At 55.4% G+C, this 136789-nt stretch overlaps 2 protein-coding genes across 7 annotated transcripts; both read right to left on the bottom strand.

Annotated features, from left to right (window-relative positions):
- Positions 1 to 16052: 16052 nt before the first annotated feature.
- On the bottom strand, positions 16053 to 19862 carry LOC141973435 (uncharacterized). Its single transcript, XM_074931999.1, has 6 exons — positions 19589 to 19862; positions 19294 to 19479; positions 18920 to 18980; positions 18732 to 18789; positions 17140 to 18234; positions 16053 to 16631 (listed from the first exon to the last, which is right to left on the bottom strand). The coding sequence occupies exons 1-5, from the start codon at positions 19739 to 19741 to the stop codon at positions 17160 to 17162; spliced, it is 1533 nt and encodes a 510-aa protein (XP_074788100.1). The 5' UTR covers positions 19742 to 19862; the 3' UTR covers positions 16053 to 16631; positions 17140 to 17159.
- Positions 19863 to 26977: 7115 nt separating this feature from the next.
- OTOF (otoferlin) lies at positions 26978 to 135776 on the bottom strand. 6 transcript variants are annotated; one of them, XM_074895396.1, is made up of 52 exons: positions 135674 to 135776; positions 130466 to 130524; positions 118472 to 118560; positions 98650 to 98749; positions 93480 to 93691; positions 89908 to 89994; positions 82001 to 82036; positions 79626 to 79661; positions 78669 to 78689; positions 77794 to 77841; positions 75927 to 75956; positions 70142 to 70215; positions 67511 to 67637; positions 67127 to 67181; positions 64422 to 64553; positions 63906 to 63968; positions 63132 to 63216; positions 62100 to 62259; positions 60838 to 61024; positions 60318 to 60504; positions 59511 to 59734; positions 58444 to 58552; positions 57784 to 57967; positions 54640 to 54760; positions 53926 to 54026; positions 53409 to 53499; positions 52870 to 52986; positions 51540 to 51692; positions 50878 to 51067; positions 50368 to 50492; positions 49608 to 49742; positions 48967 to 49128; positions 48302 to 48421; positions 47050 to 47211; positions 46614 to 46776; positions 45571 to 45701; positions 43520 to 43549; positions 42727 to 42870; positions 42269 to 42335; positions 39340 to 39494; positions 38601 to 38735; positions 37552 to 37689; positions 36196 to 36323; positions 35438 to 35608; positions 34730 to 34890; positions 33910 to 34052; positions 33334 to 33422; positions 31435 to 31533; positions 29462 to 29703; positions 28927 to 29105; positions 28654 to 28754; positions 26978 to 28182 (listed from the first exon to the last, which is right to left on the bottom strand). In XM_074895396.1, the coding sequence occupies exons 1-52, from the start codon at positions 135750 to 135752 to the stop codon at positions 28002 to 28004; spliced, it is 6318 nt and encodes a 2105-aa protein (XP_074751497.1). In that variant the 5' UTR covers positions 135753 to 135776; the 3' UTR covers positions 26978 to 28001. The 6 variants fall into 6 exon arrangements, with proteins under 6 accessions (XP_074751497.1, XP_074751498.1, XP_074751500.1 ...); XM_074895397.1 differs by lacking the exon at positions 31435 to 31533 and adding an exon at positions 31110 to 31208; XM_074895399.1 differs by having other exon boundaries at positions 39340 to 39464.
- Between the last annotated feature and the right edge of the window lie 1013 nt (positions 135777 to 136789).

Genomic DNA, 136789 nt, shown 5'->3' with positions numbered 1-136789 from the left:
CGCAGCCGGGGCACCGGGGACGAGCGCCGCTTCTCGCCGGGGCTCGGCATCGAGGAGGGCGGCGACGCGAGGGCGGCGGGCGGCGACGCGCTCCTCGGCGCCGGGGTCGGGGCCGCGGGGGCTGAGGGCCGGGGCCGGGCCCCGCCGAGCCGCCTCCGCGCCGGCTCCCCGCCTCACGCGGCCCCGCAGACACAGCGCATGCGCGGCGCGGCCGGACCGGCCCCGGCGGCGCCGGGCAAACGGCGGCGCCGGGCAAACGGCGGCGCCGGGCAAACGGCGGCGCCGGGCAAACGGCGGCGCCGGGCAAACGGCGGCGCCGGGCAAACGGCGGCGCCGGGCAAACGGCGGCGCCGGGCAAACGGCGGCGCCGGGCAAACGGCGGCGCCGGGCAAACGGCGGCGCCGGGCAAACGGCGGCGCCGGGCAAACGGCGGCGCCGGGCCGGGCCGCGCCGCCGCCTGGTGCCGCCCGCACACACGGGCGGCAGCGATCGGGGCTTCTCCGACAGCCCGCTCGAGCCCGGCCGCCGGGGGGTGAACGCGCAGCCGGAGCCCGGCGGCCCCGACCTCGTGCTGCTCCCCGCGCCGGGGGAAGGGCCTTCCCCGGGGTGAGGAGTGGGGGGGTTCGGGTTGAGCCCGCGGCGGCCTCAGCGGGAGGAGCGCGGGCCTTACGGCTGCTCTCAATTAGACAGCCCCCCACCAAAATAATGACAAATTACGACGAGCGCAGGAAACTAGCTCTCCGTAAATTGCAGGTTCGAATGTCTGTGCGCGGAGAACAGAACAGCTTTCCAGGGTTCAACGGCACCCCAGAACGCAGAACAAAGAACTCTGTGGGGTTTAACGGCCACCCCAAACGCTTGATCACTCACCTGACAAGCGAGGGCTCTCCACCTCGAGGACCTGCTCAGGGCAGCGCCCCGACCCAGATCACCTGGAGGAGCTTCCTTGGGCGACGTCCCGACCCCAGGGGAGAGTCCTCGACCGACGGCGGCGAGCTGCTCCAGGGGAGGAGCTCAAAATGGCTGCCCGAGGGGAGGAGCTCAAAATGGCTGCCCCAGGGCTCCATTGACACCCAGCCCCAATCTGACCTGTGCCCCGTAGCGGCTCCCGTTGGCCAAAGGCCCCAACTGCCGGGAAGCCCCGAGAGCAAAGGCAATCAGGAGCTGCTCCGCTCCAGCGGCCATGGAGCCCGATCTTCACTGGGGGGGACACCTGCCACAGCCTGCGCTTCCATACTTGCACGTGCTGATTAGCGCTGGCTCAGGGAACGGCCGGATCAGCTCCGGCCGAGGGACCTCTGACTCTTCTGCCACAGCCACGGCGGCTCTTTTTCTGCCAAAAGGTGGTTTGGGTTTGGAGTCCTGAGAGCTGGGATTTGTGAGTGCAAAGTCTCAGGAAAAGGGGGGAGCTGCTGCCTCCTGCCTGCCCGCAGTTGGGGCTCAGAGCTGTGAGGGGCCTCGCACAGGATTGTGCCCAAGGACCTCATGTTTGCAGCTCTGACGGGTCCATCCCGGGGAGGGCAGAGAAACCAGCAGACACCTGGGGAAGCCCCGCAGGGACTCTCCCCCAAACAACGCACTGGCACGGGCAGTCGGTCCTCTGGGAATCGGTGCGTACGTGTCGGAAATGACAGGAATATTCGCTGCTTTGGTGTGACAGGAGAAGCGTGCCCTTGTCTTTCGGCACGGCCCTTGGGTGGAACGATCCCCCCAGCACCCAGCGCTGCAGCACAGCCTGCCTGCCTTCTACAGCTTCCAGCTGAGCCTTCGGCGGTTCTTGTGAGGCCAAACTGACGGTAACAGCGAGTGCGCCCAGCGCTGCCAGGAAGAATTCCTGCCTGACAGTAAAGACCTTTACTGTTGAGCGAATGTGTTCCAGGTGAAAAGAGGCAAAGACCCGACGTGTGCGGTCCCCCTGTTCCTGCAGTGGGTGCCCCGCAGCCCCCGGGCTCTGGAGGGGGCAGGAGGCAGGAGCAGGGTGCAGGCAGGCACAGTCCCTGCCTGCTCTGGCAGGAGCAGCTCTGGGCCAAGCAAACGTCCCCGTCCCAGAGCCAGGACCTGGGGGAGACCCGGCAGAGGCGGGGGGTCAGCAAGGGACCCAAAGGGGAGGTTTGGCAAAGGGACGGGGGAGGGCGCGCATCAAGGGCTGTGTGGAAGAACCACGGCACCAGGGATGGAGGAAAGATATTTTAAGATATTTTATTTTTCAGGTGGGGTCATTGCAGGGACTTCCCCAGCCCTACACCCCCAACTGCTCTCTCCAGGCTGCCCGCTGCAGTCAGGGATAATTTTGCCTCAGGGGCTTGCGGGAGCACCTGCAGCAGCACTGCCGGTCCCGTTTCCACCAGGCGCTGACACGCCTGCAGAGCTGGGCACGGGACTCCCGCAGGGCACGGCCCCCCTTGCACAACCCCGGGCCGCCCAGGCACGCATCCTGCCCGTGGGCACCCGCTGCTGGGGACTGGGCTCCGCTGGGCTGCTCCCGCCCGGCGCCGCCCAGATGGTGCTGCCCATGGTCACGGGGGTGTCAGGGTCTGGCTCCACGTCCCTGGGTCTGTGTGCCACTTCGCCCTCATCCCCAGAGACCTGCCCTTGACTGGTCCCAGCTGACCTCTCCAGTGGGGGGTCCTGGCCCAGGGCTGGTCCCAGATTCTCCACCAGCGCCTGATCATCCTTGGGGGTCTGGGCGGGTCCTGAGCGCTCTTGTGCCGCCAGATCTGCCGTGGCACCGGGGCAGGGCTCCGGGAAGGAGCAGACGGTGTCCGCAGAACTGGAGCTGCTCATCGGGAGGGAGCTCAGCGATGGTGACCACAGTAGCGGGCAGAGGCGCTCTGTGCTCGGCAACGTCGCGCTGGCACTGCAGGGGAGGAGAGAGGGAGGTGAACCTGCTGCACCGCGGCCCCTCCGGCGGGACGGGCAGGGCTGCCCAGCGCGGGCAGGGCACGGGCTGAGGGTCTGGGGCAGGATCTGGGGCCTCCCCCAGCACTCACCATTTCTGCAGGGTCGGTTGTTTGCTCTTCTCCATCTTGGCGTCAGCTGTCCCATGCTTTGCCTTCTGCCTTGAACTCTGCAGGACACCAAGAGCTGGGTGAGACGGGAGCAGCTCCCAGGCCACATCACCCCCACAGCCCCTCACCCCACCCACCCCATCCCACTCCCCACCACAGCGCGGTGCAGCCGTCACATACCCAGAGCCACTGGGCAAACATGGCGCCGAGCACGAAGTACACCTCAGTGAACATCACTACGCACAGCATCTCGGCCAGGGTGCTCGACCGTTCCCAACTCCCCCAGATCCCTCAGCGCTGGCTCAGCCCGACTCTTCAACCCCTCCAGGGATCCCGGGGACTCCCCCCTGCCCTGGGCAGCCCATTCCAACGCCCAACAGCCCCTTCTGCACAGAAATCCTTCCTCAGAGCCAGCCTGACCCTGCCCTGGGCAGCTTGAGGCCATTCCCTCGGGGCCTGGCGCTGGGGCCTTGGCTCCAGAGACTCATCCCCCCTCTCTGCCCCCTCCTGGCAGGGAGTTGCAGAGGGCCAGGAGGTCTCCCCTCAGCCTCCTCTGCTCCAGACTGAACCCCCCCAGTTCCCCCAGCCGCTCCCCAGCAGACCTGTGCTCCAGACCCTGCCCCAGCTCCGTTGCCCTTCTCTGGCCACGCTCGAGTCATTCAATGGCCTTTTTGGGGTGAGGGGCCCAAAACTGAACCCAGGAATCGAGGGGCGGCCTCCCCAGTGCCGAGCCCAGGGCTCAGATCCCTTCCCTGGCCCTGCTGGCCACGCCAGTGCTGACACAAGCCAGGATGCCGTTGCCCTCCTTGGCCCCCTGTCACTGATTTGACACCAATCAGAATTATTACAATTAATAATGTTTGATTCCAGTATGAATACAGAAATATTTTAGTAGGGTTACATGTTTACATCTTGCATTTTGCACATCTAACCAGAAACCAATGCTACTGTGAATTCCTCTGTATAGCCCTGTACCAAGGCCGAAGAATTGGTCAGTAATCATTTACTAGGTACACCTAGATACTGCTTAGGGAATTAGATTTAGAATTGAAAATAATTCTGTTTGAAGTTGTTGGAGATGTCTAGACACAGAAGTAATTTATTACCTAGAATACATTGGATAATGCCTCAGAAGTACCACAACCTGAGAGTAATGAGAACTGGGGAGAATGAACTGTCACAGTTTACAGATCTCTGCCAAGGAACAGTGAAACTGGGTAATGGGTAATTCCGGCAGGGGGAGATCGCGACCACCGACTCATGGGCCACCGACCCAAATCACACCCCAGACTCATTTCTAGACATTTCTAAGCTTCAGTGCGCAGAATCGGAAGTAGGAGGGAAGTATGATAATGATTTCCAGGAATTCTTGTGTTTAGGTATGAATACTTAATGAATATGTATGAATGAATAATATAGAAACTGTATAATTCTTGTGACTGGTGTGCGTTGTTGGTGAGAGCACGCACCCGCGCACCCGGCCGTCAATAAACAAGTGTCTGCTTATCTGCATCACATTGGAGTCGGTAAGTTATCTTCATCCCGGATTTCGGGGACAGTTTCTGGCACCCCAGATGGGACCTCGCTGAGAGACCGGAGGAGTCGGGGACCTGATCGGTTCCAGCCGGCACCGAGGATTTCTCGGGGACACCCATCGATCCCCGATCCATGCGGCTCTTCGCGACGTCCCCTGGATTTTGGTAAGACACTTCTCTTTTGTACTGGGATAAGTGGGTTAGAGTCCCACCAGTAGGAGCGGGTTAGAGTCCCACTGTACAAGCCTGCCTGTCAGACGCGGCGAAAGCTGCGCAGGGTTGGGCTAGAGGATCCTCGTGTATTGGAAGCCGAGGCCTCTGCCCGTAAGACACAAGCGAAAGCTATTGCAGGGTTGGACAGCTGGATTTGGAAACAAGAGACCCTATACGCTGTAGAGTTCTCAGAAGGAGTGCATTTAATTGGAAGTTAAAAGTTTTTATGCACTCAGTTGTGGTACTGGTTGTTTCGTCAATTGAATATTGTACGGTAATTAAGAATTGTGTTGTATTGTGTTATATACCTTTGTTTGTCGTAGTAACTGTAGAAAGGTGTGAGCGTGTTTGTGAGCGTGAGACGTGCAACTGAGCACGAAGCGGGTGTGGGGTTCGGATCCGCGGTTCTGTTATCCCGCGCGGGGTGCAGCCGGAGAAGGACGAAGCGATAGGCTTGAGCGAGTGATCGATTGTATATTGTGTTAACAAAGTAACTGAACCATGGCATCTACGCTGACTCGTTTGTTTAAAAGCAAAAGGATGTGTAATCTGGCTGCAAATGACAAAGTTCTGAAAACTTCTCCGTTAGGATGTTTGTTAGCACACTGGGGAGAGGTACATGATGATTTGAGGAAAAGTCAGATGACTGAATATTGTAATCGCTGGTGGCCTCTGTATACTCTGGGTGATCAGGGAAAATGGCTCGTGAATGGGACACTGCATTATAATACCATTCTGCAGTTAATGCTGTTTTGTAGAAGAGAAGGGAAATGAAGTGCCGTATGTTGATTTTTTTTTTTTCCTATTTAAGACAAAGGAAGGATTGGCAGAAAGAATGTAAGCTGATTAGTAGGGATAATTTAGTAATGGCTATAACTTTTGACGATAAAAAGGTGAAAAAGTGTTGTTCAACATGTGAACTTGAAAAGATTGTTTGAAGGAAAGAATTGCTTCTACTGAAAAGGATGGAGGGCCAGAATTAGATATATCCCCTCCACAGGGAGAACGGCATCGGGGGCGAGAATATAGAGAACAGGTAGAGGAACCTGAGAGTAGCGGACTAGAGGATGTGGATGAAGGGCCGTCTGAGGTTGTAATTCATACCCCTGCATCTCGAAAGAACTCGGCAGCAGGTACAAACAATAGCTCCCCTGCGGCAGGGAGCTGGCAACGATGGGCCGGTGTATGTGAAAGTGCCTTTTCAGTGACGGATTCGATGGCTTGGAAGCAGGCAGCAGGAGTGTACAGAGAGGATCCGGAGAGAACAGGCAGAGTGGCAGATACTATCATCAGAACACAGAACCCGGACTGGAGTGATTTACAGGTGATTTTAGCTAATGTGTTAGATGATACAGAAAAAAACAGATGGTATTGGAGGCTGGCAAAGCACAGGCAGAAGTGACTGTATTGAGTGGGACAGCAGGTGGAATATTAGAGCAGAACTTTCTGTCTGGGGATCCGCAGTGGGGATCCAAATAATGTGGAGCACAGAGAAAGACTGAGTCGGTATCAGAAATGGGTTTTACATGGAGTTAAACACGCCATGCCTAGGTTTCTGAACTGGTCTAAATTGTATGAGGTGAGACAAGATAAGAATGAATCTCCCTCAGCGTTTCTGGGAAGACTAAAAGAAGCTGCCAGAAAGAATAAATACTGATTTGAAAGTAGAAACTGAGGCAGCTCAGATATAATTGGCTTGGATTTTTATAGAACAATCGGTACCAGATATAAGAAAGAAACTGATTGATAATTTTTGAAATATAAACTCTTGGAGGAGTGTGAATCTGAGGATAAAACTCTCATTCTACCAGTCAGAAAACCGTCGGGTGAATATAGGTTAGTGCAAGACTTCAGAGCAGTGAATCACATAGTTAAGGGTATATATCCTGTAGCAGCAAATCCTTGCACGCTGTTAACAGCTTTAAAGGAGACTTATCAGTGGTTTACAGTGCTGGATTTAAAAGATGCTTTCTTTTGTATGCCTTGGAGAAGGAAAACAGAAAATTGTTTGCTTTCGAGTGGGAAAATCCACAAACAGGACAAAGATGCAGCTGACATGGACAAGACTACCCCAAGGATTTAGAAATAGCCCGATAATTTTTGGAAATCAGCTGGCAAAAGAGCTTGAAACACGGAAACAGGACAAACCAACACCTGGACATTTGCTTTTACAATATGTGGATGACACACTGATTGCTACAGAAAAAAAAAAGATTTACCTACATACAGGTAACAATAGATCTTTTTAATTTTCTGGCACCGAATGGGTACAAGGTAGCCAGGGGGAAAAAAAAAAAAAAAAGCGCCCAAATAGCTTGTCAGACTGTGATATATTTGGACTTTGAGATTTCAGAAGGGCAGCGGCAATTAGGAACAGAACACTGAGAAGCCATGTGAGCCCGAAAATATTCATGAACTCAGAGCATTCTTAGGAATGACAGGGTGGTGCCGCCTCTGGATCATGAGTTATGGTCTGACAGCTAAACTGCTACATGAGGCCCGAAGAACTCTCCTTCGACATGGGGCCCACAGCAACAACGGGCTGTCACAGAACTGAACCGCTTTAATGCCTGCGCCTGCCTTAGGACTTCTGGACATCACCAAAGGCTGTGAGCTGTTGGCTCACGAAAGACAACGCCTGGCACTGGGTGTGCTGACTCAGAAGACGGGAAGCTGGAAACGACCTGTCGGATACTTCTCTAAACAACTGGACACGGGGAGCAAAGGGTGCCCAAACTGCCTTCGAGCTGTGGCTGCAACAGTGATGCTCACACAGGCAGCTCAGAAATTAACTTTGGGAAGCACAATAACAGTCTGTGTCCCACAGACGGTGATAACTGGTTTAGAACAGAAGGGGGGACATTGGCTGTCTCTGAGCTGAATGATGAAGTACCAGGTAGTACTGGCTGAACAAGATGGTGTGAGTCTAAAAACAACTAACCTGGTAAATCCTGCAGTGTTTTTAAGTTCCACACAGGAAGAAGAGCCACTGGAGCAGGACTGCTTGGCTGCTATCGAGTACGTTTATTCCAGTCGAGAAGATCTGAAGGATGTACCCTTGGAGCAACCAGACTGGGAATTGTACACAGATGGCAGCAGCTTTATGGAGCAAGGAGTTCGATACGCTGGGCATGCGGTAACAACAGACACCACAGTTAGAGAGGCAAAGGCACTGACGAGTGCCACATCAGCTTAGAGATCAGAACTCATTGCTTTGATTCGAACCTTAGAACTAAGGGAAACGAAGAAAGTAAATACCTGGACAGACTCAAAGTATGCTCTTGGGGTGGTACATGTCCATGGAGCTTTGTGGAAAAAAAAAAAAAAATTACTGTCCTCTCAGGGATCAAATATTATGCATCAAAATTACATTTGACAATTATTACAAGCAGTTCAAAAACCAAATCAGGTAGCAATCATGCACTGTAAAGCACACCTAATTAGGAACACAAAAGAAATTGCTAGAAGTAATTTGGCCGACCGGACAGCAAGAGAACGAATATTTCAAATGGCATTAATTCCCTCCAAAACAGTAACCCCTCACAGACGAGCAGTAGTTCCACCTTTGTTAATAAAAGAAAGAATGCAAACCAAACCTCAAGAATGTCATTAGGGAGCAGAAGCTTTAGTAACTTCTTTACAAAAACAAGTTTTATCTGTCAAGATGACAGACATGGCTAAATTAATAACTGCAAAATGTGACGTATGTTTGAAAAACAATCCAGTAACCAGGAAAAGAGTTCAAACGGGTAGATTAAAATTAAAAACTTGGGACAGTACCTGGATTAAAGGCGTGTTTGCAATCCTTCCCCCGACAGTAGACAAAGGCACTACCCGACAAGGAAAGGGACATGTAGTACCATGGTAGAAATGTGAAAGGGTGTATGATTGCAGCAATGCAGACTTAATAATTCAAAGAATTCCTCATTTGGCAGCTGCTTTAAAGTTTGGCTGTTATTGTCGAGGTGTTCATAATAACCTCACCATGACTAGTCTCTTTACACCCAGAAGAGGATACTCCTCTAGTTGTAAGAAATCTGCCATTCAGAGCCCAGGGCATTTAGTTTGGGCATTAAGTGATGGCACCCGGACAACCCACTTACCGGTAGATGGTAAGGTGAAACAAATTACTTTAGGCCTGCCAACACTGTGTCCGATTGGGAAGAAATCACCACTCAAGGGATCCCTGGAAAATTTAAAATTACAACGAATCAAAAGGTCTGAAACGGATGATGACGCTTGGAATGAACCAACAACAGGAGTAAAAAATTGGCTGGGCTTTAGAGTCTGTTTGAACCCAATAGCGTCCTACAGGAATAGAGAATGGCTTTATCACTTAACAGGACAAGGAGAAAAATTGGCCGATGTTACAAGAAAAGGATTTCAAGAATTAAACATCCAATTACAGGTAACTTCTAGAATGACACTTCAGAACAGGATGGCACTAGACATGCTTCTGTTGAAAGAGCATGGAGTGTGTGGATATCGCAAAGACAGATTGGACCATTGCTGCATTCATATCCCGAATGTTACACAGGATGGAGAACAGGATTTAGATCTGTGAGACAAAATCGGAAAAGAAACAGAAACCATTCGAGAAGATATGTCAGAAGATCGGCTAGGAAACATTTTTAGTGGATTAGGATAGAATTTGAGCTCTTGGCTGAAATCCTTAATCAAAATTCTGTTTTTGCTATGAATTGTCCTGTTGATGATTATGTTGGTAACATACAGTTTACTAATAGGCTGCAATATATCGTAGAATGATGAGAGAAGTACCCACTATGCCACCAGGCTACAGCGCGCCACCACCATCATCTGGCAAGACAAACTTTGGCCTCAAAGATGAAAATGAATAAAAGTGTGAAAGTATTGAAATGATTTTCAACACCTTCAAAGGGGGGAAATGTTACTGATTTTATTATCAACTGAAATTAAATTGTGTTTGATTTTAATATAAGCATAGAATTAAGGGATATTTTAGTAAAAATCATTTTACATTTATTGTAGTTTGAATCTAGCAACTGACTGCTCCTCTAAAATCCCCTGTACAGCCCCGTACCAAGGCTGAAGGGACTGGTCACAACTGTTTAGTAGGAACGGTTAGAACCCAGGTAACGAAACACGAGGTGATTTGTAACCTGATTTATAATACATGTACAGGACTAGAAGAATGCAAGTAGCTGTCAAGGTCCAGGATGAACGGGAACTGAGGGCAGTGACCGTAACAGCTGGCAGGTACCTGCCAAGAAAACCGTGTCCTTAAGCAAAAGGTAATTCCGGCAGGGGGAGATGGCGACCCCCGGCTCACGGACCACCTGCTCCCATTACACCCAGAGCCATTTCTAGACATTTCTAAACTCTACTGCGCAGAATCGGAAATAGGAGGAGAATATGTGAATGATTTCCTGGAAGTTGTATGCTTATGTATGAAGACTTAATGAATATGGATGAGTAAGTTCTAGATAAGGTGTGTGATTCTGGTGCCTGGCACGTGTTGTTGGTGAGAGCGCTCCCCTACACGTCCGGCCGTCAGTAAAGAAGTGTCTGCTTATCTGCATCACACTGGAGTCGAGAAGTTATTTTTATCCCGGATTTCGGTGACAGTTTCAAGGGGCATCTGTCCCGTGAGCGATCTTTGCTTCATTATCCACAAAACGTGTATTAAAGTTGACATCCCTGAATATGCTAATAAAGACTAACGAGATCATGCTAATTACAGCACCCCACGAAGCGCCTTGCCCCTCCCCACACCTATGACACGTGATATGTAGATCAATCTGGGGGAAGGACCCGAGGAAAGCGTGTATAAATGGGGGGGGGGCCAAGGATAACGGTGATGAGCGAGTGAAGAAGTGAAGTGAAGCAGGTGGGTGCATCCCTGAACCCTCCTTGGCAGAACCAGCGCAGGAACCTGGACTGGTGATCTCTCTCCCTCTCTTCCCATCTCTCTCTCTCTTCTTCTCTTTTCCCCCTTGTTATCATTAAGGGACGCAAGGCGTATCATATCCCTTGCCATAATTTGTTCTTCACTTAGTCAGTTATTGTGTATCCAGTCAACACACTGTGGGAAATGAAGAAATGTTTATGTCTGCACTTTGAGACTTGTCTCACCAATCTCTGCTCCGTTGGGGATTTATGAATCTACGTCACTTGTCTCCCTCTTCGGAGCAGGACGTGACAGCAGGTGGGACCTGGAGGTGCCTAGATTTTCCTTCTGAACAGCACAGCCCTAACTGCCAAGTGTTTCTGGATGACCAGCATTAGGATGTCCTCAGAAAGCTGCACCAACATCCTTCCCAGCAGCGCCGACCCGCGGTGCAGTCTCTTACCTCTGCAGCTTCAGCTCTGCCTCCTCTGCCCTCCTCTGTGTTTCCCTCAAGTCAGCGGCCACCCGGGTATTTGTCACCATCTGCGTGCCATCAAAGAGCAGCTTGGCCAGCCTCTGTGAAGGAAGCGGCACACATTTCACACCCAAAGACCTGCGTTCTGGAGGGAGGGATGCTGCAGGAACCCTGCCTGCCCAGGGTCTGGCTCCTGTCCCCATGCTGAGGTGCCTGTGTGGAGCCCTAAGCTCTGTCTTCCTGCTACGGCAGGATCGATGAGCACCCGCGGGCCTCCCTCTCCTGGAAAGCCCCGCAGGCCATCAGCGCCAAGAGGAACACGCTCAGAGCACCCCCCTCTCTCACTTCCCCCGTGCGTGCAGATGCGGTTAGGCACGGCGGGGTTTTGGTTTGGATGCTTGGCGTCACTCCTACGCCCTTACAATCCACGGGAAATCCTACCCCTAGGATCCAGCCCCCAAATCCCCCACCACCCAGTCCTGAGGAGTTCCTGTCCCTGCTGCTTCTCACATAAATGCTGCTGTGTGACACTAAGCACTGTACAAAGCTAAAAGAAGGGTAAAGCCAAATATCAGGGACCCAAGAGGATCTTCCCCTCCTACCGCCACACCTGCCTGCACTCCTCAATGTGCTTGTGGCTCTTCCTCTGCTCTTCCTCCTCCTCCTCCTCCTCAGGCACTTTTGGCTCCACATCTTCTCCAAGGGCCTCCCTGGGGCAGAAGAGGGAATAAGACTGAACATTTTACACCACATCATGCTCGGGGACGCCCTTGAATCCGGCATCCCAACCCAGACTGCATGGTTCAGCGCAGCACACTCTGCTCTCTCTTCCCCTCAGCAGGCTTAGTCCCAGGCCAGCAGGTCCCTGCAGATGCAGAAAGGAGGCAGGAAAGGTGGGGACAGCCGCCCAGAGGGAAAACAGCGTCCAGGCTTCTTTTTCTACATCTGGGACTGCAGCCCAAGGCTAGTTACTGCTTCAGCACAAGGCTGGGGAGGCTCAGCCTCTGTTTGCTTTCCAGGTGGGGATGGGGCAGGCATGGGGCAGAGGCTGTCAGGGGGCAGCCCTTAGGTGGCTGGGGGGGACCCCGGCTTGGCCATGAAGACAGCCAGCTTCTGTCCGGAGCCATTCCAGCATTGGCACTGATCCCATGGCCCAATATCCCCCAGGCTGGAGGGGCCTCTAAGGCTTGGGAGAGGCCCCCACTTCAGTCCTGCTTCGGGGAAAGGTGTGTGCCATGGCTGGTGAGCCCCAGGTCTGGGAACAGCAGCCTGCTCCAGGATGCCACTAGTCTGATGCAGATTTTGTCCAGGGGGGCAGCGGGTCCATGGCAGGGGAATCTCTTGGGGAAGGGGGTATTGCTGCCTCAGTGCTGTGCCTCGGACAGGGCGGGGATGTCCTTGCCTTTGGGATGAGCAGACATCGGGAGGTCCCCGTGCTCCTAATATCTGGCAGAGAACGGGGAGCGTCTCTGGCTTGGGATTCAGGGGAGCGCCAAGGCCAGTTTGGGGAGAGATCCCGGGTCCCGTGAAGGCTGGCAAGGCCACATCGGGTGGCTGCCCCCCGCCAGTTTTTGGTAGGGGTCCTGGCCCCAGTGCCGTTGTGGGACAGGGGATATTCTGACACCTGGAGTCGGTCTCTGAGCCTGTGCTGGCCCGGGCTGGGGTCAGGACTGGCTGCCAGCTCGGGGCGCAGGATGTGGAACCGGCCCCGGCCTGGGGGTGGGGGCATCAAGCCCGGCACCGTTCTGGGGAGGGGAGATCATCTGTGACCTGAACCGGGCTGTGGGGAGAAGGTGAGGGACTTGGTGCCGGTCCGGGGCAGGGAGGGGCCTGGACCCGGCTCCGATCTGGGCGGCGGGGGCGGCTGGGGGTCAGGCCCACGCAGCCGGGGCACCGGGGACGAGCGCCGCTTCTCGCCGGGGCTCGGCATCGAGGAGGGCGGCGACGCGAGGGCGGCGGGCGGCGACGCGCTCCTCGGCGCCGGGGTCGGGGCCGCGGGGGCTGAGGGCCGGGGCCGGGCCCCGCCGAGCCGCCTCCGCGCCGGCTCCCCGCCTCACGCGGCCCCGCAGACACAGCGCATGCGCGGCGCGGCCGGACCGGCCCCGGCGGCGCCGGGCAAACGGCGGCGCCGGGCAAACGGCGGCGCCGGGCAAACGGCGGCGCCGGGCAAACGGCGGCGCCGGGCAAACGGCGGCGCCGGGCAAACGGCGGCGCCGGGCAAACGGCGGCGCCGGGCAAACGGCGGCGCCGGGCAAACGGCGGCGCCGGGCAAACGGCGGCGCCGGGGCCCCGTGTCCTCTGCGCCGCCGGGCCGGGCCGCGCCGCCGCCTGGTGCCGCCCGCACACACGGGCGGCAGCGATCGGGGCTTCTCCGACAGCCCGCTCGAGCCCGGCCGCCGGGGGGTGAACGCGCAGCCGGAGCCCGGCGGCCCCGACCTCGTGCTGCTCCCCGCGCCGGGGGAAGGGCCTTCCCCGGGGTGAGGAGTGGGGGGGTTCGGGTTGAGCCCGCGGCGGCCTCAGCGGGAGGAGCGCGGGCCTTACGGCTGCTCTCAATTAGACAGCCCCCCACCAAAATAATGACAAATTACGACGAGCGCAGGAAACTAGCTCTCCGTAAATTGCAGGTTCGAATGTCTGTGCGCGGAGAACAGAACAGCTTTCCAGGGTTCAACGGCACCCCAGAACGCAGAACAAAGAACTCTGTGGGGTTTAACGGCCACCCCAAACGCTTGATCACTCACCTGACAAGCGAGGGCTCTCCACCTCGAGGACCTGCTCAGGGCAGCGCCCCGACCCAGATCACCTGGAGGAGCTTCCTTGGGCGACGTCCCGACCCCAGGGGAGAGTCCTCGACCGACGGCGGCGAGCTGCTCCAGGGGAGGAGCTCAAAATGGCTGCCCGAGGGGAGGAGCTCAAAATGGCTGCCCCAGGGCTCCATTGACACCCAGCCCCAATCTGACCTGTGCCCCGTAGCGGCTCCCGTTGGCCAAAGGCCCCAACTGCCGGGAAGCCCCGAGAGCAAAGGCAATCAGGAGCTGCTCCGCTCCAGCGGCCATGGAGCCCGATCTTCACTGGGGGGGACACCTGCCACAGCCTGCGCTTCCATACTTGCACGTGCTGATTAGCGCTGGCTCAGGGAACGGCCGGATCAGCTCCGGCCGAGGGACCTCTGACTCTTCTGCCACAGCCACGGCGGCTCTTTTTCTGCCAAAAGGTGGTTTGGGTTTGGAGTCCTGAGAGCTGGGATTTGTGAGTGCAAAGTCTCAGGAAAAGGGGGGAGCTGCTGCCTCCTGCCTGCCCGCAGTTGGGGCTCAGAGCTGTGAGGGGCCTCGCACAGGATTGTGCCCAAGGACCTCATGTTTGCAGCTCTGACGGGTCCATCCCGGGGAGGGCAGAGAAACCAGCAGACACCTGGGGAAGCCCCGCAGGGACTCTCCCCCAAACAACGCACTGGCACGGGCAGTCGGTCCTCTGGGAATCGGTGTGTACGTGTCGGAAATGACAGGAATATTCCCTGCTTTGGTGTGACAGGAGAAGCGTGCCCTTGTCTTTCGGCACGGCCCTTGGGTGGAACGATCCCCCCAGCACCCAGCGCTGCAGCACAGCCTGCCTGCCTTCTACAGCTTCCAGCTGAGCCTTCGGCGGTTCTTGTGAGGCCAAACTGACGGTAACAGCGAGTGCGCCCAGCGCTGCCAGGAAGAATTCCTGCCTGACAGTAAAGACCTTTACTGTTGAGCGAATGTGTTCCAGGTGAAAAGAGGCAAAGACCCGACGTGTGCGGTCCCCCTGTTCCTGTAGTGGGTGCCCCGCAGCCCCCGGGCTCTGGAGGGGGCAGGAGGCAGGAGCAGGGTGCAGGCAGGCACAGTCCCTGCCTGCTCTGGCAGGAGCAGCTCTGGGCCAAGCAAACGTCCCCGTCGCGGTGCCTACGGACGCGGGGCCGGACAGAGGTGACCAAGCCCGGGGGAGCTCGGAGCCAGGACCTGGGGGAGACCCGGCAGAGGCGGGGGGGTCAGCAAGGGACCCAAAGGGGAGGTTTGGCAAAGGGACGGGGGAGGGCGCGCATCAAGGGCTGGGTGGAAGAACCACGGCACCAGGGATGGAGGAAAGATATTTTAAGATAGTTTATTTTTCAGGTGGGTGCTCTCTCCAGGCTGCCCCTTGGAATCAGTTACAGTTTTGCCTCATGGGCTTGCGGGAGCACCTGCAGCAGCACTGCCGGTCCCGTTTGCACCAGGCGCTGACACGCCTGCAGAGCTGGGCACGGGACTCCCGCAGGGCACGGCCCCCCTTGCACAACCCCGGGCCGCCCAGGCACGCATCCTGCCCGTGGGCACCCGCTGCTGGGGACTGGGCTCCGCTGGGCTGCTCCCGCCCGGCGCCGCCCAGATGGTGCTGCCCATGGTCACGGGGGTGCTGCTGCCCGACATCATGGGGCCGCTCACGTCCAAGTTTATGGGGCTGCTCCTGTCTATCTTCAGGGATTCCATGTTTGGAATCCTTCTCTCCTCTCCATACTCAGCCTTGTCGCTGTCCCTGTACGGCACAGGCAGCTCCACTCCATTGGCCTTGAGCCATATTGTGACCAACAGCATCCACTGGCCGGTGTGGTGACTGTTGGGGTCCAGCTCCACATCCCTGGGTGTCTGCGCGTTGTAGCCCTCATTGCCAGGGACCTGCTCTTGACTGGTCCCTGCTGACCTCTGCAGTGGGGGGCCCAGGGCTGGTCCCAGGTTCTTCACCAGCACCTGATCATCCTTGGGGGACTGGGCATGTCCCGAGCACGCTTGTGCTGCCAGCTCTGCCATGGCAGCAGGGCAGGACTCCAGGAAGGAGCAGACGGTGTCCACGGGACTGGAGCTGCTCATCGGGAGGGAGCTCAGTGATGATGACCGGCGTAGCGGGCAGAGGCGCTCTGTGTTCAGCAACGTCGCGCTGGCACTGCAGGGGAGGGAGGTGAACCTGCTGCACCGCGGCCCCTCCGGCGGGACGGGCAGGGCTGCCCGGCGCGGGCAGGGCACGGGCTGAGGGTCTGGGGCAGGATCTGGGGTCTCTGCCAGCACTCACCATGTCTCCGGGGTTGGTGCAGGCTCCTTCCTTCCTCTGTGCTTCAGTGGTAAAGCGTCCGAGGACGGTGAGGGAGTGAGCTCAGGCCTGCCGTGAGGTGTCGGCTCTTTGCAGGGTGCTCGGGGCCGGGCCGAAAAAACTCAATTTCTGCACGGGCACTGCGTGCCGTGCCGTGCCATTCCATGCCACGGTGTGTTGTAGCACCCCATGACATTCCGTGGCAGGTCGTGCTCTGCCGTGCTGTGCCATGCCTTGCCGTGCCATGCTGTGCCGCGCTGCGATGCCGTGTCACGCCCTGCTGTGCCGTGCCGCGCCGTGCCAGGCCATGCTGTGCAGTTGGGCCGTGCTGTGCCACGCGGTGCCATGCCATGGCATTTGCAGGCTGCTTCAGGCCAGGGCCACTCAGTGCTCAGCTTCTCCAGCTCAGCTTTCTCTCTCCTCCCTCTTTTGACGGCCTCCCTCTTTCTCTGCAGGACCCCAAGAGCTGTGTGAGACGGGAGCACCTCCCAGGCCTCCACACCACCCCATACTGCCCTAGACCACCCCACAGCACAGCCCCCCACAGCTCCCCACCCCATCCCACTGCCCGGCACAGCGCGGTGCAGCCGTCACATACCCACAGCCGTTGGGCCGCCAACACGGCGCCGAGCAGGAAGCTCATCTCCGTGAGCATCAGTCGCCAGAGCATCTCGGCCGGGGTGAGCCCGTTGCCACAGGCCGTGGCTGCTGGCCCAGTGCGGCCGCGGCCTTTTATATTGGGGCAGGCGGGCGCAGCCCCTGTGTAACCTCACACCAAAACTCAGCGCGGGGCCGTCGCACCCCTCACCGTCAGCCCGGCGCCCCCAGACCCCGCTGCCATCCCGTCCCACAGAAACGTCCCCAGCACCGCAGCTGTGACAGCTGCACCAGACAGCCCAGACCCGTCCCCGTCCTCCCGTGCTGGGCTCCCCCTGCCCACGCTCCCCCCAGTCCCACCTTTGCTGGCGCGGGGCTCCTTACGCCTCTGCCACCGTGTTGGCCGGGAGGGCTTTGGCCTGAAACTGGTGGTCGCCGGGCAGTGCCTTGTCCCCACGGGCGGTGCCGCTGGGTGCCGAACTTCCTTCCATCCACTTCAGGAAGCACTCGCAGTCGAAGCAAGACTCCAGTTCGTCCCTCAGTGTGGCGCAGACGTGGCAGAGGCGCTTCAGCTTTCGGCTGAGCCGCTGCCCCAGGCCCTCGTGCCTCTCCGAGGGCTGGGCCAACCCCACAGCGCTGCTCACCCGGGCCGGGGCCGCAGAGGAGGGTGTTTGTGCCATGTCGGCCAGGGTGCAGACAGGGACTGTGGGGGGGGGCGACTCGCCCCGTGCAGCCGGCTGCAGCTCCGCGCTGCCTTTGGCCTCCCTATCCCTCGCAGGAGGAGCCCCCGCGTCCTGCCCGGCCGCTCTCATCTGCCCCTGTGCTGCTCCCGGGGCGCTGAGGACGGGGGACGGCGCCTGAGAGCTCTCGCTGGCCCAAAGGCTCCTGGGCAGAGGCGCGCTGCACTTCTTGCAGCATCGCTCCGGGGGGATTTCGGGGAACCGATGGGTTCTCTGCCAGACGTAGACGGTTTCCCCAGCCAGGACCAGCTCAAAGCCCATGCCCAGCTCCAGCTGGAGCTCCTCCCGGTGCACCAGCAGGTCCACGCTGTGGAGGATGGCGGCCAGCGTGGGCAGGTCCCGCTCTGGCAGGGGCTCGCTGCGGTGCGGGCAGCTGCCGGTGAGGCACCGCCGGCACTCCAGGCAGGTGGCGTATTCCTTGCGGATGTCTTGGGAAGCGCTTGGAGCGCCGCGATCCCGAGACTCCTTCAGTGTTCCCAGGAGGTCGCGGCAGACTCGGGTCCCGCCCAGGGACTCCATGAGGGACGTGGCCAGCTCCTCCAGGTCGCTGCTGTGGGAGGAGGAGGGCTGGCTCCTGAGGAGCTCCGAGCTGGTGGCAGCACCGACGTTCCCATCTCGACCCACGTCTCCCGTCCCGTGGGGGAGCTCCCTCGCAGAAGCCGCGTCCCCGCCGACGCCGCTTTCCCACCCTTCTCCTTCGTGGCGCTTCCTCCGGCTGTGGGGGGAGATCCCGGCTGGAGTGTGGGGCTGCTGTGGGGCAGCCCGGACCCAGCACCCTCTCCCTGTCTTCTCCCGACCGCCTGGGTGATCCTGCCGGCCCTGCCGGCTCTGGGGTGCTCCGGGTGATGGGGGGGTCGTGGGGACACGGGGCAAGGCCAGCCCAGCAGCACGAGGGGCACAGCGAGGGGCCGGGCACCTTCCAGCCCCGGGAGAGAAGGGCCAGGCCAGGGGCTGAGGACAGAGAGGGGTGCTGGGGCCACCGGTGGGCTCTGTGGGAGGGGCCTGGTGCTGGGAAGCTGCCACCCCCCCAGGGATGCCCTGGCCCTCCCCAAGCCAGCCCCCGCTTCCCTCGGCCCCCAACGCCTTCCCGCCCTCGGCTTCCTCGGGGGCTTGGGGCCAGATCCTGCTCTCGCCCCCCCGCAGCCTCCCCAGGGCAAGGGCGCAGCTACACAGGGCAGAGGGACCCCCGCGTGGGGCTCCTGGAGGACTTACCCTGCCGTCTGGCTCTCGGTGGCCCCTTCCACGGCTTCCCAGGGGACGGAGGGGGCTCCTGGCGGAGGGAGGGAGAAAGCAGAAGGACAGTGAGCGAGGGCAGCCGGCGCGGGGGCTCTGCCGCAATGGCGTCCCTCAGCCGGGAGCCGCCGTGGAGCCCGGCGCAGCTCTGGGCCGGGGTTGCTCACCTATCGGGTCCTTCCTACCGTCTGTCGGACAGCTCTTCTCCTCTGCAGAGCTCCCCTGTCCCTAGAACACAAGCCCCGCGTTAGTGCAGGGGGTCTCCCCTGGGCCAGGAGGAGCCCTGCCCCGCGCACGAGGACCCCGGGAAGGGGCAGCTGGAGCTCCGGGGGCAGGACTGGCCCCGGCCCCAAGCCTGGGCTGCGGCCTGAGCAGAGCGGGCTCGGTGGCTCCCGAGCAGGGGCCGTGCTGGGTGGGCAACGGCCACCGGTCACTGCTCGTGCCCCGCTTACGGGGCCTTCCCGAGCACCCCGGGGACGGGCTCTGCCCGGGGCTAAGCCCTGCCCAGGGGGTGTCGGGGGGTGCCATGACCAACACCTACCTTGGCCTTGCTCCTGGGCCAGCAGGCTGCGAGGAGGCCCATGGTGAGGACAGATAACAGATTGGAGGCACAGGGCAGCACCACCATGAAGAGGCCCCACAAGAAGAGGCTCGAGATGAAGATGAGGACAGTCAGCTTCCACTCCTCCATCCGGCGCAGAGCGTGGCAGCATCTCCTCCAGAAGTTCTGCGTGATAAGGGGGCGTGAAAGGGGTCAGCTGGGGAGGCCGAGAAAGCCGGCGAGAGGCCCCGAGGGGAGGAGAGGTTGGGGTGAGGCCGAAGCACCCCGCTACTACCGGCTTGTTGCCCCTTCCCTCCCTCTTTGAGACGTTGTCCATCTCCTGGTCCATCTGCTCTCCTGCTCGCTGGCTCCCACGCAGTCGAAGTGACAGCTGAGCCTCCCTGCCACCCGCTGAAACAGGGGCCACATTGTGATGCAATGATGACATCACGCTGGCACACAGTGGTTGCCATGGTGACCCAGGGCTGCGCTGGAGATTCTGAAGCCCTCAGGGCGTGGCCGCCCCAGGAAAGCCCCTGTGGTCTCCAAAAGTTCCTGCTGACTCAAACCGCTCTGGGCTGGCGGGGTTCCGGGAGAACTCCCTAAGGGCCATCACAGGCAAAACAGAGTCACCTTGAGGAAGATTATCGGCATTTATTGCCCGTTAAAATTAAAGAAGGCTAATAAGAGTGAGCAACCAAAGTGAAACCACGTGCCCTGGGGGAAGGCCATCGGCATCAGCGGCGATGAGGGGCTGGGCCGGGGTGGGCCGGCGCTCTCCTCTGCTGCTCCTTTTCTCTCTCCAGTCCGTGTCAGGGGCCCTTCAGCCCCTTCTAGAAGGGCAGTGGCCACGGGGGCGGCTCTGACCGCCCCGCCGAGGGACGCGCAGTCTCGGGACCGGCGCCGGCCTCCAGCCCTTGGCTCTGGTCCCGGAGCCACGAGTGGCACCGGCAGCGGGGGGCAAAGGAGGCGGCGCGGCCCGGCCCGGCGGCGCAGAGGACACGGGGCCCCGCGGCCGTCGCTCCCCCGCAGCTCGGCCCGAGCCCCGCGCTCGCGCCTTCCCCTCACGGCCGCCGCCGCCGAGCTCTGCCGCTGCCCTGGCTGAAATGGGCCAAAAGCTGCGGAATTTCCCTCCTGCAGAGCCTGTGTGGTGAGCTGGGCCGAGCTCCTGCCCAGCCTGCCCCGCAGGTGTCCCTGCAGCCGCACAGACACCCCGCCGGGGTGACCCAGGGCCCCCGTGGCACTGACACAGCCTGACGCCTCCTTCGGGGCAGGAAGGAGAGTCTCAGGCCGCTCGGGAGTGCTGGGCTCAGGCTTCTCCCTCCTCCTCCTCACACAGGCTCAGCTGGGAGACACCTGATGGTGACAGTGACAGCTCCCGGCTTCTCTCAGGGACAGTGAAGTGAGCTCCTCCTCGAGGGCCTCTCTGTCCCTGTGGCAAACTTTCCTGTAGGAAATGTAATGAATATCTGATCTGTGTGTGAGTAAACCGACGTCCCTGACTAATCCTCGGGTGCAGAATCCCCAGGGCGACCCCAGCGCTGCTAATGAAGCATATCTGCTTGAGAGTGAGAAGCTTGTTCCAGGTGAACAGAGGCAAAGACCCGACGTGTGCGGTCCCCCTGTTCCTGCAGTGGGTGCCCCGCAGCCCCCGGGCTCTGGAGGGGGCAGGAGGCAGGAGCAGGGTGCAGGCAGGCACAGTCCCTGCCTGCTCTGGCAGGAGCAGCTCTGGGCCGAGCAAACGTCCCCGTCGCGGTGCCTACGGACGCGGGGCCGGACAGAGGTGACAGTGATCTCTCATGAAGACTTTAAAGATGTAGTGAAGCTCTGCAGGCAGAACATTAGGAGAGCCAAAGCGCAACTAGAGCTCAACCTGACTATAGCCGTTAAACACAGCAAAAAATATTTCTGTACATTCATTAAATACGAAAGGAGGATTAGGGAAAATCTCCCTCCTTTATTGGATGCAGAGGGAAAGAGAGTCACAAAGGATGAGGAAAAGGCTGAGGTGCTCAAGGCCTACTTTGCTCAGTCTGTAGCAGTGGAACTGGCCGTTCCCTGGACACCCAGCCTCAGGAGCTGGGAGATGGGGAGGGGGAGCAGACTGGGGGCAGCCCAGTTGCAGAGGAGGTGGTCAGAGACCTGCTGCACCGCCTGGATGCACACACGGCTGTGGGAGCGGAGGGGTGACACCCAAGGGTGCTGCGGGAGCTGGCAGATGTGCTCGCCAAGCCGCTGCCCAGGATTTACCTGGACTCAGGGCTGACTGGGGAGCTCCCACTGGACTGGCGGGTGGCAAATGCGACGCCCATCTGCAAGAGAGGCAGAAAGGAGGATCCAGGAAACTACAGACCTGTCAGTCTGCCCTCGGTGCCAGGGAAGGTCATGGAGCAGGTCATCCGGGGCTGTGAAAAGTCATACAATGGACAGCCAGGGGGTCAGGCCCAGTCAGCACGGGGTTATGAAAGGCAGGTCCTGCCTGGCAAACCTGATCTCCTTCTACAACAGGGCGAACTGCTGATTGGGTGAGGGACAGGCTGTGGATGTTGTTACCTTGACTTCAGGAAGGCCTTAGACAGCGTTTCCCACAGCATTCTCCTGGCGAAACTGGCTGCTCACGGCTTGGATGGGCACAGCTTCAGTGGGTGAAACACTGTCTGGACGGCCGGGCCCAAGGAGCTGTGGGGAACAGAGTTAAATCCCGTTGGCGGCCGGTCACGAAGAGTGACCCTAGGGCTGGGTTTTGGGGCTGCTCCTGTTTAACGTCTTTATTGAGGATCTGGACGAGGGGATCGAGTGCCCCCGCAGTCAGTTTGCAGATGACACCCAGTTGGGGGGGAGTGTTGGTCTGCTCGAGGGTAGGGAGGCTGCAGAGAGACCTGGACAGGCTGAGCGAGGGGCTGAGCCCCACTGGGGGAGTTTCACTGAGGGCAAATGCCGGGGGCTGCCCTTGGGCCACAACAACCCCCGGCAGGGCTACAGGCCTGGGGAGGAGTGGCTGGAGAGCTGCCGGTCAGAGAGGGGCTGGGGGGGCTGAGAATGAGCCAGAGTGTGCCCAGGGGGCCAAGGAGGGCAACGGCATCCTGGCTTGTGTCAGCACTGGCGTGGCCAGCAGGGCCAGGGAAGGGATCTGAGCCCTGGGCTCGGCACTGGGGAGGCCGCCCCTCGATTCCTGGGTTCAGTTCTGGGCCCCTCACCCCAAAAAGGCCATTGAATGACTCGAGCGTGGCCAGAGAAGGGCAACGGAGCTGGGGCAGGGTCTGGAGCACAGGTCTGCTGGGGAGCGGCTGGGGGAACTGGGGGGGTTCAGTCTGGAGCAGAGGAGGCTGAGGGGAGACCTCCTGGCCCTCTGCAACTCCCTGCCAGGAGGGGGCAGAGAGGGGGGATGAGTCTCTGGAGCCAAGGCCCCAGCGCCAGGCCCCGAGGGAATGGCCTCAAGCTGCCCAGGGCAGGGTCAGGCTGGCTCTGAGGAAGGATTTCTGTGCAGAAGGGGCTGTTGGGCGTTGGAATGGGCTGCCCAGGGCAGGGGGGAGTCCCCGGGATCCCTGGAGGGGTTGAAGAGTCGGGCTGAGCCAGCGCTGAGGGATCTGGGGGAGTTGGGAACGGTCAGGGGGAGGGTCATGGTTGGGCTGGAGGAGCTGCAAGGGCTTTTCCAACCCAGATGGTTCTGGGATTTTGAGGGGACACCCCAGCACCTCCTCGCAGGGGCAAGGAGGTGGCAGGAGTGGCTGCTGGGTGTCACAAAGGGGGATCTGCCCGGCATGTGATGTCACAAAGGGGGGAGGTTCCAGCCACCTTGTGAGGTCACAAAGGGGCTCTGCCCACCTGCCCCAATATAAAAGGCCGCAGCAGCACTGGGCCAGCAGCCATGGCGTGTGGCAGCGAGCTCACCCTGGCCGAGATGCTGTGCGTAGTGATGTTCACTGTGGTGTACTTCGTGCTCGGCGCCATGTTTGCCCAGTGGCTCTGGGTATGTGACGGCTGCACCGCGCTGTGGTGGGGAGTGGGATGGGGTGGGTGGGGTGAGGGGCTGTGGGGGTGATGTGGCCTGGGAGCTGCTCCCGTCTCACCCAGCTCTTGGTGTCCTGCAGAGTTCAAGGCAGAAGGCAAAGCATGGGACAGCTGACGCCAAGATGGAGAAGAGCAAACAACCGACCCTGCAGAAATGGTGAGTGCTGGGGGAGGCCCCAGATCCTGCCCCAGACTCTCAGCCCGTGCCCTGCCCGCGCTGGGCAGCCCTGCCCGTCCCGCCGGAGGGGCCGTGGTGCAGCAGGTTCACCTCCCTCTCTCCTCCCCTGCAGTGCCAGCACGACGTTGCCGAGCACAGAGCGCCTGTGCCCGCTACTGTGGTCACCATCGCTGAGCTCCCTCCCGATGAGCAGCTCCAGTTCTGCGGACACCGTCTGCTCCTTCCCGGAGCCCTGCCCCGGTGCCACGGCAGATCTGGCGGCACAAGAGCGCTCAGGACCCGCCCAGACCCCCAAGGATGATCAGGCGCTGGTGGAGAATCTGGGACCAGCCCTGGGCCAGGACCCCCCACTGGAGAGGTCAGCAGGGAGCAGTCAAGAGCAGGTCTCTGAGGATGAGGGCGAAGTGGTACAGAGACCCAGGGATGTGGAGCCAGACCCTGACAGTCACCAGGAGCGCGTGAGGACGCTCTTTGCCAGAATGTGGCTTGAGGCCAATGGAGTGCAGCTTCCTGCGCCAGACACGGACACCGAGAGGATTCCAAACACGGGATCCTTGGAAATGGGCTGGAGCAGCTCCATGATGTCGGGCAGCAGCACCCCCGTGACCATTGTCAGCACCATCTGGGCGGCGCCGGGCGGGAGCAGCCCAGCGGAGCCCAGTCCCCAGCAGCGGGTGCCCAAGGGCAGGATGCGTGCCTGGGCGGCCCGGGGGCTGTGCAAGGGGGGCCGTGCCCTGCGGGAGTCCCGTGCCCAGCTCTGCAGGCGTGTCAGCGCCTGGTGGAAACGGGACCGGCAGTGCTGCTGCAGGTGCTCCCGCAAGCCCCTGAGGCAAAACTATCCCTGACTGCAGCGGGCAGCCTGGAGAGAGCAGTTGGGGGTGTAGGGCTGGGGAAGTCCCTGCAATGACCCCACCTGAAAAATAAAATATCTTAAAATATCTTTCCTCCATCCCTGGTGCCGTGGTTCTTCCACACAGCCCTTGATACGCGCCCTCCCCTGTCCCCTTTGCCAAACCTCCCCTTTGGGTCCCTTGCTGACCCCCCGCCTCTGCCGGGTCTCCCCCAGGTCCTGGCTCTGGGACGGGGACGTTCGCTTGGCCCAGAGCTGCTCCTGCCAGAGCAGGCAGGGACTGTGCCTGCCTGCACCCTGCTCCTGCCTCCTGCCCCCTCCAGAGCCCGGGGGCTGCGGGGCACCCACTGCAGGAACAGGGGGACCGCACACGTCGGGTCTTTGCCTCTGTTCACCTGGAACAAGCTTCTCACTCTCAAGCAGATATGCTTCATTAGCAGCGCTGGGGTCGCCCTGGGGATTCTCCACCCGAGGATTAGTCAGGGACGTCGGTTTACTCACACACAGATCAGATATTCATTACATTTCCTACAGGAAAGTTTGCCACAGGGACAGAGAGGCCCTCGAGGAGGAGCTCACTTCACTGTCCCTGAGAGAAGCCGGGAGCTGTCACTGTCACCATCAGGTGTCTCCCAGCTGAGCCTGTGTGAGGAGGAGGAGGGAGAAGCCTGAGCCCAGCACTCCCGAGCGGCCTGAGACTCTCCTTCCTGCCCCGAAGGAGGCGTCAGGCTGTGTCAGTGCCACGGGGGCCCTGGGTCACCCCGGCGGGGTGTCTGTGCGGCTGCAGGGACACCTGCGGGGCAGGCTGGGCAGGAGCTCGGCCCAGCTCACCACACAGGCTCTGCAGGAGGGAAATTCCGCAGCTTTTGGCCCATTTCAGCCAGGGCAGCGGCAGAGCTCGGCGGCGGCGGCCGTGAGGGGAAGGCGCGAGCGCGGGGCTCGGGCCGAGCTGCGGGGGAGCGACGGCCGCGGGGCCCCGTGTCCTCTGCGCCGCCGGGCCGGGCCGCGCCGCCTCCTTTGCCCCCCGCTGCCGGTGCCACTCGTGGCTCCGGGACCAGAGCCAAGGGCTGGAGGCCGGCGCCGGTCCCGAGACTGCGCGTCCCTCGGCGGGGCGGTCAGAGCCGCCCCCGTGGCCACTGCCCTTCTAGAAGGGGCTGAAGGGCCCCTGACACGGACTGGAGAGAGAAAAGGAGCAGCAGAGGAGAGCGCCGGCCCACCCCGGCCCAGCCCCTCATCGCCGCGGATGCCGATGGCCTTCCCCCAGGGCACGCGGTTTCACTTTGGTTGCTCACTCTTATTAGGGCCGAGGGAAGCGGGGGCTGGCTTGGGGAGGGCCAGGGCATCCCTGGGGGGGTGGCAGCTTCCCAGCACCAGGCCCCTCCCACAGAGCCCACCGGTGGCCCCAGCACCCCTCTCTGTCCTCAGCCCCTGGCCTGGCCCTTCTCTCCCGGGGCTGGAAGGTGCCCGGCCCCTCGCTGTGCCCCTCGTGCTGCTGGGCTGGCCTTGCCCCGTGTCCCCACGACCCCCCCATCACCCGGAGCACCCCAGAGCCGGCAGGGCCGGCAGGATCACCCAGGCGGTCGGGAGAAGACAGGGAGAGGGTGCTGGGTCCGGGCTGCCCCACAGCAGCCCCACACTCCAGCCGGGATCTCCCCCCACAGCCGGAGGAAGCGCCACGAAGGAGAAGGGTGGGAAAGCGGCGTCGGCGGGGACGCGGCTTCTGCGAGGGAGCTCCCCCACGGGACGGGAGACGTGGGTCGAGATGGGAACGTCGGTGCTGCCACCAGCTCGGAGCTCCTCAGGAGCCAGCCCTCCTCCTCCCACAGCAGCGACCTGGAGGAGCTGGCCACGTCCCTCATGGAGTCCCTGGGCGGGACCCGAGTCTGCCGCGACCTCCTGGGAACACTGAAGGAGTCTCGGGATCGCGGCGCTCCAAGCGCTTCCCAAGACATCCGCAAGGAATACGCCACCTGCCTGGAGCGCCGGCGGTGCCTCACCGGCAGCTGCCCGCACCGCAGCGAGCCCCTGCCAGAGCGGGACCTGCCCACGCTGGCCGCCATCCTCCACAGCGTGGACCTGCTGGTGCACCGGGAGGAGCTCCAGCTGGAGCTGGGCATGGGCTTTGAGCTGGTCCTGGCTGGGGAAAAACCGTCTACGTCTGGCAGAGAACCCATCGGGTCCCCGAAATCCCCCCGGAGCGATGCTGGGAGGGTGCCGTGTGCCACACCGGGCACGGGAGAGGTGGGGGGAGGTGGCCATCCTGCGGGGCGGGCAGAGGGCCAGGGCTGATGTCAGCCAGGGAAGCCCAGGAGAGCCCCGATGCCGCTGCTCGCACCGCCAAAGCCCCTTCGCTCAGAGACCCCTTTGGATCCCAGGGCCCCCCTCCCTACTCTGGGGGCCCCTGCTGGAGGACAAACGGAGCCCTGGGGTCCCTGCTCACCTCCCCTCTCTTGTAGGGTGGCAAGAGGAAGGTGAACCACAGTCGGGGGAACGGGGTGTGCCCAGGGAACGGGCCCCGGGGTGAGGCAGCGTGAGAAGAGGCTGTGCTGGAGAAATGAAGGGAAGGAGGAAAGTGCTCACCTGGAGAAGCAGCCAGTCATGGGCTCCCCTCTCCCCACTAACACGAGACTGCGGTGGAGAACTCAGAAGTGAAAGACAATTTTTATTGACTGATTCAACCAGTAGTATCCTAAAACATCTCCGAGCTGTCAGTTCTCCAGTGAGGGTCTTGCACACCTGAAGCTGGGGAAGGTGGCTTTTCAGCAGCTGAATGTTGCAGAGAGCTGAGAAAAGAGCCCTTCCCTGCTCCACCCGGCAGGACAGACCCCGGCCGCGATACACAGAAATCCAAACAACATGAAAGGGAGAATGAAGAAGGCCCCAGGGAGCTCTCGCTGTGCCAGAGTCCCCGGCTCCCTGTGAGTCCCCCCCAGGGCTGTCCAGCCACCACCACCTCTGGGTCGGTGACCCCGGGCAGAGGTTGGAGCTGCTGGACACTTCCCTGCCTCTGCCGGAGCCCTGGGGAGGGACAGGCAGGCTCTGCCCCGGGTACAGCCCCAGGGCTCCCTGCAGGGCCTCTGCGGCTTCGGGGCAGCGCTGCCGGGAGTCCCCCGGGCTGGGGGGTCAGTGACCTCCAGAGCCAGGAGCAGAGCAGCGCCCGTGCTGGCGGGGGGGGACAGGCATGGGGGCTGCTCTGTGCCCCGGCCCCCCACCGCTGGGGCTGGTGTGGCCCCAGTTCCTCCATCCCAGGTCCCTGCTTCAGCCTTGGTGCCAACTGTCCCTCCAAGGAGCCTCTGGGGAGCGCTCCCGTGGTGCAGCCCCTTCCCCTTCCCCTGCAGCTCCAAGACCCCAGCAGGGCACCAGTCATGGCCCCCAGAGGAAAAAGGCTCCGAGCCCCCCAGCCTGGCTGCCCCGCAGTAGCCACCAGGCACCTCTGCCAGCCCCGGCGAGGGACGCACAGCCTCGGGATTGACTCCATCCTCCAGCCCCATTTCTCTAGGACTAAAGCCACAAATGGGACCCACAGAGGAGGAATGTAAAAGAGGAGCCCCAGCAGCAGCAGGAGGGAGATCTCCCCCAGAGCTGCTGAGAGGCTGCGGGGAGGAGAAGGCCTTGGGACGGGGGAAGGTTGTGCCACGGGGCTGGGGACATGGGGCAGGCTCCCAAGCTTCATGCTCCCAGCAGCTTCTTGACCATGTAGCCTGGCATGCTGTAGAGGAAGAGCGCGACCATGACGATGAGCAACAGGGCCAGCACGATTTTGATGATGAGCCACTTGTAGCGCGTGCAGATGAGGTATTTGATGGACTTGAGTGGGTTCAGGAACCAGATGAAGGACGTGTCCGGGCGGCTGCAGGGGAAGCAAACACCCATCGTTAATGCTGTAGCCACAGAGGAGGGCGGGATGGTGGGCAGTGGACATGGTGGGCAAAGGGACGTGCAGGATCCCTTCCCGGGGTAAGTCTGCAGAGTGGAGGAGCGCAACCAGGAGAATCAGGAGGGTGGGCCAGGGAAGATGGCATGCTGTGCCAGATGGAGCAATGCGGGTTTGTGAGGGTTCCACTTGAAGCTGGAAGCTGGTGGTGAGGACTGGAGGGGAGCAGGAGGTGGTGGGAGGCCCAGGCAAGGGGATGGAGCCAAGAAGCGAGGCAGAGGAGGAACAGAGTAAGGAAAAAAAAGAGTTGGCTCTGCTCGTGACCCTCGTTCCCCCAGCATGACCCCTCCGCACCTCTCCATGCCTGCCTCCCCCCCACCCCTGGGGAGCACCCCCAGCATCTCCCAGAGCTCAGGTGCCTGCTGGGGACTGGGGTTTCCCACTTACTTGGGTTTCTCCAGTGGGTCGGGCTCGTTGCGAGCCAGCCCGGCGGGGGATTTCTCTGCCTCCTCTGCTGTCAGAAGGTGCAGTTCAGCCTCAACTTTCCCCTGCAGGAAGCAGAGTTGTGCTGGGAACTAGGCAATGCTCCCCACCTCAGCCCCCCCAGCCACGGTGACAGAGGGGACCTGAGAGAAGAGAGGCAAGTGCCGGGGAGCAGAGGGTGTCTGCACAGAGTGCAGTCCCCAGGATGCAAAATCCCTCCCTTTTCCCCATCCTTACGGTGACCTCCAGCTCATCGTTCTCATCTCTGGCCACGAACGGCCACCAGCCCTTCACCCGCTTCTGCTTGAAGATGGAGACCATGGGCAGCTCTGCCTCGTTCGTCACCATCTCCAGGCTGCACTGTTTCGACGTCTTGGCTCCTCGGGGGAAGCGGTTCAGGTCCAGCTCGATGGCCCCTGGCAGGAGAAAGGGGAGCACAGATGTTGGCATCCCCAAAATGCTGAGTCCTTGGCTGCAGGTGGGCTGGGTCAGTATCTCCTGCCCTGAAGAGCAACTTTGAACTAGGTCTGGGAACAGCGAAGCTGAGATCTTTGCTGCAGGAGGAGCCTTTGTGCAGCAGAGACAAGGGCTCTCATCCTACCTGCTCTTACCAGTAGCATCTAAAGGGGGGTTGCAGGATGTTGTGGGCTTGAGGAGCAGAGCTGCCCTTCCAGGTCCTGTTCCTATACAGGCTTTATCTCATCCCACACTGCTCCCTACTTGGCCAGCCATGGCTGTCCCGTCACCCCAACTCAACGGGCCCTCCACTCACCGAGGAAATCATCGGCCGAGAAGTGGTCAGCATCCCAGACCTGCAGGGTGAGACGAGCTGGGATCTTGTACTCCGTCTCATCCCACGAGAACATGGACTCCTTCTTGGAGATGACGATCCTCTCCTCGGCCATCAGGTAGTCGAAGGGGAAGATGTAGCGCCAGTTGAAGTTGCCTTCACCGGTGAGCGAGTGGTAATGGACATCTGTGTCTTGCTTGTCCTCCTGCTGACCCTTCAGCCACCTGCAGGGCCCAGAGAGGTGAGAGGGGTGGCACATGTTACAGGAGGGAGGAGAGCGCACAGGCCCATCCTGTCCGTGCAGCCAGGATGTCTCCAAGACAGACTGGGAGGACCCGAAAGGTGTGAGCAAGGGGCTGGGGCTCCATCACTGCTGCAGCGACTCCAAGGGGCGGCATGGCATGGGGGCAGGAGGACCCTAGAAGGAACAGGAGGGGTCTGAGAGCGAGAAATGCAAGCGGGTTGTCAGAGGTCTGTCTCTGGGCAGGGAGATGTCGAAGAGGTGGACAGGAGCAAGGAGCATTGCCGGGCAGGCAGGAGCAGAGCATTCTGGAAGGATTTCCCCATCCTGCACTGGTGGAGAGGACAGGCCCGGTGAAGGCTGTGGAGACTTTCTCGCTAGTCACCGCAGGGTCCCCGTGTCAGGGCACAACTACTGAGCCAATCAGAGGTCTTTAGGGCCTGCTGCAGGCTCTGCTTGAGGGTGGGATGGTCTCTGCTGACCCAAACTCCACCAAAGGGACCCAGCTCAGCCAGGCACCGTGGGCGCCGTGTCGCTGAAGACAGTGGGGTCCCAGTCACACCACCCTGGGAAATGGGGTGGCCATGCCCACCTTATCATCACATGTGTTTGTACCCCTAATTTTCTGGCTCGACTGAGCAGGATTCCCAGAGCAAAAAGGACATGGAGGATGGTCCAGATCAATAAGTCTGGGATGTAGGAAACACAGCTTTGTTTTAAAGACTGTGAGTGGCCCCCAGCCCCTTTCTCTGATGAGCTAGGGCATCTCTGTTCCCCAGGGTGCCCTCAGGATTTGTCTGCATTTGTCCTGAGGGAATAGAGCCAGCAGGGACCCGATCCACACCAGGCACCTAACACAGGGTTGTTTGCTGAGGCTCTGAGCGTGCCGATGCCCGGCTCTGCCCCACAGGACGCAAAGGTTGGGTGATCCCCCACCACACCGATGGGGAAAGGCCGCAGCATTCTCAGATTCAGCACCCTTGCAGAAATGTCACAGGGCTGATACAACCCAAGATGCCAAAACAGACCCAGTTTTCTGAGAGAAGCATGAGGTGAAAGCAGAGGAGATCTGGCCTGAGCTGGCGAGGCTGCAGAGGAAGCACAGAGCAGTTTAACAGGCTGGAAATGCCGTGGCCTTGGCTTGAGGCCCTGTAAAGAACCAGGCTACGGGCAGGCGTGGGTCCCCTCAGCTCCGTACGGGCGAGTTTTGGAAGAGGCTTTCCCTTACTGCTGGGTGAGAGTGAAGCGGAGACGGGAACCACCCGGAATCTGGCTCCAGCTGCTGGAAGCGGAGGTTGCAGGGCTGAAATGCCAAGTGGGGGCATCAAGGCAAACTCAAAATGGGGAAGAGGGGCAGACGGGACCAAGCAGCGAGGCCTCGGCCATTACCCCCTGACATAGATGTCAGACTTCTTCTCTCCTGCCAGGAAAGCATCATCTTCCAAAAGCACCTCATCAGTGTTCCAGATAATAACCCGCAGCTCAAAGCTGGGCAGCCAGGCCAGGCACAGGCAGCGGGTTGTGCAGCCGAGAGAGAGAGATGGAGAGGCAAGAAACACAGCACAGAAGACAACGGCAGCGTTGGCACCACAGACTGTATCCCCCACCTCCTGCTCTAAAACCACCCTGGGGACCCCAGTGAGCTCTAAATTTCCCCCCCCCCACCCCGGGGAGAAGCAGAGGAGGTGGTGCTGGCATGCCACGCTGTACCTACCCCCTGACAAAAATGTCACTGGATTTCTCGCCAGTGAAGTAGTCATCGTCCTCCAGAATGACCTCGTCTGTGTTCCACACTATCACTCTAAGCTCATATCTGGCAGGAGGAAGGGAGACAAGGAGGTGAGGCAGGGGGGCAGGGGAAGGGATAGGAGGGAACGGGGTGATGCTGCCAGAAACCAGGGCCAGGCACCACGACAAGGGCTGGAAAAGCCCTTGCAGCTCCCCCAGCCCAACCATGACCCTCCCCCTGACCGTTCCCAACTCCCCCAGATCCCTCAGCGCTGGCTCAGCCCGACTCTTCAACCCCTCCAGGGATCCCGGGGACTCCCTGGGGACCTCGCTTTGTGCTGAACCTCTGCAAAGCCCAAGCCAAAGGCTCAACAGGACAGCCCAGGCTTGATCTTTGATATATTTGTGGCTAAAACAGAGTCTACAAAATGGTCTGAGGCCAGCGCTCTCCCTGGTTTCCCCACCTTACTCAGCAGGGCTGTCCCCCATTAGAAACAGGTGTCACAGTCCTTCTTACATCCCCAGCAGGTTCAGAGACTTGGGGACATTCCCAGCACTGCCTTTTAGCTGAGGGAAGCCAGGGTTTCCCAGCCCCATTGGGAATTTTGATGATGGAGAAAGCAGCTCTGTGGGAGCGGGCGGAGGAAGAGCAGAAGGCAGAATCCTCACAGGGTGCAGCTGCGACGTGGAGAGGCTGGAGGAGGAAGGCTGGGGGCTGCTGCAGCCACATTGCTAGAATTACCAGGGAGTCCTGCGGGTGAGGGGAAGGGGATTTACAGTTTCCCTAACCCACCTCCTCTGGTATCTTCCTCCAGCAATGCCCTGGCTGAGCCCAGCTATGGGACTCCTGCCATCTCCTCCAGTCCCGGCTCCCTCCTGTCTGCACCCACGGGTGGGAGCTTGTATCCAGCACCTACAACTAGTGTCAAAGGGTGCCAGGAACTCTCAGCTACGACAGGGGACATGGATTACACCCCGAGGATGATAACCAGGCATAACCTTGCTTGAAACGGGCAATCTACCTGCAAACCCTCTCTTCACCCCACCAGTAGGAACATTTTCACTCCAGCTCGTGGGCTGTGGACAACTCTCTGATTTTCCAGTCCACACTGGCATCTGGGCCTTGTCCCTGGCTTCAGCTTTCCTGCAGCTGCCTGCCCTGCCACTGGGATCAAGGGACTTTCTCTCCAGCCAAGACATCATCCGCTGGGCACGGGAGCACAAGGGACTCCCCCAGGGATGCCCAGTGCCATCCCTGTATCCTGGCCCCAGGGGGGAGAAAGGGACCCAAGGACACAGTCTAGCAGGGTAAGGCAGGGCTAGGAGGGATGGCGAGGGAAGAAATGGCTGTCTTCTCTCTGAATGAGTAGGGAGAGGGCAGGGTGGGGAGGAAATAACTCTAACTACACTGCTTGTTGCCTGCTCAGTCCTGCTTGGATTGAGCAGCTCTGTCCCAGTAACCCTCCCCACCCCGGGCTCTGGCCACCACCTCCCGGAAAGGGCCCATCCAAACTGGCTGGGGACGCCTTGCCCTGGGCTGCCCCTGCCCCTGGCCTGCGAGGGGGTCAGGGCTGGCTGCACTGGGCTGCGGGGAGCCCTCCTGTGCTGGGGACTGGGGAACAATTTAATTTCCCAGTCTACACGGATGAGAAAGTTGGGAAGCTGCAGGGCATGGGACGGGGTAGGTACCACCCTTCAGGGGCAGCTCTGGAAGGGGAAGACATCTCTCGCTGCCTCTAGTCTTGGGATCTCTGGAAATGCCAGCGTGGCCGAGGTACCCAGGCAGGGGGCTGGGCTGGGCTATGGGGCAGCAGCAGGAGAGGGGAGGAGCTCCAGGCCCAGCCCTGTGTTTTCCGGGGGGTTGGCTGGCTGGGAGGTTCCTTACTTCTTTGGTTTCCTGGGAGAAATATCAATGGCAGGGCCGGGCGCTGGCATGTCCATGGGGAACATGTCCACCCACATCTCCAGGCGACCCTGCAAGGTTGGAGAGGTGCAGTCAGGTCCCCCGGGCCCTCCTTCCCCCGCCTCCAGCCGGGCCCCCTCCCAGCTCCTCTTGCCCATCAACATCAGCCTGGCCATGCCAGATGTGGGGCAGGGCCGCCGCGCTGAACCCTGCCAGAGGTGGGGCAGGGCAGGGTTCCTCCGTGCCATGACCTTCTCCACCCCCTGCAGAAGTGGCTTGGGGCACGGTGTGGTGCTGGGGTGCAGGGGGAGTCAGGGGACAACGGGACTTGGGGGTAGGACACGGGGGCAGGCTGGAGCAGGAGAGGTGCTGAGGATTTAGTCTGCGGGTGACTGCTGAGGGCCGTTGAGGCCCGAGTGCCACACTCGGCAGGACACTCCTCCTGCCTCCCCTGCCCACGGCAGGGAGGGTTACGGCTGGTCTGCCCAGCAGCCACCTCTGTGCCCTGCTCGGCGGCTCTGCCGCACTGCCTCCGCTCGGCTCTGGGCCTTTGAGGACCTGCTCGATGCCCGGCTTGTCGGGGTTCAGCAGCGGGCGCGTCTCCACGTGCTCGGGGACCAGCCTGCAGCCCGCCCGGGGGATGTTGTCCCAGTGGCGCAGCACGGTCAGGGCCAGATGCTCGTCTGTCTGCTTCTTCTGGCCTGTGTGGGCAACGGGAGGGCTGAGACACCCCAGGGACAGCAAAGAACCCTGTTCCTACTCCAAGGGAGCAGAAGTGTCCACGCGCTACTCTTGGCTGTTTCCTTGCGCACACTTCAGCCAAGTCTTCCTAACCCCTCCCTTTCACCTCTCTCTGAGTCTGGTAGTCTTTTACAGAAGGTCCAGGTCCCCTGCCAGGCTGCACTGTCCCAGACTGAACAAGCTCTGTATCTGCTGACCACATTCTCCTCCTCTTCTGCACCCCCCCAGCCTGCCTTTGCCTTCCTTGAGCACACGTGAGTGCGTTGGGACACCACCGTTGTTTGGGGATGCAGCTTCCACATGGGGAATGGCTTCTTCAACCCTAGAGAGACCAGGGTGGGCTGTCTTCACTGCTCCGTGGGGATACACTTCCAGGAGGAAGTTTTCAACAGCAGCTTTGGTGATGCTCTGCCATGGACACCCATGAGCGATTCTGAGAGCAACCCACTGGCCTGGGTGGTCTGTAAGACCCTAACTGGTCACATACTGGAAGGTCCCTTTAAGGTGGTAGATAGAGAGTGACTGCAGTGCTAATTTGGGGTGATGGGGCCACTATATCTATCTCCAATCCTGGATGATGAGGGGACAGCCCAGACCCCTGCTCCCCTCCACAACCTTCATCCCATGAAGCAGGTACCATTTTCATCCTCAATCTCTGTAGGGCCAGTGAAGACCCTGTTGGCAACTTTCACTCTTCCTCCTGGCCCGAAGTGCGGTCCATCCACCTTGCCCTCTTTGCACAGCTTGGACAGGATTTGGGAGGGCTTCATGGGGTCCCGCCAGGTGTTATAACCATATCTGTGAATAGGAGGCCAAGGTCAGTGAAGTAGTAGCAAGATTTGGAGGAAAAAGTGATTTTGTTCCCTTCTGCCAGCAAAACAAATGCTGCTGCCGTGAAGGACCCAGGATTCGCAGAGAGAGGATCTGAGGCAGCAAATGTGAAACTTCAGAGCAGAGTAGATGCCTCTGTGCTCCCACCTTATGCTTTGCTAACACTTTCACCCTTTTCTCTGTGCTGACTCAGACCTGAAATTGCCAACACACCCCACTTGACTCCTGATGCTCAGCACTGCTGTGTTGGTCCTGCTGCTATTTCAGCTCTGGCCAGTCCCACCAGTGCCCCTCAGTCCCTTCCTCCCTGCCCTGAGCTCCTTACAACCCCTTCCACTGCTGCTCTGCTGTGTGGGTCACAAAACCTGTCTTAAGAGTGAGGGTACAGCACAGAGTCCCCCCTCAGCAGGCAATCGAGGAGGGAGGTTCCTGCAGGAGATCTAGGTTTGGTGTGGAAGAGGAGACCAGGCACGGGTCCAGGCAGAAGGTTGGGCAGAGAAAGCTTTGCTCGTACATGGAGTAAGACTGTGACACCCCACAAGTGGCTCGGTGCTTGCTGTAGTAGCGGTTCTCCAGATCGATCTTGGTCTCCCCAATGAGGTCGTCAGTGCCCACCAAGTCCCAGTCGTACACCGCCACTGTCAGCATGGACTCCATGGGGAAGGTGGCCTCGATGTCGAAGGATCTGGGCCAAAGGAGAGCAGGGGAGGGGGAGAAGGAAAGCAGTTGAAGGGTTTGGCTGCTACTCGAGACAGACACATGGGTGAGGTGGGTCTGCTCCAGCCTGTGGACAGTGTTTAATTTGCATCTACCACCGCAGGACATTTGGGGCAGGAAGTTCAACCGAATCTCTGTGTGGGCTGTTCCACATCCAGCAGCTGTAGGCAGGAGGTGGCACAGGGTGACTGTTTGACCTGAATGTCTCAAAAGCCCCGAAACTAAGTTTGTGTGTCACTGGAGAGCCAGGCCATACCCCCACTGGAGTTCAGGCCTAATGATTCCTGAAGTAGGTACTTAATCTTGATCAGCCTTGGATGTCTCTTGAACACCCGTTACCATACTGACCATGCTGCTTGGCAAAGAAGGACAGACAGCCTAAATGAGGATGCCTACGCTGCTTGTAAGGGAAGTTCTGTGCCATGAGCCCCGTCTGTGGAGCCCAAGCGGCAGCTGTGGGATGGCTAAAGTGCAGGTGTGAGGGCTGGCAAGCTTGGCTCAGGCTTAGCTCACCACTTCCAGGTGCAGAGGGGTAACAGGGCTGGGGCAACTCACTTTCCAAAGACAGGGTTCAATTGCTTGGAGATGTAGTTCTCCTTGTCTTTGATGTCCGTCTTCCCCAGCTTGATGGCAATATAGGGGTCGGCTTTCCCGTTGATGTCAGCTGGGTGAAGGTCTGTGGCCTGTAGAGAACAGAGGAGATGACAGATCAGTGCTGTCCACAGCAGCAAAAAATTCAGGGACAGGGACAGTCCTGTTCTCCATCCCTGAGACCATCTGGCCTCACCTGGCCATGGGCACAGGGCTAAGCTCTTTGGTCCTCCTGAATAGAGCAGCTTGGTTTAAACTGGGGATAAATCCTGCCTTGTGTTAATTCCTGTCCTGGTTTGGGGATGGGTTGGGGCTGGTTGTGTCCCCTCAGAAATAATTGTGGTCTCCCTTGGCATCTCTCATCAGTAAACGGGCTCTAAAGAAAGAGCCAGAGCAACAACCTGACCATGACGTCGAGAAGACTTCCCCCTTCCACTCCAGTTCTCTTTGCTCACTGCATTAGGGCCAAGCTCGTCTGGCTTCTCCCCATAAAGGGGGTGAATATCCCCAAACTCTCCAGTCCCAACCTCCACCACAGCACACAACAGCAGGTGCCCATGGCACGGCACATCCAGCCAGCCCTGGCTGGTGCTGATGCTGACCAGGCTGGGGTCTGCTACCGCAGCCTGTCTGATGGGGATGGCTGGGACACGTGTCACCCCACCAGGCAATGGGACACAGCACTGGACAGAGAAGCAGGCTGGTGGGAAATGTGGCCTGAAGTCGGTTGTGTTTGTAAAACACTGGGACAAGGTGGTGACAAAGAGCAGTCCAGGTGCTTCTGGCTGGACTGAGAGGTCTCTCTGCCTGGCTCCAGTACCTCACTCACAGGCTCTGGGACACAAGGACGAGTAGTTTAGGGCTCAGGAAAAGACTTTTTCCAGAGCACACTCCATAGCAGTGCACATTCAAGGAGGTGACATGACCTTCAACTGCATCTATTAGACCCTGCCAGCTCCCGTTCTGCTCAGTGAAGCATCACGGAGGTGTCACGGCTGTGGAAGGAACCAGCACCCCCGTCTGGGCTGATCCAAATTACTCGCTTGAGTTAAGCACTGGGACAGACCCACTGCTCCATCCTGCGTACCAGAAGAGAAGTCTCTGGATCTGTCTTGCTCCCAGTGCTTGGAGCACACAGCTATGGAGACAACATTCAAGGCCCCATCAATGAGCTGCCTCAGTCCTCATGCTGTGTCCTTGGCCTCGATGCCCTGAGAGCTCAAAACCAACATCCCTACGGCTTTGGGACCAGCTCCTGGGTGCTGTGCTGTGGAAGGGAGCGCAGGATCACACCTTCCCACACCACACAGTCACACTCACCCGCACGATATAGACCCGGACCAGCACGTTGATGGGGTCGTTGCTGGGGATCCCCTGGAACATGCCAAAGTTGGGGTCGTATCCTGGCTCCTTGGTGATATCATCAGGGAGGGGCACTTTGTAGACACACATGGAGCCCTGGTGTGAGGGAGGGCATGGCCCGATGAGAGTCCTGCTGCCCGGGGGCTCGGGGGAGCAGACCCATCCCAAACCCCCCTTCCTGCGGACCCAGACAATCCCCTTGTTTCTAGTCACATACTGGAGCAGACAGGCCAGATCTGGAAAACTCCTTCACCACACACGTACCTCTTCAGGGGTTACAACCACGAGCAGAGGAATTGGACAAAGGGAAGGAGGCCTGCAGAGGGATCAGGCTAGCAAGGAGCTCATGGACAGGGATTCCACAGAACAAAAACTGACAGGACAAAAGCAATGGGAGTAAAAGGGCTGACAAGGGATGGGCTGGAAAATCGGGGAACTACCACATAAGCCACTGCTGATTTCTATGCTCCTAAAGTGTCTGATCCTGGTGGAAGTGGGGAACTGCCAGCTCATCTCCTCTGCTAAGCAAACAAAGGGCAAAACTGGCATCGACAGGCTTCACCTGGCCAGGATCACACCCTCAAAAAGGTTCTTGCCCAAGAATCTTACAGCTGATGTGCTCCTACACTGCCTGGGGACTGGCAATGGTGGAACATGGCCATGAGCCCAGGTGACTGGTACTGGTGAATAGTTGCTCAGCGATAACCCAGGGCATGATTTATTTCCACAGTGGGCAAGAAAGAGGAGCTGTTTTTCCCTTGGCCTTCTGTAAGAATCATCCAGGATCTGTGTGCCTGCAGATCAGCACCTCCACAGATGTGCTGTCTGATTTCTGGGGCCATCCTTGGAGGCTTTCCCTCCCTGCAAGGTGCCTGCAGCTGGGTCAAAGTAAACTGGTTTCTGTAGCACCTAACCCCTTCTTTCTAAACCAGCTTCAGCTGAGAAACCTGTTGGCCAGAGCTCCCCAAGCTGCCCCTGCCCTGGCCCAACTCAGCAACCAAACTCACTTTGAACCTCCCCACTATTCGCTCCTCTTCTGTCGCATTGTCATCATTGTCCCCAATCTTCCCACGAAGCAGGTTGAAGGTGTGCAACCAGTCCTCAAAGTTATCAAACTCTGTTTCCAGCTCTTTGTCGAAGACCTGAGATGACAGAAAGTTAAAGGAGGGGAATTAGGTTAAAAAAAAAAAGTGAGGATGAGATACGGTGACTGTCTGAGGCAACTCAGAGAGAACACAGACTCCTCAGCTCCCAGTGCCCAGTTCTCTAGGAGGGGAAAGGATCTCCAAGGTCGTTGGGTTGGATCTTGATGCCACAAGCACCCCCCCAAACTGATAACGTACAAGAGGAAGGCTCAGCTGAATGGGTGAGGCAGCTGTGCAAGACCCAGGTTCAGACCCAGCATCACAGACTACGTTAATCCCAATAAACACCACGGGCCAGCACAATGAACCAGAGCCCTGAGGCCTGGCAAGAAAACTCTCCCCTCCAGCCAGGGCACGTCCAAGCTGCCCCAGGGACGATCCTATCCCAGAGTGACACCTTTTCTATAAAGTGTGTTACCTCTGACTCCTTCAAACTACAGAGAAGCCAAGGCACGTCTCACCTGGGGTTGGATACCCCTTGATAGGCAAGTGCCTCATGCAGGGTTGATCCACCCTGCCCTGATCTCCAGGGGGCTGGGACTGCCACCCTGCCCGACTCCCAGCAGGCAGCCAACCAACCTCCTGCCCAGCCAACACCCACCTTCAATTCGTCAATCTTCTGCTTCTTGTTCTTCTCAGGAAGCTCAGGGGCTACCTGTTGTTTCTTTTTCTTATCATCTTTGGGAGCCTTGGACTTCTCCTTGTTCTTCGCCTGGCCCTTGGAGCCTTTCATGGGAGAGTCATCAAGTTTGATTTCTGAGTCCGAGGGGAGCAGTTGGGGCGGGAGGAGATGGAAATGAGGATGAGGAACGGTGGAGGAGCCAGGGAGGGGACACTTGATCAAAGTCCTTCAAACAGGAGGAGCATGAAAGCTGGCAGCTGCTACTGCTTGCAACTCCCACCCCAGACCTCTCCTGTCCTTCCTTGACTCTGGCCACTGCTGCCCAGGTCACAGCATCTCCAGGAGCCCAGAAGTCTCTGTGCAGGGAACTTCCAGAGCTGACCTGGGCAGAAGTAATTTGGAGGACTACAAAACATGGGCAGAGTGCTAGGCTCTGGCTAGCTTCACCAGCAGTGAGAAGACCTGGTCCTGCCCATGGCATCTCCTTTTCTTCCTTCTACTGGAGACTTTTCCTGCTGTATGCAGCCTGGAGAATAAAACCCCAGCCTAGGTATCACAGAGGGGACAGCGAGTGATGCTCAGCACCAAAGCACAGGCTTTCTGCCCTTAAAGAAGTGTTGCCCATGACCAGCTGCAACAACAGGCTGTTAGGGGCTGTATTCAGAGCAACCACCAGCCAGGGACATCTACCACCCTGGGAACAGGCTGCCTAGAAAGGCACGTTCAAAGGAAATATCTCCCACCCCCCTACAATCCCTGTCCCTCGCTGCCTCTGCCAGCTTTCATGGCTGCTGGGCAATGCAGATGGGCACAGAGAGATAACAAAGACTTAATGTGGAAGAGGAAAGGAGGAAGGAATGGGAGTGCCAAGGGAAACGGATCCTTCTCAGGAGACAGAAAGAAAACAAGGGGGGACACAAGACACCCCCCAAAAGCCCAGGAAGAAGCTGCTCAGAGTTGTCTCTGAGCTCAGCAAGACCCAGCCTCGCTTTCTCGTCATATGAAGACAAGTCTTCCAAAGAAATCAGGCTCTCTATTTTTCTCAGCTAATGGATTTTGCCTTGCCTGGGCATGACAGCAACCTGCTGTCGTGAGGGGACATGGGACATGTCAAGAGCATGAGTGAAAGTCAGAGAATCACAGAATTATCTAGGTTGGAAAGGACCCTGGAGATCATCTAGTCCAATCGTTCACCCAGCACAGTTCTCCCCTACAGCAGATCCTTAAGCTCCAAATCGACCCTACTCTTGAACCCCTCCAGGGATGGGGACTCCACCACCTCCCTGGGCAGCCCATTTCAACGCCCAACAACCCCTTCTGGAAAGAAATGCTTCCTAATATCCAGTCTGAACTTTCCCTGGCGCAACTCGAGGCCATTCCCTCTTGTCCTTCACTTTCTACTGGGCTAAAGAGGCTCAAACCCAGCTCTCTGCAGCTTCCTTTCAGGTAGTTGTAGGGGTGATGAGGTCTCCCCTCAGCCTCCTCTTCTCCAGACTAAACAATCCCAGTTCCCTCAGCCGCTCCTCATAGGACCTGTGCTCCAGACCCTGCCCCAGCTCCGTTGCCCTTCTCTGGACATGTTCAAGTAACTCTATGTCCTTTTTGTAGTGAGGGGCCCAAAACTGAACCCAGGAATCAAGGGGCGGCCTCCCCAGTGCCGAGCCCAGGGCTCAGATCCCTTCCCTGGCCCTGCTGGCCACGCCAGTGCTGACACAAGCCAGGATGCCGTTGCCCTCCTTGGCCCCCTGGGCACACTCTGGCTCATTCTCAGCCCCCCCAGCCCCTCTCTGACCGGCAGCTCTCCAGCCACTCCTCCCCAGGCCTGTAGCCCTGCCGGGGGTTGTTGTGGCCCAAGGGCAGCCCCCGGCATTTGCCCTCAGTGAAACTCCCCCAGCTGGGCTCAGCCCCTCGCTCAGCCTGTCCAGGTCTCTCTGCAGCCTCCCTACCCTCGAGCAGACCAACACTCCCACCCAACTGGGTGTCATCTGCAAACTGACTGCGGGGGCACTCGATCCCCTCGTCCAGATCCTCAATAAAGATGTTAAACAGGAGCGGCCCCAAAACCTCAGGGAAAACCCTGCAAGCCCCACTGGTGGGACTGGCAAGGAGCCTCCAGGCTGCAACCAAAGTCACCCTTGACCAACATGTTCCAGCCCACCTGTAGTCCTGGCCCCCATCCCTTGGGGTACAAAATTTGTCTCGCTCAAATTTAGACATCTGCAACACCTTATCTGAGCTACAGACCCCCTGACTTCCTTCAGAGAAAACGCATTTAGGGCACGATTCATCTTACTGCAACACAGTATTGAAAATAGTTCAGAGAACTTTCCCTAAAAGTGTGTATTTTTCCTCCCTGCCTGTGCTAGAACAGCAGACAAGGAGGCCTCCACATGCAGGGAAAAGCACCCAGATTAGAAGCATCTCAGACCTTTTGTCTGATTGAACCTTCCCTTGCAAAACTGGAGCAAAAAAAGAAAATATTTTTAAGCCTCCTACAAAACGAGGATGGAAAACTCCATGAAGCTGATTGAGAAGTAGTCAAAGGGCTGAGACTTCAAGCACACAGCCCTGTGGCTAACACATCTGCACAGCCAAAGCGACAGGACTTCTAATGACGTATCGAGTCGTGATTGCACAAGCCACCTTCGGACAGTAACACGGGTCCTGGTCACTAGTCTGTGTCACTGGGCCTTCCTCCCAGTGGATTCACCTGGTGTGTTAACCCAGCCCAGCCCACACCAGGCTTGCGTTCACAAAACCAGATCCTGCACGGGGATATACAACAAGTTTGAACATCTGGGATGGCAGAAAAGCAGCAGGCGGCGCCGAAAGGGATGCGCAAGCACCAGAAGGAGCCCTGGTGCAGCCTCCCCTGCCACGCTCCCTCTCTCCTTCACAACCTGCTTACCGTCTGCAATCTCCAGCTCCTCCTTCTCCTCCGCCTCTGCTGCGGCTGCCTCCTGCTGCCGGAGTTGCTGGGGGAGAAAGGAAGCAAACAGGGAGTGGGTGCCTGTGCCAAGGTCTCTGTGCTCCCTGGCGGTGCCTAACCCAGGGTCACAGCTCGCTCTTCCCCTTAGAGCCGCCAGCGAGGTTCTGGCAGCGCTGGGGAAATCAAAGTCACCGAGTGCAGCCTGCAGCACTGATGCTGTTAAATACCCGTGTCTGAGAACAAAGCAGTCACCAAGTGCACTCGAGGAAGAGGAATCCTGCTCAGCTCTGTCTTGCTGGCAGTCAGGCAAGGTTAGCAAGGAAAGCAGGCCAGCCCCAAGCCTTTGGAAGTAGCTGGAAATAAGTGAGACCTTGCAGGCAGGAAACAAAATTTTCCTCTTCCCCTCTACAATACACCCCCCTCCTATATACACCCACCTCCTTCATAGTTTCGATTGAAGCAAAATACTTGGACCACCAGTCCAGCATGCTCTCGTCCGGCTCCTCCTCTTCTACTTCCTCTTCTCCTCCTCCTCCTCCTCCTTTCTTCTTCTTTTTCTTTTTCTCCTTCTCTTCCTCAGTCTGCAGGGACAAGGGAAGCACAGCCAGAGAAGAAGAGGGATCAGATGAAAGCGAAATGCCTCGTGAAGTGCCAAGGTGGTGGGTGAAGCACCTGAGAAAGCAAAACCCTCCAGGCTGGGTGGCCTCATGACATTTTCCCCCTTTCACAGCCGCAGACACTGAGGCACGGAGCAGCAAAGCAAGATGCCCACGGCTCCAGAGAGACAGTCCCAGAGCCCCAAGACATCCCCACCTTCTCCTCATCCCTTTCATCCACGTGTTTCCCAGGCTGCAGCTCCTGAACCTTACAGGGTAACAACCCTCCCTCTGCCCAGCAAAGTACCCTGGGCCCACCCAGAGGTGCAACAAAGCCTTTTCCAGTTGTGGTGGGAATAACCAGCATCTCTCTCACAGGGTCCTGTCTACCCTGCTCCTCCTGGGACAGCGGGGCTGGGAAGTGCTGGCCCAGAAGAGCTTCCCAACCTGCAGGAACCAGGCCACTGCCACATGTAGTGACGAGACAATGCCACGCTGCCTCTGCCTTGGGACGAAGGGTGCTGGTCCCCGCCTATCTTGGGGATGGAGAGGATGCACAGTCCCTTGAAAGCCACACAGAAGGGTAGGATGGGGAGGGTTGGGAGCGGGGGTGCAGAGCAGATCCGTCACTCACCACATCCACCTTCACCACCGCGTCGGAGTTCTGCGCCGGGGGGTGGAAGGGAACAGGGAGAGCGGGTTAGCAGCACAGCCTCAGCCGAATGCACACACACCCCCCGGCACACTCGTCACTGACGGCTCCCCAGGGGCAGGAGGAACCCAGGGCCTTGGATGAAGAGCCCTGGCTGGGAGAGCTCTGCAAGCAGGGGGATGTGTGCCGTGACGCACCCACCCATCTCCGCATCAGAGACGTTCCTCTCGCTCCCCGCTAAGGGAGAAACACAGGCCCTGGCAGCGAGGGGCTGGAAAAAACCCTTGGCCTTCAGCATGGTAACACCTTTCTGCTCCCTTGGAGCTTTTCTTGTCTGTCTCGGAAGGTCTGCAAGCCACTGTGGCAGGTTTCAAAAAGCAAGAACACTGGGGCATTCAAGATACATCCATGCAACTCCTCCTGCATGAAGCTGTGTGAGCAGACGTGTACGATACAGCTTTTTGTGCACATACGAGGAACTCTGCATGTGTGGATGCACCCGGGACCTTGCGGGGTGTCTGTATGTATCCGTACACGTGTGCTTGTGAGCTTGGGATGTGCCATAGCCTTCCTGTAAATGCACACGTGTGAGGGGCCATGCACATCTGGAGCCCACAACATGCCTGTAGGCATGTATGCACATGTGCTGCTTGTCTCAGGGGTCGTGTGTGTGTGTGTTACTGCAAAGGGCTTCCCGAAAAAAGAAATCTGTTTCTTTTTGTGGAGGGAGCTCCGGGTATGAGCAGCAGTTGAAATTCCTGTTCTGGGCAAGAAAATGCCAGTGTGTGAAAAAAACCCTGATGCCTCTGGGACATGCTGCCTGTCCAGTGCATACAGTGCCAAATTTTCAGAGCATACACAACAGGTCTGAAGAGCTTTGGCCACCTCAGATGGACTCTGTGTGCCCAGACCAGCTCTGCACATCGCCCGTGTCCTGCTCGGCTCAGACCTGCTGTACAGCGGTTGTGCAGCGACCCAAGTGCCGAACAGGCATTTCAAAGAGCTGAACAGGTATGTCACGGAGCTGATGCAGGCACCTGAGTGTCTCACAGCTATTGTAAAAAGGAAAAAGTATCAGGGAAACTTGCATGACCCTGGCTGCTTGCAGAGGCTGCACAGTGTGTGCCGGGTCACTGCAGCTGTGGGGATGGGGTATTTATCAGTGAATCCCAGACTGGTTTGAGTGGAAAGGGACCTTAAAAATCTTTTTGTTCCAACCCCCTACCATCGGCAGGGCCACCTTCCACCAGCCCAGGTTGCCCAAAGCCCCGTCCAACCTGGCCTTGAGCCCTTCCAGGGAGGGGGCAGCCACAGCTTCTCTGGGCAGCCTGTGCCAGGGCCTCACCCCCTCACAGGGAACAATTTCTGCCTCAGATCTAAACTGAATCTCCCTCTGTCAGTTTAGAACTGTCACCCCTTACCCTAACTACCTGCCCTTGTAAAAAGTGTCATCATTCCCCTCCCTTTCCCGCAGCCCCTTCCAGCCCTGGGGGGCCGCTCTAAGGTCTCCCCGGAGCCTTCTCTCCTCCAGCTGAACCCCCCAACTCTCCCAGCCTGTCCTCACAGGGGGGCTCCAGCCCCCCCAGCATCTCCGTGGCCTCCTCTGGCCCCGCTGGAGCAGGTCCGTGTCCTTCTGCTGTTGGTGCCCCAGAGCTGAATGCAGTGCAGAGTTTCTGATGGGCCACTTGTGCCTGTGTTGGTCACAGATAGGCACAGGGTTGTGTTTGTGGGTGCTCATTGTCATCTGCCTGTTTCCGAAGGCAAACATAAAGCTGTCAAGTTTGCTAAGCCCAGGACAGTCTTTACTGGGCAGCAAGCACCAGCTGATTTCTGGGAGGACAGAAAGAGGTCCATTTGTAGGACTGACAACCCAAACATCAGGATCAACCATGACAATGACCCAAGCATCCAAGCCTCAGCCCAACGCCATGTTCAGCAGGAGAAGGCAGCTTCTATTTGGGTGGAATCCCTCAAAGACTGTCAATTCAGTGAGGAAAGAGATGCTGAAGTGGCGCTGACATATGGATACTCACAGCTTCCAGCTTCACCATCGTCTCCATCTTCTTGATGGGAACCTCAGGTTCCATATTGACAACGATCTCCCCTGTGGGGTGAGAGCGATGGGCCCCGTTGGCCATTGCCACATACCCGTTGAGGTGTTTAGCTGGACAGAGGACAGAGGACGAGAAAGAACAAGAGAGAAGGACAGTGTAGAGGAGAAACTGAGAGCTCAGGTGAGATCCTAAAGATTCATGTAGGAGTGATGTGTGACCGCCTTGCTCAGAGAAGAGCGGAGGATATGAGCACAGACCCTTACAGCATGATCAGATAACCGCTCCATAGCAAAGGAAAGCAGATGATAAGAAAGGATTTTTTTTTTTTTCCCACCTACACCAGTGTCCAGAGAAGAGGCAGAGAAGATGCTTGCCCTGAAAGAATCACCTGGCATGGACACAACCACAGGTCCAGACCTTGGCTGGAACCAGGGATGGCCCCCAGAGCCATCTGTCTGACATCTGCCCCTGTCTCTGCCCGACCAAGAGTACCTTCACTCCCACCAAGGACTGGGAGGAGATGAGCAATTCCCGTGGCTCACCAAGGCCTCAGCTGCTGTGCTGGCTGCAGGGCAAGTGGGTTGATGATGGGTTTTGCTGCGGGGAATTCTCCAGTGCTGATAGACGGGGTGGTGGTTGGGATTAAGAGGGTGGCCACCCCCAGCCCCAATCTAGCTTTCTAGTCTTTGCTCAAAGCAGCAGCAGGCATAGAGCATGGCAAACTCATCTCCCAGTCTTGGGGAGCATTTGGGGAGTCTGGCACCATGAAGCTGCAGAGATGTCAGAGGTGAACAAGCCTTTCTTGTCTTATAGGTATCAGGGGGAACACCGCAGTGAGACCCAGAGATCAAAAAAAACACCAAAGGGGAATCATAGCCTTGCCCTGTGCCTTCTCACCCCCTTAACCCAAACCCTGAAGCATTATTTGCCCAACCAACAAGCATGCAATGTCCCGTAGTCCTTACAACCCATCTCCCTCCTCTCCATGGCCCCAGTTGCATGCCATGGCCCACGCCTGGTACCTGTCATATTCCAGTGCTGGGCTTTCTTGTCGGGTGGGCGGTAGATGAACTTTCGGAGGGAGCTGACAGCGTGGGACCCCACCAGGGTGTAACGCCCGAAAGCCCGGCAGTCCACCACCCGGATGTTGAGGGGTGGATGGAGCAGCTCATTCTCCGGGAGGTCCTGGGAGGCAAAGATGTGCTGGTTACCAAGGGCTGGGTGTGGGCTGTGGGATGTCTGCTTTGGCCAGCAGGGACTAAACCGGGGGTTGTGTTGGAGGAAGAGCAGCTCCAGCAGTGGCTTGGGAGTGCTCAGAGAAAGGCCATCGCCAGCTGGGATGGTGCTCACGTCCCCCATCGCGGAGGGGACACTGAAGCGAGGAGCTGGGAGCCATGGTCTGGGCTCCAGAAAATCTGGATTGCAGTTGTGGGCTCAGGGAGAAGAGGAAACACTCACCACTTCAAACCACTTGACCAAAGTGCTGAAATTGGGGTTTTTCTTGTAGTTCTGGATAAGGGCTGACTGCACCCCCTTCCCAGCACACTCAATGTCCACACGGGGCCGGTCCACCTGGGCCAGGTTCACTCTCTTCAGATCTCTGAGCCCCCAGAACAAGATCTAGGGCAGGAGGGGGAGAAGGAAGAACATAAATGTGAGAGGGACTGCCCCTGGCTGGAGCCAGGCTTGAGGCAAAGGAGTTGGCTCTCCAGTCCCCCAGGAGCAGGGGCCCTACTCCAGATGTCATCGCCTGGGCAGCGGTGGGTCCCCGAGGCACCTTCTCCTCCCCCACGTGGCTCGGGGTTGCAGCACAGTCTCGCTCTGACACCCCACATCATCCACCCCGCCCTGATCTGCAGCAGCCTAAGACCTCCAACCCGCTGCCCTCGACACTCCCTCTTCTGCCTGTCTCTTTCTCACCTTTTTCTGCCATGGGACTCTGTAGAGCAGGACCAGATGGGCTTGTCCACCCACAGTGGCTCTTGAGTCAGCACTGGCATCATTTTATCAAATGGTATCACTGGAGAAACTTCCCTCCCCCTTCTTAGGATAACAGACCTCTACCATGACAAAAAGCTCCCCTAAACTGAGAAATTTTTTTCACCTCCTGATTCCCCGTGGCTGTATTCACCTTGCCCATCAGACAAATAACAATTTGTTTAACCAGATGCAAATGTCTGGAAGACCAGGAGCTGGCATCCCTGCAGAGACCTGGAGATCTGGTCAGCAGCAGCTCACCTGAGCGGAGATACCTACAACCGTGCGCCGAAGGTCACCGGCTGCATTGCCTGGGTCACCCATCGCCCACCAAGGGAGAGAGACCCTGCTTGGACACATCACCCTTTAGGTATCTACAGATACACAGAGGCACCCTGCCCTCCGTGCCCGAGATTGGTGGGGTGCAGCTTACCTGCCCCGGGGGGCTGCTTTGGGTGCAGATGTATTACATGTGTCTAACCTGCATCGTGTCTCAGCCCCAGGGCTGTTTACTTGCTATGGTGCTCACATTTAAGGCAGCAAGGAGTGATCTAGTTGCCTGTTCTTTCTGGACTGCTGCAGCCCGTACAGACCGATCCTTGCAGTGCAGACATCTGGTCTGGGTGCCCAGCTCACCACCAGAACCTCAGAGATCCCTCCTGGCCTTCACACACCCGTGGCCAGGCTCTCCTGCCCCACACAACACTAAAACCTGGTGCTCCAAGGTAATTACCTCCACTCTGTATTTACTCAGCACCGGCCGAATCCCCAGTGGCACTGGCAGGATGGGGCCCCGGTCCATGTCTGTGGGGCCGTCGATTGGGGGCAGGTCTGACTTGCCCCCAGGGCCGATCTGGAAGAGATGCAGCATGGATTAGGATCTGCTGGGAAGGAGTCTTTTGTCCATCTCAGCTGTAAGCAGCACACAGTGTATGGGAAAGGAGGCACAGAAGAGGGAGAGTTTAACTCTGCCACCTCCACAGACTACGAGGCTCAAATTTCACCATGTTCTTGGGGTGCTGCTATGAACTCACACCCCTTTTTCCTGAAACCTTCAAATTGGCATCTCCAAGAACACCAGGACTCCCACTGGCATCTCCCATGTCCCAGCGATGTTGTAAAGAGTTTGGGCTAATGCAACACTTTTAGTGGGGTGTCCTGTCCAACAGGATACCTGGGACTTGCTGCACATCATCCTGACCAGCATAACCAGGCAGGAGCTGCCCCCTCACTTGCTTGGTAGCTGTGTTAAACCCTTCTAGCTTTTCTAGGCTGTATGAACTACCTGCTCTTTGCAGAACCCAAAATATATAAGCATGGGTTAAGCCCTGCTCCCTTGCAACTCTCCATCCCATCCTTTCCCTCCCTTGGTCTGGGGTGGCTTTGGCCAGCTGGTACCTGGAGCAGCTCGAAGGCAGCCAGCAGGTCGCCTGCTGTGGAGTTGCCCCGGTAGATCTGATAGTACTCCAGCTGCGGGGGGAAGCGCGGGGGGCAGTACTCCTCATCCGACATCTTCACCACCGGCTTGGCAAAGGTGCGGCCCATGAAGTCAGCTTTGCCCTGCAGAGGCACAGAGCGCTGGGGTTTGCTGACCCAACATAAGGTCTCCCAGGTGAGTCCCCACAGCTCTTCCCATCGTGGTCAGAACAGGACCAACCCACTGGGCCTGGGACACCAGAATTCAGTGAGTTTTCACCCCTGGCTTCTTCAAATAAGGGGAAGGAGGTGGCCTGGGACAGCAAGGAGGCCAGAGCTGAGCAGCTTTTCTAAAGGGAAAGGCTTAGGTAATGTTTCTGTGCCTCCAGCCTCACAAAAGCTTTTGCTTCACTCTCCAAAACTAAGATATCATTAAGTTGAGTCTCAGATCTAATGAGCAGCAGAGGCTGCTCATGCCATGGGAGATGTCGGGGGACCATCTTCCAAGGGTCAGGAGGAAACGTTAATTCTCACATCCTCTGCTCCATCTGCCTTGCCCCTGACTCGGCAGCGATCGCAGCATCTAAATCATAAACATTTTCTTTTGCTGGGATTCATCTTACCACTGTGTCCTGGTCATAGATCTCAATGACAATTATGGGAGGGTCATCCCGCATCTCATGGGCTTCTCCATACAGCTCCACATTGTCGAAGACCAGCAGCTGGTCCCAGGTTGGGCAAAGGGTCTCATTGAGAACCTGGAAGAATGCGAGAGGGACTTACTGCTCCAGGCAGGGGCTAAGGGCAGCAGACCGGGCCTTGGTCCCAGCTGCCTGGCAGCACTAACAGGCTGCTGCACATTTTTTTTGACCAGTGAGGCATGGGGTATCTCCCAAGGACTCCTCTGAGAAAAAATCCCTAACAGCAGGCAAGCAGACACAAATTGTATCATAGAATCATATAATAGAATGGTTGAGGTTGGAAGGAGACCTTAAAGATCATCTACTTCCAGCCTCCCTGCCATGGGCAGGGACACCTCGACCTTCTCCAGTGTTCACCAGGCTCGCTAAGGCTTGGCAGCCCTCAGCCCGGGAAGGGAAGACACAAAAACCCCTTCAAGATGCTCCAGTTTCTCCTAACCAGGCAGACACGGGACACAGGATCAGCCGTGTGCTGGTGCAGGGGGGCATGTGGGGAAGGGGCTCCTGAGGACAGCCAAGCCCCAGCGTTGTGGCTGCTTTCCCACCCCAGGACCCCACAAACACCCTAATCCTTGATTCACTGGCAGCCACGAGCCCTGTGGCAGGGGAGTAGGATGGAGAGCTGATGGGACACGCGACGCCAGAGCCCAGCCAGCTCTCCAGGTCAGGAGATGGTGTTTACCTCGGTGCACTGGCTCTGGGAGATGAAGAAGACTCGTGCGAAGGGGTCCGAGAGGCCACTGCTGTCGGCTGCAAATAAACTTCTGGCTTGGTACATGTGGGCTCGCAGCTGGAAAACCTGCTTCTCTGCAAGAGAGAAGCGACAGGCTGATGCACAAGCCCAGAGCCCAGCTGCAGGGCTCAGCCTGAGGAGAGAGGTCTCAGGGGCACGTTTTTGCCCAGGGCCAGCGACTGATGAAGGATAGAGGCTCAAAGCACAAGTCCCAAATGCATGCAGACAGCCTTGGTGTCCTGCTCGCCATGTGCAGAGTGACAGCTATGAACGGGGTAGGGAAGAGGGGGTACAGTTCCCACACCCCACTGGGAGTAGTGTGGGACCTCAGACTGGGACAACTGGAATTAATTCCCCCTTAGCTCCTGGAAGCCCTTGGTCCAAGTAGTGTCCAGCCAGGCTCCCTCCTGCCCTCTCCATGTCCTGTCCCCGGCCCCACTGCAGGCAGGAGGCTCTTACTGGTGTAAAGGAGGCTGATGGGTGGGAAGGATGGCAGCTTTTGGCCTCTGGCAGTCTTCTTCTCCTCGAAGCCACAGGGCAGGCCGCTCAAGAAGTCTTTGCGTTGTTTGTTGAGGCCCAGCCACAAATACATCTCCATCTTGGCCTGAACAGTCCAGCCAGCAGATCCAAAGCCTCTCTTCCCAGGTAGCTGGGCACAAAGGGCAGAAGAGTTCACATGGATATCAAGAAGGCCTTGGAGATGGACAGACCACCTCTTGCAGCACCCAGGTCCTTCTGGTGCACCTCTTGTACCGCTGCCCCTTAAAACCAGCCCTCACCCTTTCAGATCATGACACTGCTCTGGCTCATGCATTATCTTCTTCCCACCACATTGGCTTCCTCTTTCTAGGCCAGCATCCTCTTTTATGCCCAGCTGGATCAAACACCTCTCTCCTTCCTAACATTTCTCACTTACTGTACTGGGTAAGATCAGTGGTTCATACTTCCTAGCAGCAGCCTTCCACCCCACCTGTAGAGCATGGGTCTGCCTGGCCTAGTATTCAAGCCCCAGCAAAACTGGATACACAGCGCTCTCATCTTCATCTCCCATCCTCCCAGCCTGTCCTTCCTCCATCTCCCTCCTCTTGGCTGCAGTTCCCCCAGGAAAGACAGACCAGCACCTTGAGGAAGATGGTCTTCACTTTGGCACAGTCCTTGCCCATCTCCTCATCCACAATGGAGTAGAGGATATCCTTGGAAGGGACGCGGGCATAGGCGATGCGCTTGTTGTTGCTCATCATCCAGATGAAGATGTCGGGAATAGTGTGCTGGGGCTGTTAAGACCAGCAAAGAGCCCTGTCAGTGTCTCTACTCTGACCACTGAGGCACCAGCAGGGCTGGGGACCTTCTGAAGGCAAATTCAACAGAAGCTACAGGACATGGATGCACCTATGCGCCACGGAAATGGTTTTGAGCCTCCCACTGCAAAAGCTTGTCTGCTTAAGAAAGGCTGCTCTGAGCTAAGCTCAGCAAGGTGAAGCCTATCAGGAAAGAAACTGGGATTTACATTTGTTCTAGTTTAAAAAAAAAAGAGAAAAAATTGGATTAGAAGACTGAAGACTTTCCTTCTCTCTTCATTCAGTGGCCATGGGGGCTGCAGGGCCAGGGCCACACCTTCGTTCCTTACTATGGAAGAGGTTCCCTGTCTGGGCAGGTCCCATCACACCTTACAGTCTGGTTGGTGTTCTGCTGGGGCGAGTCAAAGCCAAGGACAGCCTTGCTGTAACAAAGGGCAACGTCGCTGAGGCTGGGAACCTGCTGCGGGAAATGAGAACGGGAGGTGCAACAGCTACAGCTCCCATGAGGGCCAATAACCCCCCACGGCTGACCCAATCCCAGACTGCCAAAATGTCAGAGGAACAGTGTAATTTTCTGAGAGAAGGAAAAAAATATTTTGCAGATTATTTGGGAAATATTTCCTTTGGAAAGGCTGTGAACAGCTCTAATATATTGGACTATAATCTCTCACCCCTGAGCTGGAGTGAAGAAAGAGTACGATAAAAATGAGATGGTTTGAGCTCTGCGGGAGGACAGGCCTTTATCCCACAGCCTTTTGAAGAGCCACTTTAACAACTCCCTACCTAGCCAGGATCAGAAAGGCTCCCTGCCGCTGACTTCAACACTGCGTGGACACGTGTCACCTCCCGGTGGCTGATCCCCCAGGGCCTGCCAACGCCTCCAGCTCAGCTGAGAGAGGCTCCAGCTCTGTTGCTGGCTGGGAACAGCTCTTATGTTTGTTTTAGTGCTGCCTCCTTCTAAGCCAGCAGTGCACGGGCAAGCCTGGGAGGTGTGGGGCAATGCGTTAGAATCAGAGTTGCTCCTTGCACAAGACCTGGGCTAGCAGGGACCTCTCCTGCCTACAGCATCCACAGAGAGGTCTCCATCCGTTCCAGGCCACCCTCTCCATGCGCTGCCCCAGCAAACTCCATCTCTACATGCAGAGGGACTCACCTCATCCGCCAAGAACCGGAGTTTCTGCAGGAAGTTTTGCACCAGCTTCAGCTTGTCTTTCATGGTGTTCTTCTTCACCTGCGACCGCAGAGTCGCGGCTTGCTGCCCCATGTTCTCCTGAGGTTAACAAGGAGCCCAGGACACCACATTAGCAAGAGTAGAAGGGAGCACGAGGAAGGGAGCAGCACCAGGCACATCCCTGGTCTTTGCAAGTTTCTGGGCTACCAGCCCCACAATCTAGGCCACATTTATCCCTGGAGTAGCTCTGCTCTGCGGTGTTCCCCTAAATTACCCCTTCCCAGTGTCCTCAGCTGTTTGACAGCAAAGTAGCTCCTTTCTACCCAATGCGGAGTTGTGGAGGAGAGGCAAAAACATGGACCCAAGTGGTCTTGGGCTCCTCTATTCAGAAATAAACCTCAAACCCTCAATCCAGAGAGACTGGGAATCAGCACACCCGAGGACCAGAGTTCCCCATTGCATTGACAAGGTCCAGCCCCCATTCATGAATCCTCCTCCCTGCCCAGCTGAACCCCACTTACCAGCTCCCGCATGCAAGACTTGAGTCTCTCCCGGTCCAACCTCGTGCGGGAAGAGTGGTGCTGGTCCTTGTCAGCCAACGTCACAAAGCGCCTGCGGGAAAAGGTTGGCAGCATGAACCCTGTGGGAGCCCGGGGGCTCTCCCCAAGGACCTGTGGCCAGCTGGGTCTCTGCCAGCAGGAGAGCACCTCACCGGAGGGAAACGTCCTTGTTCCCCTCAGCCCACCACACAGTCACGGCCAAGCGGCCTCTTTGCACCCAACGCCGAGTGTCGTGCGTGGGCAGGAGGTGCCGACCAGGCCTGTGGAGGCCACAAGATTGAGGCTTTCACCGCTGGTTTGGGGTCTTTGGGGGGCAGATGTAAGCACCACCTCACCCGTGCTCCAAGCCAGAGGCAGCTGATACAGCAGTGTGGCAATGCAGTTAAATGCTTGCCCATCATCCAGAGGCTCAGGCAAGGTGAGCTTATGCTCATGACCTTGCCCACAGGTCTGCAGCGTGTCTCCATCTTTTACTCACAAGCACCCGCTGCTCAGCTCCTCCAGGACCCCTCGGAGCCGCCGCTCTGGGTGTGGTTTCTCTGTCTTGATCATTTCCTGCACGTCGTTGAGCCCTTCCTCCTGCAGCATCAACGGGGGAAGCGGTGAGGGGTGGTGGGACAGTGATCTGTGATGGGGCAACTCCCCATTGAGGTCCAACCCCGCACAGAGCAGCCCTGTGGGAGCTGCCAGTGGGAAACGTCTGCTGCTTCTGAGACCTGCCGGCCTTGGGGCTCAGATCCAGCACGTGTTTGGCTTTGGGTGATGGGAATGGCTCCACCACCCTCCATGATACCAGCTGGCCAAGGTCCACAGCGTCTTGGCTGGACATGCCCTTTGCAGATCCTGCTGTGACCCTGCCAACATGGAGATGTCCCAAAAGCTCTTCAGGAATTAGCTGAGACTATTAACGAGGTTCTGACAAATGGTTCACCAGGGGCACAAAGCCTCCCTGGCTCCTGCTCCCTTTGGTGGGGACACCTGGGTCTGACCCACAGAAAATTCAATGAGCTCCTAGGATTTGAACATTCAAATTATGGAGCTTTCAGCACTGGGAAACTTCCCCCTTTCTGGCAAAAGTTTGCTAACGGGTCTCCTTGCACTAGTTGTCCCTGCTTTGTGACAAGCTGCAGAGATGCAGAGGGGTGTGCCCCATTCCCCGAGCTGTCTCCCTCCCTCCCCAGCACACACTGACCAGCTTGTCTGCGATCTTGTCCATGATGTTGGCGTTATATAATCTGCGGCGCTGGTCCTGCCACCAGCTCTTGATATAAATGCAGGGCTTCTTCTCAAAGTACGGCAGGTGGAAGTAGTTCCTGAAAGAGGAGGCAGAAGAGATGCTCCGTGGTGGCAACACTCCTGGTCAGGAACAGCCCCTGTCCCACAGCTCTCCTGGGGATCAACGCTGGGAGGGGGAAGGGGGGGATGTAGGAGGTCAGGTGTGAGAGAGAGGGGGCTGAGGTGAATTGAACTCTGGAGAACCAAGACTCCAGCTCTCCTAGCACCAGACCCAGGGTGGACGGGTGCTGTGCCCAGGGATTGCAAATTTGCCATCTCAGACCTAGAGAGAAATCAGAAGCTCCCACTCCCACGAGCTTGCCCGTAGCCCAGCAGAGAGCAAACATCTCCAGCGTGGCAGCAGTGTGAGCACAAGGGAAACCAAAGCACCAACACCCTTTTTGAAATACTGGTGAGCATCTCCTGTAGTCCCCCGGCCTTTGCAGCAGGCAGAGGTCCCTGCCCTTAGCTGAGCTGCCAGGTGGGATGGAGTGGCAATAGTCATGGTAAAGCTAAAAGAAGGATGAGGCTGAAGAATGGTTCATGCTACTTGGCTGCCTGAGCACTGGCTGTGAGCTGGGATCCACCCAGCGTAAAGCCACTGCAGATCCTGCTGCACCCAGGATCACCCTTAGTTAAAAAACAGCTTCAGCTCATCCTTCCGAAGGCATCAGGTACTTCCAGCCAGGAGGTGTCAGCAGACATCAACACATGGTTGAGGGGAGGCTCCCGGCACCCGGGGCTGGGGATATCTGGATAAACACATGAAAGTCAGAGCCCGGGGCACAGGCTCAAAACCCATCGGTGCTTCTCATCCCCATTCAGCATTCACCTTGAGAAGAAGCTGGTGAACAAGTGAGGAAAGCCCAAGTAGATACTTTTATCTGGAGCGATTCAGTGAGGTTTGTTTCATTTCCCAATTGAATTAAGTCAACCAGTTAATTCTATTAACATCTATCAACGGGTATAACACAGTTAAAATCCGCTTTAAGCACATCTCATCAGGTTAAATCCAATTAGCTTTCCTTAGTCCTCATCCTTTGTATTCAGACCCAGGCTGCAGCTGAAGCCCAGCCCAGCCATCCCAAGACACACCAGCTGGTCCCGTTTTCAGTTTTCTGATCCAGCTGCTTGGGGTGGAAAGCACCCACCAGAATCACACTTGCAGCCTTGTCTGTATTTTAGGGTGATGCCTACCTGCACATCACAAAGCAATTTGTAAAGCAGACACCTAAAATGCCATAAATTTATAGCTGGAGAAACCGAGGCAGAGAAAACAGAAGCAATTTGTCCACTGACAAGCAGCTGTGCCTCAACAGACCCAGGGTAGGAGCTGGTTTCCCAAGTTCTGGTTCTGTGGAACACCAGAGTGTGGCTGTCAATGGCTGTAAGCAATGGAGAGATGCTGCAAACTAGGGAGAGTGAGAGGATTTTAAATCTTTTACCCCAATCCCCTGCCTGACACATTCCCAAGAATATTTCCCAGCAGTACTGGCATCCTCCCTGCCTGGCAGTGAAAAAATACACCTTGTCTCAGCACCTTCACTACTGAAATTACCTTCACAAATTACCTTCGCCTCATCTCGAGATGGACTTTGCAGAGACGCAAACCCCAGGCCTCTCCTCCCTGATGTGCAGTGCTGGGTTGGGCCACCAGAGGTGGCAGCAATCCCAGGGAAGGCCCCGTTCTCAGACTGGTTTTTTACATGGACAAAACTTCTATGTACAGGAATGGTTCTCCAGTGCCCACCAACAATTTTTTTAATCCACTGGTTAACTTCATCTCTATGATCTGCCCGAGGGTAGGGAGGCTCTGCAGAGAGACCTGGACAGGCTGAGCGAGGGGCTGAGCCCCACTGGGGGAGTTTCACTGAGGGCAAATGCCGGGGGCTGCCCTTGGGCCACAACAACCCCCGGCAGGGTTACAGGCTTGGGGAAGAGTGGCTGGAGAGCTGCCGGTCAGAGAGGGACTGGGGGGGTGAGAATGAGCCAGAGTGTGACCAGGGGGCCAAGGAGGGCAACGGCATCCTGGCTTGTGTCAGCACTGGCGTGGCCAGCAGGGCCAGGGAAGGGCTCTGAGCCCTGGGCTCGGCACTGGGGAGGCCGCCCCTCGATTCCTGGGTTCAGTTTTGGGCCCCTCACCCCAAAAAGGCCATTGAATGACTCGAGCGTGGCCAGAGAAGGGCAACGGAGCTGGGGCAGGGTCTGGAGCACAGGTCTGCTGGGGAGCGGCTGGGGGCACTGGGGGGGTTCAGTCTGGAGCAGAGGAGGCTGAGGGGAGACCTCCTGGCCCTCTGCAACTCCCTGCCAGGAGGGGGCAGAGAGGGGGGATGAGTCTCTGGAGCCAAGGCCCCAGCGCCAGGCCCCGAGGGAATGGCCTCAAGCTGCCCAGGGCAGGGTCAGGCTGGCTCTGAGGAAGGATTTCTGTGCAGAAGGGGCTGTTGGGCGTTGGAATGGGCTGCCCAGGGCAGGGGGGAGTCCCCGGGATCCCTGGAGGGGTTGAAGAGTCGGGCTGAGCCAGCGCTGAGGGATCTGGGGGAGTTGGGAACGGTCAGGGGGAGGGTCGTGGTTGGGCTGGGGGAGCTGCAAGGGCTTTTCCAACCCAGATGATTCTGGGATTCTATTTGCCATAGGGGAAGAGCACTAAAGGTATTGGACAGCCATGATTTGGGTGCACATCTGGCCAGGTGGATGGAAGACATTCTTTGAAGGGTAGCCTGGGAGGTAAATTCAGCCCTTATTGGACATCAGAGAATCCACAGTACTGCTCACAACTGTAGGGAATGGGGTGGGGGGGTGCCCAGCTGGCCAACTACAGTATCCAAGACAAGGAATCTACACGTGGTATCTAATCTCCCTTTCCAGGCCATGGAGGTCTGGGCCCCACCGCCGCTCCCAGGTCTGTTTGGCTGAATGACTCCAGGCCCCACGACAGCACTGACCTCGCCTCTGATGAGAGGGGTGGGAGCTCGGACACCCAGGATGGGTGGGAGCACCTACAGACCACGTCAGAGCCACATCTCCGCCCAGCGGCACTGCAGCGGCCACCAGGCGTGCTTACCTGTCTGTGACCAGAGGCTTCATGGGTTGAGATGAAGAAACAGAAACCAGCTCTCCATCCTCATCACCTTCATCCTCACTGGAGTTCTGGAGCAGTTCAGACTCCTCCTCAACCCCATCCCCTCCCTCTTTCTTTCTCCGCAGGACTGGTTTGGTCATGCCATCGATCTGGTTGCCATAGTTACCTCAAGAGAAAAAAAAAAAGTGAAATAAAGTCACAGGGTTGTAACTTCTATCAGGTTCAAGCTCTTGGCTTTAATTCAGGTTGGGGAGAAGCTTTCTCTGCAGGAACCATGGGGAACACTGGAGTTCAACTCTGAAACTGTGCCCAGGAATCATGAATTAGTGATGGGTGTCTGTCCTCTCTCGAGCCAAGGAGGAACATACACCCTCCCTGTGGTGGTCAGCCTTGGGGGGCACAAACTGGGGTGAGAGAGGGAGCAGCTCCGCTGGCCACAGCACGGCATGCACATAGTAGATGATTTTGGGCCTTGAGTAGCTTGTGCCAGTAGAGTAGCCACCACTCCCTCCCTAAACAGAGCCTTGCGTGCTCTAGTGTGCGTTGGTCTGGAAAATGGGGAAGAACCCCAGATCTCAGCCTTGGATTCTGCATTCCCCACGGGGCGTGCTTCAAAACCACCCGCCCCAAAAAGTCACCAACCTATTGTGACTTCGAAGTTGATGGGTTTGTCACCAATCTTCCTGTCGATCATGGTAGCTTCCAGAAAGGCTCCAAAGAGAAAGAACTCCTCTATCTTCCCAGTGCAGTTCTGCAGGGGAGATCACAGGGATGAGGTCAGCTGGAGGGACCCCGAGGAGGACAGGTCCCCTTGGCAGAGGGGTACATCACCTGGCACCTCTGAGCACCCTCATGGGCTTTTTGAAGGTGCAATGTCACTGCTCAGGCTTTCAAGGGGACAATGAGGGTTTTTCTCTCCTCCAGCCTGAGCAGTCTCTAGGGTCACTGCAGAGACAGTTTAATTAAAGATTTTAGCCTAACTTTTAATTGTGTTGAGATCAGTCATCCCTTGCACAAAGAGGGACTGTTTAAGGGACATTCAGGAAAATGAGCTTGAGTTCACTCACAAATTGAATTAATCAAACCACACCGAACCATCTGCCTGGATGCTCTTTCAGAATCGGAATGGTTTTATTTCCAGGTGGCTTTGTTTCCCCTGGAGGTGACTTGAGGCCACCTGACTGCTGAAGGAGAGCTCTCACACAGAGGGTGCACTGCCATCAGACTTCTCCAGTTCTACTTCACACCCCTGGCTCATATGGATTGACATATGTGGGCATCCTTGGGAAGGACAAGCCTGGATGTGTCTGTTTATGCAGCGCACAGGCTCCGTAGACACGTGGGATCTACACAACAGGACTAAAGCTGGGGGGCTTCCCCTGTCAGGAAACGGCTGCTCAATTTCTCAATTAAGGACAGGAGTGAGACAGCTGGCATTAGGAGGTGGCTCTCTTTCTCCTTGTCTAGCACCCAACTGGAGAAACATCTCAAAGGTCCAAGATTCTCCCTCACACAGGTATTCTTAAGAGAGGTGAGCATTTGAATGATCATAAATCATAAAATCCTTGCAAGATCTGCATTTGTTCTGGGTCCCCCATGATCCAGAACATTTAAGGGCAACACTAAATGAATGAGACCAAAGATAATTAACCAAGAGGCCCGAGACTCAAGACTCACTGCCGGCAGCTGTAGGGTTAGGGGTGACTTACATCAGCAAGTGATGTGGCCTGCTCGACTTGCACCTCAGTGGAGCTGTTGATCTCTGGGTTGCTGGTGTCCAAGATCTCCACGGCAAGACTCATCAAAAGCCTGGCCCGGAAGGAGACACCTTCACCCAGGCCTTCGTTCAGCTCTTGGTGCTCGTCCATCAGGGTGTAGTTCCGCGTGGAGCCGTACATGTTCACCCACGCAGGGCCAAAGGTGGGCAGGAAGCCTGCAGCAGATGGGGTGTGCATGTAAGGAAGGGGATGTGCAAGGAGGAGGACATGCCTTTGCCTCAGCCAAGCTCACTCACGGATTGGCATTACTTTCCTGGTCTGTGTAGGGTGATGAAGGCTTGAATATGCCCGTGTGTGGGCATGGAAAGGCAACTGCAACCAGACATTGGGCCAGTTACCCAATGTGAGAGTCAAGAACCCCCCCATTAGTTGCCTTTCTAGAGCCATCTTTGGTTTCACGTTCTTGCCTACATGTGTTCACATGTGTGTGTGAACTGGAGAACCTGTCAGATATTCATCTGCTCATGGCAATTAATTTGTTGGAAGGGCAAATTGTTCTTGGGCGTCTTTGCTTTCAGGTATTGGGCTGGAGGCTTGCAACGGGGCTTGGTTTTCAAAGACCGTGTGTCCAGTGACCTCGGAAGACCACTGCAGGGAATCAAGGTCTCTCCAGCTGGGCACCAAGAAGCAGCTATCTCCAGGGGCAGGGAAGGAGCCAAGGCTATTTTGGTAACTCTGCCAAAGAGATGTCTCTCTACTGGGAAGAAGGTAGCTCAGTGCCCCCCACTTTAGCTTTACCTTTGTCTCCTTCGTTAGAGATCTTCCGCAAATCAATGAAATGGGTGCCAATGGCCACGTCATTGACCTTGTCTGAGTCTCGAATCTGGATCTTTATCCGCTTGCACAATGGGGGGAACATTTCTGTGAAGATTATTTGTTCGTTCCAGAGAGGCTCATAGCTGCTTTTTTGTATGGACGTCTTCCCCTGCCAAGTGGAAGGAGGTAGATGTTAGACACGGGTTTGAGCTCCTAAGCCATCCCTCACAACCTGAGCTGCTCCCTTGCTAATGAGCACTGGAACACGCGTTCTGCCTTGTGACTCTCCTCTCCCAGGTAACAAGCTCCTTTCCTCAACTGGAGACTGCTGCAAACCTGCCACAGTCTGCACAAGAGAGGGGGAACATCACAAAGAAGTGGCTTCACTGTGCATCTCAGCATCCACACGCCAGGACAGCTGAGATCATCTCAGGCCACCTCTGGCTGATCCTGCTCATGTTACCTCCCAGGGTCACCCTGGCACCACACGCAGTTTGTTCACCTTCTGCCCTGCAAAGACCACCTGCACGTAGGGGTCTACCAAGTCCTTGTTGTCCCCAATGAAAGCCTTCTTCACATTGGCCATGATGCTGGTGTTCATACGGGGCAATCCCTCCGCTCGATAGATCTTGATGTAGAAACGAGCCCACTGTCTCTCTGCAGGGACCCCATCAGGGAGGAGGAGGTTCCTGCAACATCAACAGACAAGGTTGGCAACAGTTGCTGGGGCTGGCAGGTTGTTGGGAGAGGCCGTTCTGTTTCTGTCCATCCTCTTGTTTTGGGGTGGGGAGTGGTGGTTTTCTAAGCAAAATCTCAGAAGATCTCCTTAAAGTGCCCCTGGGACAAAGTGCATTCCACTAAAGGGATATAATTATTATTGTCCGTGGAGTCTAGAGAACAATTAAACGCAGCCTAATTTAAAGCAGGCCAGATGAATGGGATGGTAGAAGAGCCTTTTTTCATCAGGGTACAAGGGGAACTCCACCAAACTGGTTTTCTTGGCATATTTGGCTTTCCTCTTCTAGGGGAAGAGATGAAAGCCATGGGGGAAGCTGTAAATAAAATTTCTAGAGGAACTGCTGGAGTTTTCCATGAAAAAGTAAGATAGTATCACCACTACAGCAGGGAACAATGGCTCAAAATAGTTCAGGTGGTGCCTTGAGCCCACTGGTCCAGGACAAGCCAAGAAAGCTGCACTGGTATTTGCTCCTAACTGGTTTCTGACTATGTGGTGAGAGGCTGAGAAGTAGACCTGAAAGCCTACGATTGCACTTGGAGACATTTAATTAGCCTGAAACATTTTGGGGCTAGAACTAAGCTTTAAACTCACTTGATTTTTCTTTCATGGCTTTTTAGATGCTCTTCCCACCCCTGCAGCCTGGGAAAGCTCATCCAGACCTCCCTGATCTGCCCTGGCAGTGTGTGATGAGCCCCCATCCCACCCAAGGGCCAGCAGGACCATTGGATAGACAGTGGGGACATCAGGTTGGTTAACATCAGGCTGATGCCGGTATAGAGAGCTCAGCACCCAGCAGATGGTCTGAGCCGGTGGAAATGACTAATCTGGATTTGCACCAGTAACCTGCCCACGTTCTCTCTTTTCAGCAACTTCTTTGGTCCCTCTGGTTTCATTGCACAGTGGGAGTATGGGTACCAGCAGCCTCATCCAGAGGGATGCTGTCCTCATTGCACAACCCAAGGTGACAAGACATCAAAAGTCATTCCCAAGCAAGACCACGTGAGGCTGGCTCTGCGGATCCTTACCCCTCAATATCATCCTCGTCTGTCTCATTGGCTTTGTGCGGTGTCTTGATGTTGTCTCCTTTCCCTACCACAGCGATGTCACACTTCAGGTAACCTTTCAGCCCAGCAGTGAGATCCTCGGGGTCAGAAAGGATGGCCCATTTGTGATAGAACTGGTGCTCTGGAAACCAGGAGACAAGAGAGTCATTTGTCAGAATGAGACACAGCAATTACCGTGAGGACTGGAAACATCCTTCTACTTGAGTGGGGGGACCTACACATACACGTAAGAGACATCTTCAGGTGTGAGGAATTCAGACAGAAACTCCTGAAAAATTCATTAGGAAGATGTGTCTCATGTTGAAGACAGAGAAGCAGTGGGATAAAGTGTCTGAAGGGGGGTGGAGTCTCCATGGCTGGAGGTCACCATCCCTGGAGCTACTCAAAAGATGTGCAGACATGGCGCTTAGGGACACGGTTTAATGGTGGACTTGGACTTAGGTTAACAGTTGGATTTGATGAACTTAAGGGTCTTTTCCAACCTAAATGATTCTATAATTTTAAGTCTTTAAGGTCTCAGGTGCCTTTTGGATCATGTTAGAAAGACTCTGTCCTTCTGTGGAGCAGGGAACCAGACTAGATGCTCCCTTAAGGTCCCCTCACCACCTGCTGATCCCCCTCAAGTACAGACTCTGGAGGTTTCCTTTATCTCTTCGCACGCTCTCAGCCTTATTTATAGCCACAGAGGGCAAGACCCATGACCTTTGGCTATCTGGAAGGTTGATATCTTGTCAAAGCAAGTTGCCTTGGGCTTCCTTCCTCAGCAGGTCAGTGGATGGAGACCAGCACACCCGGAGGGCATCTCAGCCTCGGGCTCTAACACCTTATTTCAGGATGGGATTCACAACCTTCCCCAGAGGTGCTGACTGCAGACGGTAGCCCTGGTCACTCGCTTATATCAAGGATAAAGTTCAAGAATCATCATCCCGGCTACCTTGCGAGGCAGTGGTGCAGGCAGCCACACAGGACTAGTTGCAAACAGCATTTACATACCCGGTTGGGTATAAACGGTTCCAACGTCCATCTTGAAGGAGCCTACCAAAGTCCCACTGCGCAAGAGGTTTTTTGAGTGGATCACCTGGAAGTCGAGAGGGGAGAACAAGTCAGAGTTTCTTCCATGCCCTGGGAGCCGTAAGGCTCTTTCCAGAGGGGTCCAATGTCAGGTGGGAAAGGAGCTGATGCATTTGGCTTGGTCTGTATAAGGACACCAAGAGGCATGGGGGGGGGGGGGTGTGTGTGGCAGCTCTTGCTTAGCAGTGTTGCAAATGTATACTTGGATTAAATAGAGAAAAAAAAACGGAAAGAAATTAATCTTTGAAGCAAGATGCAGTTTTCCAGCCACTATGGCAACAAACACAAGGGACATTTATCTGAGCAGCCTCTGCTTTGCAGTCCTAAATTTCCACAACAGATCTGCCAGTCTCATGCTTCAGGAAACCCTCTGGCAGGCTCGGGAAGGTCTTGGTTTTCCCCAAGCCTAAACACATCCTGAGAAAGGCTTAATTCTGCCTGGCTCTGAAATATCAGAGATCATGGAAGTAAAGAGCAAACACAGGAGTGGAGATGTGTGGCCCCAGCAATAAAGGTGAGCAACAGAAAGAGGGACTGGGGGGGTCTGCAAAAGAGCTGAGGCTTGTGGGATTGAAAACCTCAGCTCCTGTTGGGGGTCTCACATCAAGGACCTTCAATCCACACCGGTAGATACACAGAATGGGCTGGTTTCTGCCAAAGCCCCGTGAAAAGGACAACGCAACCACGCTCACTTACGGACAGCTTGATGATCTTGTCAAACATGACATCTGGGGGGACGTGGAAATCGAAGACAAAGTACTGAAAGGGAAAGAGCAGTTGTGAAGGCAGGAGTGCCGGGGCGAGCTCCTTTTGGGTTAAAAGGCAGTATTATGGTGCACGCTTCAGGTGGAGAAGCTGTGACTGCCTGGAGGAGCATCCTGCAGCACTCCTCACAGCCTCCGTGAGAGCCCCAGCGCTGACAGCCTCTGCAGTCTGAGGAACCAGAAGGAAGCACTAACTTCTTGGGAAAACTGAGAACAATCTAGCGCAGATCACGTGAGTGCACTTTTTACCATTTTGCAAAATACCAGAGGGCAAAGGCTTCATTTCTCCTTTCTGCATCGTTTGAGATTTCATCTTACTTTGACAAGAGGTGACAGAAAAGAAGGAAAAAAACCCCTCCAAGTGACAAGAAATTACAGTTCGTTAACTAGAAGCAATGTAGACTCAGAGGAGCGGGATGCTGTGTGCATCCCCAGAGGACAGACTCACCTCGTTGTAGTAAGGGCAGTTGGTTGATTCCTTCATGGACGTGTATTTTTTTTCCTCTCCAACCTCCACGCAGACCATGGGGTCCATGTTGAGCCCAACCAGCTGCCGGGCCTCGATGATGGTGATGCTGACCTGGGGAGAGGGATTCACACACCTTCACCTCCGGAGAGAAGCACCAGATGCCACCTGCTGCCTTAGCCCCTCTCTGCCCATCTCTAGGCTTTGAGGCATTTTCAGTTCAGCTCTGGGGGCTGATGGTCACACCAAAGACACCAGGCTGCTTGGACAAGCCCGAGCGAGCTGCAACACGGTGTGGGGTGCAGGAGACCCCACAAGCACCCCTCTTGCTTCAGCCCCAGAGCAGGGGTGGCTTCATGCGAGGTGTAAAGTCAGATGGATGTAGCTAAGCTGTGGGAGCAGATGTTCAGCTGGCCAGACCCCAGCTGGCTTCACTTCTGCCAGAAAACACAGAGGGACCATCAAAGCGGGTCCCTTCCAACTCAAATATTCTGTTTCTATTCTTTATTATTTCTGGGAAAATTCCCCACCGTTTCATGGTTCAATTCTCCTATATGCATGCATACATGCATGCCATTTTATTTAAATTAAGTACTCCTGTATGTGGTATACGAAAAATAAACTATTTTCAATAAAATATGAGCAAGTCATCCAGATGAAACACTTGCATGTGTCCATGACACAAAAGTTTGTCATTTACAATTCAATTCACCTTGTGACAAATTAATGTTCAGGATTTAGATCGCATCTAAATTCCTCCCTTGCAATATTAAATTAATATTAGGAACTCCTGCTTATATTATACCTAAATTTCTTAATTTAACTAAAAAAACATAAGGCGCAATTACACGTAGGTACCAAATGTTTTCAATTCCCAGCAGCTGTTTTAGTAGAGTCATCTTTAAAATCTATCACAAGTTGTGGTAGGACAGGTAACCTCCAGATTTCAAAGCATAATGAATTTGGGTATCCTTTAAAATGACTTTTTTTTTTTTTTTTTTTTTAAATAACATGAACTCTCAGTCCTGGTTACCTTGAAGCCCAATAGATGAGTTAATTTACACATTCCTTCTCTAGCTGTCATTAATTATTTTTGTAACGAACTCAGCTTTATCTTGAATCATATAATAATGGAAAATAGAAATCTATTAAAAATTAAACTGTTATCTTTATAGGTAAATCTGGGGAAATGTCATTTTGGTAACATATTAGGAGGCTTGACTTTCAATCAGATTTTTTTTTTTTTTTAAAGAGGATTATATTCCAGTCAAAAACAAAAAATAAAACAGAAGTTGCTGGGATGGTGTGATAATTTAAGATGAAATAAAAAGTGCTCCTAGAAGGCAGCTGGTAGCGGGCAGCTGAGCCCTCTGCGGAAGGGACGAGGCTGCCCGGCGTTTGTCGCTGCACAAGCTGAGCTGGCACAGAGGGCTGAGGTGCAGATCCCACACCCAGCGCTCAGGAGACCCAGCTCAGGTTCTGCCCTCCCGTGCAGCGCTGCAAGGCGTGTGGCAACACCCCAAACGCCGCCTGGGGAGGTTTGTAGCCAGGGCCCCTCATCTCTGCACCGAGCCCTCCCCTCCACCCCTGCCCCGGCCCGCGGGCGATGACTCTGCTGGGCACCAGCCTTCGCTAACACTTCGTCCTTCCTCCATCCCCTCTGCTGCCACAGACCCAGGGGTTGTCTTGAGGTTTCCGTGGAAAATCAAGTCCTTTCCTCTTAATTCTCAGATGTCCCACAAAGCCCAGTTGTCAAAGGAAAGCAGACAGACGGAGGTCAGCCCAACCCTTGTTCATGAGCCAGCCTAGCGCTGCAAACCCTGTCACACCCCAGAAATCAGCCCTCCCCCATGAGCACCAACCTCATGACCCTCCCATTTGCAGTGGCCAAACAACTGGACCTTGAATTCCTTCTGCCTCTTGGCTGTAATTGGTTTTGAGCCTTCCCCCTCCTCTTGATGTTCCCCCCGGACTCCTGAACCAAGCACACTCATTCCCTGTAAGCCTCACAATTTGGTCTGCAGCAGGTGCTGCAAATGTTCTGCAATAAATCTCTAACAAAAAACCATTATTTGCGGTGTTCTCAAATATCCCCAGGAACGTGCAGCCGCACTGAGATGCGAGGACATAAAGCCAAATTGCTGCTGAATCAGCACGACTTGGCAAAAAATGAGAAGAGTCGATTTATGAACCATGCTGGCACCAACCAGTAAAAGAAAAGGGAGCAGCACGGATCACCTGAGCCTTGGGAAACTAAACGTGTGGTTCTTTTAGTTCTAGATGAAGAGGCAGGAATGGAACATTGCTGAACAGGACAACAGCAGCCGTAGACCAGCCTACCCGAGGAAACCCAGGGAGCAGCTGATGCCAGGCAGGACTCACCGCTCTTGGATACTAAACAGCATCCTGAAAGCTCTTGGGGAGTAAGAGAAATGTATGGGGGACAACCTGTTTCAATCCCAGGTTAATTTGGGCTTCCTGGGCTTCACCCAATGGGGACCAAAACCAGTTAACGACTTAAACTTGAGTTTATCCCTCAACCATTCCAGTGGCAGCTCTCGGGACATTGTGCTTTGTGAATTCAGTGCAGTGAAACCCAGCAGGAACTTGTTCCCTGCAAAACAGTCCCCCCCACCCCCATGTGACCCTCGTGAGCGGAGGTTCGGGGGCACAACGTTGTCACCTACCTGATAGTCCATCGGCCTCCCAGCACTCGGCTCCATTTTGATGTCAGGCTTGGACCTTCGGAGGGGCAGAAGAAACCCTCAGTCAAACCACAAACGGACTCGCTGCAAGTCATTCTGGAGCATTTGCAGGGTCACCCCCTCGAGGCTCCTGCCCTCTTTGAGTCTGAGGAATATAAACCCTGGGGGCTGTGAAACACCACTGAACATCGGTGCTTTTTGTAGCAGGTCAGGTATTCACAAAAAAAAAAAACCCAAAAACCGCTGGCTGCATGGGGCAATGTGATTTCCAGCATACCCTGTCTCAGGGAACTCGTGGTTGGTTGTGGGGTGTCTGCCAGTGTGCCCCCACCTCCTGGCTTGCACAAGCTCACACCCAGGCCTCACCTTTTATTCGAGACATTGGTGGTGACAGCTGTGACAGAGGCCAAGGAGATGGTGTCTGGCTCCAGCCCGCCTCCCGGTCTCATGGCTTTTTGGTCCAGGTCTTCTGCCTCCAAAACAGCAGGTTCATCTGCATAAAGGAGACAAAAGAATGTCTCTTATTGTTTCCACTCAGTGAATAATTAAAGGCAAAGAGAAATGTAACCAATACGTCCTATCAACCTCACCTGCTCAAACAAAGAACAGTGGTCACCAGGTCGGGTCACAGACAACCTGGTCTAAGAAAGGATTAAAAAAAGAGGTTTGCCTCCTGTGACACATTATTCCATCCAGGCAGCATGCCTGGACATGGCTTGATGAAAGCAAAATGAAAACAGAAAATGGCAAACACCCCAGACTTCAAGGGGCGAAAGAGCATTTGAGCAAGTGTTGCAGCTCTAACCACCAGAAGAGCAGTTTAAAAGACAACCAACCGCCTAGTTTTGGGGTAGAGAGGTCTGAAAAAAAAAACCAAAAACCAACCCAAAACAGGAGAAAGGGGTCATTTCCCAAGAAGAAAAATTGCTGCAGGAAGAGTCAAGATCCCAGATCCCACTGACACCGAGATACAGCCATGTTGTCCCCGGTCTGTGATCTCACTGGAAGAGGCTGCTGAGATACTCCTTTCCTGTGCACAACCCGTGCCTGTGTCGTGCCTGCCTCTCCTGCCTTCACTCTGATCAAAAATTGACCACAAAGCAGCAAAGATGATTTTTTTTTTTTTTCCCCTCTTGGGTCAGAAACCCCAGTATAGCTGTTGGGTCACTGGTTTGCTTTGGTGGCACAACTGTACGAATCCACTCGGGCAGCACAGATGCTGCTCCTGGGAAACAGGTTCCCTGTCTCTTTACTAACCTCGGCAACCTTGTAGCTTGCTCCAGGAGACCAGAAATCAGGTTTATCACCATAGCCTGGCCTGTTTTTGTGAGATAACATTGAGCTTCAGCTGAAGCGAGGGAGATCTAGGCTGGGTGTTAGGAAAAGCTCTCCATTAGTGTGAAGAGACAAACGCTGCAGGTTGGGTGGGGAAGGGCTGTCCTCAACTCAACTGGGAGCTTTTGAGATTGAGTCAGAGCCACAGAAGCTGGGAAGGACCTAAGCAGGTTCCATCCTACCACATGCGGGTGGGTGGACAGACTTGCACCTTCCCAGCTCGCTTTGGGGTGGCTCTGGGTCTGACTGACCTGAGCAGGACCCGCAGCTGGTACGGGAGGAGAGCAGGCCGTGGCACAAGGGGGATGCTGGCTTGGTCAACAGGCAGACAGCGAACACATCCACCCCGTCCCACCACCAGCTGGCCAGACCAGGGGTAGAATCACAACTGAGACAGCGCTGAGGCTGAGAGAGGAGGGGAGTGTCAAGAGAGCAGAGCCCTGGTGAGGTGTGTGACAGCCAGAGGTACCTGGGGCAGGTGGAAGGAGCAGCCCCCTGGCTGTGCAGCACTGACCACACCAGCTGTGCTGCAGCCATTCCCCAACCACAGGTAAATCCCCATCTGGGAGGGCAACTCTACCACCCGACTGTGCACCCTGCTCCTGCCTTTGCACCCCAGCTGCTGCCCCCACGGTCTTGTGTGAAGCTTTAACCACGAGACAAGCGCCCAGGCACTGGGGAAGAGAGGGACGCCACCCAGGCTTCACTGCCACCCCTTCCCACAGGCTGCCAATGCCTCTCCCTCCTCCACTGGTGCCCCTGGCCAGATTCCCCTTTTCCTATCCTCAAACCTGGCTGAAAAACCGAGGAGATTTGCCAGGAAACATTATCTAAAGCAACGCTTTGTCCTCGCCCGCAAACACCCATTCCCCCATTTCTTCGCCACTGAAACCCAACCCTTCAGTCTGAACGGAAACAGCAACAAATTTCCGATCGCTGACCCTCTTGTGCTGTTCCAGAAAGGCATCTGATTTCAGCGGTGCTGCGCCGGGGGGACAGGCAGCCCCGCAGCACCCGAGCACCTGCTGCACCCTGCACGGGCTACACCCTGCTTCGCATTGTCCGATTTGCAAATCACCTTTTCAATATAAGCCAGAAGCTGCCTGTGTGACCCCCAGGTGTTGCCACGGGGTGGGCGATATCTGGTCAAGCTTTCAGTTGGACACTCTCCCCATCCGTCCTGCTTCCCATTTCCCCGTGGATCCCCTCTCTCCAGCTCTCCTCCCCCAGCACCCAACGCTCCCTGTCTAATCCCTGAGCTACTGACTGGCTGTGCCGACGTGAGCCACTCTGGGGCCAGTAGCAATAGGACAAGGGGTGATGGTTTTAAGCCAAAAGAGGGGAGATTCAGACTAGATGCAAGGAAGAAATTCTCCCCTGTGAGGGGGGCGAGGCCCTGGCACAGGCTGCCCAGAGAAGCTGTGGCTGCCCCCTCCCTGGAAGGGCTCAAGGCCAGGTTGGACGGGGCTTTGGGCAACCTGGGCTGGTGGAAGGTGGCCCTGCCCGGGGCAGGGGGTTTGAAACTAGATGATTTTTAAGGTCCCTTGCCCTCAAAAACACTCTGTGATTCAATGAGGTTTCTCGGGTGCTTTCCTGGGAAATGGAGGACAGCCAAAAAGTGGCATCAGAGCAGAGAACAACCTCCCCCCAGGAACAACGTACCGTGTTTCCGATGGTCATCCTTTGTCGGGCGCGTCTTGCCAAGCTTCATGGCTGAAAAAACACCTTTCCCAGCTCTGGAAGAAGAGAGGGAGGAAAAAAAAAACAAAAACAAAACCAACCCATTAATTACTGTATTTTTAGTGCCACTTTCTGGGACTTGGGGGTAGGAACAGGAGGAACCTTTCACAGCTCAAAAGCAAGAGAGGAAACAACAGCTGAAAGACTAAGCAGGGGCTGCTGCACACATGCCACAGGGCAGAGCCAAGGTCGCAGCTAAACGCACTGCCTTTGAGTCTTGGGTCTCGGTTTTTTGTCTGGGGGAATGCCCCAACTCGGGATAAAACACAAGGCTGGAGCACAGCACTAGCAGCCAACAAACTCTTCCCCGAGCCTCCCATCTCTGCCGCTGGCCCCGCTGCACACAGACTGCCCATCTCTCCTGTCCCGTTTGTGCAATTGCTCCCCATTTACCTAAAACCATTTCCTAAAAATAAAAATATCCAACCGTTTCTCCCCCACCAGCTCGCTGTGGAATATCGATACCCTCTTTGGCTCGATTAGCAGCAAACCTGTGCAGATCCTGAGGTTTTCCAGCAGCCCACTGCAGTGACATGATTTTTTTCCTTTCCAGCCTGGTAAACACCAGTCCCAGGTCAGGCTTAACTGCCCGCCTGCAATCTAGGCTGGGGCCAAATTCACTCAGGGCAGTTGGGGCTGGATTGGCTGACAAAATAATGGTTTGCCCGTTGCTTTCTGAAAATATGCATCATTTCAAGGCAAGTTTAAGAAGTATAATTGTAGCTGCAAATGTTTCTGTGGTGTGGGGACTGTTACTCCAGCTCAGAAATCAGCCCATGCAACCACAAGTGTGCTGCCAGCCTGGACTCCCACGTTACTTGGTGTTTGTTACGTAGGTGTACAGCAAATATAGAAAAACACAGCATTTGATAAATGGGATTTCTGTGCTGGTCTGAATTGCTCTGAAAGGCAGATCTAACAAACAGACAGAGATTGTGGAAGACAGTAAGAGCCTTGCAGGTATTTTCAAGAGATTGTCCCCTGTTATTTGGGGGTAAGTCCATGCTGCTGCTACAAAGAGGTTGGAGGTTCTGAATGACCCTGGTGAAAGTTACGGAGTCTGGATGTAATGTGGATTTTTAGCCTGAAGGCTCAGCTGAAAACCTCAGGAGGAAAACACTTCCACAGTAGCTGTAGAAGCGAGCAAGAAGAACAAGTCTGACCGTGCGGTAACCCTGTGCTAACATTAAAGAGCAAAGAGCTGGAGAAAGACTTGAGGGCCTGTGACTGTTCCGAAAGCAGGAGGCGGTAAAGCTGAAGGGGAAATTTTTTAATTGGAAAATTCCCCTTCACAGAACTCCAGAACCATCTGGGTTGGAAAATCCCTTGCAGCTCCTCCAGCCCAACCATGAGCCTCCCCCTGACCGTTCCCAACTCCCCCAGATCCCTCAGCGCTGGCTCAGCCCGACTCTTCAACCCCTCCAGGGATCCCGGGGACTCCCCCCTGCCCTGGGCAGCCCATTCCAACGCCCAACAGCCCCTTCTGCACAGAAATCCTTCCTCAGAGCCAGCCTGACCCTGCCCTGGGCAGCTTGAGGCCATTCCCTCGGGGCCTGGCGCTGGGGCCTTGGCTCCAGAGACTCATCCCCCCTCTCTGCCCCCTCCTGGCAGGGAGTTGCAGAGGGCCAGGAGGTCTCCCCTCAGCCTCCTCTGCTCCAGACTGAACCCCCCCAGTGCCCCCAGCCGCTCCCCAGCAGACCCTTACCTGACAGTGTGGCTCTTTGCAGAAACCTTGCAGGTCTGATGGACATTTTTCTTGGACCACCTTGGAAGCAAGGGGGAACCTCACCTCCAGCCTAGACCTCCCCTCCGAGCTGGCTCCCAGGGCTCAGCACCAGCACTGGATGCAGCAGGATTGGGACGTGCTGCACCAAAACCCTGGGATCCCCCAGTCTCAGCTCTGATCACATCTGGCTGGGGCCAAAAGATGAAGTTGCACACCCCCCCCCCTCTTTTTTTTTTTTTTTTCCAGCTCAAAGAAGTCCTGGCATTGCCACCAGCCTGGTGCATTTGTTGTCTTAAATAACACCTGGAAGTCTGCAGGCTGCTGTCAGAGCCAGAGAAAATGAGAAGAAAATTAAAGAGAATAGGAGGATAATGTATTCACCAAGGGAGGGGGAATTCAGTCGGGGCAGAAGGCCAGCATAAGATACAGGAACTATTTATAGCTGAGGTTTAACTGGGACTAGAGCGACGCTTAGGCCTCAGGGCAGTCTCTGCTAGCTGTGATTAACTCACGGGATCCTTGGCGAAAGGGCAGTTTCTCAATGAATAGAAGGAGGAAAGATGAGGGCGAGGTTTCCATATCTGTAACCCTGCCAGGGAACATCTGCCTCGGGGTGCTACAGGGGAAGTAACACTTCTAAGCTACTTGCAAACTCATTTTTTAATGAGAAAATGCTGTAATAACAGCTCAGGCTGTGAAACTCTGCTCCGAGACCTTTCTCCACTACTGAGTTTCCTTCCAGCAGCTGCGGGAAATCCAGCAGACACACAGCACCTCCATAAGACACACCTCCAGGGCCCTACATTCGCCTCTTTCCAATTAATTTCTTGAAAATGGAGAAAAAAAAAAATTAAATCCCACCAGCCCCATTGCACGTAGGCCATTTGCTTGCAGACGGTTAGTGATAAAATCACTTGTATCTGTCCCGGGAATTTCTGAGGTTCCTTAGGAAGTAAAAACAAAGCAGAAGAGCAACTGGTGATGGAGCCAGTAGGACTCTGCAGGGAAGACACTGGTGATGCTGGTCCTCTATCAGGACCCAGAATGACAAGGTCCTTGCGTGGGCACTGACGATGCGTTGGGTCCTGGTTAGCCCAGCATCTGATGCCCCCACCAGTATGATGAAGCTGGTTTGGGGCCATGTGGAACAAGACTGGGCTTAAGCACCTGGACCAAGCAGCATGCTCTGAGACCCGTCCCAGCAGCACCAGCTCAACCCAGCTCCTTCCAGAGAGAGAAATGTGGGACCCAGGGTCACCCCCGTCCCCTCCTGAAGCGATGACCCCTCGCTGCCAGCTGGGCCTCAGTAAATGTGATGGGGACATCAGCTGCAGGAGCCTCTCGCATGTCCCCAAAGGCAGTTTTACTGCAGAGGAGGCCCCAGAAATGGGAAAGAGCACATCCACAAGACGAGCCTCAGCTCCAGCTGCTTCAGAGAGCACAAGGTCCCCCGGCAGCATAAAACCTCAGGTGCTGTCCTGTGCCCACACCCCAGCGACATGTTGCTGTTCACAGCCCCAGCTACACCTGGTACTGCGTCCTTCCTTCACCAGTGCCCTTACTGGTGCTATGGAAGGGGACTGGAGCCCCAGGGAGGCAAATATCTAGGAAACATGGAGTTTGGAGGTTACCAAGAAAAAAAAAAAGTGGGTTTTGGTGGATTTTGGCAGTATACTTGGTAGGTGCTGAGGAGAAGGGAAGAAGCAATCAAGGATGAGGAAGGAGCCATCCCAGATGCTTTGCAGGCAGATGCCCAGCAGCTCACCTCTGTCCCCAAGCCCCTTCCCAAGCCCCATCTGTCCCTTTTTCCAAGCCAGGGGAGCACTGACACACCCCACACCCCCGCTCCCCATCCCTTGGGGGTGCTACCTTCACCCACCGGCCGTCCAGGACTTGCCTTCCCTCAGGAGGAGATGCTGGAAGAGCTCAGCCGAGACAGGAGAGCAGCCAGTGGCACCTCTAGGGTGGAGCAGCCATCCCGGTGCCCCACACCGGGACAGAGCAGGGCTCGGGACCCCGGGCAAAGCCTCCTCTCCAGGAACAGCAGGGTCTTTGCAGCATTAAACAAAGGTTGTGCCGACCCCTCCGCTGCTCCTGCCGGGCACCCGATGGTGTGGGGGGGAGAGTGGCGCTGGCGGAGAGCTGACACCGTCCCCACATCAATATTACATGAGGAGCCGTGAACCTGAGATGCCCACACAGGCTGCGTGGTGGCACCAAGAGCCCCCCCCTGTGCCAAAGCCTGGGTTTAGCCTGGTTTCCTAAAGAACTGAGATGCCAGAGGGGATCACGGAATCACAGAATGGATTGGGTTGGAAAGGACCTTAAAGCTCACGTGGTTCTAACCCCCTGCATGGGCAGGGACGCCTTCCATTAGACCAGGACGCTGCTCCCCACCTGCCTGCTCCTCTCCAAAACAGCACAAGCTGCCGGCCCACTGCAACCCAGTTTGGCAGTGGGGTCAAGACTGGGTTCCTGCAAGCTTGGGGTTGTAGGATTGAACACCTCAACTCTGCTCCCAAGTAGGGACAAGCCTCCAAGCAAGCTCAGACCAGTATCAGACACCAGAGCATCCACCCAGCTCCCACAGCACTCCCCCCTCAGATTTTCTGCTGCCTAAAACGGGATTGAGTGATGAATTATCTTCATCCTCCATTTAGTTTGCTGCTCCCAGGAGCACTTGGCTTTGTCCTGTAGGGTTTCTCCCGCGTGGTTCTCCAGGTGGTGGGGAGGAGCAGGGAGGGACAAGGAGATTTTGAGGCATGGGCAGGGAGGTGGAAGCAGTCTCTCTGCTGGCCACCTTCTAGATAAAGATACAGTTGCAGGTTACTGATTAATTATTCATGGCTAAAAAGGACATTTTAATCATTGCTTTTTACTGGGGAGCTGGGAACAGGGTTTCCGTGGCTCATTTCTCTGCAGGAATTACGCCCATCAGGTGGGTGCTGCCTCCCTCACCCCTGTGCTAACAAGGCTTCCAGTTCTCCCAGCTGGACTCAGGACAGACCCCACTACCAGCCCCACAGCATCACACTGCACCCACCGCCCTTGAGACCCCCACCCTCAGCCCAGTGTGCCTCTCCCCCTTCCCCACACAGCCCAGCTGGGAGGGGAGACAGCAAGGCCCAGGCTGCTCGGCTCAGGGAGGTCTCTTCCCAGCTTTCCTTGAGCCTGTCCTCTCCCTGCTGACTGCTGGAAGACATTTTTCTCCTTTCCCCACCCCTTCTCTGCCTCCTGGCTCTACACCATTAATTAGGAGGGTCCATCAGTAAGACACTGCCATAAACTGGTCCTTAAGCTGCGGTGCAAAAAACATGTGCCAGGAGAGACCTCGTGGATTAGGAAGTGGCTGCAGGCATCCTACCCTGGACAACAGATTAAACCTGCACTCACACAAGACTCAAGCTTAAATTTCACCAGATCTGCTAAGCCAGAGGGCTGGAGGATGCTCCTGCGGGGAGAGCGCTCCGACACAGCCTGGTCTGGTACCAGTGCAAGCAGCTGGGGATAAAAGGAAGGCAGGAGCTGAAAAAACTCATCAAAGTGGCTGATGTGGCAGCCTGACCTGTGGGCACAGGAGCTGTAAAGCTGGTGCTACGTCCCATTTGCCCAGCTCTGAGCTGATGACCTGTGCCCAGACCCTGTCCCACCCCAAGCCCTGGCCAGGCTGGCCATGCCCAAGCTGGGAAACTCTCCCCCTAGCCAGGGCCCACCCAAACTCGCCGGGAGCCAGGATTGTCTCAAGACCTCACAGCTCCCTGCCAGCGCTGTCAGAGACTGCTCACACCTTTTGCAGTAGATAAATATTCCCTGCAGGCTCGAAAGCCTCAGGACACCCATCCAAGAGACCCAAGCTCCTCCAGGGCTGAGAGTCTCAGCTTTAGAGAAAAGGAGAGCACACCACGTACCGCAGCAGCTACAACATGAGCTAGGAAAGCTGGAAGCGAGAAGGAGGAGAAGGAGCAAGGAGAGCAAACCTACTTGTACTCCTTGGTCTTCTCTTTGCCTTTGCTGGAGCCAGTGGCCATGCGTCAAGGGAACAAAAGGCAAACAAGCTTCAGTGCACTCCAAGTGCTTCAAATTAGACCATAAAATCAGACACTGCTTTTCCCTTTGCAGCTTCCCTGCTCCTCACGGGTGCTCTGAGTGCCCCATCCCCAGGCTGTGGTCACAGGTAACCTTCCTCAGCAGAGCTGACCCCCGGTCCTGCCCACATCTGTGATTTAGGTGGCTAACACCTCTGGGTAACCCCCTGCTAGGCCACAGGGGCTGAGGGGAACCGCTGCTCCCTGCACGAGGAGCTGGAGGTGATGGGCACTCGCTGGATGGGTGCATGGGGCTGCTGAAGTGGGCACAGCAGTGTACACACACTGCAAGTGGGGCTGGGCACAGATAAGGGTGCTGCTAGGGCAGAAATAATGCTTTTTTTTAAATTTTTTTTTTGGTAGAGAGGAGTGGTCTTCATTATCATCCCACAAAGGTGTATTCATACCCTCCCTCCAGAGAGGGCTCAGCTGACAGAGATGAGCCGCAGCTGGGGGTGCTCGTCCCTGCCCAGGCCGACACTGCGACCCCCTGCCCTGCCACCACGCAGGAAACACCGGCCCCTCACCTCCTGCTTCGCTTTGCAGCCCCCTGCTCTGTCGCTGCTTTCTGGCTCTTCAAACCTGCTTTCCTCCTCCCCTGGCTCCCGCATTTCTCTGTTTGCATCCTGCCTCCCTGTTTTCCTCCCCAGTCACTTCCTTCCCTGGCTAATCTCCCTCATTGTGCATCAGCAAAGTGGGGAGGAGAAAGCAATTAACCAGCTGTGGAAAGTAATTAGGAGGGATGTTTTTTAATTACAGCTTGTTCCTCCATTTCACCCCACGGCTATGTCTGTGCTGGGGATGTGGGGCAGGAGGGTGGCTTCAGAGCATGAAGCTCCAGCTCCCTGTGCACTGAGCTGCTGGAAACCACCCAGAAAAAAAAAAAAAAAAAATGTTTGATGTGTTGCTGGGTGGGTTTCTAGAGAGGTGAAGTCTGGAGGACCAGCTCCAGCACAAGATGGGGGCAGGACTCAGCACTGGGTGGGAGTCTGGGAGGAGCAGGGGCCTCCTGTTCAGCTCAGCATGGGCCAGGGTCAGCTTGGAGCCCGGGTTGGAAAACAGAAGCTGCTTTGGGAAGAAGCCACCCTGCTCTCTCCCTGCACCGACACTCGCTCTGGGAGCGAACCAGCAGAAATTAGTCCCTTGCCAGCTGAGCTTGTCATGGGAACAAGCAAACACCAATGCCAGCAGCTCAGCTGCTTCATCTGCAATGTAAAAGCTGCCCTAGTGCCCCTGCCCCGTGCGGGCAGAGGATTTAAATCACTCCCCTCTTCCTCCTGCGGGCTGCGGACGTGGTGCCAGCTCCCTGCGGAGCCACGGCTCGTTCCATCTCACCCCGCGGTGTCTGAACACACGAACCCTTCGCCTGGTGTAAGGACCCACGTCGTCACTCCCTGAGGGACTCGCTGGCGCGAGACCCTTCCCTGCCACTCCGTCAGAGCTCCAGAGGTCCTTCACCACGTTCCTCTTTCTGCCTCCCCTCCTTTATCCCCTCCACAGCCCTCACTGCAAAAGGTGTCTCTCTGCCTGCAACCAGCTCCCGCCTGGGCTTTGGGTGCCTGAAAAGGGCACAGGAAAGTGGCACCACCAGAGAATTCTCATTTTATGCCTTCAAGGAACTTGGCCTTAAGCACCCTCACTAGCACAGGTGAAGCTGTGGTCCTGCCCTGCAGCCGCTCCAGCAGTAACGCTGCTGCCAAGGGCTCGAGGCAGGAGTGGGGAGTGAGCCTGGGCACAGGCAGGGACGGCAGGAGTCAGGGTACCTGAACGGTAACACGAGATGTCTTTTCTCTTTCCCCTTTGCCTTAGCTCTGCAATCACAAAGAGCGATTCGTTCAGACGTGATTCATCCTGCGGCAGTGACAAAGATCCTTGCCCGCCTTCTCCCCTCAAACCCCCCAACATGCACCAAGCAACCAACCAAACCCAGTCTGCAAGCATGCCAGAGGGAAACCTCACTGCAATAGGACTTCCAAACCCACTGGCAGCCAGGGAACTGGGACAGAGGCAGTGACAGTGCTGGTGGTGCTGGAAGGAGGAGGGTGGAGAGAGAGTGGGGTGAACAAGATAGAACAAGCGGCAGAAAAAGAGCATGGATGGATAAATCGTGCGGCACTGGGCTGGCTGGTGTTAGCACGGATGTATGGAAAGGCAGTATCACAGTAGGATGGACGGATGGATGGAGGGATGGATGATGGAGGGATGGATGAACAGATGGATGGACAGGAATGCAGTGATGGATGGAAAGAAATGCAATGAGATGGGAGCTGTATAGGATTGTACCGAGATGGACTGATGGACAGATTGATGGATGGTGCTAACAGCATATGGATGGATGGATGGATGGATGGATGGGCAGACAGGCAAATATTATCCTTGAAGCTCCTTTGGAAGGTCCCTGAGTGGAAGGAAATATATCCTTGCTGGGCACTGGGGAGAACAGCCTGAATACAAAGAAGCCCTGCTCCCTGGGGAGGAGGGGCTGGGTGGGTCCATTAAGAAGAGGGCAGGAAGAAGTCAGGACCTTTCCCTGGCTCCAGACGCCATGCAGGGACTGGTACACCAACACACGTGTCACATCCATGCACACACCACGCCCAAAGGGCCTGAGGGAAGCACAGATCCCGTGCCCAAGTACCTGAGATCTTCAGGGTCTTCGCTGTTTGGAAGAGACACAACCAGGAGGATGAATGTGAGGAAGAAACGCATCCACCCACCCCAACGTCCCCTCCCACAGCCCAGGGGAGCCAGCCAGGAGAGGGGAAGGGGCTATGGCACCCCCTGGAAGGACCCTCCTGGGCTGCCTCCTTCAGGGCACTGCACTGAACCTCGATGGCACTGCACGGCGAGGTAGAGGAGACATGGTCCCACAGCTCCTTGGAACCATCCAGGTCCTGCTTGCCAGTGGCAGGACAGCACTCTTCTGCAGGTTTCTTCTGCCTCTTCTTCACCTCCCCCCAAAGACTGAGCAGCAGCAATGAAGAACAGACTTACTGGGATGGGTTGGAGCTGGGACCATTCTCCTGGACTCATCCATGCCAGATAAATTTTCTTACACAGATGTGTTCTTACTGACTGGTGCCTTTGGGAGCCCACTAGCCCTACAGGCGAGGGTGATCGTCACCATATTATGTGGGATACAGCTGTACAGAGACCACAGGACCTGCCTCTCCTTTGCAGTGTGACATGGAGGAGGTTTGCAAGTGTGACCAGGGCCCACAGAAAGCTCCTGGAGCACCGGGCTCCTGTGCTGCCGTTCAGCAATTCCTCCCCTGCAGGCTTCAGCTCCAGCTTCAGAACATTCACGTCTGCTCTCCTGCACTTGCTGAGTTCTGGGATGCTGATGCATGAAGCACTGGCTTCACCCAGGTCTGGACCACCTCTCCTGCTCTCCTGGCTTAAATGTGGGTATTCATTTGAATTAAGGAAGATTTGGAGCTTAAACCAGACTGGCCTGTATCCCAAACCCTGGGTGTATTTATGCCTGGACATATTTGTGGGATGTGGGGTGACTGGGATGGGCAGGGACGAGAGCACCACCACCCCCCCGCCCCCCTCAAAAGCCAAGACCCCACCAGTGATGACATTTTAGTACCTTGCTACTGACTTGTATCCATCGTTAAACTTAATCCTGAGTGAAGCACCAAAGAGAGAATAAAAAAAAAAAAACAAACCACAAAAACAAGCAGTGTCAGGCTTTTTGAAGCAGCCCACCCGCAGCAAGAGAAACGTTGACGTGGTGAGTGCAGGGACATCCCTTCCAAGGAGGGGTGGTGGGGTGTCCCTGCCACAGGGTGCTCCAAGAGAGCTGATGGGTGATATCTGTGTGCACCCAGCCAAGGTGCTCACACCCACCCCAGGAAAAACCCAGCGGGTGGCAGGATCTGCACCTTCTGGCACAGGGCACAAGAGCTGGCACCACCCTGGCACCGCCAGCGTCGTCCATTGCTCCTGCTAGAGCTGGAAGATCTCCTACACGGGAACAGTTTGAAGGCCAGTCTAGATCAAAGGTGCTATTTCCCAGGAAATATCTCAAGCTGCTGGAGGCTCTGCCCTGGGACTCACAGCAGCACCCAGCCCACTGCCTGAATGCCTTTCCCTTTACCTGCTTTTCAGGGCCCTCAGGATGTATTTTTTCAAGAAATTCAACAGTACATTGGAGGGGTTACACAAAGGATGGCGGGAACTCGACATGGACTGATAGTCTTTGGGAGATGATGTCACTTTTTTTTTGCTCAGGACAAAAAGGATCCCAAAATTTCCTGGTTATGCTGATGGAGGTGCTGGTCTGATGTGTGACATCCCTAAGATGTCTGCCCAAACGCCACACTTGAGTTAGCAATTTCAGACCCTCCTTGGACACGGAGGTTACAGAATCCCGGAATCATTCAGGCTGGAAAAGCCCCTCGGGATCAGCAAGTCCAACCCTCAGCCCGATTCTACAAAGTTCTCCCCTACCCCACATCCCCCACAGCTCATCCCAACACCCTGAAACCCCCCCAGGGATGGGGACTGCCCCCTCCCTGGGCAGCCTGTGCCACTCTCGGACCACTCTTGCTGGGAAACATTTTCTCCTCCTGCCCAGCCTGAGCCTCCCCTGGGGCAGTTTCCAGCCGTTCCCTCTTGTCCTGTCCCTGATCCCCTGGGAGCAGAGCCCAGCCCCAGCCTCTCTGCAATGTCCTGTCAGGAGCTGCAGAGAGGGATGAGGGCTCCCCTCAGCCTCCTCCTCCTCACACTGAACACTCCCAGCTCCTGCCCTGCCTCCTCACAGGATTGATTCTCCAGCCCTTCCCCAGCCTCGTTGCCCTCCTCTGCCCTCGCTCCAGCCCCTCCAGATCTCTCTGGGATTGAGGTGCCCAAACATGGACATCCTAAGTGCATAAACATCCCTTGGGAGATTCCTCTTTCTTTTGACCATAGGGGCAACCAAGGAAGATTGGGATCATAGCAAGAACCTTGCTGAGCTTCCGAGGGCGATGCAGGATGGTGCTGGGATGCACCTCACAGCACTAATTTCTACCTCTCTATAGCCACAGCAGCTCTGGAAAGCCATCATGAGCAGCAATAGCTCCCAGCAATTGCACCACAGGCCGACTAGCGAGGTGGCGAGGCCTGCCAGAAGCAGAGTCTTGCCCCTCCCGGACTCCTGTCATGGGTATCTTCATTGCCAAGTTCAACTCCAGTGCTTGGCAATGACCCCAGCTTTGGAGCAAATGACCCACGGGGATAATTAGCAGCAGGCGGAGGGTTGAACCCAGTCAGACGTGTCTTGGATCCGCCAGGTACGCACAAGAAAAGGCACCATCAATAATTCACCATGACCAGATTGCTTTCGGCCGCAGAGCTCTGTCCCACCCATGAATATTTCAAGGCCAACAGGTATCAGGTGATGCTTCTCGGGATCTCAGTTTCAAGGTCGCCAGGAGCCGTGACGTGCACAGCTCTACCCCATCCAAGTTTGGGCAGTCCCTGCTCTCCCTGAGCCGCCTTTGGAAGGGCCCATCTCCCCTTACTGGGCACAGAGGGAATCCAAGGGCACATCTGTAGCGGTAAATAAAGGGATCAGGGCTCATTCTCTGGCCATGACACGACTTGTGTCCCACAGGGAAGGTCCCTTCCCTCCCCAAACTGCATCCAGGCTACCTGGTGGGGGGGGTGGTCCCTGGTCTATCCCAGTCCCTGTGCTGTCACAAACCATCCCAGCACCGGCTGCGCCAAGGCCATGCCAGGGACCGTGCTAACCACCTGCCGATGGGAAGATGCCCCCGCCCGTGGCCTGGCTTGCTGCATCAAACAGATGCTGCGGAGGGTGAGGGGGCTCCTAGCCTGTGAGCCCCAGGCAAACACTTAAGTCTGGACTTAACAGATCTGGCTCTCCAAGTTTTGACATTTAAGCCTGGATTTAAGGAGGCGGTTTCTGGAGCCTTAGCACCGCAGGAGCAGGATTTTGGGGCTGATCTGGGTATTTACCTAGCGTGCTGATCTTCTTCTGCATCATCTCCAAGGCTGGGGCATTTACAGAGAGAGAGGGGAAGAATAGTGTGATATGAAGATAGAGGGATCTTCCAGCGTATCCGCGTTTTCACAAACAGCTTGATTAGCTTCAGTACAGGAAAAACTTCAGGACACACCAGCACAGCAAACCACTCCATGCAGGTCTGAAAACCCACAACACCTGACACCGGGCTGAGCCTCCCTCTGCCACGCACGACACTCCTGGCTGCTCCTGCAGGGTCCATGCATGACCCAGACTGGTTTTCTGTGGCTATTTGAACTGGCCCCCTCCACCCTGACCTCCTGCGTCCCCTCCTCCCTTCTGCTTGGGGAGAATTTGGTCAAAGAGAAAAGCTGCTTAGGCTGGAAAAATCTGTGTTGGGTCGGTGCTGTACCCTGTGCTGGGCTGCCTGGAAGGGGGGAAGACGATTTATCAGCTGCTTTGCCCTTGGAAAATCCTGCCATCACCCCATCCTGGCTGATTGCATCAAGCTAGGCTTCAGCTATCCCAAAGCACACCAGCTCCCTCCCCAGCAGAAACCCGAGGCCAATATAACACAAACGATTATCACAGCTTGCAAACTCAGGCCCCATCCTGCAGAGCCGTGCAGCAGCCTCAGGGGGATACAGCACCGCTCTAAGGGCCAGAGAACAAAGCTCGGATGGTTTTAGCATCACTGGTCCAAGGCATTTCTGCTCCCAGCCCAGAGCAGACCCTGGAGGTGCTGGGAAATGAGGTTGAGCTCCTGCATGTCATGATCTGGGGAAAGCCATGGAATTGCTCTCAGGTGGCCACTTCAAGCAAAGCACAGGGGTCCAGTTTACATTAATGACAAAAGTCGCCCTCTTAACATCAAGCAGAGATGTCTGTCTGCGGGACTGCAGGAACGTGAGGGTCAAACACACATAGAGACACCCTGCAAAGGAGGGAGAGAAGATGAGGATGCCTTGTGTCAGAGCAAGGGATCACCCAGGATCCAGCACTGGTCAAGGGGGATGCCCTAACAGGTATAAGAAGAAAAAAAAAAAGTCGTCTTTTTGTCCCAAGTCCTTGTGTTCCCAGCACAACCCCTGCTTTCTCAGGTGCTCCCATGTGCTGAGCTCCATTTGCAGGGACCAGATTTCTTCTGGGGGGCAGGAGCCAGAGCCCAGCATGATGTTACTGCAGTTAAGGCTGTTTCTCCCCAAACCATGTCACTTTAGCACTCTTTGATGTGTGAGACCATCTTGCTGGGGACTTTTTCAGCTGGGGTGCTAATGTCTTTCCTCCTCCTCCCTTGTGCCAGCTGCCTTCTCCCTGTCTTCTCTCCAACCAGCCACCAGCTTGCCTGGCAAAACACAGAGGCAGCCCACGTGGGAAAAGGCAAGCAGGCAGAACCGGTCAGCAGAGCCTTACTGCTGGGTTTCAGCTTTGGTGGGGCTTTGATCTGCTGGTAGCACCAAAGCCCAGACACCTGCGTGGTGGGAACCTGGTGCAGAGACACCCCAGTGGCTCTGCGGGGGCTGGACCGAACGCGGCGTGCGGGTGGATCTGGTTCCTCTGGTACTGGCAGCCTGAGGTGAGGTCCTGGAGCACAACGCCCAAAAGCCTTGATGGAGATTTGGAGGCTGGGGCACTGCTCTGCTCCGTGGGCAAGGGGCAGGGCTGTCCCGGGCTGTGGTGGCTCTGCTGGGGTGCAGAGGGCTGTACCTCTGCCAGCAGACCTGCGGAACCTCCGTGATCTCTGCGCTGAACTATCTCGGAGGTGTCTGCCTCCGAGTCCCAGCAGACTGACCAGGAGGAAGAGGAGGGCACCAGCTCTCAAAGCTGGGAGCGGGTGGGAAGAAAGGCAGAGCAAGGAAGGAAGATGCCCGAGATCATAGCAGAGGTTATTTGAAAGTTGGGAGTTAAACCAGGTCCCTGTGCCTGTGGACAGACATTTTATCAGGGCCTGCAGGAACAGGAGAAGGGCTGATGGATTTAAATTAAAAGAGGGAAGATTTAGATGAGAACTAAGGCAGAAATTGTTCCCTGTGAGGGGGTGAGGCCCTGGCACAGGCTGCCCAGAGAAGCTGTGGCTGCCCCCTCCCTGGAAGGGCTCAAGGCCAGGTTGGACGGGGCTTTGGGCAACCTGGGCTGGTGGAAGGTGGCCCTGCCCGGGGCAGGGGGTGGCACTGGAGGGGTTTAAGGTCCCTTCCAGCCCAAACCAGTCTGGGATTCGATGTCTCCAGAGCTGTAGACTGGCTTGGCCCATGCTCCCTTAGGCTGCTCCTGTGACACTGAGGGGACAGAAAAAGCCATGCCTTGTTAATCCCCCTCTCTTGACCTTTCCCTCCCTGCTCCTCTGCCCACTCCTGAGCCCAGATCCAGCTGCCCTGACCCAAACTGTCCCTGTTCTGTTCAGGAAGGATGGGCCAGGGGGTTCCTCGGGCTGGAGGAAGGGCACCCCGGGGCACGCTCAGGTCTGTGATGCTCTTGGCACAGCCGCAGAGAAGGGATGGGGGGGATGAGGATGAGGATGGCCAGGATAGCAGAAGCCCTCCCCAGCCACACTGAAACCTGTTTTGGAAGTGAAGGTCTGGCAACATCAAAACTTTCTCGTCTTTTTATTCTTTTAGTGCAATTTTGTCTTGGGCCTGGGATCTGTAACTGATGGAAAAGGAAGGACCTTCAAAAGGAGCCAGGGCATTTTTGTTCACATGAACAAAAAAAATTTAAACAAAATGAGCCCTTTTCTTTGGCTCAAAAGGATTCACATCAAAGTGCCCTTTGATTCTTTTCAAAAATGAAATGTCTTTTCTTTCTTTTTTTCTTCCCCTGTTTTATTCATGGAAAACTCCAGCACAGGTTTCCTACAGCCCAGGCCAGGCTCAGCTTTGCACTGTGCCTCAGACATTTCTCAGAGCATCCTGTCCTCCCGTGCAAAATCCTCCCAGCACCAGGGGAGCTCAGTGAAAACAGCATTAAAATGCCATTAACAGCTTCAGGGGTGCAATGTGCCAGGGGATCGATCTCAGGACATCCCTCCCAGGGATGGGACAGTGTCCCAATATTCCCCGCATCTCCTTCTCCCTGCTGCAAACTTGCGTGGACGCATCTAGCCCCGTTATCCCTGGAAAACCTGCCTCATTTAAACAGGTTTGCTCAACTGCTGCAACCTCCCTCTCTTGAACTTCACAACCTCACTCATCCATGACTTGCACAAGCAGGGACCCCTACTGCTGGGGGGAACCTCTCCCCCCACAGCCAAGACCCAGCCAGGCTGACCAGTGAGTGGCTCTGCCCCGGCATCCTGGGAGGAGAGGAGAGAGGAGAGAGGAGAGAGGAGAGAGGAGAGAGGAGAGGAGAGGAGAGGAGAGGAGAGGAGAGGAGAGGAGAGGAGAGGAGAGGAGAGGAGAGGAGAGGAGAGGAGAGAGGAGAGGAGGCTGTCAGAATAAGAAGAGCTATTAGAACAAACTGGAGGTGGCCATGCTGTGCCTGGGGAGGGTGCCCCAGACACAGTGGTCCCCAGGGACCCCTCTGAACCCCCCCCACTCCCCTGGTGTCAGGAGTGTTGGGAGTGCAGCAGCTCTCTCTGGAGCCCCTCTGAAGAAGCGTTGCGAAGAGATCACGATTAGCACCCAGTGGGACTCGGCTAGTTAAGAGTCTGGCTAATTTTGATAACAGATCTAACGTTCAGGTGTAATAGAAACAAGGGAATGATGGCCTGTCTTTAATAAATACACAGCCTTACAGCTTCAGTTAGTGGAATAATAAAAGCAATGCCTTAATTGGCTCTTTCAATGCCTTAATTTGCCATTAATTAACTTGGACTGTCTGTAGGCATTTCTGAGATGGGAATTGTCTCACTAACCTTGAGCCATTTAAGCTTCAGGTGGAGAGTGAACCTCCGTTCTAGGATCCTCCACATTCACCGGAGAAGCAGAGTGGATGGGGGATCCTCCCCCTGCCTCCAGCCTGGGTCTGGGAGCGGGCAAACAGCCCGTGAAGATGCCCCACTGCTCTCCATTTAACCCTGAGGGAGCCCAGGAAGGTTGCTTAGAAAAGACATTGCATATTCGGATGGCAAAAATTAAAAGCCGTTGTAGGGGGTGGAAAAAAATCCCCAGAGGTGGAGTTGGGACTATGCTGATAGCAACGGGTTTGTGGTATTGGCAAGGTTAAATTCCAATAACGATGCTGCCTCTGCATGAAAGCACTGTCCGTGCAACCAGAGGATGAGCCCAGGCTCCCGAGGGATCCATCAGCAGGCAAGAGTCAAGCCATAAGGAAGCAGAGCTGAGGGCTGAGTTTTAAAAATATTTCCAGCAAGGCAACAGCCTCCAACAAACTGCTTCCTGCAGGTCTGCTGACTGCAGCCTTCCTTCTCGGTGTGCTGTGTCTCTGCCTGAATCACTAACGGGGAGCTGGGGGGGTGCTCCTGGCTCTTGGGTACTTCTCCTTGCCATGGAGGAAAAGACAGCAAAAAGGGCTTTGCCAGGAATCCTCCTGGGACTTTACGGCCCATCCCTTAGGGATTTGTTCCTACTGCTGAGGGCAGGCTGGCCCAGGACTTGCTTTGCTAAGGGAGAGAAGGGAGACGAGGATGGAGCACGTCTGCTATGAGGACAGGCTGAGAGAGTTGGGGTTGCTCAGCCTGGAGAACAGAAGGCTCCGGGGAGACCTTTTTGTGGCCTTTCCATGCTTAAAGGGGGCTTATAAGAAAGATGGGGACAGATTTTTTTGCAGGGCCTGTAGCGATAGGAAAAGGGGCGATGGTTTTCTACTAAAATAGAAGAGAATCAGACTACGTGTAAGGCAGAAATTCTCCCCTGTGAGGGGGGTGAGGCCCTGGCACAGGCTGCCCAGAGAAGCTGTGGCTGCCCCCTCCCTGGAAGGGCTCAAGGCCAGGTTGGACGGGGCTTTGGGCAACCTGGGCTGGTGGAAGGTGGCCCTGCCCGGGGCAGGGGGTGGCACTGGATGATCTTTAAGGTCCCTTCCAGCCCGAACCAGTCTGGGATTTGATGACGAAGCACGGACTGGCAAAGAGAGGGTAAATCTGGCACCCCTTGCTCACTGCTGTGTAACAGCTCAGTGACACCCCAAACATCCCCACCAGCCTTCCCTAGAGCACTGGGTGCCTCCTTGGGCAGCCTGGGCAACTCCTGGACATCAGGACCTCCCCACCACTGCAGGGAGGTGACCCTGGCTAGTACCAGGCCAGCCCCCTGCATCTGCCTGCACGCAGGCCTGAGCCTCGACGTAAAAAGGCAACGTCTGAGTCCAGGCAGAAGTTCAGCGAGCTTCAGGCTACGGCTCAACAGCAAAGGTGGTGCAAGGCTTGGAGCCATCTCCTCTGGTGGGCAGCGTGTGGTCCCACTGTGAACCGCAAGTGATCCAGTATTGAAAAACACATAAATAAAAGCTCGGAGTGGTTATTTATTTACTGCTCGACTGTTTTAGCCTGGTGGCTCCATGCCCTGACGGGGCCGTTGGCTTGGCCCGGCCAGCCGGGGTGTTGGCAGAGAGGAGCGGTGGGAGCGAGGAGGGATGCTGGCAGCAGAGGGACCTCTCTCAGCCTCCCATCACTGCAGCATCCAGCCACAGCGAAGGCTTTTCCCCAACCCCTGCCCATATGGGCTCCTCTTTGACTGAAACAGCAAATTCAGGCTGCATTTACAGTTTTTTTCTGCCTTTTATTGTCTCAGAGCCCAAACCTCACCTGTGCTTGCATTTGGACCATTTTTTTACCCTGTACGAATTTGTGCATCCCCTGTCTCACTCTCTCACCCAAGATTTTGTCCAGAAAACAAAAGAATTCACCTTGTACAAATATCTTCCATGAACTGAAGTTGTTGATCCGGGCATGGAGGAGTTACAAAACCAAATAAGTTATTTCCCTCCAAGACTTGTGTCTTCTCCTGACAGCACGGGGACTGAGCCCGGCTCCAAATAACTCTGATTTGCCAAGAAAGGTTGGATCAGATGATCCTTGAAGTCCCTTCCAACCTGGTATTTGACGATTCTATGCTATAATCCCCACTGCCAGCACAGGTGCCCAGCACGTGTCTCGCCAGCATCACTGACACCTCGATTAGGCTGCAAGGGAAGGGCTGAGAAGTGCTTTGGCAAGCCCAGCACTATTTCTATATTCCTTGTTGTTGTTGCTGCTTTTCCTATTTCAAGGTCTGTTTGTTTCCCCCCTTCTGCATCCCCTCAGGAAAGGGATCAGATGAATAACAAAATAATGTCCCTAATGAGCCAGGGGAGGAGGTAAACAGCTTTGTGATGGAGACAACACTGACAGAAAGCCCGTGGAAATCCAGGGAGATCTTTCCACCGCCTTCATTCGGATTCAAAGCCACCCCAGGGGGACAAAGACTGTGAAGACACACAGAATTCCAGCTAAAGGGGCTGCTAAGAAGATTTCAAGTCCAACTTTTTCCCCAAGGGGGATCAGCTCGGCCTGAGCCACCCCTCAGATGTGCATCCAGCACCTCCAGGGACAGGAGCTGAGCTCCCTCACAGTCAGACCTGGGGATTCTCTTCCCTTGTCCCTCCAATACAGCTCACTGCCTTGCAGAAATCTGTTTTTTGTCTGTCCTGTGCCAAAATGATGAGCAGCTTATCCCAAACCTGACCTAACCCTGGAAGGCAAGGCGAGAGCTGGACTTGGCTTCCCCGGTTTAGCCAGGTCCCAGGTCCGTGTGGCTCTCCACCTCAGCCCCAGCCCAGCAGTGGTACCCGCGGGCACTGCACCCTTGTCAGAACAATTCAGCTCTTTCTTCATCTCCAGACATCCTAGATGCATCTCCATCCTGGGGCACGTGCAGGAACAAACCCATTTCTGGAGTGTCCTGCTGGCTGTGCGTGTGCTACAGCCACGTAGCTCTGTGCTACGAAATTAAAAGTTCCAGGGCACCCTCCCTGCCTTTGCAGCCAAACCGCCTGGCACACATGGCACCCACACTAACACTTCCCTTCCAAAGAAAGAGTTTGGGTGGGCAAAGCCTGATCTGCCCTTTGGGACCGGCCTATGGCTGTTGAACCCCCCTGGCCCTGCCTGAGGATCGTTTGGGCCAGCACTCGGTAGCCAAAACCTTCTCAGAGACTGTCCTAATAATTAACTAAGGTTAGGGGCACTGTGGATGCTTGGCCTGGCACTGTCTAATTAATGAGACTTGGCAGAGGTGTTTACCACTACAGATGTGGCCATAAATTCCCGTGACAGAGAGTCAATATCTTCACACTAATGGAGCTTGAGGCGCTCGGTGACGGGCTGCATGGGGAGCTGCTCTGAGAAATGAGCTCCCCACAAGAGCCGTTGTGTAGAACAACCTCCCTCACGGGCTTTCTGCCATCACTGGCCCCACACGAGTTGAGAACCCCCCCCAAAACGCTCCTTCCTTTGGCTGAGCTGCTCTCCAAGGCATTAGGTTGGTCCCTGGGTTTTATCTGAACTTCTCTTTTTGCAGCTCCCCCCCCCCCCAAACTCTTCCTGGCACACGGTGGGGGACAACTCACAGCACTGCAAGAAAAGCCACTGCAAACAGAAATCAGACCTTCATGCACAACACAAGGAGCCCGTCCCCATGCACTGGACGTGGCTGATCTCTGGTGCTGGGGACAGGCGTGTGGTGGGACCTGGAGAAGGAAGGGGGGCTCCAAGGTGACGGCAGTACCCCCATTGCAGCCTCACCCCGAGGCCCCTTCTCCACCCTGGGTTCCAGCACCTCTCCCGAGCATCCCTTCCAAGGAGGCTTTTCCAGCTGCTCCATCACTTCTCCCCACCAGCCCTCCTGCAGCCAAGAACTGGGACTCCAGGGACAATGCTCGTGGGACATCCCTAGGGACAAGGCAGGAGCAACACAGCACTGCAAACCCCACTGCCACCAGCACGAGCGGGCGCTGCCTGGCTCCCTACCTCGTGTTGAGGGATCCCTGGCTAAGGGTGTCCCCCTCTCCCAGAAGTTCGTCTTCGCTGTGGTAATACATCTCGTCCTCTTCCATCCTGCGAGGGTGGGGACAGAGCAAACATCAGCCCCTTCCCTCCAGCGGGGGTGACGTTAATGACCACGGCCCGTGGCACTGGCAGAGGGGAGCGCAGGGCAGCGAGACACTGCCAAGCCTTGACACCCCCCTGCGCTCCAGCGACCTGCTGTGGGACAAGGCTCCGAACCAGAGGACGTGGGGAAGCTCCCGGGGACAAAACCAGCAGCTGAAACCGGTTTTAGTGCTGTTGTCCCCGTGCGAACTTGCGGGGGACAGTGGGACCAGCACACCTTGGTTTTTTTGGCGTGTCTGCTCAGGGACGCTCCTCCCTCTCGCCCTTTCAGAGCCGTGTATCAGCCGAGTGCACAGCCTGGGAGCCAGGGTGTGAAGCGACAAGAAGGGGCTACAACGATTGTCTTGGCTACGCCGGGGCTGATGGGCCCCGCTCGGGGCTTGCCCGGTGTAAGCCCTGTGTAGAAAGGGATTTAGTTTTTCTAAACCATCATGGACTGAAGCCAAATATCAAGGGACTTTCACCGAACTGGGACCACCAGGAACCGCTGTCCCAGCTGCTCAGAGACCTGTGGGGGAAATGCAGGACAAAGGTCTTTGCCACAGCATCATTTTCAGATCTACAGCACCATTTTCAGATGTCACCGCACCATTTTCAGATCCACAGCACCATTTGCAGATGCCACAGCACCATTTGCAGATCCACAGCACCATCTTCAGATCCACAGCACCATTTTCAGATCCACAGCACCATTTTCAGATGCCACAGCACCATTTGCAGATCCACAGCACCATTTGCAGATCCACAGCACCATTTTCAGATCCACAGCATCATTTTCAGACGCCACAGCACCATTTTCAGACGCCACATCACCATTTGCAGATGCCACAGCACCTTTTGCAGATGCCACAGCAGTATTTAGCCTGCATACATCCTGCTGCCTGTCTGTAAACCATTGCATTTATTTCTGCTCTCAAACAGGAAGGATTTTTCACCAACCACGTACAAACCAACCCCAAAAAGTCCTTCTGCTCAGCACAGCCAGCACTGCTCAGCAGCCTTCAGCCAGGACACAGCCCTGTGCACCTGGGCAGGGGTGCTCAGCAAACCACACACCTCCTCTTAAAAGCTGCCCCCAGGTGGGATCTGCCAGGCTAAATGTGGCTGTCCTCACCCTCCAGCTGAGCTGGTCATCTTAGGCTTAACTTACAGACCCTGGAGACCTAGTTCAGAGCCTCAGTTCATCCAACGCCCTGCTGCAGGCGACGCAGCAGCCACGCAGCATTAACCCCCTCTCTGGTGAGAGTGGAGTCACATCCCCACCACACTGCCCGCGGGGCGCGGGCAGGACGCTCGCTTCCCAACACACAGGGCTGACAGACAGACTGAAACCCGCTCTGCAAGCCGGGCTTTGCCAGGTACATTGCCCTCCCATCCCTCTTAAATCCTTCAGCCTCTTCCCTGTACAGCAACATCACGGTCCACTGAGCTGGGAAACGAATCTGCACTTTCAATTTGCTTGAAAATTCACAGGTTTCAGCCCAATTCACATGGTTAATTAACTGCCTAGAAGTGATGCCGAGTGACTGGAGATATCTTCCCTCAATCTTGCACAGTGGGGAAAAAGAGATTTTGCCCTTATATGGCCACAATAAAGAGCTAAACCCAGACAGAAAGCAACTGCTACTGAAGCACACAATTGCATAAACCCGGCGGGGGGGATGTACGGCTGCAGCAGCGCCCGAGATGTCAATGCTGTTATAAAAGCAGCCGATTCCCGGAGCACGTTTGGATTCACACGTCCAGGCTGGGCTCCTGTGTGGATTTGGAAACACAAGGGCTGTCCTTTGATCCACCAGCACTTTGCAAGCCCTGGACAAGGGCTGTGCTCATCCCGGGAGAGCGGTGGGTGACCCGAGGACACAGCTCTGCCAGGCCTGCCCGCACTCTCTGCCTGTCCCCCCCTCCTAAAGTCTCTCTCCTCTTCCAGTTGAAGCCTTTCCATGAGACTTCTAGCAAGTTCAAGACTTGGATGTCTCCGCTCTTCCAACTGAAAGAAGCCAATGGGTTCAAGAGCTACTGGAGTGGAGATCAACAGACAAAATCACTCCCGTGGGCAACACAATTACAGAGACTATGTAAAGCTGCCGCAAAATCTGGCTTGGCAGCCTGTGAAGCAGAAATATTTATACACAAAACTCTGTTGCCTGAAGAGCTACATGAGGATTTGAGCACAGGGTTCAAAGGGCCCGTGATGGTGTGGGCTGAATCTGGCCCAGCATCGCGGGGACCTCAGCGCCCGTCCGTGCCTTGGCCTGGTGGCCGCATACGGGGGGGGGAGGGCTGTTCCTCCCAGCCAGGACCGAGCCCTGAGCACCCATAAGCAACAGATCATGGCAGAACTGGTCCCAGCTTGCACTTACTTCGTCCTAATAGACAGCCAACTGCAGTGTCCGCAGTGCTGAGCCCTCTCCGCCCGTCCCAGTCACCAGGCCGGGTTTGCAACTGGTTACAGCAGCTTTGTGTCTAGGAATGGAATGAGACAGTCCCTGGGCTTGTTTTCATCCAGTCTCAGGTCCCATGAGCTTAGAAAGACACAGGGAGGGTGCTAAGGACCCTTAAATGAATAGAAAGCTGGTAACAGCATCCCTTAGAAGAAATGGAGGTGTCCCCACCTGCCACCATCAGGTGACGGGTCCCTCAGATACTCCAGACAGGGCTCGCCTGCCCAGGCACTGCCTTTGGTGTGGGATTTCATTTAATGAGGTTTTCATTTTACTGAGGTCCCAACAGACCACTGTGGAAGAAGCTTTGACAAGGTCCTTGAGAAGCTGAGTGCTTGCCTGAGGGTTACTGCTGCACGAGAGGTGCCACAGCCTCCCCGCTTTCTCCTCCGGCCTCTGACGTGCCAACTGCCTTGCCATGGGGTGTGCACACTCATGCTGCCCCCCAGCACACGGACACGGGTCAGAGGCACTGTCACTACCACCTTCCCCTCCAGAAGCATCCATGCTGGTACGATTCTGTGGCCAACACGCCGTCCTCCACCTGCACTCACCCCTCAGCACACCTGCAGCTCAGTTTTGGGGGAACCACGAGCCTCATCGAGATGTAAGACCCTGCACATGGCTCTACACTCCCCACATAGTTCTATTCCCATCCAAAATGAGACCTCACCACCAGTCAGACCTTGCTGAATCTGTACTTAATTACATTTTCTCTGCAGCATTTGCTGGGTTCTACAAACCTCAGCATCTGCTGGAAGACTCAGCTCTGTGCTGGGCAGGTGTGGTGGGGCACCAGGGACCTGCTGGCACTGGTGGGTGGACACTTACAGCCCATCCTCACCTTGAGCTGTGATGATGGGTCTTTGCCAGGAGATGTGATGCACCTTACAGGAGTGCTGGGGCAAGGCTGCCCTTCCATGACAAGCCAAGCCCTCCCCATCCCTGCCGCCATCACACATCCCCAAGTGCTGAGCGTCACATTACCTTCTGAAGCTCCTCTCTGCAGACTGCTGGTTGGATTTGCCTGGAGAGATGTCCAAGCCCTGCCGGTGGCCGGAGAGGAGGCTGTCTGTCTCTAAGGGGTACGTGCCATCTCCCTCTGAGTGGACGCTGGGGGTCTCCAGGAACTCCTTGTCGTTCCACATGCCCACTGTCCCGTCCAGAGCCTGGTACCTGATCTCTATGGAGATGCTGGTCTGCAACGCACAAGGAAGACACAATCAGCCCCCAAGGGCAGCAGAGGGAGGAAGGAAGGTCCTGCAAAAACTGAAAGGCAGGAAGAGCTGTTGCATCAGCTGGCTTAAACTCTGAGCCTTACTGACCCTAAAGTCTCTTCTTTCCTAATCGCATGAGACAGCTGAGGAGCAGGTCTTGGGCTTCAGAAGGTGGTCTGACCCCCCCCCAGGCACAGTGCTGCAGCCTCTGGTCCCTCCTGCCCAGGGACCTGGGTCACATCCCAGACCAGGGCACAACCCAGACCAGCTACAGCAGGTATGAGAGACATAAAAAGCCCTGAACAGCAGACAAACCCTTCGAGCAGCTGAAAGCACCACAAGCAGATGAAGCCATGTTGCGTTGGTGCTTTTTTCTCCATGGTGCATCGTTTTGCTAAGAATTTGTGCCCTGGTGTTAAGTGCTGGGCTGCCACGGATGCACAGTGCCTTGCTCCTGACGGGCCCTACCCCATCCCCAGGCAGGGCAGGGTTTGGCAAGGGATGAGCATTCCTGGGGAGGTTTGGATAGACCCTGGGTTGGGGATGGGGTCGCCCAGCCTGGCCGTGACCAGCCTGGCTGGGGCTTGGGGACGGGAAGGGACCTGGCACTGGGTCTGTCCAAGCTTGACCTAAAGCTTCTTCTGGATGAACCAAGTAAGAGGAAGGTCCTCTCCCTCTTCTATGTGGTCATTCCCCACTTACCTAGCCCAGATTGCACCTCGCTACTGCAGCAAATTCAGGGTTGGGGGTCTCAAACATTTTTCCCAAAAAAATCTGTCTCTGGATTTGAAATCCAACCAAATATGTAAGAGTTCATCTTGCCGCAAAGAGCTGCTGGCAGTAACTTTGTCCTGATGTCCAAAGTCCTCCTAAAACCACTGCTTTTGACAAAGCAGCCAGAAAAATCTCTCTCCTGAACACATAACTATTTTGTTAGTTATGTTTTCATACAGGCAAACAGCTGCTACGAAGATCAAAGCAAAAGCAAACACCATTCTCCACCTCCACTCCACTTCCACGGAGAAATTCTAAATTATATTCAATGCAAAGGCAATCGATTTTAGACACAAGGACAAAACTAAAAGGCTAACAAACCGGAGCAGAAAATTTATTACAAAATCTTCCTTTTTTCATCTATATGTTTAAGAGGGAGTGCAGCATCCTCCAACGGCAGCTTGTCAATGGAATGATGAAAGGCTGGAAAATATAAGCTATGGCCGGGAAGGATTCTGTGCATTTAGCAAATGACAGCTAAAGGGTGACTCAAACCCAGCTGGAAACAGAGCTCCGTGGAAGGGTTTGACTGATTTTATTCTTCGTATGGCAGAATACAAATTTAAGTCAATCAAAATGATTTGCCACACTGTGCTGACCTCCCCAAGCTGCTTCAGATTGTTTGAAAATGCAAATGCAGAGGAGAGACAAAGATCCATGTTGAAACATCAATTTTTCACATTTTCAAACCACCCCAATGCTGTTGTGAAATATTTGATTTTGAAATCGCATTTTAAAACTATAATTAAAGTTTAAAAATCCTTTAAAAGAAACGAAACATTATGGGTGCAATAAACTGTAAGACTTTGGTTTGGGCTGAATAAAATCATCACTTGTTTGAAGGGAAATTAGTAGGTGTAAGCTGAAACCAAGAGATATTCACAGGGGGGAAAAAAATCCTCTCAATTTAAGAGAAAAGAAAATTAATGAGCAGAATGATTCACTGAAGGGCTGGCAGATTGCTCTGTCACTGGACATTTGAAGATAATTTTTATTTGGGGTTATTTTTCAACCACTCGAGATAATAACAAGTTCTGAGATATCCCAGAGCCTCTTGTAGGAGGCCAGATGACACAACTGTAATATCCCTTCTGGCTTTACAATTCCCGTCTCTTTTAATCTCTTTGCTAAGGCAAGTCAATAATGTTACTCGGGCTGGCTGGAAGCTGCCAGTGATGTTTTGCAGTCAGCACAGAGAAAGAAAAAATAATTTTCAACCCTTCCTTTGCATTTGATAACAGAGTTCTGCCTGGACCTCGGTGTGCACAAGAGGGGTCCCTGGTGCCAGCCCAGCATCTTGCAAAAAAATGGAGCTGTGGTGCATTACAGCACCCGGAGCATCTGCGCTGCTGCAATGCCAGAACCTCCTCAGGTACCTCTGCAGAGGGAAGTGCCTTTGAAATCCCAGGTTTTGAGGAGCTGAGAGAGGCAAGGTTTGCAGAAAGGGGAGAGATGGAGATTGCTCCTAACGCTGGAGCTGATTTTTGCAACCCTTGCACATGATCTGTCTTCCAGGTTGCTCAATGCTGCTCCCAAGCAAAACCTTCTTCTGTGATTTCAAAGGATGAGGAGTGCAGAGGTTATCCTGTCTTTCCACACCCGCCTGCCTCTGCCTCCTCCATATGCCTCATCATTTTTCAGTCCTCATGCAACAGCCCTCACTGCCCGTGGCCCACTCGTATGCCCCACTGAAAACATCAGCATCTTCTGAGTTTGGAAAAAAGTGGGTCACCTCTGGAGGGGGGCTGACTCTGCCGCCCAGCAGGAGCTATTCCGGATTTATACTTCCACTAACATCTCTCCATGCAAAATCTCCCAGGTGCTGCCCTCTGGATTATCTCTTCTCGAGGCTCCCTCAGTCCAAATTTACCCTCTTGCTGGAGCAAAGGCTGGGAGCGTGTGTTTGGAAAGGGAATTTATGAAGCTGAGTTGTCTCTGTGCCCCTGAAGTTGCACGGGAGAAGGGATCCGATATCCTGCTGAAAGCCCAAAATGCAAACACACACCCTCTCCTCCCAGCTGTGGTTTGAACAGGGGTGACATGGGGTTAAGATGATGCCCCAGAGATGTGGGGGAAATCGAGGGATGGGGCATTTCTCCTCACAGCAAGCACCAGAAAGGCAGGATTTGTGCATGTGCATCCTTGTGGCTTGCAGCATGCAGAACATGGGGGGATTTATCATCTTATCTGTATTTCTGTAAAATCATAGAATAGAATCATTCATTCAGGTTGGAAAAGCCCCTCGGGATCAGCAAGTCCAACCCTCAGCCCGACTCTACAAAGTTCTCCCCTACCCCACATCCCCCACAGCTCATCCCAACGGCCCTGAAACCCCCCCAGGGATGGGGACTGCCCCCTCCCTGGGCAGCCTGTGCCGCTCTCGGACCACTCTTGCTGGGAAACATTTTCTCCTCCTGCCCAGCCTGAGCCTCCCCTGGGGCAGTTTCCAGCCGTTCCCTCTTGTCCTGTCCCTGATCCCCTGGGAGCAGAGCCCAGCCCCAGCCTCTCTGCAATGTCCTGTCAGGAGCTGCAGAGAGAGATGGGGTCTGCCTTGCCTGGGCCACCCTGATTTTTGATAGACAGCAGTCAGTATTTTATGTTTTCCAGAGCTGGCCACTGACTGAAACAACTGCAGCAGAGCTGCCATGTGGCAGAGGAGACGCAGGCAGGAGGGGATGAGCTCCATTATCCGGCACATCAGGCCCCAGGTGGGGAAGGTGCCTCCAGTGTCTCCTCCAGGTGCCTCCAGTTAGAAGCACCCGGCTTACACCGAGGCGAAGGGCAGCGGAACATTCGCTCTGACCCACTGTACAGCTGCTCCAAGCTGCAGGGCAGTGCAGGTACCTCCTCAGTTCTAGCCTAAAATTCTAAAAATTTCATCATTTTTGACATCAAGAAGCTGCATGTATTGAATCTGCTCCCCTTGTGACACTGAAGGGCCTTAAAAATACGGGGTTTTCTTCCTTTGGTGGGTCCCATGGGCTTTAATCAGGCAACTTTTCAGTCTGATAAACCAAGAGAACAGCAGAAACTGTTTTCTCCAACCTTGAAATTATTTTTGCACCTTGGATCTGCACCCCCTCCATTTTTCAGCTCCCTCCTCGGGACTGTATCCCTTGTACTTTTATTGGTTTCATTCCCTCTACCCTGACAGAAGTCACATCCTGTCTCCTCCTAATGAAACCACTCATCTTGTCGCTGCTAATTGCTTGTTGTTAGCACAGAGGGTTATACGTGATTGCATTTTTTCTTTATGCTGAGTGTAGGAAGCAGCTTATAAAGGAATCAGAAAAGGGGGGAGGCTGAGGTTTTATTTTTTAATTAAAACACCAGGGGTTTGATACCCAAGAAGATCAGAAGTAGCTGCATTTCCAAGTGCGTTATAAAACTCAGTCTCCATGGGAAACAGCTCCCACGAGGCGCGTTAAGTGGTTGGAAATTACCTGAGTTACACCTCACAGGGAGATTTTTCCTTGGCACTGGGGGCTCTGGATGAGGGGTGCAGACCCAGACCAGGTGGTATTTCTTACCCTCATTTTCCCCAGAGAGGGTTAAAGAATGGGACCTCAGGCGAGCTGCTGCATGAGGTATTTCTCATGTGAGGGTCGGATAAAAGCAGCGCTGAGGTCAGAGAGAAATAAAATGTAAACGTTTGGCATTTCAAACCAGTACTACCAGTATGGATATGGATTAAAGCTGATGTAGGAACAGCTGGGGCAGAACCAGTGTGGGATTGCTGAGGTGTCACCAAGCTCTGGGAACAGAGCTCAGCGTGGCACTGTGCTCGAACAGCTGCTCAGCACCTCTGTGGGGACCAGGCCCATGCCGTGCTCTGAGCTGCCACCCATCTCCAGCAGCAGGACACTCACAGGCTGCTTCTGAGCCGCGCACCACCACTTACACCCTGCCTGTGTGCAGACCGAGGGCATCTCAGCTTGATCCCTTCCTGCTTTGCCCCCAGCCTGAACTTCTGATGGTATGTGGAACGGTCAGTGTTTGCTGTGCACAGTCCTGGCTGCCTTATTCCTTCAGACCAAGAGTAATGAGGTGAAGAAAAAGCTGAGGATTTGGGGATTCGGGTGCATAACACAGACTTCTCTGTTCCCACAGAGAAATAAAGACAGAGGGACCAACGACTGAAGGGCAGCTGATTCCTTGTGACCTACCTGTATGGCTGAATTATTGTCATCTATGAGCGTGTCCGTCACCTCTACCTGCCCTTCCTCCACCACCTTCTGCAGGACCATCTGGAAAGTGCCGATGAGCCTACGGAGCAAAGAAGAGAAAAGTCAGGTGAGCTGTGGTGAGCACCCACCAGCATCTGGTTTTAATGACAAAGGGCTTTGCTGGCCAAGCCGCCCAAGCATGTGTGGCTGGTTTTGCTTCCCAATTGCCTTAAGAGGAGGTAGATGCAGGATCAGGGCATGGCCAAGGGCTCTGGCAGCTGCAGGCAGTAACCCCAGCTCAATGGAGATGGTGGGCAAAGGGCAAGCCAGGAGAGAAGCCATTTCAAGGTAAGACTGTTGGGATAAGAAGAGAAGGAAACTTTGGGAACTAGCAGTCTTGTATTACTGGGATGCAACTAAAGGAACCCAGATTGGCTTTTTCCACCCCAAACGTCTGCGCTAGTCAACGGAACAAGGCAAGAACCAGGGCGCTGCCCCTCACCCATCTGCACCAGGACACTGTCAGCACAGAAGGTGACACGGGGAGGTCCCAGATCAACATGCCTGACCCCAAGCCACCCCCACCACCCCTCCACCCTGGGGGGTTATCCTGGGGCAGAGCATCCCTGGAGCAGTTTGGATGTGCCTGGTTGTGTGGGGGATGAGTGGAACAGCCTAGCCCAGCTGGCCTGGCCCAGGGTTGGAGAACAGGGTTCCACCCAAAAAAACTGTCTCTCTAGGATTAGCTTGACAGGGTTTTAAACCAGCCTTGGGCTGGGACTATACAACCGTCAGGCTAAGGACACTTTCCAGGACTGTTGGGCAGCGTTCTGGTTGCCTTGGGAATATTACAAGATCGCTCAGTCCTGAACACATTTCACTAGGCCTTAAAATCTATTTCAAATATACCAGAGGTTGTATTTAAAATTCTTCTACACAGGTATTTTCATGCAATGCAGCAGGGACCCAGGGAGGTTAGGCTGTCTACATCCTGGGGCTTTTCATAATCACAGAATTGTTTAGGTTAGAAAGGACCTTTAAGATCATCAAGTCCAAACATTAATTTCAAGACCCAACCAGAAAAAGCCAAGAGCCACATTGGTGTGAGGTCAAGCTGACCCAACTTTGAGCATGAGGATGTTTTTGAGAGCTCCTGAAATGCTTTCCAGTCTGAATTATCCCAAGATCCTTTGATATGATCCTACGATCCTTGATCCTATAATTACTGCTATGGTCTGTAGTGCGTGGGATGAGCTGCACGGCAGGGTTCAGTCCCTGGGTATTTGTCACACCTCGTGGAGTTGGTGACAGCCTCCCCTGAGCCAGGACCACACATCCCTGAGCCACAAGGGCTCGTTGTGGCTGAGGGGAGACATGCACAGCAGGGCGGGGAGTTTAACACATTATTTTCTCCTTCCTGGGTTGTTCCCACTCTTGTGCAGGGTGCTAGTGGCCCTGCAGCAGAGCACTCCCATCTTCCCTCTGGTGGAAACCGAGCAGCCTCCCTGACTCTGCACAGGAACAGACGAGGGGGGCTCACATCTCCCCCACCCAACCTGCATGTGCTGACTCCCACCATGGGCTGAGACAAATGCTGAGGTGAGAGTGTGTAACCCCTTCCAACCACCGCGGCTGATTCTCCCCCGAGTATTGGATCACCACCTGAACTCCCCCGCGACAAACAGAATCACAGAATCCCAGAATCATCTTGGGTGGAAAAGCCCTTGCAGCTCCCCCAGCCCAACCATGACCCTCCCCCTGACCGTTCCCAACTGCCCCAGATCCCTCAGCGCTGGCTCAGCCCGACTCTTCAACCCCTCCAGGGATCCCGGGGACTCCCCCCTGCCCTGGGCAGCCCATTCCAACGCCCAACAGCCCCTTCTGCACAGAAATCCTTCCTCAGAGCCAGCCTGACCCTGCCCTGGGCAGCTTGAGGCCATTCCCTCGGGGCCTGGCGCTGGGGCCTTGGCTCCAGAGACTCATCCCCCCTCTCTGCCCCCTCCTGGCAGGGAGTTGCAGAGGGCCAGGAGGTCTCCCCTCAGCCTCCTCTGCTCCAGACTGAACCCCCCCAGTTCCCCCAGCCGCTCCCCAGCAGACCTGTGCTCCAGACCCTGCCCCAGCTCCGTTGCCCTTCTCTGGCCACGCTCGAGTCATTCAATGGCCTTTTTGGGGTGAGGGGCCCAACACTGAACCCAGGAATCGAGGGGCGGCCTCCCCAGTGCCGAGCCCAGGGCTCGGATCCCTTCCCTGGCCCTGCTGGCCACGCCAGTGCTGACACAAGCCAAAATGACAAAATGACCTGGAACCAGCCTGAACTTTCCCAGGGCTCAGGCTGCCTTCCAGCTCCTCTGGCTGTGGTGGTTCAGGCCCTGTTTACTGCGTTACCCTGAGGGCAGAGCCATGTTTTCAGGACAAAGTGCTCCTTTGCTGAGGGGCAGGTGTGACTGCTGCAGCACCGAAGAGCCGAGCTTTTGCTTATCGTTGCCCTGGGCTCCGAGTACGTGGAGACTCTTCCGAGCTCACTTACCATAAACCAAGTATGTGTCTGACACCACAAGTGTGTCCACCAGGTTTGGACAGAGAACGGAATTTTCCTCATCAATTTATTGCTCTAGAAAAGCTGACTTCCATAAGAGTGCAGTCCACCTTCACTTCTTGTCCCCAGGCTGCTGCTGAACCCCAGTGAGACTGCAGTCCCGCAGCCTTGGGCATTTCTGATTTCTATTTGAGCTGCAGAAATTGCTCTGAAGTGGTTTCAAGCTGCTCTGCCTTATTTTGCAATTGTAGGGGGTAGGAATGTGCCCGTACCCAGTTCTCCCTCCCTGACCATCTGCCCGTTTCCCATATGGAATCCACTACAGCCCAGAGCTCCCAGCTCCCAGCTTCAGTGTGGGGTGAAGCTCTTCCCACGGGACCTCGCAGCAGGGCTCTGTGGTCACGGGCCGGTACGGCTGAACCACAGACCTGCTGCCTGGAAGGGACCTCCTGCACCGAGCAAGGCCATCACCAACTCCAGATCTGTTTGGGCACAGCTTCATCTATCCAAGCTTCAAAAACCTCCAATGGATGGAGATCCCCCACCTCTCTGCTGACCTGCTGAGGCTGCACCACCCTCCTGGGGAAGGATATTTTCCTGGTATCCAACCTGAACCTCCCCAGCCACAGCCTGTGCCTGTTGCTCTTGTTATTTCAGGTGTCACAGAACCAGAGACTGGTTTGGGTGGGAAGCGACCTTAAATCCCCTCCAGTGCCACCCCCTGCCCCGGGCAGGGCCACCTTCCACCAGCCCAGGTTGCCCAAAGCCCCGTCCAACCTGGCCTTGAGCCCTTCCAGGGAGGGGGCAGCCACAGCTTCTCTGGGCAGCCTGTGCCAGGGCCTCACCCCCCTCACAGGGAACAATTTCTGCCTCAGATCTAACCTAAATCTCCCTCTGTCAGTTTAAAACCGTTCCCCCTTATCCTAACTACCTGCCCTTGTAAAAAGTGTCTTCGTGTCCCCCCCTCCCCCCGTTCCTGCAGCCCCTTCCAGCCCTGGGGGGCCGCTCTAAGGTCTCCCCGGAGCCTTCTCTCCTCCAGCTGAACCCCCCAACTCTCCCAGCCTGTCCTCACAGGGGGGCTCCAGCCCCCCCAGCATCTCCGTGGCCTCCTCTGGACTCTACTGTTACCTCTGTAACCCCCCTCAAGGAGCGGCAGGCTGCTGTTACGTGGTGCCCCTGTCTCCCCTCCACCAGCCCGGCCCAGCCCTGCTCCCCTCACCTCTCCCTGCAGGCTGCACGCTGGCAGCACTACTCAGCTGAGGGGTCACTTATGGTGGTGGTGGCAGTTTTAGTTGATGCCTGCTGGTGTTGACCCCACTGGGAAAGCAACTGAAGTCTTAAATGAGTCATGATAAGACTTTGTAATGAAATGGTGCCTCCAGGGAACTCCATTCCATGGAAAAACCTAACTGTATCCTAGGGGATATGCTTGGGGAACGAGGGGATCTTCTGGTTCCTCTAAACCCCCTTACTGGTGGTGGTGGGACAGGGCACAGGGGAGGCTGGGCTGAAAGAGGCACATGCATTTCCCTGGTGCTTTATGACTAACAGTTAACGAAGCCCTCCCCAGCTGGCAGCTCTGAGAGGCCACAATTCAGCTCATCTCACAACATGTCACATCTTAATACCAGCACCGCTTTAGAACTGGGAGTAACTGGTGGGTTTCTCCAGTGTGGCTGCTGTGGCTTTGCCAGGAGGGGTATGAGAGCTGTGAGAGTTTGTGTGCTCAAGGCTTCATGGTGTGGTATCAACCACGTGCCTGTATGGTGCTTCTCCCCAAGAGTATTGGGATCTGGCCCTGTCAAAGCAAAGAGCAAAAAAAAGGGGGAAAAAAACCCCCAACCCACGAGTCAACAGAGTGCAAACATCTCCGGGAGGCGTTTCCTGCACAGCCTGCCCGTGCTTGTCAGAGCGTGGCTGTGGGGTGGGGGGAGCTGGGGCTGGTGGGGGACACCCCAGGAGCAGGCAGCACCTCCCCATGAGAACAGGACAGCAGGGATGTCCCAGGCACAGGGACCCATCAGGAGAGGACGTGCCCCAGCCAGAGCAGCGAGCTGGGGATCCCTCCTGACCTCCCCAAACCAACTTTCCAGAGCCCTCCTGCTTCGGTGACCTGCTGCAGTGCTGCCTCTGCCTGGGACAAGGTCACCTCAGAGATGCCCAGAGGCTGCAGCAACATCACCTCCCTCTCCATCACGCCAATGCTCGCCCCAGCCGAGCTACAGTGGGGAGCAGGCGCTGCCCGGGAGTGCAGGGCGTCGCAGGCTGGTGCCACCATGGGAGCAGATAAAAGGGAGTATGCCCAAGCCACTCCGAGCCCCATGGCAGCTTTTCCCTGGCCACATCTGGGCAGTGGCAACAGGCCAAGAGCAGATGTTTCCATCCCCTGAGAGGATGGTGAGATGCAGGCCCTTTCGCCATCCCCTTAGCTCATCTTTGCAAGCCTTTCAGCCTGACTATGTGCTCCTGCACTCCCCAGCTCTGCTCCCAGACCTCAGGCCAGCTCATCTGCGAGACTGAGAATTATTGGGAAGATGCAACTGTGTTAGGCTTGGGATAACGGGCTCCTTCCTCAGAACCCTCCCAGCCCACTTCCCCTGGCAGGCAAGAGCCGATCAAGACGGAATGAAATATTCAGCACTTGTCTACACAGCCTTTCATTTCCAAGCGTTCCATAATTCATCAAGTGCTCTGCTCCCTTCCCTGGCATTTCTGCTGATGGAAAGAAAGGGAGTTTTTCTGGGTCACTCGTAATTTTATCAGACTGTAGGAACAGCTCTTGTTTCAAACCCAGCCTCGCTGGTTTGGCGCTTAGAGCTTGCTCAAAGCCTTGGATCAGGGCAGTCTGGGGCAGCTGCACGCCCCATGACACACTTTGATCTTTGCCTGGGTGGCACATGCTACCTTTCAATGATGCCTGGAGCGCTTCAGGAGAGACAGTGAACCCCACCAAGCATTACCAGCACTGAAGTGCCTGCTCCCTCTGAGCAAGGGCTCTGAGGCTGAGACATGCACCTTGGTCTGGCTTTGCTAAGAGCATCCTCCAGCCTATGAAGTCCTCTCCCCTCTTTTCTGCCAGTGTCCCTGGGATGCTGTTTGCTCCCTGAGCTCCTGCAGTCTCTGTTAGCAGGGGTAGCATATCCATCCATCCATCCATCCATCCGTCCGTCTGTCTGTCCATCATCAGATCCTGGGAAGTGACTAAAGGCAAATCGGGGCACCTCTGTTTGGTCCCCACCTCCAGACACCCCTCACAACGTAGGGTGGGAAAGCAGAGGGATGCCACCACTTTTAACCCATTGCCAGGCCCGCAACAGCCCAGGAGATTGGAACGAAGACTCAGCTTCCCCAGGGAGGATCCAACTCACAATTCCAGCAAAGCCCTCAGGGAGAGCCAGTCCCCTGCTCCGGAACCACTTGGAGATGTTGGCTGCATCTAAATCAGTGAATTAAGTGCTGCCGGGGCTCTGTCCCTCACCCATCCGCACTGGGATGCTGCTGCCAGGGTTGGCCAGGCTAGTGCCTGTCCCCAGCCCGTCGCAGGGATGCAGGGACAGGGGTTAGCGCGGGGCTGGGAGCCCCAGGGCAGTTTGGAGAGGAGAGCTTCCCCATCTGGCCATGGCCAGCACGACTCGGGACAGAAAAGGGCCCTGATGTGGAGGGCACTAGGATAGACAGAGAAACTGGCTCAGATCCAAATCAAAAATGTGGAATTGGAATTAGGATTGTAATCTGATATCAAACAGGAAAGAAAAAAAAGGGGGAAAAAAAAAAAAAAGAAGGAAGAAGTTATCATGCTGAACCATTATACAGCTCATCCCTGCAGCCTCTGGAGAGGGTCTGAGAGACAACCAGGAATGCTGCAGGGAGGGGGAGGGCAGGCAGGAGCATCTTCCTCCTGCCTTCCCCCGGCCCGGCCGCCTTCCCACCCTCTGGCACCGCAAACTCCGAGGGATTTTGTTACACCCCACAACCCAAAGCAGCATCTCTGAACTCCTGCCCCGTGGTTACCCCCCGGATTACACACCGAGCACTGCCTTGCTCCAACTGTAAAGAGGGCTGAGGAGATCTGGGGGGTCCTGGTCCTCGGGGACAGCTGGGGGACACAGCCTCCAACCCAGAGGCATGGTGGGGAGGGCGAGCAGCTCTCCCAAATGCCTGCCCCACCGTCTTCCCTGAATTAATGAGCTTTTGCAAAAAAGGCAGCAAGGGGACAGGACCAATGGCCAGGCTGCAATCGTGGGAGATGTTAATCTTTTGGACCATCAATGGGGCTCAGTGATCCCCCCTACTCAGATGAAATCTGCTGGGGGGATGAACCCCTGTGGATTCATCAGCTCCCAGGGTGACAGCCACCAAATTCCTGCTTCTTGGTCCATGATCAGGCCACCTCTCCCTTTCCTGACCCACGAACAGATGGAGGTGCTGGTGACCTCAGGGCAGGCAGATCTGCTGCGGTTTGAGTGACTCCGGCCACTCCTCTCTAACCAGCCCCACTTTTCCAGCGCCTCTCCGAAGCGGTGCGCTCTGAAACTAGACACCCATAATTTTTCAGACCACGTTGAAGCACCTAATGATGTTATTTCCAGGCAGCCAAGCAACTGCGGCAGCTCCGTACCAGCTTCCCTAGACACGGCTTCCCCACGCTCAGCTTCCTTGCCCGTGCTGTTGGCCACAACCACTCGCCACTCGCGGGGAAATGCAAACTGCTGCATGACAAGGGCTGGTCCCCAGGGGCACCAACACTCTCGGTGACAAATCCCAAATCACTGCAAGTCACTCCCGAGCGCCGCTCACGTGCGTAACCCCTTTAGCACCCGCCGTGTCAAATTTCCGCAGGATTTTTCATTTCTTAATCAAAATATTGCGTGACACCAAGTCAAACACCGTGCAAAAGTCTAAGTATACCCAAATTACCACTTTAGCAACCAGATCTCTAATCTCATCCCAAATTAGTTACCTGACAGGATGTATTTCAATACGACGGGGCTGACTGGTACTCATTGTGCTATTCCACTTGTCTTTCAGGATGAAAAGAAAAATCCATTTATATTTAATGAGAATTTTTGCAAGAGTTTGATGAAAAAGAAGTTAATTCACCAAAGCAACTTTTAATATCTGGAGGCTGCTGGGCTGGAGCAGCTGTTATGTCCTACATTTCACCAGGTTATCCAAACAATAACAAACCAACAATAATTACACACGCTTGCAAGTATGAGCTCTGACTTGCCTACCGCATAGGCTTGGTGCAAAGCGGGTAATTAGGAGGGAGGTGATTTAGGAAGCTTTAACTTAAAGAGTGAGATGATTACAGATGAAGCTGCAGTTTGGTGAGACAGTGAAAAAAAGCTGATCTTGGTCCAAGCTCCAAGGCACTCATCCCTTAATCCGCTGGAGGAAACAATTTGCATTTACCAGTATTGCACACACACCGGTTCGTACCTAAATTCAAGCACTTGCAGCTTCCAAACGCACCATCAGACCCCCAAGTATCCCACAGCAACTCCCTTTCAGCTCATTTCCTTTCTGCTTTTCCAGCCTGAGGTCCCACAGAGCCAGTGTCTCTCCTGCAGGTACCCCAGTGACCAAACAGAGCAGCTCCCTGGGTTCACATCACCCATTTTTGGACCCCCCGCACATCTCTGATCTCCCAGCCGATCCTGCCTGGTTGCAAAACATCACAGAGCCAAAGAACAGCCACGGCTGGGGGTTGCTGGTGTGAAGTAAGAAGGTCCTACAGCAAAGGAACCTTTCTTGGAGGCACGCTGCCCACAGCTTAGCCCCTGGTGCGTGTCCCAGTGCGTGCGCCCTCACATGCTGGGAGTGTTAGAACGCTAGAAAATGCTACAAGGGCTAGAAAAAAAAAAATCACTATTTCCAACTTTTCAACCCACATTTGGCAAAGGAGGGCTTGGGTTTTCACATGAATCTAGAAGCTATATGGAAATGACAGAAGGTAAAATTTACCAACGCAAGCCTGAAGAAGCAGGGAAGGCTTTGAGGGAAAACGTGTCAACTCTGCAAGGTGAGAGGGATGGGACATGCCAGGGCAACGAGGAAAAGCACCGCTGACCTCCACGTGACAAACGGAGCCGTGTTTGGCAAGTCGCCGCTGGGCTGAGAGCGGGACTGGGCAGGGTAAGTCTGGGGCAGAGGGTCACCAACCCCCTCTGTGTGGCTGTTTGCACAAGTCTTCTCCATGCCCACCTCCTGCCTGGCAGGGCTCTGCTCCCCCCTGGAGGCAGAGCTGCAAGGTCCCCACCTCTGAACGTCTCAGGCAGCCTCCAAGGAGGACTCTGGGCTCAAGATCCTGCCCAGAGATCATTTTAAAGCTACCCTAGATGTAAAAAAAAAAAAATGTTGTCAGGACAGGTGGTTTTGTGTCTTTGTGTAAAGAATAACAGAAGTGCTCTCTTTTCCTTTTTTCCCTTTTCCAGACACCCAAGTTGCCCAGGGATATCAGACCTGGCCTTTGCTGCAAGTTGTGGGAAGCCCACCTATGCTCTCTCAGCTCTTAAAATTAAAATATAAGGCTGAGGAATCTTGAAAGACTCCCTTTCTCTGAAACAGACTTTGCTCAATGACCAAAACTGCGTTAAAACAAAACCAAACAAAAGCCCAAAAGGCAAAAAGCCCTGATGCAGCTCAAAATCATCCGGGTTTAAAAGGCCCTGGTGATTGCTCACGTTCCTCTCTCCCTGCAGAAGGGCTCATCCCAACTACTCGTAGCTGTCCTGCAGTTCACCATCAGTCCCTGAGCTCTCCGTGCTCAACCAGAGGGACTGTCACAGCTCGAGGGAAATCCATCCCAGACGCCTTAAATGTATCTGGAGTGGGGAGAAAATGTTCATGGGAGTTCCTGGTCTTTCTCTGCTGGCTGTTGGACTTAAACCCCATGCCCAGGCAAAGCTGCGTGGTGAGAATTGCCCTGTTGCTGCCAGAGATCTCCATGAAATGGTTTTTTCTTGGGGATCAGTCAGAGGAGGAAGGTCTCTTCCTCACAGTGCCCAGACTCCAGGCAGAGGATCTGAATTTCTAGTCCTGCAGAAAGCCAACAGTTTGAAAGCCAGTGAAGTATTGTTTCCCTTCGGAGCCAAACATCCAGCCTGCCTCAGGAGGTAATAAAAAATGAAAGAAAGGGCTCAAACTTCTTCCTCTGCACAGCCTGCACTACACAAGGCACATCCCGCCTTGCTGGCCACGTCCAGCCTGAGCTGAGCCCACCGCCCCAGCTGCCTTCTCCCCTGCCCGCCTTCCTCTGGCTCTTGGTGAGCCGAGATGATTTGCAGCTCCTCCTGGGAAGAGTGGACTCTGCTCATCTCTGTCTCTGCAGCCTCCCTCCTCCACAGGGCTCAGCGTTTCAGCTCGCTCTTCACGTGCCAGCCTTGCCTGTAAAACTGGACAAGTTGTCTGCCACGGTATCACTGGCAGAAAGGCTGAGCTGATACCCCCGCAGACTCTCAGCTGATTACCTTGCATCTCCAGCATGGTATGGAAACTTCTCCCCTTCCAGGTTCCTGCCCCTGGTGACATCAGTCCTCTCAGGTCATAACCAAGCACACCCTGTCCATCTATTTTTTACCTTCCACGGAAGCTGATGCTTGGAAGTCTTAATGAGACTTCAGACTTGCTGCAGCCATCCCATTGCAAGGGCCTTCGTGCTGGAGAAAGGTTTCAGGTAGATGACCCAGCTGCCTGTGGGCTGGGCATCAGACACCAGCCCTAAGGGCTGAGGAGCTGAGCTGGGCTTTATGAAGCTCAAGCTCTGGAGCACTTGCCACCCACCCTACTCTGTGGGGAGGTGTGTGTGAGGAGACCCTGCTCACCGGCCTGGTCCCCACCATACCCACGCTGCATCATCTGGAAGAGAAGTTGGACCTTCTTCTGAGGTGAATAATCCCACAGCTCGAGAAGTGGAATGGGAAATGGAGAATCAAAAAAGTGCTGGTTTAAGAAAAAACATGGAAAGAAAGAGGGCAGCCCATGGATGAGAGAGATGGGGGGGGCCTGGGCTCTCAGGGGGACAAATCCATTTGTAGTAACCCAGATACATCAGGAGGGACCACGGTTCATCCCACCCTGTCATCCAGAGCACGAGTCTTCTGGCCGGTGTGAGATGTCCACCTTAGGACTCCTGGGGCCAGAGGGGATATCTTTGTCTTCAATGAACTCACGCAGATTTTTCTTCCATGAAGATGTCAAATTCAGTTTTGAACATGTAAACTTCCAGTGTCGGCCCAATCTCGTGGCAGGGCTCTCCACAGCTCACCCATTCCATCCTGAGCCTGCTCCCGCTACCTTCATTTTCATCTCTTCGAAGTTTTTCTGCTGAAATAGATGATGAATAACTTCTTCCTCCCCGGTTTAACCTTGTGGCTATTCATTACGTCCTCTTTTGAATTGGACTAATGTAATTTACAGTTCCTCAGATAAAAGCTGTTGCAGAGCTTTTGTCCTCTTTTGTACGTTTTCCTTTTCTATCAAATCTTTTTTTTTGCTACTACAGTTCATAACTCAAAACCAAAGGACTCTTAAAACCAACAGCTTGTTTCAAAGACACCCTGTTTCAGCAGTGGAGAGCAACTTTCTGTGTTTCCAGTGCTGAAAGGATCAGTGGGAAAAGTTGTTTTAATGATGTTTGGATAATCAAGGTGACTGGATTGTTCCCAAGTAAGGCAGGTGTAAGATTCCCTCCAAGAGGGCTGGACATCACGTAGTGAAGTTTGGGGATCCCAATCACACACGAAGGCAACAAACATAAACGCTAAGGTTGTCCCGAGATGCCACCCCATGTGAATTTTTTTGTTTTACTGGTGGCATTAAGAAGGGATACTTAGCTGCATTCAAAGATTTAATCGTCTTCTGCCTTTTAGCAATCCTCTAAACAAAAATAACATCTCGATGTGTGCACCGGGGAGGCATCGCTCATCTGGTTGCCTGGTGGGTCCGACACTGGATGTGACCTCAAGGTATCCTTGGGATCTGCCACACTGCGAGGGAAGAAACTGGGGAGAACTGAACCTCCCGCATCACCGACGATGCTCCACGGTCTCCAGCTCACACCTCGGCCGCGTTTAAACAAGCTGGGCAGCAGAAAGACTCGCCCAGCTGCAGCCCAAACACCATCTCAAGGAAATTGTGGCACCTTCTGGTTTGCAAAACGTGGCTCTTGCAAAGTCCTACCTGCCCAAAGCCTGCGTGCTGCTCTGCGCAGGGAGGGCACTCAGGCAAGAGGGGAAACCTGCACTGGAGTTAGGAATTCTTTCCATTATTCTACGGTGATTCTGCAGCGAGTTGTTCTCTGCGGGTGAAATGATGAGCACCCTGGTTTCTGCAAGTTGGAGGCAGTTTCATACAAAAGACTTGAATTTTGCAAAGATCTTAATTGCTGGAGAAGCAGGAGTACAAAGGACAAAACAAAGCTCTATTTTTATCCTGGAGAGCACAGCGGTGTATCAGAAGCCTTCGGTATTAGTCTCTTTGTCTCTCTGTCAGGTAAGGGGAGCCAGCTCCTGCCTCTCCCCCGTGGGTATCGGTTTTCTGCAGGGGGATGTTATCTGTGCCCCCACCCCTGCAGTGCCCAGACGGCCAGCGAGGAGCTGACCGATGGGTTGTGGCTTTTGGCCTTTGGCCAGATCCAGTTACTGATTCTTGCCCCAGGGGAGGGAAACAGTGACACAGGGGGAAAAACAAACTACCTCGAAGCAAAAGCTCTTAGTCTTTGTGCAGTGTTGCTCATCTTTAAGGGATGTGGTCATCGATGGACATTGTCCTTGTTTCATCAGAGAATCCCAGACTGGTTTGGGTTGGAAGGGAGCTTAAATCCCCTCCAGTGCCACCCCCTGCCCCGGGCAGGGCCACCTTCCACCAGCCCAGGTTGCCCAAAGCCCCGTCCAACCTGGCCTTGAGCCCTTCCAGGGAGGGGGCAGCCACAGCTTCTCTGGGCAGCCTGTGCCAGGGCCTCACCCCCTCACAGGGAACAACTTCTGCCTTAGATCTAAACTGAATCTCCCCTCTGTCAGCTTAAACCCATTCCCCCTCTTCCTATCCTTACCCCCCCCCCCGATGACGAGTCCCTCCCCCCTTTCCCGCAGCCCCTTCCAGTCCTGGGGGGCCGCTCTAAGGTCTCCCCGGAGCCTTCTCTCCTCCAGCTGAACCCCCCAACTCCCTCAGCCTGTCCTCACAGGGGGGTGCTCCAGGCCCCCAAGCTTCTTCATGGCCCTATGCACAAGGAAAACTTGTGGCTCAGGAAGAGGCTTGTCCAGGCTGTCCCAGCAGGTCAGGAATGGGAGCAGCAGCAGGGACCCGACCTCCTGCCTCAGGGATGATGCTCTGTGGCTGCTGGACCATGCCACGACCCTCTCTGATATTTCACCAGCACAGCGAGCTGCCCTGCCTGCTGCCTCCACTGCTCCTTGCGTCTCTGCCCTCTCCTGTGCCTACATTCCTTCACCCCACATCACTCATATGTGTCCCACAGTGACATCTCCTGCTCAGACACACACAAATCCACAACTGGGACCTCACATCACGCATCCATCTCCCGCATACGACCTCACTGAGAGACCACATGCTACAGATTTTCACCCATCTTGAAGGTATTTTATAAGTCTCTACAGGGGACCAGAAGAGAAAGGACACAGGTGAACTCTCGGTGTTTCTACTCAGGTCATCCCACCATACAGCAGTTATTTGGCTTCACCATCTGCTTTCCAGGATGGGATAAGTGGCATCAGATGAAGCATCTGCAGGATGGGTGTGTAGGACCCGTGACTATTGGTCCTTCTCTTGTGTGGGGCATCTCAGTCTGCATCTGCTCCAGCAAATTAACCGTGGGCAGGATGTGGCACTGCCCCTCATCCACCCGCACTGGGACAGGGCATCCCTGGACTGGCTTGAATGGGTCTTGGCTGGAGGGGAGAGTTTCCCAGCCTGGGGATGCCCCAGTCAGGGGCTGAACACCAGTTTCTGGGCTGGTAGCACCAACTGGTCTAACCCCTTTGAGCTGTCCCCATGAACTATCTCCCCCCCTCCACCTCTGCCCCTTTCTTTGGGCACTCAGACACGCAGCACCCTGGGGAACAGCTCCCAGAGACGAGACCCACCAGAGCCCACAGCCCCTCCGAGGAGCCAGCACGCACTCAGCTGCTGTGAGGAGCCTGAGGCACCCAACCGGGGCCAGAAAAGGATTATTTTACCAGCTAATTAGCCGCATGCTGATGGCCACTGAGGCAGAAAACAAAAGCAACTCAATGAGCCACACAGCCACGTCTCGGCATGGCCGCCTCCATTATTCAGGGTGGACGTGCATCGGGTGTCCTGCCTTTATCTGGGGCTTTGATAAATAGCACTAATCAGCTGCCTGTGAATTATTCACAGAGATCACGGGTCACCTTTCCAAACCCCAGCGCCAGGGCTCTGCTTCTCCCCACTCCTCTCCCTCCTCTCCAAGATTTCTGTCTGTCTGTCCTCCTCCTCCAAGTCATTGCTGTACAAGAGGGACGGGCTGTATTTACAGCACTGGCTTGTGACCCTGGGCTTTAATTATTTTTTTTTGTTGTACCACAGATTCCCTGCTTTCCCTTGGGGGAGGTGCTCAGCACCAGCTGCTCCAGGGTGGGATGGATCCAGGTTCATTGGCACTAATACCCTGGTGAAGACATTTCTTAGCCAGCAGGAGAAGTGCTGAGTCTGAACAGAAATCCCTGGATAATACATTTGTATTTATGACTTGGAATAAGCTGTTCAGCAGGCTGATTCCTCCCACTGATGCTCAGATCTGAAACCTATTCCTCCACCACCAGGAAGCTTATAGGGTTAGAATAAGGCTCTCCTGTTGTTGGCTCCTTTGGGCTCCTGGTTGTCTTCTGCTTGAGGAGACTTCCAGCAGACTTTCAGCCTTTTCAACCCATCCTTCAGCCACAGCCAGATCCTTGTGCCCAAAGCACACTGTCCTGAGCCAGGGTGTGCTTTGCTGCTCCCGCCTGCCCCAGACCCCTCTCCAGCTGCTGGTGCTTCATCTCTGTCACCTAAAGGTGAGGACCTGCTGCCATGCAGGTGTCCTGGGACATCCGAGACAAACACAGGGCTTTGGAGCTGCAGGAGATCACAGAATCCCAGAACCATCTGGGTTGGAAAAGCCCTTGCAGCTCCTCCAGCCCAACCATGACCCTCCCCCTGACCGTTCCCAACTCCCCCAGATCCCTCAGCGCTGGCTCAGCCCGACTCTTCAACCCCTCCAGGGATCCCGGGGACTCCCCCCTGCCCTGGGCAGCCCATTCCAACGCCCAACAGCCCCTTCTGCACAGAAATCCTTCCTCAGAGCCAGCCTGACCCTGCCCTGGGCAGCTTGAGGCCATTCCCTCGGGGCCTGGCGCTGGGGCCTTGGCTCCAGAGACTCATCCCCACTCTCTGCCCCCTCCTGGCAGGGAGTTGCAGAGGGCCAGGAGGTCTCCCCTCAGCCTCCTCTGCTCCAGACTGAACCCCCCCAGTTCCCCCAGCCGCTCCCCAGCAGACCTGTGCTCCAGACCCTGCCCCAGCTCCGTTGCCCTTCTCTGGCCACGCTCAAGTCACTCAATGGCCTTTTTGGGGTGAGGGGCCCAAATGACAGGAGGAGACACGTGTCCTTCCGGGAGCTGGGTACCCGAAGGGCGCCTGAGCTGAGCCCTACCTCCCCATGGACCTGCAGCAGGAGGAGATGAAGCCCCTGTTGGGATTCTGCTTCCCACTGCTGTGGAGGCAAAGCCAGGGGAGGTGTCTTGCTTGGTGTTTGCTGAAGGGCATCTCTGATCCCGGCTCCTTTCCTGGGCTGGGCTGCGCTGGCAGCCCCAAGCAACGATGGGCAGCAAGGAGAGAACTGTGCCGGGTCTCTCTTAATTTAATTGCTGAGGGACAGGCTGAGCACACACCGCCACAGACATCCTTTGGGGTTCATTTTATCACTGTCTGTAAACATCAACATGAGGAAACTTGTTTCCGACCTGAAGGGCTTTTTAATTTAGCGGAGAGAGACAGAGCAGGTAATTAAAGTCTGGCAAACCTCTGCAGGGAGGTGCTGGGCTAACGCTGCTCCGAGGCAGGGCTGGTCCAGCCGCATCCCACAGCGGGTCGAGAGGAGACTCCAGCTGGGGTCTGGCTGCTGGGGAGGATGAGATCTGCATGTCTGTACTTAAAGGGGGCTCACAGAAATGATGGGGACAGACATTTTAGCAGGGCCTGTAGCAACAGGACAAGGGGTGATGATTTTAAGGTGAAAGAGGGGAGATTCAGACTATGTGTAAGGAAGAAATTGTTTATGCTGAGGGGGGTGAGGCCCTGGCACAGGTTGCCCAGAGAGGTGATAGATGTCCCATCCCTGGAAGGGTTCAAGGCCAGGTTGGACGGGGCTTTGGGTAACCTGGGCTAGTGGAAGCTGTCCCTGCCCGGGGCAGGGGGTTGGACTAGATGGTCTTTATAGGTCTCACCAAAACTGTTCTGATTTAATGATTTCAAGGCAAATGCACCCCAGAAACAGGAGCAGCAAGCTCCTGTTTTGGCCCATAATGATTCAAAGCAGGCCAACGTGCTGGATAAATATTTCTGTTGGTTGTTGCAGGCCTGAGGTAGTTTGTGGATAATCATCACAAAACAATCAGCGGCCTCTGATCCACTGAGATCAATTTTTAATGAAGTTGGAATAATAGAGAAATCCCAGCACAGCAAAGAATTCATACAGGGTGAATGAAGAGAGCTGTGCTGACCTGGCAGCGATCCTAGGAGAAGAATAGGAAAGCTTGTACGGGATTCAATGAATAGGAAATTAAAAACTGGAGTGTAATCAATGACATTCAAGGTAGGCTTATGAGGAGATAGAGCCTGTCAAAACAAGCTTGGTTTGCTGCTTTGGAGCTGGTTTGTTTGGTAACTGCATGAAAGGAGCAGGTTCTTACAACATGTTTGGTTTAACACTGCCTGCTATCAGCACTACACACTAACAAGAGCAGATTAATGGAGAAAAATTCTAAAAATAGGGCATCAGCTGAGAATCATCTTTGAATGACAGCGCTATGGCGCAATGTTGCTATTAAGCCCATGACTACTACATCAGTGACTGGGATGCAAAAATAACTTACAATCAAACTTTCAAATAACGTGAAGACTGGCAGAGCAGTCAACCAGGAGAGAGTGGCGGCAGCCTGGCAGAGCAGTGGGGACCTCGGGATGGGCCTGAGCCAAACAAAAAGGGCACTCACGCGCCAAAACACTGCCAAGAAGAAGCATCTGCACCTCAGGCTGGCAGAAAATAAACCCAACTTGTGTGAACGCGACCGCTCCGGAGAGTGCAGTGCACCAGCAGCCCAGCACGGTGAATAAATAACTTATTAATCCACAACAGCATGAAGGGAGGAGGGATGCGGGAGAAGAGCGTTGGGTTTCATCCTCAGCCTGCGGAGCTGGGGAGATGCAGTGGATGGATCCAGCCTGTGTCTGTACCTTAGAAGGAGGATGTTGAAAGTTGAACATTAATCACAGAAATCACAGAACCCCAGGTTGGGAAGGAGCTCAAGGATCTGCTGGTCCAAACTTTCTTGGCAAAAGCAGGGTCTAGACAAGCTGGCCCAGCACCCTGTCCAGCTGAATCTCAGAAGTGTCTTAAAAGTGTCCAATATTGGGGAAACATTAGTGGGATAAAGAGCTGCTAAGATGATTTGAGATGGTAAAAAACCCTGTGCAATGAGAGGTGCCGAGAGGGGCCTTCTCAAAAACAAACTACAGATGTGCAAGAGCCTTTGAGGGCTGAAAATACCTGGTGAGCAATGAGCAGAGAAGCTCCTGGGTCCCTGGGACAAGACCCACAGCGAGTGGGGGTTTCTTTGTACCGAGGTGGGGGTAAATCGGTGGAAGAAGCCAGTTCTCATGGGGTGCTGGAATCAGACTCCTGCTCACTGCCCATCTGGCCATCCCTTAATGGCGAGGGAGGGAGTTAATGGCACTGCTCGGGTGGGTTGCAGCACACAAGCATCAGCTGAGCTGGCTGAGATCACAGCAGAAGATGAAGAGGTGCAGGCTTCATCCCGGGCAGCGCAAGCCCCACCAGGACACCGGGACACGGCTGCAACCTGCCCCCCTGCAGCATCAGCAACTGCTGCCCTGAGGTAAGGCTGCTCCTCTGCCACAGCCCGAGCCCTCACGAGTCAGAGACAACCTGAGGAAAACGTCCAAAGTGATGAAAATGATAAAACACTGGGTTGTCTTGGAAGTAGAAGCAGCTCTTGGCTGGCTGATGCAGCCAACCTCTTTGCGTGTGCAGCTCACCAAAGGAAAAAAGGCACTTTAAGCAATTTGGCTGAACTAGCTGGGTATTCATGGGCATACGGAAATTTCTGAGAGACTTTGGTCACACTGAAAGTGGAAGGAATTACCTGAGTGATCCCTTTCTCATGGTCTGATCAGTACAACCTGCTGGTATGCCCAGCCCTTCCCAATTCCCAATTCCATGAAGGAACAGTCCTTCATTTCCAGACACAGAAACACCACTCTGGTTTTTGTTGTGGATTTTTTTCAGATTTTAAGACAAGAGAGAGAAGGGATGGCTTCTTTGTGTGCAGAGCATGCAGGACTGCTGTCCAGGGGGTAAATCAGGCAAATCCTCAAGTGCAGTTTGTCAGGGCAAAAGCATCTGACTCGGTTGCCGTGGTCGCATTCCCTTCTGCTGGGTAACGAGGATATGAAGCTGGAAAGATGCTCTGTCCCTTCACACTGTCCAGCTGCACTCACTGAGCATGAACAAACGCATCCAGGCTGCTTTTTCACAGCGGGGGAGGAGAAAGCGAAGGGAGGCACTGAAGGAGCATCCAGTGCAAGAAAAACCACCGCTGTCACGGATGTGACATGAAGAGCAGGTTTCAGAGGCTGGAGCTGATGCCAGCTGGGGAAGGAGGTGGATCCCCAGGTCTGCGTCTGTCCACCTCAGGCTCCCATCACCCACCTGCTGCCCCCAGCCCCTGAGAAGTCCCTTCTCACAGGGAAAACAGTTCAGGGCTGCAGAAACGCTTCAGATCTTCCAAGTGCCCATCACTCATGAACTCAGCCGCACCGGGACTGCAGAGGTGGTCTGAACACAACCCAAAGTGACTCGCACGACGTACGGCTCGTGTGGAGGAGCTGAGAGCTCCCCACGAGCCCTGGGCCACTCCTGTCACCCACTCCCCACCCAACTCCTCCCCCTGGGCTGGGACCCTCTGGGTGCTCCTCGCCTCTCTCCTCCCAGAGACCTACTGAATCAAACACATTTTTTTCAACTCTTTCTGCTACTCAAGCTCCTACTTAAAAGCAAGGCAAAGGTGGTTTTATTTTTCTCAGTTTCTTGTTTGCGGTTTTTTTGTTTTGTTTGTAGGGTTTTTGTGATTTTTTTTTTTTTTTTTTAAATCATGTATTTAGCATGCCTGCCCTGCATGCCATCTGTCTGTCTCATTTTTTTTGGGCTCTGAAGCAAGCTTTTGCATGAACATATGCTTGGGAGATGTTCAGGACACCCTGTTGAGTTCCAGCTGGGGCAGACACTGGATTTCAGTGCAAAAAATGTTAGTGCAACATCAAACCACAAGCAAGAGCCCTTCCTCAGCTCCCTTTTTCCTTTCCCCTCTTTCACATCAGTGTAAATGCTCTGTAGGACAATTCACGTGTGCCACTCATGTTTTTGTGGAAAGCTCGCATGTTTTTGGGGATGACAACAGGGACAAATGTAGGAAATAAATACACCAAGGCCGACAGAAGGGGCAGGCAAACTTTCCTTCTCCCATGTTCGTTATTAATGTGGGGGCAAAACTTAAGACTGCAAAAAACCTCCAAAAAACGTTCATAACATTGCACACAATACTTCAGGCATGACAACCACCACGGCATCGATGTGAGAAAAAAATTACAAGAATAAGATAAACATGAGCAGAATTTGCAAAAGCTGGGGAACTACATTTAGGTATCAACTTCCACCTCGATAAATAATCAAAATATTTCCATTTCTCGTCAACACATGCAAATCGTATCGAACCAAACGGCGGCACCTTGGGAAAACCACGGCACAGACACGGCGCCGTCGAGTTGGGGGTGGTTAGCAGCCCCCCTCGCTGGTCTCTACACATCCCACCTGAGCTTCGTCACCCTTCCCAGGAGACATCACCAACCTCTTCCTCACCCCTTGATCTCCAAACCAAAGGGGGATGTGGCTCCAGCTCCAGCAGGAGCTCCCTCTTCCCACCGGAGAGGACCTGGGGGTCGGTGGGAGGGAAGGGCAGACCGTGCTCTCACCTGTTGGTGAAGACTTTGCTGTAGTTGAACACCTGGATCTCCAGGATCTCATTCCCATCAATATTGCTCGCCACCGGCCAGCGGAAGGTCTGTGGAGAAAGGACGGGAGGGAGAGGTCAGGCTTGGTTTGAGGACCTGCTGCAGAGGCGATGAGGATGGAGCTGAGATGACCACAGAAAAAGGTTAACTAGCCCAGCTAGCCAGATGACCATGAAAAAAGGCTAACTAGCCTACATTTTTTTCCCAGCAAAAAGGCAGACAGGGCTGTTTTACAGGAGTTTCACAAAGAATGTGCCTCGGAGTCAAATATTTTTTATATATAGCATGAATATTAATATACATATTATAAATGTATATATATATATTTATATATATATACAGGGTTTACACTTATACACTCATAACATACAAAAAAAATATATATGTATATATATAAAAATCACTTTAATTTGTGTTATTTTTTTCTTCCCGAGGCAAGAATTCAGTCTGCCAGGCTAAACCACCTGAGCTGCCCTCAGTTTTCCAAGCCACGGGTCTCTTGTGGCCTCCCAAAGCCAAGCACCCCCCCCTTGCCAAGCTGCTCTGGGAGCATCACAGGATGGGGATGTCACGCCTCAGCTGCGGAGGCAGCAGGGTTGAGCCCTGCATCGCTCACAGGAGCAGCAGGACTGCCTTCAAAGTCCTGAAAGGAAAATGCTTATCAAGCAACTTCACAGGAAGAAATTAGTGACTCTTCAGAAATATGCCAACGCTCATTTCTTAAGCTGTTTTTTTTCCCCCCTTTTACATTCACTGCAGTGAGTCAAGGAAGCAAATGGAAAAAAAATCCTGAAATATAGAAGAAAACTAGAAATGGCCTCATGACGGTGATAACATTTTGGTTATGGTCCAGCCTCACTCCTAATTCTGCAGCTGGATTTACTCTGGGCTCTCCACCATGGGGATGTGACTCAGCCCGTCCGTGTGCTGCTCTCTGCTCCTCCTTCCCCCTGCTCTGCTGCTCCACTACCTGGTACTAACTAAGTCGATAAACACAACCAGCAATCCTAAGATTAAGTAGACTGGCTCTGAGGAAGGATTTCTGTGCAGAAGGGGCTGTTGGGCGTTGGAATGGGCTGCCCAGGGCAGGGGGGAGTCCCCGGGATCCCTGGAGGGGTTGAAGAGTCGGGCTGAGCCAGCGCGGAGGGATCTGGGGGAGTTGGGAACGGTCAGGGGGAGGCTCATGGTTGGGCTGGGGGAGCTGCAAGGGCTTTTCCAGCACAGATGATCCTGGGATTCTGTAGTTACAAGCTGCCTGCTCCCTCCTGCCATCATCACACCCCTCTGCCCTGAGGAGTTGTCCTGTCCCAACTGTTGAGGGCTCCTCAACACATGGAGGAGATTCATCAGCCCAGGGCTCCTGCCCCCAGCTTCTCCTCTCCACCACAGCCCTCAGACACAGCGGTGAAGAGGATGGAGTCCACCATGTCATGAGCACACTAGCAGCCCATCAACCTCCCACAATGTTCTGGATGTTAAACTGGTCCCATTATCTGCAGCTTCAGGTGGGCAGAGGACCCCCCATCCTGCCTCACAGTGGGAGGTGACGCTCCCAGGGTCTGCCCCGAGGTGCCTGGAGAGACCAGAGCCTAGACTTTCTCAAGGGGAACTAGTCACTTTTACCAGCAGCAGCAGTTTATTATGGGATAAGCTGCTCTGCCAAGATCAGAACTTCAGGTTGCTTCTGAGATGGAGACAGAAAGCCCAAGCACAAGGGACATGATTTCTGCCTGTATCATAGAATAATCGATTCGCAGACTGGTTTGGGGGGAAGGGACTTTCAAAGCTCATCCAGTGTCACCCCCTGCCCCGGGCAGGGCCACCTTCCACCAGCCCGGGTTGCCCAAAGCCCCGTCCAACCTGGCCTGGAGCCCTTCCAGGGAGGGGGCAGCCACAGCTTCTCTGGGCAGCCTGTGCCAGGGCCTCTCCACCTTCAGTGTAAACAGTTTCTTCCTTACATCTAGTCTGAATCGACTCTCTTACAGTTTAAGACCATCACCCCTTGTCCTATCACTACAGGCCCTGCTAAAAAGTCTGTCTCCATCTTTCCTATAAGCTGCCTTTAAGACCTCTTTAAGTACGGAAAGGATCCTCCTGGACCTTCCTGATAGCTGATGTCTGTGAATTCTCACCACCTCAACACAGCCTCAGCTTTGATCCCTCTGTCCAGAGCCTTGCCCAGTACAAGACAAACCCAAACCCCTCCGTTATCCCCACGGGAGACTAAACCATGGTCCAGGCACAGGTTCTTTTCTGCTCACACACATCTGAGGCAGACTGGGGGGTTAAAGAATTTTGGAAGCACGTCTTGAAATCCCAGCAGAGCTCCTGGACACAAATGGGTCCTGGGTTTTTTAGTTTCCCCTTCCTTAGAAATACCATTCTCTGTTTGCCCACACAGACCAAATTTTGGGGAGGAACTGGAGTAAGCAGGCATCCCTGGGTCACAAACACACCTGAGCCAGGCTCTGTGCCCCATCCTCGGGCTACATGGGGGAGGACAGCAGCTGTCTCCTGCTCTCTGGGTACGTACAGCACAGAGGACAGGGAAGTCCTGCTCTACAATTAGGTCCTCTCCAAGGAGCAGACCCCTGAGCTCAGGTGTGGCTCCCAAGATAAGGCACAGAAACAGTGCTGCCTAGACACCCCCTCCCTCAGTTAGAGGTTTTTCAGGGAGCAAAATAACAAACAAGTCCATTTGGAAAGCTCAGTGGCTGCCAGGATCCCCCCGGCACAGCCTTGCCCACAGCTTTCCACACCAAGAAGCTCGCCCAGGGATGCTCAGGCCGCAGCCCATCCGCTGCTGCTGCAGCAAACCCCGGGGGCAGAACGTGCTTCCATCTGCCGCGCTCCGCGACCTGGGAACGCTCCTTGCACACGTGCTTGCACATCTCCATTTCCAGAGGGACCCACCCGTCCAGAGCCACTGATGCAATTTGCTTAAAGCACTTGGGAATTTTGCCTAAAATCCTGGGGAATGCAACGCAGGGTGCCATTTGCTGCCGTCAGAAATCATCCCGCCGCGGTGGCGTCCCTGGTTTCTTGGGGCTGGGCTTTGGAAAGGGGGTCAGGTCTGATTTCTGCTGCAGATCCCTTGAATTTGACTAAAGCGTTTAGGACTGAATGTAGATGCTTTCAGTTTGGGGCTTAAAAAATCAGGGTTGGGATTCCTCCACCTTGACTTAGATGCTTAGGAGTTACCCACCTAAATCACCCCTCCTCACCCGAGCTCTCCATCCCTGGAGAAGCTGTGGTGCATCCTGCCTTACCTTTGCGAGGGGGTCACACTCCTTCTATCCTTTCCAGACTACCTAGGCATGACTATACACCTCAGATTAAAGGAGGGCACCGGGCTCTGGAAGCTGTCAACCCCCCCCCCCCCAAAACCCCACTACCAGAGAACGAGGAATGGGCACCCAGACCCCCAGGCTATGAACAAACTTCTGTACCATGTTCCCCAGCCCACGACCCATGCTCTGCCAGTCTGCCCAGTCACCCTCAGTCCCCTCCTGGCTGCATCCCAGCACACAGAAAACCACTCAAACCAGCCTGTGGCACCCAGCCACAAGTTTTACATGAAAAAGCAACTCTCTGCTTTATCTCTCTGTGTTAGAGCCACCTCAGCCTCAGCAGGAAAAAAAAAAAAAAAAAAGCAGCTCAGAGGAACTGGGTGATGCCTTTTCCCTCCCACGATAGGTATTTTTTATTATTATTATCTTTTAAGCCTGAAAAGGATTATTACAGTCGCTCAACCTGACCTCTTAAACAACCCAGTCCACAGATTTTCATTATTCACTCAAAGTATCCTAAATCAAATACAGATATGCCTTATAGCTCAGCCAGAACATACTTTTTATAGGGAAAAAAGACATCTCAGAAGTCAAGCAACAACATTTAATTACACTTTCAGATAAGTGGCTTCCACGGGTGATTACCTTCGGCGATAAACATCTGCACCATATTTCTGCCTTGAATTTGTGGGCTTCAGCTCCTCAGTGTTTCCCCTCTGTTCTCCCACCAAGATAAGGTGCTACCTAAACCCTTTTATTTGGCTTTTTAGATTTCACTCAGCTCTTTATATTTTATTCCCCGCTGCCTGCGGAGATGCACCGAGAGAATTGCCCCTGAGCTGAAACCAGCATTCCCTTGGCAACATGGAGAGGCAAAGCAATGCCCCCGCCCAGGGGCACCTCCGAAAGGAGACCTGAGGTGGCGACCAGTGGGCACCCCGCTAAAAGCACCGAGCGCGGGCATCAGCTCACTGCAAGTTCCTGCCGCTCTTGCTGGCACCAAGGCAGCTGCGGGTCACTGAATTACAGAATGCGTTGGGTTGGGAGGGACCTTAGAGATCATCCACCCAGTGCCACCCCCTGCCCCGGGCAGGGCCACCTTCCACCAGCCCAGGTTGCCCAAAGCCCCGTCCAACCTGGCCTTGAGCCCTTCCAGGGAGGGGGCAGCCACAGCTTCTCTGGGCAGCCTGTGCCAGGGCCTCACCCCCTCACAGGGAACAATTTCTGCCTCAGATCTCATCTAAATCTCCCTCTGTCAGTTTAAAACTGTTAGCCCTTTTCCTATCCCTCCCCCCCTGATGACGAGTACCCCCCCTTTCCCGCAGCCCCTTCCAGCCCTGGGGGGCCGCTCTAAGGTCTCCCCGGAGCCTTCTCTCCTCCAGCTGAACCCCCCAACTCTCCCAGCCTGTCCTCACAGGGGGGCTCCAGCCCCCCCAGCATCTCCGTGGCCTCCTCTGGCCCCGCTGGAGCAGGTCCGTGTCCTTCTGCTGTTGGTGCCCCAGAGCTGGACCCAGCCCTGCAGGGGGGTCTCCCAGAGCGGAGCAGAGGGGGACAATCCCCCCCCCGGCCCTGCTGCCCACCCTGCTCTGGGTGCAGCCCCGCACACGGGGGGTTTCTGGGCTGCCAGCCCCCATTGCCGGCTCACAGGCAGTTTTCCATCCACGGACCCCCCAAGTCCTTCTCCTGGGGGCTGCTCTCAATCCATTCTCTGCCCAGCCTGGATCTGTGCTTGGGATCACCCCGACCCACGTGCAGGACCTTGCACTCAGAGCTGTGGTGCACTTCGACAGCCTCAGCTCTTTATAAGCAGGTTTTCCTTTCCTCGACACCCTGGCAGAGTGCTGCCCTTCATGTACGCGATGAAAGAGGACAAATGTTTTAGAGCTTAAGTTTTCTCAGTTAATTTCTAACAGGCCCTGAGGGACTACTTGCTCTCATCAATTCAGAGTGCCTGCTGAAGGGAAACACTGCGGGGCAGGTAATGGGGGCTGGGAAGGGAACACTAACCATGCCACGGAGTAATTCACTGGCAGGGGCTGCCCAAGCTGCTTTCTACCAAGGCACTAAAACACAGCAGCACCAGGGACTGGGGTGCACCCCCAAACCTGAAGTGCTCCCCGGACGTGGCATGCACCAAGGTGACCTGTTTGTCCTCTCAGACCCAAGCCTGTCCCGGGAGAGTCTGACCTTTGCAAAGGGCTGCACTTAATGCCTGTTCTTCACCGTGTTTGACCATGACCATGGCAGAGGGCTCCTGTGGCAGGAGGTGGCACAGGGACAGGCTGGAAGGCTAAAATGTGGCTTATGTCAAGAGAAAAGCTTCCAGTGGCCACTTTGCTTCAGCACGAGTGCTGGAGTTAGGGTGACAGCCACAGACTTTACATTCATCCAATGCAATTCAACCGTCTGATGGCCCATGGTGTCAAAGACACCCAGGGACTGAGCTGGAAGGTCTCTGAGAGCACATCACAGAATCCCAGAACCCTTCAGGCTGGAAAAGCCCCTCGGGATCATCGAGCCCAACCCTCAGCCCGACTCTACAAAGTTCTCCCCTACCCCACATCCCCCACAGCTCATCCCAACGGCCCTGAAACCCCCCCAGGGATGGGGACTCCCCCCTCCCTGGGCAGCCTCTTCCACTCTCGGACCACTCTTGCTGGGAAACATTTTCTCCTCCTGCCCAGCCTGAGCCTCCCCTGGGGCAGTTTCCAGCCGTTCCCTCTTGTCCTGTCCCTGATCCCCTGGGAGCAGAGCCCAGCCCCAGCCTCTCTGCAATGTCCTGTCAGGAGCTGCAGAGAGGGATGAGGGCTCCCCTCAGCCTCCTCCTCCTCACACTGAACACTCCCAGCTCCTGCCCTGCCTCCTCACAGGATTGATTCTCCAGCCCTTCCCCAGCCTCGCTGCCCTCCTCTGCCCTCGCTCCAGCCCCTCCAGATCTCTCTGGGATTGAGGTGCCCAAACCTGGACACAACCTCCAGGTGTGGCCTCACCAGTGCCGAGCACAGGGGGACTGTCACCTCCCTGCTCCTGCTGCTCACACCAGTTCCAATCCAAGCCAGGAGGCCGTTGGCTTTCTTGGCCACCTGGGCACACTTCTCTCACTTACCCTTCCCTCCTCCCCCGGTGGGCTGCCTGTTTGTTCTCCTTACTGGTTTTATGGTTAAAAACCTTTTAAAAACCCCTGTGCAAAGCTAAGTAAGAGATATCTGCTGGGTCATTTTTATCTGGTTTTATTAGCGAAGGGGAAAAAAAAAAAAAAAAAGATAAGAGGCAGAGAAATGCCTTGGCAGAATGCAGAAGCCAGACACTTCCAGTGAGACTGCTTTAAGGGAACTGGGAAAGGACATCTTTACAAGCCATGGCACCCCTCTTTGAGCCATGTCACCCCTTTTTAAGCCATGTCACTCCTTTTTATGGCGTCGCCCTTCTTTATGACATGTCTCCCCTTTTTAAGCCTCCTGTGCCTTTTTTCTGCAGCACCTGGGAGCCTTGGCTGGATGCTCATCCTGCCTGTCATCTCCAAGCCTGATTAATCAGGGGCATTTCCAAATGTTTGGGTCAAGGCTGCAGCTCCAGGTCTCAGCTTTCCTGGCAGCAGCACCTAAACCTGTCCTGGTCCCTTTAGGAAAGACTCAGTGCAGGCACAGAAGACCCCAGGAACAGCTCTCCATGCCCAGCAACATCACTGAAGTCCCCCTCCCTCCTGGGGTGCCCGCAGGAGAGCTGCAGGATAAGCCCCTCCAAGAAGAAACCCTTTGGGGTGCAGGCAAGACACAATGCAGCCCTTTCTGATTAAGTAAAACAGAGCCGTAGTGCCGCACACACCCTCTGGAAGAGACGGCAGCTCATCTTCCCCAGGCTCTGGAGAAGCACAGGCTTTGCATAATTCATTAAGCAATGAATAAAAATAATTGCAAAAGAAATAGAGTGAAAACAAACAAACAAAAGCACTGGGGCAGCCCAAATTCAGCTTGGTTGAGGGTCCTCATGAATGTTAAGCGGTGGCAGGGAAAGCTGATCTCCTCGTTAGCGCCATCAAAAAAGCCTCTGGCTTGACATGGACCTAAAGTGAATTTTCCGCTTGTCTCCAGCTCTGAGATGAAGTAGGGAGCATCCTCTTCATCCTCACCCCCTTTCGTCTCCTCCCAAAGAGATGAGAGATCAGCCAGCTCAGCTTCAAAAGCCTTCCCCACCCAGGGGATGAGACGTCCCCCCGTTCAAATCACCCCCCAGACATTTTACCCCATTCTGAAGGGAAAGCAGGAGGAAATGGGGTCATTTCTGAGTCTTCTGGTTCATCCATGATCCGTGCAAGGACCTGCTTGAACACTAGGAGGGCGTTCAAATGACTGAAGAGTGACGTGAAATAACACCCCACCCGTATTAAATTTCTTGCAAAATTCAAGGAAAACCAGAAAGCTGAAGAGGGAATAAATCAGCTTCTGCAGAGGGACAGCTGGAGGGCAGGCAGACCCTCCTGCTCATCTTCAGCTGCCCCAAACCCTCAGTGTCCCCAGGCAGACCCCGTGATGCTGCTCCCACCATCAGAGCTCATCGAGAAGATGCTCCAGTTTGTGCCCCACAAGCGTTACAGACCACGTGCACCCATCCAAAAAAATCCCCGTGGGGCAGCCCCGTGCGGGGGAATAGCTGGGGAGGCGCTGAGCGCTGCAGTGATGCGATAATCAAATCTTGTTCAATACAATCTGTCAGCGGGGCTCGTCATCAATGGTGCAATGACTTGCCTTGTGTGTGTGCTCAAAGGGAAGCGTCTGCTGTCCCAGACACTCTCATCAGCTGATTACTCCAGGCAGCACAGGCCACGTTTCTCCAGCTCATGGCAGGAGAGAGCTTTCCCGTGGCCATTCACAGAATCCCAGAGTCACTCAGGTTGGAAAAGCCCCTCGGGATCAGCGAGTCCAACCCTCAGCCCGACTCTACAAAGTTCTCCCCTACCCCACATCCCCCACAGCTCATCCCAACGGCCCTGAAACCCCCCCAGGGATGGGGACTGCCCCCTCCCTGGGCAGCCTGTGCCACTCTCGGACCACTCTTGCTGGGAAACATTTTCTCCTCCTGCCCAGCCTGAGCCTCCCCTGGGGCAGTTTCCAGCCGTTCCCTCTTGTCCTGTCCCTGATCCCCTGGGAGCAGAGCCCAGCCCCAGCCTCTCTGCAATGTCCTGTCAGGAGCTGCAGAGAGGGATGAGGGCTCCCCTCAGCCTCCTCCTCCTCACACTGAACACTCCCAGCTCCTGCCCTGCCTCCTCACAGGATTGATTCTCCAGCCCTTCCCCAGCCTCGTTGCCCTCCTCTGCCCTCGCTCCAGCCCCTCCAGATCTCTCTGGGATTGAGGTGCCCAAACCTGGACACAACCTCCAGGTGTGGCCTCACCAGTGCCGAGCACGTTGCACCAGGGAGTCCTTCCGCAGCATGAGACAATGAGATTTAACGGGGGAAGAGGAACCAGGACTGCACCTCGGCCACCTTGCGCTGGGGCTTGTGCTCAGCCCCACACAGCGAGGCGGCTGTGCCAGCAGCCGGGCTCCTCCCTCAGGCAGATCCCTCCAGCCTCAGTGACTAGCTTGTAAGGAACTGAAGGAATTGATGCCTCAACCATTCTGTGACACAGAAAATGTCAAGGACAAGCTGTGGCTTTTGAATTAGCCTAAGGAATGTCCCCCAAGGACAGGAGTGTCTGGAAGGCTGCACCCCCCCACTCCCTTGCAGGTGCTTTGACAACCTCTGCAGAGGAGCCTCCGAGGGGCAGACACAGACTGAGCAAACCCTACTGTGCAAGCCAGACACCAGGCCTGCCTTGCTAATCACTTGCTAATGACTAACGGAGCCACTGAAGTGGCAAAAGAACAGAGGGGACCATTTCTGGGATGACTGACAAGAGCTCTGGGAACAGAGGAAAAACCAAAGCTGGGCAGTGGCACCACCTTTTTTCTCCTCTCTTATGGAAATCAATTTGTGGAATACCTGCCCCTCCTTGTCTAGTATGCTAATCAGATAATAAAATGAACTTAAAAAGGCAACAGAAACTTTGCTGGGTGTGCACTCACCACCCAGGATTACCAGACCCGAGACAACACTGGATCCAGCAGTGATGATCCAGATTTTTTTGGCTCAACTCCTCTCCTCATAGATTTGTAAGAGACCACGTTGTTTATTGTCCATTTCCAAGTTTAAATTGTTCTCTACCCCACGCAAAACATTTTAACCAGTTGTCTGATGTCGTTTCACCTTAATTTAACCCGAGGGAATCACAGAACCGTTGTGGCTCTCTGGGCTCCCAGTCTGGGTCGGGACACAACTGGACATGGCTCATGGAGCAGCTACACACATCTCAAAATGGACCCAAAGGATATAAACTGCACTGATGTGGCAGTTGTTCGGGGCATGAGCACTCTCCTACCAGCACAGGGAAGACTTAGGAATGTGCTTAACTTAAAACCCACTCGCGTTACTCATTTTTGGCAGGTCCCAAGCCCTGGAGCCACCAGCAGTTGCACACACAGCCTCTGTACCAGGAGCCTGTGCTGAGCAAAGTCCTCAGAGCAAAGTAACCTCTGACTCATGCTGGAGCCAAGAGGTTGATGAGAAAAGTCAGGGTATTTACAGCAAGGGGGAGCAGGGAGCCGGGTACAGCCCAGCTGCTGGTGATGCATCGCCTGTCACCCCGCGCAAGGAGACGCGAAGAGCCCAAAGCTTGGTCCAGGCAGGCAAGGTTGCTCCAGATCAACTTGCCTCGCTCTGCTGCAATGGGTAGATACTACCAAGCTGATTTGAACCAGGTTTACATGAGGTTCTCACAGCAGGAACCGTAATAAACATGATGTAAACAGAGAGGTGGGGGCAGCCTGAGGCTCATCCCACAGATGCAGTAAGAGGCACTAGAAGAAATTATGATGCACAGTAATAAACACCTGTGGCTCACAGCTCTCATACCTGCTGTCTTTTAAGCTCTATAATCCTCATCCTCCTGACATGCTCCAGCGCCCATCCTTTCCTACATGCTGCCTGGACTACAGGGGGGGTTTGAGCTTGGCTGGGATGACCTGAAGTTGTCTGGGACACTCTGAGCTTGGCTGGGATGCTCCAAGCTTGTCTGGGATGTTCTGAGCCCGGCTGGGAAACTCGTGGGTCACTGTGCAGCACCAAGCACTCGGAGCAGCTGGATTCTGACATCCCACCAAGCCCGAGAGAGGGAGCGGAGCCTCCAGCCCTTGGGCCCCGGCAGGGAAGGATCTCCTCATTCCAATCACAAAGAGGTTTGAGACACAGGCAAGCTCCACCAGTGCACACCTCCGTGGTTGTTATTCAAATCTGTTATTATACTCCCAAATTGCTGTGTGTGGATCTACAGAAATCTGCATGTCATTAACAGCAGCAGCTTCGCCCGCTGCCTCGGCTTTGCAGGTGCGTGGTTGGAGACGCTTCTCCAGCCACCTTCACAGAATCACTCAGGTTGGAAAAACCCCTTGGGATGGATCAGCCCGACTCTACAAAGTTCTCCCCTACCCCACATCCCCCCACAGCTCATCCCAACAGCCCTTAAACACCCCCAGGGATGGTGAGATGTGCTTCATCGATCTAGTGCAACCCTGGAGCTATCAGGGGCAGATCCCACCCTGCCCACACCAGGGGCTTCCCCTGTCCCTTAAACCTCAGATTAAGCTCTTCCCCTATAACTTGGAACAAGGACTAACCCTTACCAGGGCCACAGAGGGGCAGGGAGGAGCTGGGTGATGCTTCTGGCTGCACAAGCTGGGAACACCGTGAGATTTATCACCCCACAAACACATCTCATGCCTAGAACCCAGCTGAAACCTTATTTTCTAAAGGTGGAAAGTAATAAACAGTTTAAAGATCTTAATATTCTTCATCGCCTCTCATATTCTGCAGCCCCTGGGAATGGGTTATCTTCTATGAGAAACACAAAGCAATCAGAGGAAACATCCATTCTCTTCTGAAAGCATATTTCCATTTCAAATGTGACTTCTTAGCAGCACCTCTATTCCCTGCTTATGTGGGTGACCTTATTTCAATCATTTTAGAATATTTTCTTGGTAACTGCTTAAAAAAAAAAAAAAAGGGGGGGGGGGCTGTATTTTAAAACCACACAGAACTAAGGCTTCAATTCCTTCTCTCTCCCTTTCCAAGCCCAAAGCTGGGCGCTGGAGGCTGATACAGCATCCGATGGGCACCCAAAGCAGATCGATTGGCTTGTTACCGGGCGTGAGCCGAGGGATGCAGATGGGGGGAGAGGGGGGGCTGGCAGGCTGAGCATCAACAACTGAGGCACCGAGGATTTGAGTGGGAGATTTTCCCCCTGAGGCAAGGAAAAGGAGAGCCAAGACCCCAGCGGGATTTGCCCAGTGGAGACAAGCAGTGTTTTCTGAAACTTCAGTGCTGACAATGTGGATTTTAAATTTTTTTTTTTTTAATTAATCACCCCATGTGGAAATACTGTAGGGCTCTTCCCATGTCACAGGACACCCTGTGTCCTCAGCCCCAGCCAGACCACAGCCAAGAAACCCATTTGGTAGCTGCCAGGAGAAACCCTGGAGCAGACAGTGAGGATTAAATTGGGGAAAGGGGGTATTTATCCAGAAAGGGAGTAACGGCAAAGCAAACCAGGAGGAAAACACATCTTCTCTTACCTCATCAAACCTGGCCTCATCCTCGCAGTTTTCAAGCACTCGGGTGTAGAAGGAGAGCCCTGGAGAGGGGAGAGGGAAAACAGGTTGGTTGCAGCAAGGCGAGGGGCACCCAGGGTGGCAGAAAGGGGTGGGGGCTGCACAGCACCAGGGTCGGGGTCTGGAGGGGGGGGTTTCACTGTGACAGTCTGTGGGCCCCATCCTGGGATGGGGAAATGCGTCTGCAAAGGTGTGGGAGCACCGTGGGCACGTGTGTCGGTGGGCAAAGGGGGTGCAGGGGGGGGACAGCCCACGGGAGAGACTAAATCCAGCCTCAGCCTCCCCGCACCACGTTAACCTGCTTTAAAAGCTAATTAAGGAGGGGTTTTTTTTCTGGATTGCACATAATTGGTGTGTTCAAGTCTTGTCCCATCTATTCGGGGACCTGTGGGGATGGTGGCAGTTTCTGCAGGGGCTTTTATATTGATTGAACAGGGGCTCCTCAAGCTTCGGGGTATGGGGGTGAAGGTCTACACGCCCAGAAATGTGCTTGAACCCCAAGGATGAGATTTAGGACAAGTTACCCCGAGAAAACCTCCCCGGCTCCTGCACAGAGCACAGGATCTGGATGTTTGAGGCCAACCACAGGGATGCAGCCACGTGTGCCCACCCCGACGGATCTGCTGGGCACTACCCTGGGATTTGGGGAGGATGAGGAGCTCCAGCTGCTCTTAAAAGAGCCTTAAAAGCCCTCGCCCAGCTGGGAGCAGGGATGGGAGCAGAGGAGGAGCTGCTGCGGAGGGGAAGCCCAGGGAGAGCAGCCAAGCATGTGCGTTCCTTAATGAAATAATGAGGTTTTCCCAAGGAGCCCCAGCTCATAGGTTGCCCCGTGCTCTCGGCAGGATAACCTTACCCACCCACACCCCCCTGAATCAATATTTCTAGTTAAAAAACACTTCATAACACTGCAGGAGGAAAACTTATAAAAATGCTAATATTTAATCACTGAATCACACTGAGGCTTTCCCTTCCAGAAAAGAAAACTGTCTCCTGGGTAATGAAAACCATCCCTGTACATGAGTCTGGCCTGGGCCCAGCCCTGCACAGACAACCTGTGGTCAGAGTAAGGGGATGCCAGGGTACCCTGTACCGCTGCAGGCCCAACTTCTCAATTATTTTACCAAAGACTGAGCTGTCCTGATGACACGGCTCTTGACAGGGAAAGCCTCATCCCTTTGTAATTTAACTGTTACACAAGGAGAGCCAGAAAATCATTTTGTCAGACTTTCTGGTGTCTGCAGCATGACCCAGGTAAAGCCAACCCAGAAGGTGCATCCTGTATCCCAAACCTCTCTCCCAGATCCCTGCCATGACTTTCTTCACCCACAGATAAACAAGTTTCTCAGGGATACAGGCAGAGCAATGTATTTATTCATGCCAGACGTGGAGGTGGAAGAGACCCATGAGCCTCATGGGCTATGGGACGGCTGACCACCCTTGCCCTGTGCCCACTGGCTGCTTCCCAGTGTAAGGGGAACCAGTTTTCTCCCTGCTTTCCCTGGGGTGGAATGGAAACTGTGGCAGGATGCAGCCCCCCCTCACTTAAACCAGAGGAACCCAGACAGGGAACGGAACCATTTCTCCATGGAGATGGAGCCACCAGAAGTAGGGTCACAAAAATGATTGTGGGGCTGGAGCCCCCCTGTGAGGGCAGGCTGAGAGAGTTGGGGGGTTCAGCTGGAGGAGAGAAGGCTCCGGGGAGACCTTAGAGCAGCCCCCCAGGGCTGGAAGGGGCTGCGGGAAAGGGGGGGGGACACTTTTTACAAGGGCAAGTAGTTAGGATGAGGGGGAACAGGTTTAAACTGACAGAGGGAGATTTAGATGAGATCTGAGGCAGAAATTGTTCCCTGTGAGGGGGTGAGGCCCTGGCACAGGCTGCCCAGAGAAGCTGTGGCTGCCCCCTCCCTGGAAGGGCTCAAGGCCAGGTTGGACGGGGCTTTGGGCAACCTGGGCTGGTGGAAGGTGGCCCTGCCCGGGGCAGGGGGTAGCACTGGGTGGGTTTTGAAGGTTCCTTCCCACCCAAACCACGATTTGATGATTCCAGGGCCCCACAGCCTCCCCGGTGACGGGACAGGCGCCACGTGCCAGCGTCTCACCCCGGTGTGAGCTCCAGGGGAAGCTGCAGAGCACCCACCCCGAGGTACGGGACCAAACAACAAGGAGACACACACAGGTCAGGGGGTGAAGCAGCTGTAAGCGAACACATGTAGGAAACAGAATCTGGGAGAAGACACTCCAAGGGTGACGATCTCCCACGTGAAATATTTCTCCTAAGAAAACCAACACAGCGGGACCCCCTGCCCTGTCCTCTCCCAGTCCAGTAGAGCACCCCGGGGATGTTTTGCCAGTGGTGCCAGTGGTGCTCCATGAGTGATCTCCCTCATTTACACACACTAATTCAGAGAGAAAGAAGCTCTTTATAACTCCATCTGTGATCAATTAGCTGACAAGCACTCTAATTGTACCAGGGCACTAGTCCCCTCCTTCACAAATGCAATTAGGCTGGTCTAAGAATGAAAAATGTTTCGGGCTTGTACAAGCTCAGATGCTGCTGGGGGACAGGAGCAGGCACCCCCAAAACGAGCAGGCTGAAAAAAATTCACCATTTTCCTGCTCTTTCCCTGCAGCCAGCATGAAGAGGGAGTATTTGCAGAAAAACCTGAAGTCACCCCTAAACTGAGTTTCAGTTTCCCGGATGGGGAGCTGCAAGAGCAACTGATGTGGGGTTTGGGGGCCTCTTCTCAGCCAGCCTGGGTGCCTGCTGCGGGGCGATGGGTGCTTTACGAGTCCTTGAAGTTCAAAACCAGCCCCAAGTCTCCTGTGAACAACTGGGAGGATCATAAAGGCAAGAAGGGATCTTGTGGCATAACACCCCCCAACTTCCCAGGGTTATGAGCGTCCTCTGGAAGTTTGGCGAGTCAAATCCAATGCCATGATGGGAGATGAGTCCCTGACACTCAGGGGTGGGAGGAAATTTTGGCCATGCTGCCAGGGCAGAGCCCACCTCTCCCCCTCCACTTCCAGACTAGGAGCTGGATAACCTGGCACCTCTCCCTAGTTGCTCCCATGGGTGCAGCACTGGGAGCTCCTGTCCATGCCTCAGTTTCTCCAAAATGCAAACAGGGCAGCTACAGCTCACAGGGGGTGCTGGGAGCACGGGGATCGCTGGGAGAAGAGGAGCAGCGTTATTCCATAGCCATCCCACACAGCTGTCAGTCTCAGCCCTCTCTCAGGAACATTTTTATCAGGGTTGTGATTTATTCATCTCCCACCTGAGCTGAAGCCAAGCAGTGTTTCAGAGCACTGCCCACCTGCAGAAACGCACACGGCAGCCTGTCACACCCGAGTCAAACTGCCTTTAACTTCTTTTCACGCAGTAATAGATGCTTTTGGCTGAATGAGCAAACACCCACTCGGGGAGCTCTGCCTGAACCCCCAAACTGTGCTGCTGGCAGCTGAGGAGAGGGAGAAGGCTGGAAGGCAGCTTAACTAGTGAAGAGTATCCCTCTCTGCAAAGCTCAGTAACTCCAGGAAAACCAGGAGTATCAGCACAACACTCAACCTGTGAGTCACTGGGAGGAGCACTGAGGGGTGCCAGGGTGGTTGGAGATCACCTCACTTCATGCTCAAGGGGTCTAAACCTCCCTCTAGAGTCACTGGAGAAAGGCAGGAGACTTCCCTTAGCACCACAACCCAACCACCCACACCAGGATGTTCCCCTGGATCCGGCACTGAGGGTCCAGCCCAATGTGCCTGGCTCCATCCTAACCCATCCCACCCCCATCCCAACCCCAGAACCATCTGGGTTGGAAAATCCCTTGCAGCTCCCCCAGCCCGACCATGACCCTCCCCCTGACCGTTCCCAACTCCCCCAGATCCCTCAGCGCTGGCTCAGCCCGACTCTTCAACCCCTCCAGGGATCCCGGGGACTCCCCCCTGCCCTGGGCAGCCCATTCCAACGCCCAACAGCCCCTTCTGCACAGAAATCCTTCCTCAGAGCCAGTCTATGTCCCCGAGGAGCCCAGCTCCTGACGGCTCAGCACGGGGGGAGGAAACACAACTGTGAAGTTTAGCATCAGACAGCGATGGCGACCCTGCACCAGGGCTGGGACAAGGGAACGGGCAGGAGCACGGGAGGGTGGGGGCCGTGGGAGCACAGCAGCTGATCCCAAAGCACCTCAACGTGGGGGTCACTCCCAGCACCCACCCGTTGGACCGTCGGGTCTCGCCGGGGCTCTTAACGCAAAGGTGTCACCGCAGGGACGGATCCTGCCCGTCTGACGGGGCTCGGGGTGCCAGGCTCGGGGTGCCAGGCACACGCAGGATTGGAAATGTGGGTCCTCACGGGGAAAACTGCGGTGGCCTTTGGCAGATCCCCCCTCCCTGGTGCCAGGGGAGGTTGGGGGGGGTTCACCATCAGCCGGGGGTACCAGAGCGGTTCCCAGAGAGGTTATTTAACTTCCCTGCGCTGATGCTGGGCAGCCGGGACAGGGAAAGAAAGGGGCCAATTCCGCCTTTTACTGACACTACGCTCGTCAGGGCAGTGCAGGGGAGGCAGCCTCGGTTGGCCCAGGTGGGAGGTGATGAAAATCCCCCCCCCCGCGGAGCAGGGGGTTGTTACTGCCAAACCATCCGAGCCCTGCCTCTGCCTGCCCGGGGGCTCCCGGAGACACCGGCCCCCACCGAGCCTTGCCCCAGGTCCGGCGGCTGCTGAGGGGACACCACCCCCCCCCCTCCCCTCCCCTCCCCTCCCCGGAGAGTTTTGGCTCCTTTTGCAGCGTTGGAGCTGGCGCGGAGCCGGGCAGGAACCCAAAGCTGCCGCAAGGAATTCCGGCACACGGGAATTCTCCTCCCGGCCCTTCCCGGGACGCTGCCCCGGGGCCCAAACCCCGGACCCTCCGGCGGGACCCCGACCCGCCCCGGGGGTGGGTTGGTCACGCCGGGACCTCCCCCCGCGTTCCCCGGGAGGAGTTTCCCTCCCCAGGGGCTGCCCGGGGTGGGGGGTGCAGGCAGGCGGGGGGGGGGCCAGGAGAGCCGCTGGAATGAGGGGGGGAGCTCATGGCCCACACAGGGAGGGACGGGCAACCCTGCACCCCCCCCCTTCCCAACCCAAGCACGGCGGGGAAACTGAGGCAGGGAGCAGCCCATCCCCGGGTGTCCCCCCCCGCTTACCTCGGAAAGACGCTTTGGCGATGCGATCGGCTTTGCCGCGGAGGCCGGAGACGGTGCGGAGCTGGAGCAGCAGGGCCATGGTGCGCGGAGCGATGCGCGGGGAGCGAGAGAGTGAGTGTGTGTGTGTGTGATCCGCCCGGCGTGGAATTATTCAGCAGCGGCACCGCCCCCTTTCCTCCCCTTTCCTTTCCTTTCCCCCTCCTTTCCTCTCCTCCCCTTTCCCTTTCCTCCCGCCCTTGGACACTTCCAGGGAGGCCACATCCACATTTGCCATCTTCTAGGCTGACCCTCAACAGAATCAAGTGGCATTTCCAAACGTAAGCGACAGCTTTACCATCCAGAATTCTGGGCTCAGTTAGGAGCAGGTCTTGCCTGTAGGCTTGCACCTAAACACGAGGCCCAAATAAATTTGTCCTTTATTTCACGGAAGCTGATTAACACATGTGTTTGGGAAGAGGAAGAGCTTAGAGACAAGGGTCTTTGAGCCTCACGCATCTTCCTGGGCATTTCCAGGAAAAATCACAGAATCCCAGAGTCACTCAGGCTGGAAAAGCCCCTCGGGATCATCGAGTCCAACCCTCAGCCCGACTCTACAAAGTTCTCCCCTACCCCACATCCCCCCACAGCTCATCCCAACGGCCCTTAATCCATCCGTGGTGAAATGGGAACCCAGGAGAACTTCAGCAGCATCCGAGAGAGAGAAGTGAGGGTGAAACCTTCATGAACAACAATAAAACACTGGGAATAAGACACCTCTCTCCATTCAGGTTCTGTTAGAGAGTCTGGGCTCCTCCTGCCAGTGGAAAAGGTCATTATGAAGGAACTTGGGGGGCAGGGGGGCTGTTACTGGTCTGTGCTGTTTCTCATTAGGTTGATAATTATCTCCCGGCAGCCTGGCCCAGGTGTGAGGGTGCCGTAGCACGAGGCAGGAGGTGCTGGTGAAGGCAGCCGACTGTTGCTGAGAGCTCAGGAAAAGGCAGGTTTGGGATAACATCGGGAGGGGAAGGTGCAGCCCTGCCCAAGCATGTCCACATCATGAGAACAAGAGCGGGACGTGACAGCCTGTGCAAGAGCTCAGGAGACGAGGCCGGGCATGAGCTGGAGATGATCCAGTAT

Source organism: Athene noctua, chromosome 1 (genome assembly GCF_965140245.1).
Source record: "Athene noctua chromosome 1, bAthNoc1.hap1.1, whole genome shotgun sequence".
Taxonomy (NCBI): Eukaryota; Metazoa; Chordata; class Aves; order Strigiformes; family Strigidae; genus Athene; species Athene noctua.
This window is presented reverse-complemented; position numbering and strand designations above follow the sequence as displayed.

What these genes read in the sequence shown, in the direction of transcription:
- OTOF (XM_074895396.1), bottom strand. Translation starts at nt 135,752, where the DNA reads ATGGCCCTGCTGCTCCAGCTCCGCACCGTCTCCGGCCTCCGCGGCAAA. An exon ending in AGCAAAGTCTTCACCAACAG is followed by an intron (nt 98,750 to 118,471) that starts GTGAGAGCACGG and finishes TTTGCTCCGTAG; the next exon opens with GCTCATCGGCACTTTCCAGA. An exon ending in CCAGCACTGGAATATGACAG is followed by an intron (nt 45,702 to 46,613) that starts GTACCAGGCGTG and finishes TCCTCTGTCCAG; the next exon opens with CTAAACACCTCAACGGGTAT.
- LOC141973435 (XM_074931999.1), bottom strand. Translation starts at nt 19,741, where the DNA reads ATGTCATCATTGCATCACAATGTGGCCCCTGTTTCAGCGGGTGGCAGG. An exon ending in AGGGAAGGGGCAACAAGCCG is followed by an intron (nt 19,480 to 19,588) that starts GTAGTAGCGGGG and finishes CTTATCACGCAG; the next exon opens with AACTTCTGGAGGAGATGCTG. An exon ending in CGGTAGGAAGGACCCGATAG is followed by an intron (nt 18,790 to 18,919) that starts GTGAGCAACCCC and finishes TCCCTCCGCCAG; the next exon opens with GAGCCCCCTCCGTCCCCTGG.